This window comes from Aotus nancymaae, unplaced genomic scaffold (assembly GCF_030222135.1).
Source record: "Aotus nancymaae isolate 86718 unplaced genomic scaffold, 86718_ANA_hifiasm-v0.15.2.pri h1tg000015l_0, whole genome shotgun sequence".
NCBI classification, from domain to species: domain Eukaryota; kingdom Metazoa; phylum Chordata; class Mammalia; order Primates; family Aotidae; genus Aotus; species Aotus nancymaae.
This window is the reverse complement of record NW_026988426.1, coordinates 13017785-13161963: the sequence shown is the minus strand read 5'-3', so window position 1 is coordinate 13161963 and position 144179 is coordinate 13017785. Positions and strand designations below refer to the sequence as shown.

General features: G+C 38.2%; 5 protein-coding genes and 1 non-coding gene across 8 annotated transcripts; 2 read left to right on the top strand and 4 right to left on the bottom strand.

The window, feature by feature from the left end:
* Positions 1-31977: 31977 nt before the first annotated feature.
* On the bottom strand, positions 31978-48973 carry MAT2B (methionine adenosyltransferase 2 non-catalytic beta subunit). Of its 2 annotated transcripts, none has more exons than XM_012461090.3 (7): positions 48613-48973; positions 39768-39962; positions 37941-38055; positions 37615-37767; positions 34399-34592; positions 33448-33561; positions 31978-32933 (listed from the first exon to the last, which is right to left on the bottom strand). In XM_012461090.3, the coding sequence occupies exons 1-7, from the start codon at positions 48640-48642 to the stop codon at positions 32763-32765; spliced, it is 972 nt and encodes a 323-aa protein (XP_012316513.2). In that variant the 5' UTR covers positions 48643-48973; the 3' UTR covers positions 31978-32762. The 2 variants fall into 2 exon arrangements, with proteins under 2 accessions (XP_012316513.2, XP_012316512.2); XM_012461089.3 differs by lacking the exon at positions 48613-48973 and adding an exon at positions 46325-46466.
* On the top strand, positions 35589-36070 carry LOC105723205 (ubiquitin-ribosomal protein eS31 fusion protein-like). Its single transcript, XM_064376510.1, has one exon. The coding sequence runs from the start codon at positions 35589-35591 to the stop codon at positions 36054-36056; it is 468 nt and encodes a 155-aa protein (XP_064232580.1). The 3' UTR covers positions 36057-36070.
* Positions 48974-62103: 13130 nt separating the features above from the next.
* On the bottom strand, positions 62104-92110 carry HMMR (hyaluronan mediated motility receptor). The gene is made up of 18 exons (XM_021672216.2): positions 91955-92110; positions 88045-88143; positions 87245-87324; positions 84036-84083; positions 82285-82473; positions 79707-79793; positions 79515-79615; positions 78113-78187; positions 77807-77985; positions 77186-77334; positions 75739-75953; positions 72976-73092; positions 69806-69952; positions 69437-69589; positions 69243-69342; positions 68365-68541; positions 64228-64390; positions 62104-63391 (listed from the first exon to the last, which is right to left on the bottom strand). The coding sequence occupies exons 1-18, from the start codon at positions 91998-92000 to the stop codon at positions 63372-63374; spliced, it is 2145 nt and encodes a 714-aa protein (XP_021527891.2). The 5' UTR covers positions 92001-92110; the 3' UTR covers positions 62104-63371.
* A 266-nt stretch (positions 92111-92376) lies between these two features.
* NUDCD2 (NudC domain containing 2) lies at positions 92377-104126 on the top strand. Its single transcript, XM_021672217.2, has 4 exons — positions 92377-92840; positions 94783-94831; positions 95328-95479; positions 98236-104126. The coding sequence occupies exons 1-4, from the start codon at positions 92652-92654 to the stop codon at positions 98317-98319; spliced, it is 474 nt and encodes a 157-aa protein (XP_021527892.1). The 5' UTR covers positions 92377-92651; the 3' UTR covers positions 98320-104126.
* A 2575-nt stretch (positions 104127-106701) lies between these two features.
* CCNG1 (cyclin G1) lies at positions 106702-113562 on the bottom strand. Of its 2 annotated transcripts, XM_064376509.1 has the most exons (8): positions 113328-113562; positions 111913-112176; positions 110115-110368; positions 109430-109508; positions 109251-109349; positions 108902-109026; positions 108832-108852; positions 106702-108034 (listed from the first exon to the last, which is right to left on the bottom strand). In XM_064376509.1, the coding sequence occupies exons 2-8, from the start codon at positions 112174-112176 to the stop codon at positions 107968-107970; spliced, it is 909 nt and encodes a 302-aa protein (XP_064232579.1). In that variant the 5' UTR covers positions 113328-113562; the 3' UTR covers positions 106702-107967. The 2 variants fall into 2 exon arrangements, with proteins under 2 accessions (XP_064232579.1, XP_012316511.1); XM_012461088.2 differs by having other exon boundaries at positions 108832-109026.
* Positions 113563-122209: 8647 nt separating this feature from the next.
* LOC135275145 (U1 spliceosomal RNA) lies at positions 122210-122372 on the bottom strand. The gene has a single exon (XR_010342858.1). It is a non-coding gene; the product is annotated as a U1 spliceosomal RNA (small nuclear RNA).
* Between the last annotated feature and the right edge of the window lie 21807 nt (positions 122373-144179).

The following is a 144179-nucleotide window of genomic DNA, read 5'->3' as shown; positions in this document are numbered from 1 at the left end:
AGAAAATTCTTTGGTATGTTTAGCTATGCTGCTTAGAAACATATAAAGGATCACGGAGATTTCATCTTTGGCACTAATAGAAAAGAACTTCCATTGGAAAGCGAAACACTTTTATGCTTCAATGCTCTCTAAAATGACCAGGAAGTCACTCCAAAATGTACTTCTGAAAAAAGTGTTAGATTTTTATTGACCTCATGGGAGACAGATTTCTGGTTAATTAGAAACTCATCTATGAACAGACATCTGAAAGTCCAGTGAGAAACCATAACAACTTTTTGGATGAGTTCCTCTTCATTTGTTGTCTGACAGAGCAGTCAGATAGCATTGGGATCCAGCCCTCTTTCTTAAGAGATAGAGGTCCAGCTTTTGCCACACACATTCAGTGAGCCTGAGCCTCCTGAAGGGCAGGCTTTTGTTGGCCTCTTTTATTGATTTGCTTGACGCCAGTAATACATAATAAATAGCATTGTGCTCAACTCAGAAAAGAAACTAAACACTCAACACTGCCCATCCCGATATAAACCCTTCGATTAAAAAAAAAAGAAAGAAAAGGAAAAGGATAAGGTTACAACAAAAGAAAACCACAAAAACGATCATCAACAAGTCAAAGGCAGGGCCACTGTAAACAAAATGAGTCCTTTAGAAAGAAAGCCTGATGTTCTTCACCTAACTTAGAAATTACCAGGCATCAAGTTATAATCAGATAGTCTTTTTATGTGGTAAGACAAAAGAGGAAACCAGAAAGACCATCAGTAACTGATGTCGAAGTGTGTAGATACTGAAGGTGAAGAACAGCCCTCAGCCTCCTCCCCTTGGTCTACCATGTGTGAGCTCAGCCTGTGACCCAGACTTTGCTGACAATTATAACAACATTTGCGATATAACAAATGTTTTTCCAGTTAATAGTAATTAGTCAGCCGGGTGCGGTGGCTCATACCTGTAATCCCAGCAGTTTGGGAGGCCAAGGTGGGCGGATCACCTGAGGTCAGGAGTTCGAGATCAGCCTGACCAACATGGAGAAATCCCATCTCTACTAAAAATACAAAATTAGCCAGGCTTGGTGGTACATGCCTGTAATCCCAGCTACTGGGGAGGCTGAGGCAGGAGAATCGCTTAAACCCAGGAGGCAGAGGTTGCAGTGAGCTGAGATCAGGCCATTGCACTCCAGCCTGGGCAACAAGAGCAAAACTCTGTCTCAAAGAAAAAAAAAAATAGTAATAAGTCTAGATCTATTTAATTGATTCTTATCTCCACTTGTTATTGTATTATATATTTATTTTTACTTGTATATTGCCCATGGGCTCCACCAGAATAAAACCCATGGAAGACAAAGTTTGTGTCTCAATCATCTCCATTTCTTCAATATTTTCCAAAGACACGAGTTGATGAATAGAATACAAGGGGTTGGAATTGTTGCATTTGCTTTCAGCGAGCCCCTAAAGATGAAATGAGAACTTAATTGGTCTGGAGGGAGGAAAATGTAACAACTACTATAATCAGAACGTTATCCCTTTCTTGTTAGGCAAGGGCTAGGAAAAGCCATCTGGTATAAGACAGGGAAATCTCGTTTGAAACCATCAAAGGATACTACATTCTGACATCAATAACCACATATATAAATCATAACATCAATATAAGAAGCTATTCAGTCATTTTAAAAAATCAGATCATAAACTATCATTTAAGGTAGAAAAATAGTGACTGTATATTAGGTGAAAATGGCAGGTAGAAAATGAGGAGTTTGTTCTGTTTATTTAATAATCTGAAATCCCACACTGATATATGGTAAGTAACTATCATCAGATTAATTTGGTGTGATTATATATCTATGTCTTTGCACTTAGTGGTGATTTTAGAGGTGTCTGCATTGGATATGTATCAATTTCATAACTAGAAAGGAGCTCAATGAAGTTCTGCAAGAAGACTGCCCACCCTGAAGCTAACAATTAGGCCACAGAACTCCCTTTACTGCCCATACTTATGTCATCTACCCTTTGGAGAGCAAGGGTTATAAGAGTAATTATTTTTAGAAATCTAATTCTTTTAAAAAACAAGGCCAGGCACCATGGCTTACATCTACAATGCCAACACTCTGGGAGGCCGAGGCAGGCAGATCACTTGATGTCAGAGTTCGAGACCAGCCTGACCAACGTGGTGAAATCCCGTCTCTACTAAAAATACCAAAATCAGCTGAGTATGATGGTGCATGCCTGTAATCCCAGCTACTCGGGAGACTGAGGCAGGAGAATTGCTTGAATCTGGGAGGTGGAGGTTGCAGTGAGCCAAAATCATGCCACTGCACTCCAGCTTAGGCAATAAAGCAAGATTCCATCTCAAAAAAAAAAAAAGACTAATTCGGGCTGGGCGAGGTGGCTCACACCTGTAATCCCAGCACTTTGGGAGGCCAAAGCAGGCAGATCACCTGAGGTCAGGAGTTCGAGACCAACCTGGCCAACATGGTAAAACCTCGTCTCTACTAAAAATACAAAAATTAGCTGGGCATGGTGGCAGGTGCCTATAATCCCAGCTACTAGGGAGGCTGAGGCAGGAGAATTACTTGAGCCCAGGAGGTGGAGGTTGCAGCGAGCCGAGATAGCACCACTGCACTCCAGCCTTGGTGACAGAGCGAGACTCTATCTCACAAAAAAAAAAAAAAAGCAAGTTTACCTCTTGTCAGGCTCCCTAGGAACCAATCAACAGTAGCTTGGCTGTTCAGCCTCAGACCCTGATCCTTTCTCTCCCTTTGGATTCCTCTCCTCTGTTGCATGTATCAGAGTCTTTTTTCCCTGGCTCCCATCTGTTCAGCATGGATCTCTGTGCTTCTCACAGGTGCAAAAGGAAGATTCCTATCACAGGTAGGATAAAGTCCCTGTTAGGACCTTGGAGCTACCAAGAAACCGAGGCTCAAACTGAAAACTAAACATCTCTGGCCAGCTGCCACTTATTAATGCATGCTGCACAGGATTGCCTCAAGGACAGTGTGGTCATCTAAACTTAGACGTGCTGGATGGGGGTGGGGAGAAGCTTCTGCAGCATGTCCTCTCAAACTAAACGAACATAAGATTTATCTGGGGAGCTGGTTGAATGAGAAGTTTCCAAGACCTTGCTCCCAAGATTCTATTTCAGTAGGTCATTTTTAATATGCTCGCTGAATAGGTTTCTAAGGCAATTCTACTGCAGATGGTTCACAGATCACACTCTGAGAACACTGTTTTCTAACGTTATCTAATTACACAGTGCAGACAGTGAGGTCTAAGCTCTACCCCATCTCTGGTTGAACTGAAATCAGGAGGTTTGCCTCTAGCTGGCTGTTATAAAAAGATGAAGTGATAAAGTAGATGTTCTGAGCATTTGGAATTTAAATCCCAATTTCTTCTTTTAGGAATGTGACTGAGTTCTCACCTGGGAACTTTAAGCAATGCTGCTTTGCATTTATAGTTTATTTTGCTCAGTAATTATTCACAAAGTGTTTTATAGGGTCTGTTTGGTCTCAGCAGCTTGATCATAAACTCCTGGGGTAGTTGGAAGGCTTTAAAAATTTTTTTAAACACATGGAAAGAAAGAAATTGTGCTTAGCATAGTGTTTTTTAATAGAAGAGCATCCAAGGTCACAGGTGCATATTTTCTACTGCCTCACTCAGCTCTAAACCTAGAATATGACTCTCTACTCTGGTCACCAGGAGTAGGAATTTCAGCTGGAGGATATTAACTTTTCAAGTAAGGAAACTTATATGTTATTATCAGGGGAAGTGTTGTTTTAATGCAGTGGTTCTCAACATGTGATCCACAACCAACATAATTAAGAAAGTAACCTTGTCAAAAATGCAAATTCTCAGGCCTCTCTCGGACCTACTGAATCAGGCTGAGGAAGAGTCCAGCCAGGTGGGTTTTAACAAGTTTCAGGTGATTCCACTGCAAGCTAAAGAATGGGTTGAGGGCACAGGGGAATCTGTTCTATTTCTAGAAACTGGAAACAAAACATACTTGAAGACTATCAAGTAGTAAAGTGTCTAACCTGCTTGCTAGAAAACACTTACTGTAAAATGATCTGCCCACCTCAGCCTCCCAAAGTGCTGGGATTACAGGCATGAGCTACCACGCCCGGCTGTTTTGTCTCATTTGATGTCAGAGGGTTTCCTAACTTCCCTGAGATGAAGATTAAGTACTGTTATCTTTCTATTTTACAGCTAAAGTTACTGACTTCTGAGATGACCTGGGGCAAATCATGTGAGTAGCAAGAGCTGCCTCAATCCTGTATCCCCTCCCTCTAACAAAGTACTTGAAACATAAGTTCCCCTATATATTCACATAAAATAGAAATGCTGCACAACACTAACAAAAATATACTTGTTTTGTTGCCTTTTTTTTTTTTTTTTTTTTTTTTTTGAGATGGAGTCTTGCTCTTGTTGCCCAGGTTGGAGTGCAGTGGCGTGATCTCGGCTCACTGCAACCTCCACCTCCCGGTTCAAGTGATTCATCTGCCTCAGCCTCCCCAGTAACTGGGACTACAGGCACTTGCCACCACACCCAGCTAATTTTTGTATTTTTAATAGAGACGGGGTTTCACCATATTGTCCAGGCTGGTTTAGAACTCCTGACCTCATGATCCACCTGCCTCAACCTCTCAAAGTGCTGAATTACAGGTGTGAGCCACCACGCCTGGCTGTATGTTACCTTTTACAAGGTGTTTTGTCTCCTTTGATGTCATGGCCTCTCCTAACTTCCCTGAGATGAAGATTAAGTACTGTTATCTTTCTATTTTACAGCTAAAGTTACTACATTCTGAGAAGACTGAGGGCAAATCATGTGAAAACCAAGAGCTGCCTCAGTTCTGTAACCCCTCCCTCTAACGAAGAGCAATTCCTTCTTTCATTAAAATAATTTTCCCTGTTCCCTCATCTTGCTTTGCAAAGATTGAAGTCAGTATTACCTTCCAGAGGCCCTTGCTGGTTTGCTTGTTGTCTGCATATCTCTTTTTTCATTTACAAATTAACAGCTTGTCTTCATATTAACCAGATGGATGGCTGCACCTGGTTAATTGGAGGTCTATGATAGATAAATAGATTAAAGAGCAGGTGGGCGGGGTGCTCCACTGCTGGCCAGACATAATTATGAAAGGGGAGTGAGCAAGTTCTATTGGGACATCAGTGAGGAGCAGGCCTGGTCGACCGATTTCTTAGAACTGCTTCAATTGTTAAATTACGAAAAGCACTTGCCACAGCACTGGGAGAATGTTGGCACTCAGCCGATAAGAGGGTGCAGATTCTGTTCTTTTCCTGTGACATCCATCACTTGAACCAAGCTTCTCAGAGTGTGTCTATTGACCACCTGTCTCATCTGGATGTTTATTAGAAATGCAGATTTCTGGTCCTCATTCAGGACCCATTCACTTGAGGTTGGTTTTCTTTCTTTCTTTCTTCCTTTCTTTCTTTCCTCCTTCTTTCCTTTCTTTCTTTCTCTTTCTTTCTCTCTTTTTCCTTCCTTTCTTTGTCTTTTTCAGTGGTGATAGGGATCAGAAATATGTATTGTTAACAATCTTTCTCTAAAATTGGGAACTACTGAATTATTGCTATCCTCAAATATGCAGAATTTCCAGAATCATCTTTAGAAACTGCACAAGTCCACACTCTGTGAACGATAACTCTGGTAGAGTCTTCAGCTACCAAAACTTTCAGCAATTGAATTTCCAACACCCCCCAAATCCTAGATAAAGCAGAGTCAGTGCCAGATGCATTGAAGATTTGGTCTTGGAAGCCTCTGGAGACACTTGTCAGACTTGCAAATTCTCGGCCTCAGCTCAGATCTACAGAACCAGAAACGCTGGAGATGGTGTACCTGCCAGTGAATCCAAGGACGCATACTAAAATTTGAGGACCACTGCTTGAGACCCATGCTGCTCAAACTTCTGTACACATATGAATTACCTGGGGATCTTGTTTAAATGCAAATTCTGTTTCTGTAGGTTTGGGAGCAAATATCTTCCAAGTGATACTGATGCTGCTGATTCACAGACCACACTATGTAGCAAAACTCTAGGCTATTTTTTACCTAATGCTATGAGCAAATATTCATATTTTTTTTTACAAAAGAAGATGCAGCCAATTCCCAGGCCTGGACCAAAATAGTTGGCTAATCAGCATGCTCTAGGCATGAAAGTGAAGCTTCTAAAATACCATCCGTTGGCTTTGAGCATTGAATACTAAAGATGCATTTATACTGATTGTCTCACGTGCCATCCTCCAAAACTCTGATAACTAAGACCACAAACTTTTATGTGGCTGGGAAAGGAAATGAAAAATGGCTTAGCAGGGATCGAACTCTGTCTTTTGCCCAACTTAGAAACATTGCCGCCAGCCAGCTAACAGGCTCTGATAAATTGAACTAAACTGTCTCTAGAGTGACACTGTCTTATGTAGACAGCTCTGGTCAGGAATTAGGGAATCCTACTTGTACTCACAGCTCTGCGAACTGGAATGTCAAACCTTGAGCATGTCACATCATATCAGTTCACTGGGTTTGATTTCCTCATTTATTAAGTGGTGGGTTTTGCCTATCGCTAAAAGTCTATGGTTCTAGGACCCATTCAGTTCTTTACATTATTATATTTGCTCTATTGCTTCTGGTGCCTTAAGACTGCCACTGCTTACCCTTTGTGAGTTCAGTAAAAGAACAATTTTGTTTCTTTGAATCAGCCTCAATTGCAAGTCCAGGGATCACAAGCCTTGAAAACATGTGTATGAATTCAGATGCTACATGGTTTCTGAGCTTGTACTTTTCACCTTTACCTTGGTATGTTTTCAATTATTCATCATTGATAGTACATCTCACTAAAATTACTAATTTGAAATATGGTCACATACAGGATTAGTTTGCCTGGCTGTCAAGGGTTTACTAAGTAGACCATGTCTGCTGAGATGAGGTACGTACAAATTAAAGAGTGAGGATTTGCTTAGAATAGGGACCTACCAGAATAATTTGTGCAATAAAGACTTCGAATAGCTAGTAGGTTTATAGAATTTCTCTAGTGTAATTAGGAGAGGCATTGTTGTGTAATGAAGAAAATTAATTAGAACTAAATGTTTAGGGAATGTGTGGTTAGGTAACCAAAGGCATATTTGCAGCCTAATTGTTTTCTGGCAGCTGGAGGCACTTTATACCCTTTCATGATGTTTAGTTAATGGATATTTTAACATGCCCTACTGTTTGCTTTTCCTTAAATTTAAACTACTTCAATATAGAAAAACAGTTCATCAAAGATTTAAACTAAGTATACATCCCTTTGGAAAAATGCCTCTGTTATCTGGTTTATTTGATCATACTGTCTGTCAAATGCTAATTATTTTTACAGGAAGTCCATATTGAGGCTAACTGGCATGCCCTGCTGTACCATATAATTACTGAGTCCTACTTGTATGCTTATAAAATACAAATAGTAAAACATTTCCTAATACTGTGCCATTATTTCTCCTAGCCTGGACCCAGCTTTGAAGTATTCTGCCTCAAGTCTTCTCCAGAACAAGATAGAGATTTGAAAATATGGTAAATTTCTTAAATGAAAGTTGCCAGGAAAAATTTACTTTAAAAAAGAAAATATGGTAAATTTTAAAATAAGAAGGATTACTTATCCAGTTGTTTCATTATTTTTACAATATGCATAAGATTTTGAAGTCATGCAGACATTTGTTCAAATCCTTGCTCTCTTATTGACTGTGTGATCTTGGGAAAGTTATTGAAGCTACCTAAGACTTAATTTCTTTTTTTCGTTGGGGGGTGGTGTTTATCCTTTTTTTTTTAAATTTATTTATTTTACTTTAGGTGCATACCATATCTGGCATTTCTCCCCATGTTATCCCTCCCCACCCTCCCCTCCCTCCCCACCCTCCCTACCCCCCGCTGTCTCTCCCCTACTCCCCCCAACTGCCCTCAGTGTGTGATGCTCCTTTCCCTGAGTCCAACTGCCCCCAGTGTGTGATGCTTCTCTCCCTGAGTCCACATGGTCTCGCTGTTCAACACCCACCTATGAGTGAGAATATACAGTGTTTGGCTTTCTGTTCTTGTGTCAGTTTGCTGAGAATGATGCTTTCCAGATTCATCCAAGTCCCTACAAAGGACACGAACTCTCTCAGCAGAAACCCTAAGACTTAGTTTCATACCTGGCACTATAGCACTGTTGTAAAACAACAAGGTAAGTGTTTATTAAATTAGGGCTTTTTTGTTTCAGATGCGAGAAATCCAAACTAAAATAACTAAAAATGACAAGACAGGGAAATAACTTTTTATTTGGAATAATTTCAGATCTCAGAAAAACTGCAAAAATATCATACAGAATTTTAAATACCCTTCATCCAGATTTCCCAAATATAAACAACTTGGTAACTGTCAAAAAATGATTAAAACCAAGGAATTAACGTTGATAAAATACTCTTAATTTACAGACCTGATTCAGATTTTGGAAATTGTCTTAATAATGTCTTTTTACTTTAGTTTTCTTTATCTTTTATTTTCTTTTTGAGACAGGGTCTCACTCTGTTGCCCAGGCTGGAGTGCAATGATGCAATCTCAGCTCACTGCAACCCTTCACCTCCTCGGCTCAAAGGATCCTCCTGCCTTAGCATCCCAAGTAGCTGGGACTACAGGCATGTGCCACCATGCCTGGCTAATGTTTGTATTTTTTTTTTAGAGATGGGGTTTTGCCATGTTGCCCAGGCTGGTCTTGAACTCCCAAACTCAAGCAATCCACCCGTCTTCACCTCCCAAACTGCTGGGATCACAGGCATGAGCCACTGTGTCCAGTCAATAATATCGTTTTTTTTTCAGTCCAGAATTCTACAGTGCATTTAGGCTTAGTATCTCTTTAGTCTCCTTCAATCTGGAACAGTTCCTCAGTCTTTGTGTTTCTTAACTTTGAAACGTTTGAAGAATACTGACCAGTTATTTTGTTGAAGTATCTCAATTGGAGTTTGTCTGATATTTTCTCATGATACAGATTGAGATTATGCATTTTTGGTAAGAATATCACAGAAGTTACGTTGCATCCTCCATGCATGATATCAATAGACACGTGTCAATATGACTCGAGACGTTAACTTTAATCACTTGGTCAAGGTGATGTTTACAAAGTTTCTCCACTGAAGACTTATTGTAAATAGTATTCTGTGGGGTGATATGTTGAGACCATGCAAAAATGTTATTTCTCATCATACTTCCATCCACTAATTGTAGCATCTATCAATAATTATTGCCTGCAATAATTATTACTGTGGTGTTTAGCAAATGCTGAGTTTCTATTTCCATCATGCATCCTACATGTATTTACTGGAATTCTCCTGTAAGGAAGAGCTGTCCCATCTCTCTGATTTGTTCATTCAATTATTTGTTTATATCACTATGGACTCACACAAATTTATTCTATGTACTGTAATCCATTATTATCATTATATATTTTTTACTAAACTTGTCCCAGATTTGGCCATTGGGAGATCCTTCAAGTTAATTCCTGTGTCCCTTTGACATGCCTCCATTATTTTTTGAATGCTTCCTCATTCTCTAGCACCTATGCTCATCTTGTAACTCCAGCCCTGGAATGAGCCCTTTCTCCAAGGAGACTCATGTGATTGGAAAGTTCCAGGTAATGAATCAAAGGGTTCAAGTGATTTTATTGAGAGTTCAAATCTTTCTCTCAAACTCTCAGCTTCATTCTTAGGCAAAAACCTGCATATGGTGGATAAGATAGCAACTAATCATTGCCTTTACTACTAGAAAATAAAGAGGAAATGCCTTTCCTTTTGTGAAAGTCTCATGGAAAAGTTAAATTTACACAACTTGGGTTATATGCCCATCCCTGATCCAATTCTTTTGGCCAGGAAACTTAGGTATTCTGTCCACAGGTGAGTATAATATGACCACCCTTGGACAGGGCAGGGAGGAGTTCAGTCTATAGGAACCAGGTGGCACAGGTTTTCCTCAAGAAAAGTGGGCTTTTATATGATATAGGTGGGCTTCCACATGTATGTCTTACAAAGTTCTTTGCTTAGTATAGCACATAATGAACACTAAGCAATGACTTTTCCACCTACTCATCACATCACCACCAACCCAAAGCAGACAATACGAAGGTGAAATAAAATTCCTATAAGTGAAATTGGTTACTTATTGGCAGTGCTGCCAAAAGGTTTTTAAAGTAAAAAGATCAGCATAGCATTGTAGTGTGGGCGTCTAAACCCCTATCTACAACAAAAGTTTACCTCAAATGTCTCAGAACTACTATTCTAGTAATTGTATGTGGGTGGATGTGCACATATATTTGTGTATGCATATGTATAATATTCAGATCCACAGTTTTCAAAGACTTAGAGGTAGTGTGGCAGAACAAAAATAATATGGGCTTTGGATACAACCAGACCTCAGTTCCATCTTTGCTACTTACTGTGTAACTAGGGTGAGTTATTTCGTTTCCCTGAGTTTGTTTCATCAGTGAAATATAGAATATCTACCTCACATATGTGAGGATTCAGTGACATAATGCATAGATAGCACCTGGCACAATAGTTAAATGCATTTTTAAAATTTTAGAATAAAATATAGGTACCTAAACTAGCATGGATTTTGTTTTTCTTCAACAATAATACAGGCATCTCAGAATTTATAAAATAGGATTATAAGCATCAGCTCTTATGGTATTAAAATGTGAAATTCCAGTTAACAAAGTTTGCTGAGCATGTTATTTTCTTTTTTTATAATGGCTTTAAACATACAAGCAAACAAACAATAATAACAGTAAAAACAAGAGTGAAGAAAAGGAAAAAAAGCAAACAGACTGAAAAGGCAATTACAGAATGGCAGAAAATATTTGTAAAGCATACATCAGATAAAAGGTTAATTTTTAAAATATACAAAGAATTATTATAAATTGATAGCAAAAATACTAGTCATGATTTTTAAATGAGTTTAAAACTTGAATAGATAGTTCTCCAAATAAGACATGCAAATGGCCAATATGTATATGAAAGGTGCTCAAGATCACTAATCACCAGGGAAATAAAAAAAAATCATGATGAGATATCACCTCACACCTGTTAGAATAGCTAGGCTCAAAAAACAAAGGACAACTAATGTTGATAGGATGTGGAAAAACTGGAACCCTTTTATATTATTAGCGAGAAAGCAAAATGATGCAACCACCATGAAAAACAGTATAGAGATTTCTCAAAAAATTAAAAATAGAACGACCATATGATCCAGCAATTCAACTTCTGGATATTTATCCAAAAGAACTAAAATCAAGATCTTAAATAGATATTAGCACTACCATGTTCATTGCAGCATTATTCACAACAGCCAAGCCATGGAAACCTAAATGTCCATCAACAGATAAAAGGATAAAGAAAATGTGGTATATACATACAGTCACTTATTATTCAGCTTCAAAAAAAAGGAAATCCTGCAATATGAGATAACATGGGTAGACCCTAAGGACATTATGCTAAGTGAAATAAGCCAGTCACAGAAAAACAAATCTGCATGATTCCATTTGTAAGAGCAATCTAAAATAGTAAAACTCATATAAGAGAAAGTGGAATGACAGCTGCCAGAGGCTAGAAGGAAGGGGAAATAGGAGCTCCTTATCAATGGCCATTAAGTCTCAGTTATACAGGATGAATAAGTTCTAGATATCTGCTGTACAACATTATCCCTATAATTAATAATATTGAATCGTACACTCAAAATGTTGTTAAGAGGTTAGACTTCATGTCAACTATTCTTACCACAATAAAATAAAATAAAATGAGCAAGTAAACTAAAAAAGCCAAAGCACCAGTTTCACATGTGAACGGAGCAGTGGGGCAGGGATTACATCTACTGTTACAGCGGCCATGACACAAAAGGGCCCCACTTTATTAAAGATCACTTCCCCAAATGCTCCATACTCAGAACACCTTCAGTGCTTTTTTAGCACTTGTTTATGTTATTATGACTGAGACTTAATAAGGCTGCTTTTTAGAATAAATAAGCCAGAATATACATCCAACTAAATGTTATCTCCTTCAAAAAATTTTCACAGAGAAAAGACCTATACTTATTTAAATGATATCCCAAACATCTATGTCAAAATCCTCAGTTACTAAAACTTTCTACCTTGAGAGCAATTTTTTTAATCAATTAAAATTCATTTAAGTCAACATTGAGAAAGTGAGTAATCAGATTCAATGTATCTGTTTGGGTTTAAAACAATAAGGTAATAGGGCCAGGCACGGTGACTCATGCCTGTAATCCCACTACTTTGGGAGGCCGAGGCAGGAGGATCACCTGAAGTCAGGAGTTCGAGACCATCCTGGCCAGCATGGTGAAACCCTGTCTCTACTAGAAAAACGCAAAAATTAGCCAGGCCTGATAGCGGGTGCCTGTAATCCCAGCTACTCAGGAGGTGGAGGTGGAAGAATCACTTGAATCCAGGAGGCAGAGGTTACAGTGAACCGAGATTGTGCCACTGCACTCCAGCCTGGGTGACAGAGTGAGACTCCATCTCAAAGGAAGAAAAAAAAAATGGTAATAATAAAAGAAAATAACTAATTTTCATATGACACACTATGAAGCTATTAAAAATAATGGAGCAAAAACATTCTATGCTCATAGATAGGAAGAATCAATATTGTGAAAATGGCCATACTACCCAAAGCAATTTATAGAGTCAATGCTATTCCCATTAAACTACCATTGACATTCTTCACAGAATTAGAAAAAACTACTTTAAAATTCATATGGATAAAGAACCATGAGCAGATGAAAAAAAAATTCACATGGAACCAACAAAACAGCCCATATAGCCAAGACGATCCTAAGCAAAAAGAACAAAGCTGGAGACATCACACCACCTGACTTCAAACTGTACTGTAAGGCTACAGTAACCAAAACAGCATGGTACTGGTACAAAAGCAGACACATAGACAAATGGAAGAGAATAGAAAATAGAGAACTCGGAAATAAAACTGCACATCTACAACCATTTGATCTTTGACAAAGCTAACAAAAACAAGCAATGGGGAAAGGATTCCTTATTTAATAAATGATGCTGGGAGGACTGACTAGCCATATTCAGAAAATTGAAACTAGACCCCTTCCTTCTACCTTATACAAAAAATTAACTCATGCCTATAATCCCAGCACTTGGGAGGCTAAGGTGAGCAGATCACTTGAGGTCAGAAGTTCGAGACCAGTGGGGCAACATGGCAAAACCCTTTCTCTACAAAAATACAAGAATTAGCTAGGCATGGTGGCATTCATCTGTAGTTCCACCTACTTGATGCTGAGGCAGGAGAATCACTTGAACCCAAGAGGCAGAGATTGCAGTGAGCCAAGATTGCACTGCTGCACTCCAGCCTGGGCAACACAGCAAGACTCTGTCTCAAAAAAAAAAATTAAAGACTTAAATATAAAACCCAAAATTATTTAAAAAAAAAAAACCCAAGGAGAAACCTAGGCAACACCATTCAGGACATAGGTACAGGCAAAGATTTCATGACTAAAACACCAAAAGCAGTTGCAACAAATCCAAAATTGACAAATGGGATCTAATTAAACTAAAGAGCAGCTGCACGGCAAAATAAATAAATAAATAAATAAATAAATTATCATTAGAGTGAACAGACAACCTACAGAATGGGAGAAAAAAATTTTGCAATCTATCCATCTGACAAAGGTCTAATATCCAGAATCTACAAGAAACTTAAACAAATTTACAAGAAAAAAAAACAACCCCATTAAAAAATGGGCAAAGGACATGAACAGACACTTCTCAAAAGAGGACATTTATGCAGCTAACAAACACATTAAAAAAAAAAGAAAGCTCATACTGATCATTAGAGAAATGCAAATCAAAACCACGATGAGATACCATCTCATGTCAGTCAGAATGTCAATTATCAAAAAATCAAGGAACAACAGATGCTGGCAAGACTGTGGAGAAACAGGAATACTTTTACACTGTTGGTGGGAATGTAAATTAGTTCAACTTTGGTGAAAGACAGTGTGGCGATTTCTCAAAGACCTAGAACCAGAAATATCATTTAACCCAGCAATCCCATCACTGGGTATATACCCGAAGGATTATAAATCATTCCACTATAAAGATACATGTATGTATATATTCATTGCAACACTCTTTACAATAGCAAAGACATGTAATCAACCCAAATGCCCATCAATGATGGACTGGATAAAGAAAAATGTGGTACATATACACCATGGAATACTATGCAGCCATAAAAAGGAATGAGATCGTGACCTTTGCAGGGACATGGATGGAACTGGAGCCATTATCCTCAACAAACTAACACAGGAATAGAAAACCAAATACCATGTTTCCACTTATAGGTAGTAGCTGAACAATGAGAATTCATGGACACAGGAAGAGAAACAACACATACCGGGGCCTGAGGCAGGAGGTGGGGGAGGCACAGCGGTGGGAGGGAGAGCATCAGGATAAATAGGTAATGTATGCTGGGCTTAATACCTAGGTGATGGGTTGAGAGGTGCAGCAAACCACCATGTCACACGTTTACCTATGTAACAAGCTTGCACATCCTGCACATGTATCCCAGAGCTAAAATAAGGAAGCAGATATATATGTAAAATGACCTACAAAACATACTGTTCAACGGAAAAAGGCAAGGAATACAGCAATGTGTACAATATCCTTTCAACTGTATTTTTAAAATGGAATATATACATAAATATATGCTTAATTTATGCATAGACTACCTGTAAAAATACCTTATTACTGGTAGTTTGCAAATAGCCATTCCAAAAATATTAACATGTTTGTGTAGCATTTGCATATGTTTTATTCTTAGCTTTTATTCGATTTCAAGATCCGCAAGGACAAAGATCATACTTGATTCTTCTTGATATTTCCAAATGCACAGGAAAATACACACAGTAGATAATAAATAAATGCCTGTGGATTAACACATCCAAATTTACATGGGGAAAAGTCAAGTAAAGTAAGGGGTGTAGAGCAAAAGCTTAGTTCAAACTGATGATAAAATTATGTGAGGGCTCATTTGAGGAAGGGCTCATTTGTTGAATACAACAAACTTTTCATATCCTTCTCATCACAGATCAATACGTGTACCTGAAACTTAGCAATAGCTTGTGATTCCAACTGCTATTGAGATAAGGTAACTGAGAAGATAAAATTTTCCCTTTTGTCCCCAGAAAGTGGGTACCTCATCATGTTTGTCCTGCCACCCAATCTTGCACACAGCCATCTGCAGTTATATTTGCCACTGTAAAATCAATAGCCCATGTGGTTCCCAGAAAAGGTCCAGGTTGGAAAGGGAACTTCTCACTACACGGTGTGCAGTCAGAAACAGCTGGCCCCATGGCCAGGGAGGATTCTACTGCTGCCACTGCCGAGGCATTTGCCACGAGTCATTGCCATTCTTGGAGCACCAGACTGGGCCATCAGCTCTTCATATGATACAAACCCACAAGCAGGTGGTTGCTGCTCCACTTCATTTCTTCATTCAAAACATTTCCTGAAGATCATATCAATGAGCACATGTAAGTGAAATATAAAAGATCCAGATCAAAAATAAGTACACCCAAGAATATGCGACTTTGTCCAATTTCAGAGATGGAACTCTTACCTTAAGTGTATTGTAGTGTTGAAAAGTCCACCAACCTGAAAAGTCAGGAAGCCTGAAGTTCCCTTAGAAGCAACATATTAAATCTCTTCTTCTTCAACACACAAAAATTAATTTCATTTGCAAATTTTGAAACTGAGAACATTGAGGGAGAGAAAGAATTTTCTGACAGTTTTTGTTATTATTATTATTTTTTTTTAGAGACAGGCTGGAGTGTAGCGGCTGCTGGCAGGCAACACCACACCCAGCCAAGTATTTTGTAGAGAATCTCACTTTGTTGCCAAAGCTGGTCTCAAACTTAGCCTCCAAAAGTGCTGGGATTATAGGTGTGAGTAACCACACCTCACCTTAGCTGACATTTTAAACTTTATCAAGCATCTACGATGGTCATGGACTTTGACAGGGGTTATCTCAGTTTTCTTCACACAAAAATATCTCTGTTTTACTGTGGAGGAAACTAAAGCTTAGTGAAGGTGCTTAATTTGCCCAAGGTCAAACTTCCAGGATATTTATGTGTAAGTGTCAGGATCTGCATTCAAACTCAGATATCTCTGGCCTTAAAGCTGATACTCTCCTCATTACAAGAGCCAGCGCAAACCACGGGTGAGCAGTGTGAACTCTGGAGCCACGTCACCTGGGCATGAATCCTGACTCCACCACCTGACAGCAAGAGACCAAACACTTATCATCACTGTGTCTCATGTCCTCCACCTGTGAAATGGGTGCAATAATAAAATGTGATAGGGTTATTTTTATCACAAAGGGATTTATACAAGTAAAGCACTTAGAAATGTACTTAGTAGACACCATTATTATCACGTCAAATGGTAACTCTGAGCAAATCAGGAAAAACATACTTTGGTGAGAGGTAGAAATATAATTAAGTTATAAAGCAGAGGAAAGTAGTTGGACATAACAGAAATAATCGGGAGGTTTCAGAGTATGTACCTGTGATGATATTTGTGGAAGAAAATTGGGAAAAGCTCGCCAAGAGAGAACATGGACTGATGAAAGTAGAAGAGAACATTAATGAAGACAAACTTGGAAATCGGAGTCATCCTGTGGATAGGAATACCCTCAAGTTTGCTTTTTTATTGCCTTTGCTGTTGTTGCTGTTCCCTAGTCTTTAAACAGAAAAGACATCACTTTGTTAAACCGTCTCAAAAGGAATTGTTTTGAGAATTTGTGTTTAAAGTAAAGTCTATACAATTTGAACTCCTGTGAGGGATTTATTCCACCTTCCTTGGCTCAGGCAAAGGCTTCAGGAAACAAAGTACCAACTTTGATTCCTAAATGAGCATCAGTCCCCATGGTTCAGTTACTCAAAGCTTCCCACAGCACTGGGCCTAATAGTTCATGCTGCACAGCTGGGTTCTGAGCCTGGGGCTCCCAATGACTTTTAAGAGAGCTTCATGATTGGTTTGCTTCCATGGGATTTGAATCAAGATAAAAAATGAGCCCAAGGTTATTTGGAAACAGTTCATATTTAAGAGACCTTCAAATACTTCACAAATAAAAAGTGGTCTATAAATATTGTATAATAACCCTATAATAACTTCCCACTTGCTAATGTTTATCATGGGGGAAAAATTAGCAGTGAGCACATCCATACTTCAAAAGTTAGGAAATTGAGGAAAAAAATCCTAGTAGTTTAGAAGAGTTGAAATCATTTTACTCACAGGGGAATAGTGGTTCATAAGGGAAGGAAATTGCATTTGAATTTCCCAGCACTGTGATAAAAGTACTCTATCTAGATGATACCTCATTCTAAGTATCCCCAGCCTCCAGCACCCAACCCACCAACCTCTGCCCTGAGAAACTTAATATCTGTGATCCATGGAGTCTGCATTGTTCTGTAGTTACAGGGATGGGGTTATGCAGATCAAAGGTTATCTGTCTATCTTTAATGCATAAAGTAGAAACAAACACAACAATCCCAGTGACACTTAACAACTGGAATGTCTTTCCAATTACCATCCATCACCCTCCTTTTGTGGCATTTGTGCTGACCCTTACCCTTCATCCTGGCGTAGAGCTGCGCTTTAGGACGCGCTCTACATCAGCCAGCCAAACCGGCCATTTTTCATTGCAGACCTGCTGGCTGAAAAATCAGCATTTACAAAGCAGCTTGTGATGCAGTGAAGAGCCCAGACAGAAATGTAATAAACAATGTTTTGAATTACATTTTGGACATTTAAAAATGCTCTGGGCTCAATTTCAAAAGGCATTTGCATTTGTAATGAAAAAAAATCCATCAGTGAGCTTCCAGTCTCAGGTTAACAGGCCCTTTTATGTTGTAAATTTTTTGCAGGACCAATTACAAATTATACACAGATTCATTATTTCTTGAGTACTTTATCAGGACATTTCCCCATACATCTAATTTGTCCTGTCTGAAATGTAACTTGACATAAGGGATTTTCTTAATTGCTTTTGAAGCCCTTCCAAGATAATCAACTGCTTTTTGGAGCATGATAAAAGACAGTAGACAATATTGCCAGTCTGCCTTCGAATCTTACCCTGAAGTTTTTGGGTAAGAGATAGCAAAGAAAGGCAACATTTGGCTTTTAAACTATTCCATATCTCCATTTTAATTTGCTTTTCATTTGAATGACTTTGTCAGTGTCTAAGAATAGCAAAACGAAGTTGCTCCATTTTTATCTGCCCTATTGTAAAGGCTGTCACTTTGGGGGTAGATGCAGTCAATATTTACAAAAGGATTAAAGTACAATCTTTATTATTTTGAAGAATCTTAACCAAAGATTAAATAAGTAAAGATAAAACCAAAACTAAACCCAATTTTTGGAGGAGAAGATATATTATAAAAAACCAGTTCTGTTTCTGCTATCTTCCTTTAAGAGATGTAAGCAAATAATACAACACTTATTTCATTTTGGGAAAATGTTTTTACCTTGAATTTTCAAGCTGCCAATTCTAAATAACTTCATTTGTTTAGTTACAGAACAAACTGCATTTACTGCACATGTAGGCAGGGTGATGTCCCCCACAGATATCCATAACCTAATCCCTAGCACCTTTCATGGCAAAATGCACTTCGTAGATGTGATTAAGGTAATCAACCTTGAAATAGGGAGATTGTTCTGGATTATCAGGAAGTACCCAATCTAATCACAAGCATCCTTAAGATTGGAGACTATATCCACACTGTGTTCAGAGAGGTATGGGATAGAAGAGTTGGAGAGATTTGATGTGAGGACCCAACTGCTGCTGCTGGCTTTTAAGGTTGAAGACAGGGCCACAAGCCAAGGAAGGTGATTACCTCCAAAAGGTGGGAAGAGTCTTCAGCTTATAACCTGCATGAAAACAAGGACCTCAGTCCCACAGACTCAAGAAACTCAAGAATTCAACCAATAATCCAAATGAGCTGAAAACTTATGCTCACCTAGATCCTCCAGAAAGAAGTGCAGCCTGCAAATAACCTTGATTTTTGCCCACTAAGACGTGTGTCAGATTTCAATCTTTATTTACAAATTAATAAAGAGCCCAAGGAACTTTAATCCTTTTGTAAATATTGACTGCATCTATCCCCTTACACGTACTGACCTATAGAACTGTAAGATATTTGAGTTGTTAAAGTCACTCTATTTGTGGCAATTTGTTAAAGCCACATAAAAAACTAATATGCTATCTACAGCATAATAACCTATTTTCGTACCCAGATCATCCTTAAAGTGCCCAAATACAAGAGATTTAATACCAATTTTACTACAATTATCATTTTTGTTAGCACCAACTTATGGAATGGAAATTCAAATACTGCTTGCTAAAATCCAATTAAACTATATCTCACAAATGGAAAATATAAAGACCGTAGGATCACTTCAGGAAGCTAACATTATTAACTTAAGAACACCGATTGGAACATTGGGTAAAGGATGAAAAATATTAGCTTTGTTTTAGATCAACAATGTTAATATGCCATGCTGACCTTTAATCATCTCCCAAGAATTGCCCTTGGCAGGAATCAGAAAATTGATTTTTTCCGTAATAAGAAGTACATAGGAGTTCAAGAAATATTTAGATCTTTCAACTAAAAACTACTCCAAAAATGATAGGAATTATTACTAATAACAGCATCATTTTTTCCAGGTGAAGGGAGCCAATATTAGTAGCCAAAAATGAAATGGCTAGTTTAGTGCTTCATTTGTATTAAATGATGACCGTATCTAAGATACTTGTGTTGCAGTTGTAGTTAATTAACTTTCTCAAAGACATAAGGGCAAAGAACAGCAATTCAAACGAGCCAGAGGATACACACTGCTATGTAAGGTGTCAAACTAAAGAAAACTCAGAGTTTCAGCTCATAATGTGGGTTAGGAGGTTCAAGATCCAAGCCTGAAAATCAATAATGGTATGGTGTTCCATAATAAGATAGTGCATTGAATACATGTATCAAGTTTCATTTTCCTCCCAAAATCCCAAGGAAAAATATTAAAAAAAAAAAAAAAAAAAAGACCTAAAATAACAAGGACAGAGAGAACAAGAAAGGACAACAAAATGAAATTTTGGAAACTGAAAAGCAAGGGACTTAATGGTAAGAGAGTTAACCTACTCAAAAGACCTGAATTTTGGCCAGCAGTGGATTCAGAACTAAACTAACTTACTCTGAAAATCCTCAGAGGGCTTGGGATCAGATACCTCTGAAGTCTTGCGTAAAGGGGAAGGGACAGAGTAAAGAAGAAAAAGTGAAGTTAGATTCACAGACACCCTACCCACCAGCTCCTGATGACTGGACATCTGTTCCCTGGAGAGATCAACACAGGTAGGTTCTATTTTCTTTCCTCCCATCCCTCCTTTTTTTTCCCAGACAGGGTCTTGGTCTGTTTCGCAGGCTGGAGTGCAGTAGCACCATCTTCGCTCACTGCAGCCTTGATCTTGACCCACCAGGCTCAAGCAATCGTCCCCGCCTCAGCTTCCTGAGTAGCTAGGACTACAAAGCACCACCACACTTGGCTAATTTTTAATTTTTTTTTAGAGACAGGGTCTCACTATGTTGCCCAGGTTAGTTTCAAACTCCTGGGCTCAAGTGATCCTCCCGCCTGAGCCTCTGAAAGTGCTCAGATTACAGTGTTCAGAATCCACCTGGACACAGGTGGGTTCTAGACTGAGGTGTGTGTGTTGGGGAGTAAATGGGCAGATACTATGCTGAAAACAGGTGGATTAAATGAATACATGAAGGCTGAATGCTAATTGCAGCAACTTCGAACTGTGTGGGAACTCTAATATAATCTAGCTAGGAGTCTAAAATTGTTTGCCCTGTTATCGTGGGACTAGGCCTCTACTGGATGAAAACTGCACTCTTAAGAAAGCCTATTATATAACAGGTAACCTTAATTCTCTACGCTACTAATTATGTGATCACTCTAAGTAGGAAGTGGATGGCAAGAGAGGAGCCCTGGGTGCTAGCTCCGGTGGCTTGAAGGCACGAAAGTGATGTACTGAGCTCTCTTTTTCCCCTAGCATTGTTTCTCTGTGATAAAACTTTCACCATGGCCTGGCTCATGGCTGTAATCTCCAGCCCTTTGGGAGGCTAAGACAGGTAGATCACCTGGGGTCAGAAGTTTGAGACCAGCCTGGCCAATATGGTAAAACCTGGTTTCTACTAAAAATACAAAAATTAGCCAGGCATGGAGGTAGGTGCCTGTAATTCCAGCTACTTGGGAGGCTGAGGAAGGAGAATCACTTGAACCCAGAAGGTGGAGGTTGCAGTGAGCTGAGATCAAGCCACTGCACTCCAGCCTGAGCGATGGAGTGAGACTCTGTCTAAAAAAGAAAAAAGTTCACCTTGATGCACTCTCACTTAAATAGCTTAACAGTAGGGATCTCAGGCTGCTTCTTCCATTCCCTTACCAGGCCATGGTCAGTCAGAACCTTTGCCCTTCATGCAGGAGACTGGAAGAAGCCTGGGAAGTCTAACCTCCCAAGAGGAAAAATCTAAAAATAATGACTTTAGGGGTTCCCCAAATAAAAGAAACCACTCACATTGTATGAGAATAGTGGTTTTTCACTGGGGTAAGAAAACAGACCAAAAACAAAGCAGTATGGAAGAAACAGATATTCTGAAGACAAAAATGAAAAACAGCAAAAAACTCCACATAGCGAAAACAAAATTACCATTGATATTTGTGAGATATATGAGAACCCATACATCCATGAAACATAATGATGCAATTTTTTTTTAAAGGGAGCATACAGAGGACAAAGAAAAGCTGTTAGGAATTAAGAAGATGGTAACAGAATTTAGTAGAAGAGTTTGGAGGGGTATTAAAACATCAAAGCAGGGGGCAGGGAGAGGAAAATAAATAAATTAATTAATTAAAAAGTCAAAGCAACCTGTTAGAATGTAAAAAGATCGGCGGTTCCTAAGATGGTCACTGTGGTTATAGAAGATGAGGTAAGATTAAGACAAAGGCTCAGATGTCACAGTAATTATATTGCTATCTGTGTGACCCCTGTAATTTGAAATTACACAAAATAAAATCGGAAAGAATTTAAAAAGCAACTTCATGGAACTCAAGGCCATTATAATTTAACCAGTGACTTAATTACATTACATCAAAAAATTGATGAAATACAACATATACACCTTGATGTAGAAGACCCTACAAAAATGACAAAAAAGACATTGGGTCAATAACAGGAATTTAATCCTTTTGAAATTCTGAGTCGTGCCTTCTGACTGTTTATGATACTTGTTATCTGTATAATTATTCTATTTTTGTTATATGTAGCAGTCCATATTCACAAAAATCTAAACAATAAAAACTTACAAGTTAAACTGCATCATTTAAAATTACAGACAGTAAAATAGGTTTTAAAATTAGAAGTGTTTGTACAAAAAAGAGACACACAGAATATCAGTTCTAGCAAAAGTTACAGGCTAAAGCTAAAATAAAAAATGTGGGTGTATATGCTCCTTAGTGACATGTGGTCTAATATTATTTACAAGGCCAGTAGCCTCTAAAAATAATATTGACTGTGATGCTGAACCTGAAGGGATGGCTGAATAGTCAATGATGGGTAAGATCCTCTGAGGGGGACAACCTAAGACAGACACAGTCACAGTAAGGCCAGCAAACATCGGGGATGTGCCTAGCCGGCAATCCCTCCTGAGGCTTTGAGCATTACCCCACAATGCTGTAAATCTAGCTTGCCTTAGTTGTGAAGGTGACACCTACTATAGAATACAACTTAAACATTAAATTCTTGTGTAGTCTATTTCAATGTACTATACCCTACATATTAATAATAGTAATGCTTAATGTTGTGCCAATTTTTGTTATGTTTATATTTACAGTTGTTAAGGGGGAGGTATAGAGAGCCAGAGTAGCCCACTCCCTCTGGGGGGATCAGCAGCAAGATTGCTGTGAACTTTGGGTGAACTTCAGAGAAGTGAAACCATAATAGAGGAATGTGTATGTCTTGGAGAGGAGCAGTTGGACCTAGCAAAAGATAACCAGCTTTCACTAACCTTGCTGCAAGATAGTTGTTAGCTGAGGTATGTTAACCAAAGTATGAGAATTATGACCACAGGCTGTTCTGGGTAACTGCACCCTCCCTCTGCTATGTGCTTTGTGAACATATAAAATAAAGTACTCTGAGGCAGGACAGGGCCGAAGAGACTGACACTATCAGCTTTTCGGACTGCCTGGCCCAGCTTTATCTATGTCTGTCTGTATGTCTTTATTCCCCGCTGTTCCCTCTTAGGTCTTTAAACCCTTGTGCAGCGTGGGACACAGCACACGCCAGAGAGGGGTGTCATTATTCAGCCTACTACAGTCAGAATAGGAGATGTGATATCTATAATGTAGAATGAAAAAGAAAATAGAAAAATAGCAGTGAAATAGTGAAGGATTTAAGTTTAAAGATTGAGGAAGCCTACAAGGCAAAATGAGAACTACAATAAGGGACACCACTGTAAAATTTCAGAATACTAGAGACACGGGGAAGATCTGACAAGTTTCCAGAGAAGGGAGGAAAACATACAAAGGACAGGGAATTATAATGTCTTTGGACTTTACAAAATCGACACTGGAAGCATAAACACAATGGAACAATGCATTCAAAATTCCAGGGAAAAATGACTTCCCAGCTAAAATTATATACCCAGGCATCCACAGTCAAGTCTTCACATTTTTATTTCTTCAGAAGTCTTTCTCAGGAAGCTATTGAAAGATGTGCAGCCAAAACTAGAAAGCACAACAAAGTGAAGAAATGAAACACAGGTTAACAGGAGACCCAACACAGAAGAGACAAAGGAAATTCTGGAACAATAGTAAAGAGAGATGGGAAATATAAGGCAAGAGATCCATATTGGAGGAAAATGAATTTCAAGGGTCAGCTGAGGGCTGTTATCACTAAGAGGGCTTCTGCTATTGTACCACATTTTTTCCTCAAATCTTAGAATACCAGGATAAGCCTGGACAAGCTTTTTTATTTGTTCCTTCTCTGCTCTCCAAGCTGTGATGACTGGAATAGATGAGGATCCTTATTTTACCTTCCAAGCATAAGCCTGAGAATCAGACATAAGGATGATTAGCTCAGAAACAGAAAATACTGGGTAACTCCATTCCTCTTACCACATGCTTACTGACCACCCCATCCCTGGCTCAAAGTACTGTCCTGTAATAGATCCAATTTTCTCATAACTGACTCATGCCTTTGCCCACTGGATCCTAAGGAGCTCTGTAAACTCTCTGTAAAGCTGAAGCCAAAGGCATTCAGTTAGTCATCTCCTGGGAACTGTCATTTAGCAGCATAAATAGTGCTCTTTTTCGCCTGGCTAGGTGTGTGCTTGTACCTAATTTTCTAAGTAATGTATAGGAGATACATAAAGAGATTGTAAATAACCATAAAGATAATCAAGAATCTGATACAAAAGTCAGGATACCAGCCAGATGCAGTGGCTTACACCTGTAATTCCAGCACTTTGGGAGGTTTGGGCAGGTGGATAACCTGAGGTCAGGAGTTTGAGAACAGCCCGGCCAACGTGGTAAAAACCCATTTCTACTAAAAATGCAAACATTAGCTAGGTATAGTGGTGCGTACCTGTAGTCCCAGCTACTCAGAGGCTGAGGCAGGAGAATTGCTTGAACCCAGGAGGCAGAGGTGAGTCAAGATCATATTACTGAGCTCCAGCCTGGGTGACAGATTGAGACTCCATCTCATTTTTTTTTTTTTTTTTTTTTTTTTTGAGACAGAGTCTTGCTCTGTTGCCAGGGTGGAGTGCAGTGGTGCAATCTCAGCTCACTGCAATTTCTGCCTCCTGGGTTCAAATGATTCTCCTGCCTCAGCCTCCCAAGTAGCTGGGATTACAGGGGTGTGCCACTACACCCAACTAATTTTGTATTTTTAGTAGAGACAGGGTTTCACCATGTTGGTCAAGGCTGGTCTCCAACTCCTGACCTCATGATCTGCCCGCCTTGGCCTCCCTAAATGCTGGGATCACAGGCGTGAGCCACCATACCCAGCCTGAAACTCCATCTCAAAAAAAAAAAAAAGTCAGGATATCACATCACACCCATTAGGATGGCTACTATCAGAAAAATATATCAAAAATAGAATTACCATTTGATCCAACAATTCAATTTCTGGGTGTATATCCAAAAGCACTGAAAGCAGAATCTCTTGAAGAGAGATTTTCCACCCATGTTAATTGCAGCATTATTCACCATGTTCATTGCAGTATTATTCAAGGGGAGAAAGCAAATCAAACGTCCATCAACAGAAGAATAGATAAGCAAAATGTGATATCTACAAAAAAAATACTGTTCAGCCTTAAAAAAATTCCGACATATGCTACAAGATAGATGAACCTTAAGAAGATTACTACTAATTGAAATAAACCAGTTACAAGTCAAATACTGTAAGAAATACTGTATGATTCCACTCGTCTGAGTTATCTAGAATAGTCATATTCACAGAGAAGAATACTAGTTAGCAGGTGCAGGAGGGAAAAGGGGCAGTTGTTTTCATCGTTACGAAGTTTTAATTTTGCAAGATGAGTTCTGGAAATGGAATACATAACAATGTGAATGTACTTAATGCTCAGTAAGTGTATACTTCAAAATGGTTAAGATGGTAAAGTTTGTGGTTATGTATATTTTACTACAATTTTTTAAAGTAAAAAAAAAAAGTCAGGATAATGATTACCTCTGGGAGAAAAAGTGACACTTGATGATTAATGTTATGTATTAACTTGGTCAGGCCACAGGCTTCCTAGATATTTGGTCAATTATTCTGGGTGTCTCTGAAGGTGTTTTGGATATGATTAATATTTAAATTGGTGAATTTTGAGTAAAGCATATTACCCTCTGATATGATTTGTTCCCACCCAAATCTCATCTTGTAGTTCCCATAATCCCCATGTGTCTTTGGAGCAACCCAGTGGGAGGTAATTGAATCTTGGGGGTGGTTACCCTCATGCTGTTCTCATGATAGTGAGTTCTCATGAGGTCTGATGGTTTTATAAGGAGCTTTTCCCCCTTTGCTCAGCATTTCTCCTTCCTGCTACCATGTGAAGAAGGATGTGTTTGCTTCCCCTTCTGCCATGATTGTAAGTTTCCTAAGGCCTTTCCAGCCATGCTGAACTGTGAGTCAAATAAACCTCTTTTCTTTATAAATTACCCAGTCTCGGGTATGTCTTTATTAGCAGCATGAGAATGGACTGATATCTCTTCCATGTCAGTGGGCCAGTGGGCCTCATCTAATCAGTTGAATGAATGCCTGGGTAGAATAAAAAGTCTCCTCTTCCCCAAGCAAGAGAGAATTCTCTAGCAGACGATTTTCAGACTTCACCTGCAACATCAGCTCTTCCTGGTTCTGCAGCAGATTGCCTTTCAACTCAAACTGGAACATTAGCTCTCCTGGGTCTTCAGCCTTCAGGCCAACTTCGCAGATCTCTCTCTCTTTCTCAATCTCTACACACACGCACACACACACACACAAGCTAGGCATGGTGGTGTAGGCCTGTAGTCTACTTAAGAGGCTGAGATGAGAAGCTTGCTTGAGGCCAGGAGTTCGGGGATGCAGTGTGCTATGACTGCACCTGTGAATAGCCACTGCACTCTAGTCTGGGAAACATACCAAGACCCTCATCTCTTAAATAAGAAAAATAGCCAGGAGTGGTGGTTCACGTCTGTAATCCCAGCATTTTGGGAGGCTGAAGTGGGTGCATCACCTGAGGTCAGGAGTTTGAGACCACCCTGGCCAACATGGGGAAAACCCATCTGTACTAAAAAGATAAAAATTAGCTGGCTGTGGTGGTGCACACCTGTAATCTCAACTACTTGGGAGTCTGAGGCAGAAGAATTGCTTGAACCTGTGAGGTGGAGATTGCAGTGAGCCGAGATCGTGCCATTGCACTCTAGCCTGGGTGACAAGAGCAAAACTCCATCTCAAAAAAAAAAAGAAAATAAAAGAAACACACACACACACACACACACACACACACCCTATTGTTTATTTTCTCTTGAGAGAAAATTATGCCTAATACAGAAACAATAGAGGGAAGCATTTGCAGAGCTTCTAAGGTACTTGTAATGCTCTTAACCTGAGTGGCAGGTTCATGGGCATTTATCATTATTCTTTAAACCGTACACACATTTTATATACTTTGTTGTATGCGTTATTCTTTTCACAATTAAAAACATTGTTCAAAAAATTAAGGTTGGGGATGCAACCAATGTATTCCACCAAAAGATGCAAAGTTCACATCTTTTTCTCAAGTCTTCAAGATTTTAAATAAAATAAGTAATCTGGGTCTGACAACACTGTCTATAGGCAGAAATTGTGTTAAATTGGTTTGGCAGACTTAAGTAGGTCATAGATTATAGATTTGTAATGGATCATTAAGAGAAATTCACAATGTTTTGGGGTTAACATTATGAAAGATGACTATACCTCATGCTGCTGAAATGTTATCCAACTACGTGGACATTGGTGTCATCTTATTTGGTATCATATCATACAGCAAGTATTTTTTCCTCTTCCTTTCTTGACCTCTAGTTTAGGGGTGAATTCTAACTATAGAACACTTCTGAAGGCCAGAACCATCGTCGCTCTTTCAACTTCCCAAAGACCTTATGTGTTCTAAGCATATAAAGCCTGGGGGTGACACTGTATAAGGAAAATGAAAAATTATTCCCAGTTCTCCAATATAACAAAGTGTTTGACTTACCCTGAATAATTATTAGCATCTCACATTAAAACATTTTAAAGCCTCTAGATCAAATTTTCATTTCAAAGGCAACATTTTTTAAATCTACAACAAACTGGGGGAAAATTGAAATTGTCCAATAATATATAGCATGTATATATGTCAAAAATTAGAATTGAAGTGGGGACTACAGAAAGAAAAGTAACTGCAGACAGAGCTGAGCAATTTCATGGCCATCTTTCAATGTAAATCACTTGCAATCACATGGAGTGAATAGATCCAATTTCCAGATACATTTATGTGCATACAAATTCAAGTATTCTGGCCATTTCTGTAGCAAAATACAGAAAAGAACTTTCAGAAGTCCTTAGGCAAAACAAGTTACAAAAATAATTTATCTTCTTTGAAATATTTTAACATATACTTCCAAAATACTAAAAATAAATCTAGAAAATACTAAAAAATCACAAAGAAAAACCAGGTAGTCTTAGTTATGAGAGAAAAGTCCTAATATCTTACAGCTGAAATTGAGGTAATATTAATAAGACCACCATTTCTCCCCAATATCCCAACCCTTAGGCATTTGTTAAGTCCACAGCTACATTTGCTAGTATCTGTTCCGAGTATTTCCATGACAGACTTGTGAAATAGGTGGTATTCCTTTCATTTAACCCTAAAAAAATACTTCAAGCTCTGAAAGGAAAAGCAACTTGCTACTAGTATGTGGAAGAATCACATTTGAATCTAGAGTTCTTTTCACTATATATAATACTTCCTTCAAGTAAAAAAATTCTCTTGACTAGCTCACCCTTGAATTAAAATCTACTGCACACACAAAAAAAATAACAAAAAACCCTACTGCTATATTTAATGTTAATGAGATGATTTGTCTATCAAAGGGGTATATTTATGTTCCAATACAGATACCCAACTTACAATGAGGTTACATCCAGATGAATATTTAAGTTGAAAATATTCTAAGTCAAAAATGCACTTAATACACATAAACCTACTGAATATCACAACTTAGCCTAGCCTACCTCAAATATGCTCAGAACAGTTAAATTAGCCTACAGTTGGGCAACATCTAACACAAAGCCTATCTTATAGCAAAGTGTTAAATATCTCATGTAATTTATTAATTACTATGCTGAAAGCGAAAAACAGAAAGGTTGTATGGGTACTTGAAGTATGGTTTCTATTGAATGTGATTACTTTCACACCACTGTAGTCAAAAAATCCTGCTGAACCATTATAAGTCAGGGACCATCTATACACCAAAGATTAAATTGTGATTCTGTCATTGATACAATGGAATAAATGCAGCCAAAAAAAGATCTAGTTTCTTTTCTTTGGTGCTCTGCTGGTACATGACAACACATGTGATTCTTGGTGCAGTGCTCCATGGGTCGGGAGGATCCTTAAACCAGGTGGAGTGCCCCCTCCCACCCAGTCACAGGCATCAGGGCCAGGTCACATGGGTCTAGGGATGCTCAGCTGGCTTGGAGGCCTGTGAAATATGGGGAGCAGAAGAAGTATTGGCTAGTGCCATCAGAATGACTCTTATAGATGAATGAAGCAAATAAGTAAATATAATAATGAGGGCGGAGCACTGTGGCTCATGTCTAGTAGTTGCAGCACTTTGGGAGACCTAGGTGAGTAGATTGCTTGAGCTCAATAGTTCAAGAGCAGCTTGGGCAACATAGCTAAACTAAAAATACAAAAATTAGCCAGGTGTGGTGGCACCCGCCTATAGTCCGAGCTAGTCAGGAGGCTGAGGTGGGAAAATCACTTGAGCTGGGGAGGTGGAGGCTGCAGTGAGCCAAGATTGTGCCACTGTACTCCAGCCTGGGCGAGAGTGACACCCTGTCTCAAAAAAAATAAAAAATAATAATGAGGAACTAGGTTGCTGTCAAGAGAAAGGTGCCAGAAACATGGAAAAAGCCAAATTAAACTCTGTGGAACAAGACTAGAATTGGAACTATTAATGTCAACTTAGTTTCTAATGCAGAGAAATGTCAAAAATGTCAAGACCCTGAGAGACAAACACTGGGGAACTATTCCATACTGAAGCTGAAGCAACATGGTGACAAACACGAGTCATCTTGGACTACATAGACCTATAAAGGACAACTGGAACAACTGATTAAACCTGAATGGGATCCTATAGAATTGAATGGTAATTTCTTCATTATGATTACACTATGGGTATGTAGATGTGTATCCTTATTTTTAGAAAATATACGCTGAGGTGTATATACTAAGTGGGTTATGAAGCATCATCTTCAACCTACTCTTAAATAGTTCAGGAAAAAAATAGTACACATATATAGTGTGCATGTAGAAAGAAAAAAAAAGGATAATGTCACTAAATGCTGACAACTGGGAAATCTAGACAAGGAAATACAGGCATTCTTTACGCTATCATGGCAACTTTTCTTTAAGACTTAAATTTTTAAAAAAAGTTTTTAAAAAAAGACATTCTTGGCTGGGTGCAGTGGCTCACACCTGTAATCCCAATACTTTGGGAGACTGAGGCAGGCAGTGAGGTCAGGAGGTCGAGACCATCCTGGCCAACATAGTAAAACCCCATCTCTACTAAAAATACAAAAATTAGCCAGGAATGGTGGTGCGTGCCTGTCGTCTCAGCTACTCGGGAGACTGAGGCAGGAGAATCGCTTGAACTAGGGAGTTGGAGATTGCAGTGAGCTGAGATTGTGCCACTGTACACACCAGCCTGGGTGATAGAGCAAGACGGTCTCAAAACAAAAAAAGAAAGGACATTCATTATAATTAATATACAACAAATTCCAAGTGAAAAAAAGAAGTTCCAAGAATTGTTATGTTGTTCTTTGTGTAAAGAAAGGACGGATGTCCTTATGATGAAATCCCTTAAAAAAAAATAAGGGCAGATGATATGGACACGTGTGTTTTGTGATTACATTCTTCTATACACAGTGTGCTTCTAGAAACATATGCAAGGAACTGATCTACACTGATTTCTTTCACAGACGAAAAATAGGTGGCTAGAGAAGAACACTTTTTACTCTCTGAAACTTAATTTTGCACTACGAAATGTAGTAACTTAAAATGTAAAACAAAATCCTTTAATTCAGTGGTTGCCAAATGCAATCCCAGACTGGCAACCTTAGAACCGCCTGGGAAACATCTAAAAATAAATTAGTAGGCCTCAATTCCCAAAACTATTTCAGTAAGCCCAGGACTCAGGTATCAGTAAGATTTCCCCAGTTAATTTTTTTAGCCTACTCAAAGTGAAGAATAAGAACTTCTTTATGTTCCAGGCCAGGCACAGTGGCTCATGCCTATAGTTCCAGCACTTTGGGAGGCTGAGGCAGGTGGATTGCTTGAGGCCAAGTGTTTGAGACCAGCCTAGCCAACATGGCAAAACCTCACCTCTACTAAAAATACAAAAAGCAGCCGGGTGTGGTGGCAGGCGCCTGTAATCCCAGCTACTTGAGGGGCTGAGGGGAGAATCACTTGAACCCGGGAGGTGGAGATGGCAGTGAACTGAGAATGCACCCCTGTACTCTAGCCTGGGCGACACAGAGAGACCCTGTTTCAAAAAAAAAAAAAAAATTTATGATGATCCACTTCCACTTAATGAATAGTACATATATTTTCTCTTCCTTGAGATTTTTTAAATAACATTTTCTTTTCTCTTGGTTACTTTACTGTAAGAATACAGTGTATAATATGCAGAACATATAAAATATGTTCATTGGCTGTTATTAATAAGACTTCCCGTCAACAGGTTTTTACTAATTAAGCATTTGGGGTGTCAAGAGTTACAGTGGATTTTAGACTGTGCAAGGTTGATGCCCCCAAACCGACACTGTTCAAGGGTCATTGTATAAGGTAAGATTATATAGCTATTAATTTTTAGTTAAAAACAAATCAGTTGGCACAAATAGATACAGTATCTTTAACATTCTAGAATCGGGTGGTAAGTTCACATTCTGGATCAAGTGTTAATTTTACTGTGTTTTATTTCAATATAAACTATATTCTTTTGTATGTATCAGATGTTACATCATGAGAATGTAATTTTTAAAAATTAAAGCAACAAAAGAACAATTAGTTTAGAACTTTGGTCCTTACATTTAAAAAGAGAAGTAAATACAAGAAAACTAAGCATTACATGCCAGCAGTACATATTTATTATTCATAAATGGTCAAAAGACTTACAAGGCCTGTTATTATGAGTATAACCACACATATGAAACATCACTTAGCAACATGGAATGAAAAGGACAGGTATATATTTATATTAAAAAAATACACGTTTGCATTCAATGTTTGCCCACAAAAAAAATACATGTACACACACTCTTTCAAGTGCTCCCCATAAACTGCTATAAAAGCAGGAGGCATCAAGCTGTAGAAGTTCCAATATACATAACATGTTGAAATATCTCAAGCATAAAAACTGTACGTAACTTGCAAAAATAAAGTTCCTTTCTTCAAACATTTTGATCTGAGCTCAAGCAAAGCAAATAATGAACACCAATGATTTTTATACTATTTCACACAATTTAAAATAATCAACATGAAAAGGTCAACAGCTTCAAAAATCCTGAAAATATGGAGGTTATGAGAATGAACAATGCGTTTCATATGAAAAGTATACAGCAGATCTGCTTCATCCTGGCTCTCAAATTTAAGGATCATAATTTACTATACTCAAACTCCAAGTTTAGCCAGAACAAACAAAATGATAAAAAGAAAAATTACTGCAAACAGGGCATCATTGCCCTTTAGTTTCTTCAGACAATTTCACTAGTGCAAGAGCATCATTTACCTGAAAGATCCTAAGAGTCACAATTAAAGTACTCATACAAAACTATTTCCTTTGTTTTTTAAAAAGTGCCACATACTATGCTTTTCATTAAAAAAAAAAAAAAAAACCCAACACAAATAAACTAATGAAAGACTGTTTGTCTCCATCTCTTATCGATGAGGAAGGGCCAAAGTGATTCTTTGATTCCAATTCGAAATGGTGTTCGCTGGCCAATGCCCAAGGTCTCTAATTTGGAGCAGTCAAGCTGAGCATTTCTTGGACGTTGTGCTCCTAGGACAGGGCTGTCAGTAATCTTTAAAGATAAACACCAAAAAATCAAAAGTAAGTGAAGGGTTATATTGTGAGGGTTTTGTCCCCTCCCCCACCCCGCCCCACCTTCCATATATATATATATTTTTAAACAGAGATGAGATCTCCCTCCATTGCCCAGGCTGGTCTCAAACTCCTGGGCTCAAGGGATCCTCCTGCCTCAGCCTCCTAAAGTGTTGGGATTGCAGGCATGAACCTTTGCAGCTGGCCATTTTGAGGTTTTATATTTGCTACTTATTTTTGCACTTATTTTAAGAAATCTGAGTTGGTCATCCCTAGAAAAATAAACCAAATGCCTGTCACAATCAAGACAATAATACATTTTCTACTCATGATCTTCCCTGCAGATGATAATTTAGAGAAAAGTAGCACTATAAACGGCCAGTAAGTATACAAGCAAAGTTCACTTTGATTAGTACTGAGAAATAAAGTTATCTAACACATCAATAATTATACTATAGCGATGGATCTAAAGGTTTTTAAAACCACGTACTTACAGGTCTTAAGTGACTGCTGGGGAGGTTGAAGGCATCTGCAATTGCACATGCCATTTCATACTTAGTCATCTGTTCATTGCCAGACCAGTGAAAGGTTCCCTTAATTGATGGATCCTAAGAACAATGACACAATAAATTCAATAGTTTCAACTTTTTGAGTTGAGTACAATAATAGGTTTGACAAAAAAGCCTATTTAAAATAAGGTCCAGGAACTAAAATGCAACCTTTTTTTTCTGTAAGGCTCCCCTCAAGATATCTAAAATCAAATTCCCAGCAATGCTCTCAGCAAAACACAAAAGAGCAATTTCTAGAATTTAAACCTTAAGAATTTTTAAAATAAAAAAAGCTCCAAATCTATTAGTGGGAATATCAAAAATTAGAGATGAAAACACAGTCCAAGTTAATGAGTATTTTTAATTATCCTAAGCTAAAACAAAAACTTAACAGAACCATTTTTCAAGATGAGCTAATTAAACTTTCTTAAATATTGTGGTGGTATATATTAAAAACCGTAATTCTCATCCATTAAAAAACTGTGGTCATACTATTATTCATATTATAAACTAAATCAGTCTAATCTTTCTTTGTATGGATATTATATTTAATACCAACTTTTTCAAATGTGCTGGGATTACAGGTGTGAGCCACCATGCCCAGCTCCACAAAGAGTACCTTCTTAAAAGATATTAGGTGATTTTTTCTACCACTTTTCAATAAAAGAAATGATGGGGTCTATAGTACATAAAAAATAAATTCAAACAGAAGAGCATAATATTTTTATTCTTCATGAACATAGTGTACTATATGTAAACTACTTTTGTTTGGTCTCCTGGTTTTAAAAAAACACTTTTAGTTTTCACTCATTAACACTCCATATATAGCTATAAAGTTCAAGCATGGAAAAGACAAACTGGACCTTCACTAAAATAGGACTCAGGAATCTTTCTCACCAGCATTCTCTTCTCTGCTAGCTGCCGGCACACAGTGGCCACATCTCTGACATGTGTGGGGAACCTCTGCTGCCAGTGATCCATGTTTGCCGACTTGTTGCTGAACTGCACTTTATCAAACATGACAGTCACAGCACTTTCATCGAGCTTTTCAACTTCCCCATACAGAATAGGAATCCTCAAAACAGCAGCTCCTAGAGAAGAATAAAAGCAAATATTTTAAAGCTGACTGTTCTTAAATTTTGATGTAAGATACAAGTGTGTGGATTTAAATAATATCAAAGTAGAAATCTTGCCTTTTAATTAAAATATACCAAAATGACACAGTTCATTTGTGATAATGCAATGTTAAAAATATTCAAGGCCAGGGGCAGTGGCTCATGCCTATAATGCTAGCAATTTGGGAGGCCACGGCAGAAGGATCACTTGAGGCCAGGAGTTCAAGATCAGCCCGGGCATCATAGCAAAACTCCATCTCTACAAAAAATTAAAAAGAAAATTAGCTGGCCATGGTGGCACATGCCTGTAGTTTCAGCTACCTGGGAGGCTGAGTGAGGCAAGAGGATCTCTTGAGCTCAGAAGTTCCAGGCTGCAATGAGCTATAATTGCAAAAGTCAAAGGCTGAGTGTGGTGAGGCTCATGCCTGTAATTCCAGCCCTTGGGAGGCCAAGGAAGGAGGACTACTCGAGCCCAGGAGTTCGAGACCAGCCTGGGCAACATAGTGAGACCTCCTCTCTACAAAATGTAAAAAAATTAGCCATTCATGGTGGGAGGATTGCTTAAGCCCAGGAGGTCAAGGCTATAGTGAACTGTCTTTACCCTACTGCACTCCAGCCCAGGCAACTGAGACCCTGTTTAAAAAAACAGAAGTCAAAACCACATTTGTTAATTATCTTCTGTCATTTCGACTAGTTATATATATATATATATATAAATCCTATATTATTATGATCATTAAAAATAAAACCTATCATGACAAACACAACGAATAGTCTTTGACTGGATGCTAGATTAAAAAATAAAAGCAATAAAGAACAGTTTTGGGATAAATGAGAAAATTCCTAATTTGTTTATAGTATCATATTAATGTTCAGTTTCCAATGAGTGATAACTACATTGTAATTACGTAAAGAACATTCTTGCTTCCTTTTCTATCCGCCATCTGCGCCTCAGGTGTGGCCGCCACCAAAATGCAGATTTTCGTGAAAACCCTTACAGGGAAGACCATCACCCTCGAGGTTGAACCCTTGGATACAACAGAAAATGTAAAGACCAAGATCCAGGATAAGGAAGGAATTCCTCCTGATCAGCAAAGACTGATCTTTTCTGGAAAGCAACTTGAAGATGGACATACTTTGTCTAACTACAACATTCAGAAGGAGTCTACTCTTCATCTTGTGTTGAGACTTCGTGGTGGTGCTAAGAAAAGGAAGAAGTCTTACACCACTCCCAAGAAGAATAAGCCCAAGAGAAAGAAGGTTAAGCTGGCTGTCCTGAAATACTATAAGGTGGATGAGAATGGCAAAATTAGTCGCCTTCATCGAGAGTGCCCTTCTGATGAATGTGGTGCTGGAGTGTTTATGGCAAGCCACTTTGACAGACATTATTGTGGCAAATGTTGTCTGACTTACTGCTTCAACAAATCAGAAGACAAGTAACTGAGTCAATAAAAGACATGAACTAACATTCATGAACTAACATTTATTTTTGGATTTTATTGCAGTGCTATAAAGAATGATTTTTAAGTACCAAAAAAAAAAAAAAAAGGAACATTCTTGTTAGAATATATAAGGTGAAGTATTTGGAGATGAAATTCAACTAATTATCAATGGGTCTGGCAAAAACATACATATAAAACAAACGAGGCAAAACATTAACAATTTCTGAATCTATGTGAAGGGTGTATGAGTGTTCACATTAGTTTTACAACCACTCATTATTGTTTAGATTTTATAATGGTCCCTGCTGATGGGATAGTTAACACTTTAACTGCAAATCAAGCATTTTCTTTTAAATTATATAACAAGAGAACACAGATACTGCTATGGGTTAAATGTTTTTGTCCTCTCCAAAAATTCATGTGGAAAAGGTGGGGCCTTTTGGGAGGTATTTAGGCGGTCATCAGGGTTCTGCTCTCATGAATAGATTCACACCATTATAAAAGGGCTTGAAGGAAGGAGTGCATCCCTTTCTGCTCTTCTGCCATATAAGAATACAGCATTCCTCCCTTTCAGAGGACCAGAAAGAAGACCCTCACCTGATCTTGGACTTCTCAGCCTCTAGAAATGTGTGAAATAAATTTCTGTTCTTTATAAATTACTGAGTTGTTGATATTGTTGTAGCAGCACAAAATGAACTAAAACAAAGGTATTCAAGGAGATTTCAACAGAATAATTTATAATGCAAGAAGATTTTTTAAAAAACTAAATGTCCATTAGTAAGGTATTCTATACTAGGGCTGCTTCTCAAGGCCATAGTACAGTCTAAGGCAGCAGTTTTAGTATAGGGGATCATTAAATTAAGTACTATGCAGCCACTGATAGGAGTAAGATACCCCAGAGCGGGCTCCACTTGTACTGAAATGCAAAGATGTTGGGGGAAAAAAAAACCAGGTTATGAAACAACATGCATACATTTTTTGAGAATATACAAAAATGCTTCCACACTTAACCACATTTGGTGTTTATCTCTCTGAGGCAGTATTTATGAGAACTTTTGTTCTTAATAATTTTAAATTTTTTCTAAGGAGTGTATACTTTTTATATATGGAGATGTGTATTATACATAAACTCACATATAAGAAAAAAGAAACTAAAAATATAACAGAATCTTGATACATATAACATACATATAACAGGACACAAAGAATAACATACATATAACAGAATACATATAACATACATATAATAGAATATCTCACTCTAAGAGAAATTATATTGCTGTTTTTTGAAAACAAGTTGTAAAAGCTTACATTATCTGACTTGTTTTCTATGTGTAAAGAAGAGTATGTAAACACTGATAGTGGAAACTGTCTTAAAGGATTCACAAAGTAGTTATCTCTTAGTATGTTTTATTCTTTTCATTATATTCTAATTTTTCTTTAATGATTCGTATTCATTGACTAACATTTTAAATTTAAAAACATTTATATATATATGTATAAATGATTTTTGAAGTCCTCAAAAATAATCAGGGGTTGAAGAGATTATGTCTTACCTAGATTGTTCTCCAGGACAGCCTTTTCTCCATCTAATTTTGTTTTGCCATACAAATTTAGTGGAGCTGGTACGTCTTCCTCTCTGTAAGGTGGATTTGTTCCATCAAATACATAATCTGAGCTAATGTAGATGAGAAATGCTCCAACAGCAGCTACAAAAAAAAGAAGACAAATCTATTAAATTTTTACATTACATTATTCTTTCATGGAATTCAGAATGGTTTTTCATGACATATAAAAATAAATAAACATTTACAAAACTTTAATCTTTAAAAACTCAGCAATCACTTAATATTTTATGAAAATTTTATAAAGTCATCATTACCTGCTTCCTTTGCTAAGTTCCCAGAAGCATCCACATTAAGTTGAGAGGCAGCATCTGGCTGATTTTCTACAACATCTGGTCTTCTCTCTGCTGCACAGTGTACTATAACATGGGGCTGGAAGTTAAGCATTGACGTATTTTTAACTCAAAAAAAAATAAAAGAGGAATTATAGCCTTCTTAGAGTAAGTTAATTCAGAGAAAAATGTGCATTAAATCAACATTCCTTCAACTAAGAATAAATCATTGTAATTCCTAATGTAGTTTTGTCATGCTGCTTCTTTTCCCTGCAAGGTTCAAACTTAAAATATTTATAGGCGCTGAAAAGAGTAATTTCATAATATGCAGACAAAAACCAGAAAAAAAACCTGTCAACAACTGTATTTTTATTCTGGTGTGATGGCTCATGCATGTAATCCCAACACTTTGAGAGGCTGATGTGGGAGACTGCTTGAGGCCAGGAGTTCCAGATTAAGACTGGGCAACATAGTGGTACCCTATCTCTACAAAAAAATTAATACATTAACCAGGCACGGTGGCATGACCCTGTAGTTTTAACTGTTGTGGAGGCTGAGGCAGGAGGATCACTTGAGCCCAGGAGTTCAAGGCTACAGTGGGCTGTGATCCATTTACTGTATTCCAGCCTGGGGGACAGAGTGAGACCCTATCTGAAAAGTTAAAAACCATGTTCCTAGACTGGGCGTGGTGGCTCACACTTGTAATCCCAGGACTTTGGGAGGCCAAGGTGGGTGAATCACTTGAGGTCAGGAGTTGGTGACCAGCCTGGCCAACATGGTGAAACCCGATCTCTACTAAAAATACAACAATTAGGGCCGGGCGCGGTGGCTCACGCCTGTAATCCCAGCACTTTGGGAGGCCGAGGCGGGTGGATCACGAGGTCAAGAGATCGAGACCATCCTGGTTAACATGGTGAAACCCCGTCTCTACTAAAAACACAAAAAATTAGCTGGGCATGGTGGCGCATGCCTGTAATCCCAGCTACTCAGGAGGCTGAGGCAGGAGAATTGCCTGAACCCAGGAGGTGGAGGTTGTGGTGAGCCGAGATCGCGCCATTGCACTCCAGCCTGGGTAACAAGAGCGAAACTCCATCTCAAAAAATAAATAAATAAAATAAAATAAAATAAAAATAAAACAATTAGTCCGGTGTGGTGGCACAAGCCTATAATCTCAGGTACTCGAGAGGCTGAGGTAGGAGAATTGCTTGAACCAGGGAGGCAGAGACTGCAGTGAGCTGAGATTGTCCCATGTACCACTGCACTCCAGCCTAGGCAACAGAGCGAGACTAGACCTCAAAAAAACAAAAACAAAACAGAACAAAAGTGTTCCTATATAAAAACAAATTTTATCCCCCAATTTGGATAGGAGGAAAGAGCTATCCTTTATACAATTAACATGATTTAAATATCTGATAAATCCATGTCAAAGGGAGAACAGTATCAGTGATACCAATAACCTCTCTGAGCCTGCTTTCTCAGCTCTAAAATGAAAATACTATTTTGCAGTGTTGCAAGGTTTAGAGTAACATTTGAAAACCATTTGCAGAGAAAGTATTACTTAGAAGGCACTCTACAAACATAAGCTTTTTATAAAATGCTTCATATTTTTCTTTGTCAACATGTCAAAATTTAACTTTAAGGATTACATATACCATGTGAAGCTAAATGAAAAAAATGCACTATATACTGCTACTGTGTAACAGGTTAGCGCTTTCAAGCATAGTAATTTCCTTGAGAACAAGGATATTTTCTCTATCATCCAGACAACTCTTAATATTGTTCATGTATATGTTAAAATAACCTAAATAATACCTGAAAATCATGAATGATGTGATGAACTGCATTAGAATCCAATAGGTTAAGCTGTTCAAATTTTGGTCTTGCTCTTCTAAAACCACAGCCAACAGCATGCCAATTATTCTGCTGAAATTCTTTGTGTACAGCTCTGCCAAGAAGCCCAGTGGCACCAGTAACCAGAACCCTCCTATTGGGGATGTTAACTTCCTCCTAAAAGGTGAAGGGGGAAAGAGTTACTAACTTTGAAAATAGTTTTCTTAAATAAATTAGTCACCATCGTTGTTCCCTAAATTTCTTAATTCTATGTATTTTGATTCATGTCCCGTATCTGCAAGCTAATTCTTTAAAGTTAAGTTAGGACCGGGCACCAGGGCTCATGCCTGCAATCCCAGCACTTTGGGAAGGCGAAGCAGGCAGATTCTGTTGAGCCCACGAGTTTGAGACCAGCCTAAGCAACATAGTGAGACCCCGTCTCAATTTAAAAACAAAAAAGTAAAAATATACTTTGTAATAAAAAAAAATTTTTTTTAATTAAAAAAATAGGCAGATAACACAATTTCAAAGTGTAATATATAAAGTTAGAACAATGATTAATCAAACCACATAAAAAACTGCATCCCTTAAGAAAAAGTTTTTACCAGGCATGGTAGCTCATGCCTGTAATCCCAGCACTTTGGGAGGCCAAGTCGGGTGGATCATTTGAACCCAGGAGTTTGAGACCAGCTGGGGCAACATGATGCAACCTCGTCCTTAAATAAAAAAAAAAAAATTAGCTGAGTTACAGGTGGTGTATGCCTGTATTCCTAACTACTTGGGAGGCTGAGTTGGGAGGATCGCTTGAGCCCAGGGGGTCGAGGCTGTGATAAGCAAAGATCACAACATGCATTCCAGTCTGGGGAACAGAACGAGACTCTTGTCCAAGAAAAAAGAAAAAGAAAACATTTTTTAATTAAAAAAAAGTTATAATACTCTTACCCAAGGAAAAGAACATAAAATGATATGCAAGGAATTTTGTAGATTTATATTTCCCATGTTAACAGAAAATCTTATTTTTATGATTGATAATGCCCAAATGAGTAATAAACAACATTTATATACTTTTATTATACTTTTTCTCCAAGTACCTAAACAGTAAATAACATTACATGCTTCAGTTTACAAAACTTCAAGATTTGTCTTGCTCCTAGAGAGATGACTGAAGGTACTGTGAGTCTCTAGAGAGAAGCTTGTTTTAAGTTTACTTATTTTAAGGCCTGATTATATTTGGGTCATATCTGCCAATATGTTTGCAAGTTGATAATTTTGGTCTTCAGATTTTAATCCCAAATGTTCTTTCAAATCTCAATGATTTATCGTATTTTGATGGACCCAAGGTAAAGAATTAATCAACCTTTCAAAGGAATTGATGAGGAGAAAAAAAAACTTGGTCCTTACACACTTAAATGTTTTCCAAGTTTAACCAAATTGGTAAATGTTCCTTAGTTAACCCTAAAATTACCTATATAGAATAGTAAATGGCAGGGCACAGTGGTTTACGCCTGTAATCCCAGCACTTTGGGAGGTCGAGGTGAGTGGATCACCTGAGATCAGAAGTTCAAGCCCAGCCTGGCCAACACGGTAAAACCCGATCTCTACTAAAAATATAAAAAAATTAGCCGGGTGTGGTGGCGGATGCCTGTAATTCCAGCTACTTGGAAGGTTGGGGCAGGAGAATCGCTTGAACTCAGGAGGCAGTGAGCCAAGATCGTGCCACTGCACTCCAGCCTCGGTGACAAGAATGAGAAGACTCTGTCACAAAAAAAAAAAAAAAAAAATTTAAACGAACACAGAGGATAAGAAAAAAGTATTTTAATATGATCTGTGTTGCTACTGTGAAACAAATTCTTACACACAGAAATGCAAAAGAACCACTATTTAGGAAACAATTTAAATTCCATGTTTCCAAGCATAGTCCCAAAAATGTCCCTTCTTCCCAAGATGAGTAACACCAAGTTTCCAACCAGGCTCTTGAATAAAGTCAACTTTTACTATTAAAAACAAACTAGTAATTTTATTTCAAGAGTTATTATAGTCACCAAATTTAAAGCTGTCAAAAACTTTAAATACATATACAATAACCAAAGACCTTATAAAGCCCTTAGCTTCAATTAAATTACTTAGCAGAATACATACATATTTTTTTAAAAAAAGACACCAAAATCAGGTATTTCTAGCATATGTAAAAACCTAAAATGAAAAAACTAATAGGGAAAGTTAGTATAAAGGTAAATTCTTAGGATTATTTTTCCTTAGTTCAATCAATTTCAAGACATTTTAAAAGTTGAAAGCAATTTCATTCAGGCTCTGTTGCAAAACTTGGCTCTAAACCAATTGATCCATGAAAACAAGGATTTCAGCCAGCAAAATATTTTCTTTGAAGTCTGGCAAGAAAACAGCTCTACAAAGATTGAACTGTAAAAAGAGGAGAAAATATGCCAAGTCTAGTACAGATACAAACAGAAAAAACAATTTACACAGCATAAATACTGTAAAGATTCCTGAAAAAATACTACAAAAGAGAGATAATTTGGTTTCTTCCGAGTTTCTCACTTTTTACTTCACTCTAGGGAAGCAAAGGAAAGGTAACAGTTCCTACGGTCAGTGGTTCTCAGGCTTCAGTGTGGGTGTGGATCAGAATCAGCTGGAGGGCTTTTAGATCAGGAAGGTCAGGGGTGGGACTCAATAATTTGCTTTCCTAACAAGTTCCCAAGTGATGCTGATCATCATGATTTGGAGACTGCACTTAGAGGGCCAGTATAATCTCAAACTCCAGGCAAGTTCAAAGCTTTCATAAATATCTGATTCTCTTATTCAAACAAAACAAAAAGGGCCATCTACCTTTTTCAAAATGACAACAATGTTTCCCCCTTAAAAAAGAAAACTAGAGAGCCGGGGGCGGTGGCTCCCGCCTGTAATCCCAGCACTTTGGGAGGCCGAGGTGGGTGGATCACAAGGTCAAGAGATTGAGACCATCCTGGTCAACATGGTGAAACCCGTCTCTACTAAAAATACAAAAATTAGCTGGGCATGGTGGCGCGTGCCTGTAATCCCAGCTACTCAGGAGGCTGAGGCAGGAGAACTGCCTGAACCCAGGAGGTGGAGGTTGCGGTGAGCCGAGATCGCGCCATTGCACTCCAGCCTGGGTAACAAGAGCGACGTTTCAAAAAAAAAAAAAAAAAAAAGAAAAGAAAACTAGAAATAGAAGCCAAAGCATTATATAATCCACAAAGGTTACTAAACAGGGAATTAAGATCTCTGTGTACTTCATTGATTCTGTGAAGTACAAACTTGTTCCTTCATTTTAACATCTCTGTTAAATAAAAAAAATATAAATCTTATGAGTTGTCATAGTTTGGCAGTATTTTTTGCTGTCTTAGTGCAACTTAAATTAAGAACCCAGATGATCTTATTATAATCAAGAGCTTCTTGGAGTTGATGCAGTATTAAGCATAAAGAACCAGGCTCTTTCGGGAATATAACACACTTAAAAAAGGAAGTAGAGTTGCATGAGAAAATGCAACTTTATATCCTTATACCCTGGGGTTACCATGTAAGGCCTCTAGAAGAAAATATAAAACAGTGTACAGTACCCAGCAGTCAGATGTCAATGCTCAAGACTTTATTAAGAGTGAGGATCTGAACTGCAAACATTTACTGAAATGGAAATGATACTGCACAACATTCTATTTGAAAACTAACATGTTATATAAGTATATAATCATAGTTGTTTTTGTTTTTTAAAACAGCAGTTTGAGGCCAGGCTCGGTAGCTCATGCCTGTAATCCCAGTACTTTAAGAGGCCCAAGTGGGCAGATCACCTGAGGTCAGGAGTTCAGGACCAGTCTGCCCAACATGGTGAAACCCCGTTTCTACTAAAAATACAAAAATTAGTAAGGCATGGTGGTTGGCGCCTATAATCCCAGCTACTTGGGAAGCTGAAGCAGGGAAATCACTTGAACCAGGGAGGCAGAGGTTGCAGTGAGCAGAGATGGAGCCTCTGCACTCCAGCCTGGGCCACAGAGCATAAAAACAAACAGCAGCTTGTTAGTAGAAAAGATGTTATTTCCAAAGTAAGTAAAAAGAAGTCCAGAATGTTAAAGGTTTTGTCTACAGTAAAAGAGAAGAAGCTGGAACCAGAAGCTGAGTCTTCCTGCTTCTCTGGTCAAGTCAAATACACTGCATTTTGTCTCACTCCTTTGAACTAATATTTAGTTTCATGAATGAATCAAGTTTTATCTGTTCTGCCACAAACTGGTGTTAAGAAGTTATTCTATCTCTATTGGTCTAATTCCTCATTGGTAAATGGGGGAGGAATTTAGACAAAATGACTAAGGCTCTTTCAGCTTTTAAGTTCTACATTTCTAACATTTTCCATATGATCCCTATCACAAGGAGTCTGAATAGTTTCGTACTTAAATAAGGTAACTTACCTCTGAATATGCATTACTCAGAAATTAAAAAGATGTCAAACAAATATGCTTTTTAGTTCGTTCTTTAGAAAAAGAAATACCTCTCTAAAATCTACCTTGGACCTTCACTCTATAAATTATTTTAGTTGTGCACAACAAAGAAATGTCTAAACACTTTAAGAAACTCAGAATGAAAGAATAAAATGCTATCTAGTTCACTCAAGGCACAATAAAGAGTTCATAATACTTTGTCTGCCTGAAGTCTACTTTTTCTCAATTTTTATTATATGGGGGAAAGCAGATCTAACATCAGTTTAAGTTACTCTAAACGTATCTGCCTGTTATTGTCTAAACTTTGAAGCACGGAATTCAACCACTCCAAGGGACCAGATTTATGGACATAAAAAAAAAAAAAAAAAATCTTGAAAAATTAAGTACATATAAATAATCGTGAGGCTCCTGTTCTCATTATCCTATCTAATATAATACCAAATTGTATAGATAATGGGAGATATATGGCCCTTTCAAAATGGTCTATCACAGTACTCTGGGACAGTGATTTCTACTTTAGCACACTTGCATTAATGTCTACTAAATACGTTCTAGAAAAGTAAAGAATGGAATACTACTACTATGTGGAGGGGGGTCTTCTTAAATTTCAGTGGTAAATATAATACCTTGTTGTTTTTCGAAACTTTAAAACTTGGCACAGTTTCATGTTTATTTTTTAATTCCCCAGAAACAGACCTTTAAGTAAACATTCCTGGGCTTTACTTTTCAAGATTTTCTGACTACTCAGGTGAGACTGGTCTAACTCCTACTGTGACCCTACTGTGTCTCACAGACAGTAATACTAACAGGAACCACACTCTAGGCTGCTTCTCAAACATGAGACAGTTCTTCTTCTCACAAGTCAGTGAGCCTTAATTCTACAGGTTTGGAGAGAGCAGTAAGTCTGTACCAAGCTCTACGTTGTTTCATTTTTAACGAAGGAAAACAAGAAAAGCTATTTTCATTTTTTTTCTGCCCCCTCCCCACCCTCTCGGCTATTTTCATTTTTATACTGAACTTCTTTTTGTGAAAGATTAAGCTTTATATGCACATGTACACATGTACACATACTAATGCATACATATAAATGTAAACACACAATATGTAACACGCACTCGGCACCGTCTGGAGGACCTAGGAACATATAAGTTTAATAGATGATTTATCCTAATTTTACCCTCAAAGACCCAAAGTGATATGAAAACCTTAAGTACATTTGGAATCATGAAAACTTTACATTAACAAAAACAGCCATCTCCTATATTCTCTCTTCTTTCCAAAAGACACGTTCTGGGCATTAACAGTGTTCTTATCCCCAGGGCTGGATATGTTCTGTGGACAGATGAATGTTGGAGGCCCTTAAGTGTAATGAAGCAGGATGGGGCGCGGGTCATCCTGCGAGTACCAGATAGATCTTCCAAACATATAATCTTCCTTCAGGCAAACTCCGTAGTGATTCAAAGCCAGAGACAGTCACACAAACCTTTATCTGAATCCCTGGCTCCAACCTTACGGAATGAACGTGGGCCGATGTCTATGCCTGTTTTCTCACCTACAAAATGAGGCAATAACAGTATCTCACAGTGGAGGATTAAAGTAATGCCCGTCAAGTGCATAACCTAGTGTTGAGAACTTAAAAGTTCAATAAGCTGTCATCTCCAGCACTATTTGTGAGAAGTCACCTTTTCCTGTTCTCAAACCTGCGAACTTGTAAGATCGAGAAATACGAACCAAAGATGAAGAAGAAACGTGGAAAGACAAAATCAAAGCAGAAACAACTGTGAAAAACCTCTTCGTCCTCAGGAGCAGAGACAGAACTCGAAAGTAAAACCTGCATCTACTTGCTTCCTGCCGCAGTGGCTGGAAGAAAAAACACTAGACCCGTGTGCGCCGAGATAAACAAACTCGGTGGCGCCGCCCTAGGATCCGGGGCAGGGAGGGTGGCGGTGAGAGCACGCCCGGCCGGAGGCTCCGATCCGGGCGGGATACGCCCGGAAAGCCACCCGAGCCCCGGAGGCTTGTCCCCCTCGGCGACCCCGCTCCCACCGGAGACGCCAGGGCCGACTCCCTCACCTCCACCAGCCGGCAGCTCCCGGGAACAAAGTGTATAGAGAGCTCTTTCTCCCGCCCCACCATGCCCGCCGTCTTCACGCCGCAGCCTCAGCGGCCGCCACCTCCTCCAACCCAGGATCGACGCGGGCCGCAACTCAGACGCCCTCCGCCCGCCTCCCCTAGGCCCAGAACGACCCCGCTCGCCGCTTCCGACTTCCGCCGCCATAGTCGCGCCCGCTGATTGGCCACGCTCTGCCGACGCCCCAGAAAGAGGGCGGGCACGCGCGGTCCGCCCCCAGCCCACGCGCTTGTGCTTAAAGCTCTGCACAAAAGGAAGGCCCTGACCTTAGGCGGTGGATTTAGGTTTTGTTTCGGAGATTGTTGTGTGCTTTTTCTTCTACTTTTTTTCTCTCTTTCTTAACTCGACTGGGGAAAAGATTGAACTGGTTCGCCTTGAGTTTCAAGTTTGCAAACTGCGCATTGCATGATCAGCTGAGCAATATATAAAGTAGAATAAAAAGCATTTTAAAGTCCTGGGGAAGCGGGGTGGAGGTGGGTAGAGCACAATGGACCCTTCTCTAGAGCCCTATTTGTGGATTTTGGAAGATTTAGCAAAAGACAAGGAATGAAAATAAAAGGGTTGGCGTCTGAGCCATTTGTCTCCCTGGGATGCTTTTAAAAAGCCAAAAAACCTATGTGTGAAATTTCAAAAATGTAAAACTATTTTTAACTAGTTAAAAATAAGGTGTGGGGGAGAGGAAGATGAACTACTTAGGTACCTCTCCAAAACGGAGATTCTTAGACTTTGCCCGTAATTACAGAATGAGAAACTGGTTGGTAGGAGAGCCCAGGGTCCGACTTCTTAATGGGTTTAAACCGAGTCAAGCCCACCCTTTAAGAAACATAGCTTCGGGGATTGCAGGATTGGGCCACACCACCGAGAATTAAAGCCGGTGGCATGTCATGCTGGGCATTCCACCTTTTAAAAGTAAACCAGCCCTAAGTGCTGATGCCGACTTATTTCTTTTCCAGTTCAAAACCGCAAAAAGTCCCCCAGCCGGGCAGGATGCCTTTGAAATTTAGGCAGAAAGTAAACCCTGGCACAGGCCGTGTCGTTTTGCCAACTTTGCACCGAACAGTCCAAGGGTTCTTGTCTACCCAGGACAGCAAACTCTAAACGTCGCCCACAAACGTGACTACTGCTTGGATTTTCCTAGACCTTTCCCCGTCTCCTAATCCTTTATTTTCAAACTAAAGACTAAGCAGTCTTTTCTAAAGAAGTTTTTTCATGTCAGAACCCCGTGACTTTCCTTCCTCCCCAACCCCCAACAAAAACTCATTTTCTTATTCGTGTAAATATAAAAGTTTCTCTAGAGCAGTAGTAGAAGACACCTGAGGTCTCTTATTTTTCGGTTTTTTTTCTTTAATACAGGATATTACTGTTCATCAGTTTAGCATTATTTAGGGAATCCTTGAGGACTGCCCCAGCGCTAAACAAACAATACCGAGACAACAAAGAGGGCGGGGGAGGGGCCAGGGGAGCAGCCAAGATCATCTTAATATTCCTCTCTTAAAAACTGGGAATCTGGTTTAAAGTTTCTTGTCGCAACGCGTGATCCAATTTTACCTTTCTATGGGGAGAAAGAAAATTAATTCTTCAACGTGAAGGTTTAAGGGCAAGCATATGCAATTAGCATTCTGATTCTCAGAGCCTTGTCTTGAAGAACAGAAAGAGTTTAACTTGGCTACTTTTGAGAATCTGGCTTGATACTTTCCCTGTAAAAGTTAGGTACAGTTCTAGGGGCATATGTTTGGATATGGCTTTTAATTATTTTCTTTAACGATGGTAGTGTCTATGTGAATCAAGCGCCATTCTTACATACAAAATACACAACTCGGTGTGGTGGCTAAATCTATATACATTTTGAGAGAGCAGCCTGAAACTAAAAGTTATGTTAGCAGATTCAATTCATACAAAGAACATCTGGAACACAACAGATAAAATCCTTATTTATGTAGAAACTTTATATGCCTAATTGCATTTAAAATGGTAAATGAAATTGCAATTCTGTCTTGCATTTTATTTTTGTCAGCTAATGAGACTTAGCTCTTCATAACCTGGTTCTCTAAGTCAGTAGCTAAAGTTGGCTTTTTCCTTCCAAGTCCCAAGGTTATGTTTTAAGGAAATGAATGACACCCGTTTCTATTTTCTTTACACACCAATTCTGTTTTCAGCAGTCGTTCACTGGAATGCTGTTAAAGCATCTCTTACTCTAGAATGCTTCATTTCTTGAATTGCCAGTTCTTACCTGCTCCATGTCCTCTGGCATTTCAGGCATGATTCCAGAATTCTTTCAGGAGAGAAGATACGGGATGGGTCTTAGCCTCTGCCTTCTCTTGCTGGGTCTTTGTCCGCTTCTGCCTGCAGAGAGCGCAGGCACGCCAAAACGTGAGGCGCAGCTTCACTTGACCTTATAAATTAGCATTTTGATTCCGATCCCGGAATCTCGTGCAGTTTTCCACATGGCAGTAAGCTGGTAGCTGATTCCTCGTGGTAGTCTCGAAAATACCCAATGAGAAGTTTTATGCTTAATTACCAGTCAAACCTGGGTCTATTAGCAAAACTACTTGGTAGAACTCACTACTTAACAAAAACAAAAACAAAAACCCAACAACTTCCTGTCAAGATTTGTTGCAGTTTTCTCTTGGAGAAGAAAAGTGAGCCACACTTTTGGAAAGCACACAGATCATGCAGTTAATTACTGTTCTAAAAGGCACGGTTGTTTTTTTTTTCTTATCATTTTATTTGGTTACACCTTATTGCAACAAATTACGTTTAGTAAAATTCTCCAATGCTTTCCCTTCCCAGTGCTTTTTAATTATTTCAAAGGCAGCACTCAGAAAGTAAAATGCAAGGGGTCATATCCATTAATACTGTGCTGCTCTCTGAGAAAATGGTAGATGGAGTAGCCTTAAGTTTCACAAAGCATTAAGGACTTCTAGATAAGTGATTTCCAAACCTGCATGCACCACAGAACCTAAAACACGAAATCGTTCTCTAGGAGCGAAGTCCAGTAATCTGTTTTCAAACACTTTCAAGGGTGATGAATGTGCCCAGTGAGCTTTGCACCTCTGTTTGGATTATGGCTCTGGACCAATTTAAAAACATCGAAAATTGCCATTCGAATTGAACTAAAAAAATCATCTAACTTTCAATGTTATATGCACTTAGAGCACACAGCACATAGTAAAACTCTAAGAGGCATTCAGATAAATCTATTAATATAAATTATGAAGAATTTTTTGGTGTGTGTTTGCATTTGTGAACAAATGTAAACCTGAAAAAGCCAGTCCTTCAAGATGGATCCCAAGTGGCTTTATTTTTATTGTTTCAAGACAGGGTCTCCCTCTGTCACCCAGGCTGGAGAGCAGTGGTGCCATCATGGCTCACTGCAGCCTCAAACTCCTGGGCCTCACGTAATTCTACAGCCTTGGCCTCCCAAGCATCTAAGACTATAAGCATGCACAACCACAACCAGCTAATTAAAAAAAAAATTTTTTTTTTTGGTAGAGGCAGGGTCTTGCTATGTTGCCCAAGCTGGTCTGACCTTCTGGGCTCAAGTGATCCTCCTGCCTCGGCCTCCCAAAGTGCTGGGATTACAGGCATGAGCAATCAACCTCTGTAACTGGGCATAATTTTTTAAAACCTGTATTTATTTGTACATAAATTCTGTTCTTTTCTTTTTGCTTTTTTTTTTTTTTTTTTTTTTTTTTGAACCAGAGTCTCATTCTGTTGCCCAGGCTAGAGTGCAGTGGAGTGATCTTAGCTCACTGTAACCTCCACCTCCGGAGTTAAAGCAATTCTCCTGCCTTAGCCTCCCGAGTAGCTAGAAATACAGGCATGTACCCAGATAATTTTTTGTATTTTTAATAGAGATGGGGTTTCCCCATGTTGGTCAGGCTGGTCTCGAACTACTGACCTCAAATGATTAGCCCGCCTCGGTCTCCCAAAGTGCTGCTGGGATTACAGGTGTGAGCCATTGCACCTGGCCCATAAAAAAGTTCTTTAGTGGTAATTTCTGAGATTTTGGTGCACCCATCCTCCAAGCAATGCACACTGTTTTCAATGTGTAGTCTTTTATCCCTCACCCCTCTCCAACCCTTTCCTCCGAGTTCCCAAAGTTCATTGTCTTATTCTTATAGGCATAAATTTTAAATAGAGTCAAGTGGCCATTTGCTGACTAGGGGTCTGTATCTTTGTAGCTTTGGGACTTTCAGAATTTACGTGAACCAACCAATCATAGCTCACCTGCCTCAGCCAATCAGGACTCAGCTGCATTGACCAATCAGAACTAAGTGCTTTTCAATCCTTTATTTCCAGGAAGGGACCTGATTGGGAACCTGGCAGGAACTTTAGCTACAAAGCCCTGAGCCTTCCCTTTGTTCTTTGGAATTCACCTTTGTTTACACTAAAAGCTCTGCCTCGCCCGGTTTGTACAGTGTTCACCCGAACAGGCTCTATCCTCCAAATTCCTCTTCAGATTACTTTTCTTCACACATTTAAATTAGTACTTTAAAAATTAGCATTGTCAAGATCTGAAAGCTAAAAGTAGAAATCTTAGAATATATAGACCTAAAAGCAAATGCATATTTCTTAGCTACAATAGAGACATCACCAAAACTATATAATTTATCAAAATTGATAAGTAAAAATTCATCAAAATTAAAATGATCGTCAAAAGGCACCATTAATAAATGAATAAACTACAGATTGGGAGGGGAAATCTATCTATCTATCAATCAATCTGAAAAGGACTAATATTCAGAACAATTAACTCCTACAACTCAGTAATTTGAAGAAAACAAGTTTTAAAAAATGGTTAAAAGTTTGTGACAGACACTTGTCATGTCAGACCGCTATTGAGTCCAACAGGAATGTCATCGTGTATGAGAAAAAACTCAGAGACAGTGAATCAGACAGAGGGTTTATTGGGGGAACTTACATAAAGGGACAGTCCAGTGGCAGTGGGCTGGACAGGAGAACCACTGCCATTTGTAAAAAGCAGAGTTTATACAGCATTTTCACTTAGCACATTCCACCTGGCAGCCTCTATTTAACCCATAACAAAGGGCCTTGATCCCCTGTAAGGCTTTTGTTCCAAGGGATGAGCCCAGGGCTTAGATATCCTCCACAGATAAGGAGTGAATATTAGCCTTGGGCATTCCTGGATTCCTTAGCTCCAGACTCCAAGCACACATTCTTCTTAGACCACAGGGTCATTCTCAGGGTATGCTTAAATTTGTTGATGTCAGGTGCATCTGTTATACAACACTTTTTAAAAATTTATTTATTCATTTATTATTTTTAAGACGGAGTCTCGCTCTGTCGCTCGGGCGGGAGTGCAGTGGCGTGATCTTGACTCACTGCAACCTCTGCCTCCCAGGTTCAAGCAATTCTCCTGCCTCAGCCTCCTGAGTAGCTGGGATTACAGGCGTGTGCCACCATGCCTGGCTAATTTTTATATTTTTAGTAGAGACAGGGTTTCACCATGTTGGTCAGGCTGGTCTTGAACTCCTGACCTCAAATGATCCACACACCTCAGCCTCCCAAAGTGCTGGGATTACAGGCATGGGCCAAAGCACCCGGCCCATACAACACTTTAAAAAGGAATATAAGAAGGGCCGGGCGCGGTGGCTCAAGCCTGTAATCCCAGCACTTTGGGAGGCCGAGGTGGGTGGATCACGAGGTCAAGAGATCGAGACCATCCTGGTCAACATGGTGAAACCCCGTCTCTACTAACAATACAAAAAATTATTTGTATGGTTGGCAGTTTTTATGATGTTAAATGTATGACTCAGAGAAATAAGAAAAAAAGGAATAAAATAAAATAAACAGCCGGGTGCGGTGGCTCACGCCTATAATCCCAGCACTTTGGGAGGCCGAGGCAGGTGTATCACGAGGTCAAGAGATCGAGACCATCCTGGTCAACATGGTGAAACCCCGTCTCTACTAACAATACAAAAAATTAGCTGGGCATGGTGGCGCGTGCCTGTAATCCCAGCTACTCAGGAGGCTGAGGCAGGAGAATTGCCTGAACCCAGGAGGCGAAGGTTGCGGTGAGCCGAGATCGTGCCATTGCACTCCAGCCTGGGTAACAAGCGAAACTCCGTCTCAAAAAAAAAAAAAAAAGGAATATAAGAATAAGGCCAATAAGTACATAAAACGATGCTCAACATTAGAGAAGCAAATTAAAACCACATCAAGATGCCGTTATATACCTAACAGAATGGACAAAATTAAAGACTGATAGCATCAAATGATAATATAGGGGAAGCAAAATTTTACTTCTACCTTTTCAGCTGGATTTAAGAATTAAATTAAGGTAAGGCCGGGCGCGGTGGCTCACGCCTGTAATCCCAGCACTTTGGGAGGCCGAGGCGGGTGGATCATGAGGTCAAGAGATCGAGACCATCCTGGTCAACATGGTGAAACCCCGTCTCTACTAAAAATACAAAAAATTAGCTGGGCGTGGTGGCGCGTGCCTGTAATCCCAGCTACTCAGGAGGCTGAGGCAGGAGAATTGCCTGAACCCAGGAGGCAGAGGTTGCGGTGAGCCGAGATCGCGCCATTGCACTCCAGTCTGGGTAACAAAAGCGAAACTCTGTCTCAAAAAAAAAAAAAAAGAATTAAATTAAGGTAGATCAACAGAAAAAAAGCATACAAATGTATTTTATACAAGCTTTATGTGGCATGGGCCCTTCACAAGGAAGTGAAGACCCGAAGATGCAGTTAGAGTTGCAATTAAATACCAAATTCGACAGAATACCAAATTGTGAAAAAGTCTAAATTTTTGAAGCTAGAAGATCAGTTATTTTAGTAAAGTTGGTACAGAATTATCTTGGCACTAACTTCCTGACTTTGATTATAGGAATGTTATTTTTCTTCTCATATGGGAGGGCATCTTTCATGTGGGAATTTCATCGCCTGCTTTTAAGAAACAGAAAAAAGGTCACAGTTATCTTCTTGTGCCTGCTGTTTTTTTAAGTGCGTCTAACTCAAAATAGTCAAAATGCCAGTGTGGCATATTTTGGCGTATCACATTCTTAACCCTTCACTAACAAGCATTTTAAATAACTAGAATACTTTGCTAGAGGGAGTATAAAATGATACAATCACTTTAGAAAACTGTTTGGCAGTTTTTATGATGTTAAATGTATGACTCAGAGAAATAAGAAAAAAAGGAATAAAATAAAATAAACAGCCGGGCGCGGTGGCTCACGCCTATAATCCCAGCACTTTGGGAGGCCGAGGCGGGTGGATCATGAGGTCAAGAGATCGAGACCATCCTGGTCAACATGGTGAAACCCCGTCTCTACTAACAATACAAAAAATTAACTGGGCATGGTGGCGCGTGCCTGTAGTCCCAGCTACTCGGGAGACTGAGGCAGGAGAATTGCCTGAACCCAGGAGGCGGAGGTTGCGGTGAGCCGAGATCGCGCCATTGCACTCCAGCCTGGGTAACAAGAGCGAAACTGAGTCTCAAAAAAATAAATAAATAAATAAAATAAATAAATAAAATAAAATAAACATACCCCTATTCACGACCTAATAATTCCGCTTCCAGGTGCTTACCCAAGAGATATAAAAGCATATATAAGGGCCGGGCGCGGTGGCTCACGCCTGTAATCCCAGCACTTTGGGAGGCCGAGGCAGGCGGATCACAAGGTCAAGCAACATGGTGAAACCCCGTCTCTACTAAAATTACAAAAAATTAGCTGGGCACGGTGGTGCGTGCCTGTAATCCCAGCTACTCAGGAGGCTGAGGCAGGAGAATTGCGTGAACCCGGGAGGCAGAGGTTGCGGTGAGCCGAGATCGCACCATTGCACTCCAGCCTGGGCAATGAGAGTGAAACTCCGTCTCAAAAAAAAAAAAAAAAAAAAAAAAAAAAAAAGCATATATCAATAAAGTCTCACACAAGAATATTCAGAACAGCTTAATTCAAAACACCCTAAAACTGTAAACATCCATCGGCAGCTGAATGGGTAAACAAATTGTAGTATATCTATGCTGTGGAATATTACTTAGCTATACAAAGAAATGAACTATGTAAATGAATCTCAAAGTCATTATCATGAGTAAAAGAAACTAGATACAAAAGAGTATGATTTAATTCGTGTAAAATTCTAAAATAGATGAAATTAATTTATCATTGTCTTGTCTCCCAAACCTAAATCTTCCTCTTAACCTCCCAGGTTTGTCTGAAAGATACTATTATACTAATTAACTCAGCTAGATTCAAATATGCATATGAAAATTTATTAAAGGATAAAGATAGTAAATTTAAAATAGATCATTAAAAAAATAAGGCCATTGGCCACTCATGCCTGTAATCCCAGCACTTTGGGAGATCAAAGCGGGCAGATCAAGAGATCAAGAGATGGAGACCATCCTGGCCAACATGGTGAAACCCTGTCTCTACTAAAAATACAAAAATTAGCTGGGTGTGGTGGTGCGCGCCTATAGTCCCAGCTACTCAGGAGGCTGAGGCAGGAGGATCCCTTGAACCCAGGAGGCGGAGGTTGCAGTGAGCTGAGATTGTGCCACTGCACTCTAGCATGGCGACACAGCAAGACTCCATCTCAAAAAATAAATAAGATTGTCAATGCTTTGTGTGAAAACTGAAAAAGTATAGGGCTGAATTCTAATTCACTTATACTAAAATAAGTACTTGACAAATTTAAAAAGTTAAACTATTATTGTTTATCATGGTTTAAAAAGGTTAAACTAAAAAAGTGGAACAAAAGCATTAGAAGACTATATATAAAATAATTTTGGTGTGAGGAAACCTTTTATAAGTGTATTGTGCCATTTAGAAACCAAAAGAGAAAATACCAATAAATTAAACTGCATTGAGTTTTGTAAATAGCTGCACAACAACAATAATGATAATTAACAAAGGCAAAAGACAAACTGAAGAAAAATAAGATCAGATGTAAAAAGCAATTCACAGCAGATAAAAGTTAAATGGTAAAAACACATAGGAAAAAATGCTCAAACTTACCAGTAGTCAAGAAAATGGAAATTAAATTTGACATTTTAAATTAACAGATTGAAAAAAATCTAAAGATTAAAGCTTTTTTAATTAAAAATTAATAATTTCTGTCTGTTTTGTTAACTGTGGTATTTATTTGTCCAGAAAGGCTAGTTTTACACTTAGGTAACAAGTTTAAGATCACAGTGCTTAACCTTAAAAAGTTTTTACTTCCCACTCAGGCTGTACATCATAGAGGTCAGCCAGAGCTCCGCTTGGTACAGTTACCCAGAGAGCAGGTCCAAGGATCTTGTCCCTTTGGTGGTTTCAAGAATATATGATAAAAGAACATTCCAGGCAGATGAAACAAGTGCACAGAAGATAGGCCTACTCAGCCTGATGTGTTCAAGCACCTGCAGGGAGTCCAGTGTGGCTAAAAAGAATAAAATAGGAAAAGCTGGGCCAGGTGGCTCACACCTGTAATCTCAACACTTTGGGAAGCTGAGGCATGTAGATTGCTTGGGCCCAGGAGTTTGAGATGGGGTTTGGTCATGTTGCCGAGACCAGCCTGGGCAACATGACCAAACCCCATCTTTGAGAAAGAAAAAAAAAAATTCAAAAAACTTAGCTGAGCATAGTGGCACATACCTGTAGTCCCAGATGCTTGGGAGGCTGAAGTGGGAGGAGGATCGCTTGAGCCTGGGAGGTTAAGGCTGCAGCAGTGAGCTGAGAAGTGTACCACTGAACTTCAGTCTGGGTGACAGAGCAAGACCCTGTCTCAAAAAAAAAAAGAAGAAGAAGAAGGAAAAGGAGAAGGAAAATAGGGGAAGAGAGGCAGGAGATCAAGCCAGAGAGGGAAGCGAGTGAAAGTGTGAGGATGTAGATCTGTTAGACCTGTTAGATCCTATACCTTTATTTTATAGCATTAAAAAAAGTGTGTGTGACCATTATTTACTTCACACCTGTCACCTTTCATTTAAAAACTTAAGAGGCAAAATCTTGTTCTCCTCTACGTATCAGCACCAAATTCAGTCCCTGGCACAGGATGAATATTTTATAAATATTTTTGAATATATGAAAGAATGAATAAATGAACTGCAGTAAAATCAAAATCAAAAGCATGGCTTATAGGTGAATCTATTTTATCCTCAGACCACTAAATTCTTAAGTGTATAAATACATGAATATAATACTTTTTAAAATTGTTTCTCCCAAAAAAGAGAATTGATTTTAAACAATTCAAATCAGTGGGCTATATGTATATAATTCTTCATTATTATATGTTAAAGATAGAGTTTGCCTTTCACTCCTTTTCTTGAAAACTACAAAGTTCCAGTTGATGAAGCGGTAACAGGTTGGAAAATGGATGAATGTTACTTACTGTGGCTAGAGATGAAGAGACAAGGTATTGACCACACTGTCTGTGATGGGAGCATAGATGACTCCTAATTTAAAGGACTAACAAATAAGCTAGAGTTGGAGTCTCAAGTATAACCTTCCTAAGGATAGATGTCTTGGGGTCCAGCTTTACCCACAAATAGGTTCTGGGGCCTTGTTTCATATTGTCACCACCTTTGTCGTCCTCCCCACCCTGTTTTGGGGGTGTTCACATAGAAGTCATGAACAGCAGCAAGAAGAGGCTCTGGAAGAAGGATACTGAGGAAGGAGGCAGGGCATCCTGATCTCTGAAGGATCCTCTTGTCAACCGTGTGAAACATGAACAAGTATTCAAGGTTAAAAGCTATTGTAGATATATAGGGCATGAGTTGGACTAGACAGGGCATTCAGTTCCCAAACCCAGTGTAATGTTTAATTTTTATACATCAACTTGACTAGATCATGGGCTCACCACGGGCATTATTTCAGGGAGTGTCTGTGAGAGGGGTTTTTGAATGAGGTTAATAATATTTGAATATAGTGGATGCACTAAAGCTGACTGAGGGTCCATTGAGGGCTGAGTAGAACAAAAAACAGAGGAAGGAAAAATTAATACCTTATCCTGACTGTTTGAACTGTAACCTCAGCCTTTTGCTACCATGAACGGAGACTTACACCCTCTGCTCTGCTGGTTTTTAGGCCTTCAAGCTTGTACTGAACTACACCACCTGCTTTCCTGGGTCTCCAGCTTGCAAATAGCAGGTTGCAAGCCCTCTCAGTCTTCGTAATCATGTCAGCCAATTCCTCATACTAAATCAACTTTTCTATGTGTCTCTTACTGGTTCTGTTTCTCTGGAGAATTATGACTAATAAAGATTTTGGTACCGAGAGTGGTTCTAGAGGGACAGAATATTAAGGATGAGTTTCCTGATGGTGTTTCAGGGTTCCTGGAATTGGTTCTCTAATCTTATTAAAGATGTTACTGATTCTTTCCAGTAGTAAAGTGAGCACGGAGTGCATAGCATTATCTGGCAATAGAAATACACAAAATATTTGCATTGAGTACTCCTAATCAACCAGTTATAAAAGGCAAGATGCTGGCTAACTATGTATATATATATTTTTTTATTTTTGGAAAATTGCTGATGGGTGTTATGAAACCTTTGTTCTTGTCTTCTTAGTCTAAAATAACTTAAACAAGAGACACACAACAAAGAAGATGCAGCATAAAGCAATTCATTGCAAAGGAGAAAGAATATTTTGAAAGTTAAGGGTACAAAAGGTAGTACACGCTTAGAGAGAGGATTCAGAGCAGGCTGATGATAAGGATGAGACAGCAAAGACTGGCACTAGGGAGATTCCCTTTCTTGCGGGGGGGTCTTACATGATTATTCATAAGGGGGTGGGAAGAGGTGTTACTAGTAAGCAAGTTCTGGGTGGTCCTCTGGATGCACAAGAGCAGTAGCTGTACATGCTTGTTCATATATCGCATGTCTCATTAGCATCGTAACTCTCCACCCAGGGGTGGGTTACTATTATAGTGAGCAAAGGGTCAGTTTGAGGACAGGTGAAATCAAAACGTGCATGCTGTCTACAGGGAAATTTCCTACTGAAGATAGCTTTGCTTGAATTAGCTTGACTAAATGTGAATGTTGGGGCTTATTTTATTGAAGTGTGTGGTGTAGTAAGCCACAGTTGCTGCATACCAAGGGCATGTTTACTTTCTTGACTACCTATCCTGCCTCATAATGAGTATAATGAGGACAGTTGGTTGTTTCTAATGTCACTGGATAAAGTGGTACAAGAAAAGGTGAGTTTAGGGATTTTGATCCCCAGCTCAAGTGCTCCATAAATAATCTGAAAGCTTCTATGTGCACCCTGAAGAAGACCCTATCGCCTGTGGCTGCAGAGCTGAGACTATTGAAAATCAAACACAGAATCTCATCCTGTGACTGGCTGAATTACAACAGAAATTAAAATTCCAGCCTTGCAGAGTGACTATTGTTAAAATGAGGGCACTTACTGGGGGAAAAAAATGGGATTCTGTAAATTTGGATTGGGACATGTGGGAAGACCTTGATGAAGCTGAAGACATTAAGTCCTAAATTCTGTTAGTCTTCTTTGCTAGTGGAGAGGTTTCCCAAACCCAGTGGAAGCAGCTTCTCCATTTCCAGTGATAGTACCCTCCAGCCTGTCTGAGATGATTAACACTGCATTGCCTGAGAAAACTGTAATGGCCTCCCTTGAGGCAGTTGCTATGCAAGACAATGTTGATTCTCCTCCAGACCCACCCTACCACCCTTCTTTGCTTCTAGACCTGAAACTAGACAGGAGTAAAGTGTTACCCATGAAGAGATGTGCGATACTCCAAAGAGTTACTCAAAGTCTCTAATTTATACAGACAAAAATCTAGGAACATATGTGGGAATGGATATTAAAGACGTGGGAAAATGATGGAAGGAACAAAAAGTTGGATCAGGTCAAATTTATTGACATGGGCTCACTAAGCAAAGATTCTGCATTTAACATTGCAGCTTGGGGAGTTAGAAAGGGTGCTCACAGTTTTATTGGCTTGCTGAAACATGAAAAAGATTAATTAGAAGTGCTGGACATGCCTTGGTTTAATCTAGAGGATGAGAGTAAAAGGTTTAGGAATATTGGAAAATAAGATTTTTCATTTAAGAACTACTCGCCCACACTGGGAATGTCAAGAAAGCATACCTTTCACCAATACTATGAGAAATAAATTTGTGAGGAGAGCTCCAGCATCTTTTTCAGAGCTCTGTGATTACTCTTTTCTGTAGGCCAGAGCTCACAGTGGGAATTGGTCACTGAACTGGAAAACCTAAAGGTAATGGATGTAATGGATCCCAGGGTGGCAAGGCTCAGGTAATGGGACTCAACCACCAAAGTCAGGGTGAAGTGGTTACCGTAAGGACAGAGCCAAAGGAACAATCAGAATAATCTGACTTGTGCAGACCTATGCTTTGGCTAGTTGATCATGGTCTTCCTGGAAGTGAAATAGATAGTAAGCCTACTAAAGTCTTATTTGACCTGTATAAGCTGAAAACTTCTAAGTCAAGTGACACAAGTTGAACTTGAATCATAAAACCAAAGAATCGTGGTCCCTTAATTCCCAGACTTGAGCCACTTTATAGAGCCAAAATGCTTCAACTGAAGAGGAGGACCTCAAGGGGACCCTGGTCCACAACCAAATGTTTATACTGTTAGTCTTTCTCCTAGTCTTTCTCAAAGGGATGTACACCCTTTTACCAATGTAACTGTGCATTAGAAAAAGGAAATAATCAGATCTTTTGTGAACTAGTGGACACTGGCTCTGAAGTGACACTAATTTCAGAAGATCCAAAGTGTTACTGTCAGGGCAGCAGCTTATGGAGGTCAGGTGATTGAGAGTTTTAGCATAGTTTCAACTCACAATGGGCCCAGTGAATTCCTGTGGTTGTCCCCCAGTTCTAGAATGTATAATTAGAATATAGTCAGCAGCTGACAGAATCCACACATTGGTTTCCTGACCTATGGAGTGGGGGCTATTATGGTGGAAAAGGCCAAGTAGAAGCCACTAGAACTATCTGTACTTAGGAAAATAGTTATCCAAAAGTAATGCTCATTTCCTATAGGGACTGAAGAGAGAAGTGCCACCATAAATACTTGAAGGAAGGTGAGGTGGTGATTCCTACCATAGCTCCATTCAACTCACCTATTTAGTAGCCTGAGCAGAAGACAGATGGATCTTGGAGAAAAACAGTGGATTATCACAAACTTAACTAGGTGGTGACTCCAATTGCAGCTGCTGTACCAGATTTATTGCTTGAGCAAATTAACACAGCCCGTGTTTCCTGGTATGCAGCTATCCTTTTTCTCCATTCCTGTCTATAAGGCCAACCAGAAGCAGTTTACTTTTAGCTGGCAAGGCTAGAAATGTACTTTCACTGTCCTACCTTAGGGTATATCAACTCACCAGCCCTGTCCTTTTTGTTCACGGGAATCTCGATTGCCTTTTCTTTCCACATCACATTGGCCCATTACACTGGTGACATTATGCTCACTGGACCTAATGAGTGAGAAGCAGCAACTACTCCAGACCTACTGGTAAGACATTTGCATGTCAGATGTGGGAAGCAAATCCAACAAAAATTCAAAGGCTTTTTTTTTTTTTTTTTTGAGACGCAGTTTTGCTCGGTACCCAGTCTGGAGTGCAATGGCGCGATCTCGGCTCACCGCAACCTCCGCCTCCTGGGTTCGAGCAATTCTCCTGCCTCAGCCTCCTGAGTAGCTGGGATTACAGGCATGCACCACCATGCCCAGCTAATTTTTTGTATTTTTAGTAGAGACGGGGTTTCACCATGTTGACCAGGTTGGTCTCAATCTCTTGACCTCGTGATCCACCTGCCTCGGCCTCCCAAAGTGCTAGGATTACAGGCGTGAGCCACCGTGGCCCGGCCTCAAAGGCTTTTTTTATGTCTCAGTAAAATTTCTAGAGGTCCAGTGGTACGAGGCATGTTGAAATACCCCTCTTAAGGTAAGTTTTTGAATCTGCTGCCTCCTATAACCAGAAGAAGCACAGCGCATGGCAGCCCTCTGGATTTTGGAGTCAAGATTTCCTCATTTGGGTTTGTTAACTCTGGCCCATTTACTGAGTGACTTGAAAAGCTGCTAGTTTTGAGTAGGACTCAGAATAGGAAAAGGTTCTGCAATAGGTCCAGGCTATTGGGTAAGCTGCTTTGTTGCTTGGGACATAGGGACTTGCAGATCCAATCGTATTTGAAGCGTCAGTGGCAGATAGAGATGATGTTGGAACCTTTGGCAGGCCCATGTAGATGAATCTCAGTGCAGACTCTTAGTATTTTGAAGAAAGGCCTGTTGCTATCTGATGCAGATAACTACTCTTTTGAGAAGGAGCTCTTGGCCTCCTACTGGGCCTTAGTAGGGACTGAATGCTTACCATGGTCAACTAAGTTACCATGCGACCTGAGCTGCCCATCACGAGCTGGGTGTTATCTGACCCACAAGCCATAATACTGGGTATGCACAGCAGGAGTACATCATCAAAGAAAGTGTTATGTATGTGACTGGGCCCAGGCAGGACCTGAAGGCGAAAGTTAGTTATATGAGGAAGTGACCCAAATGCCCAAGGTCCCTGTTCCTGCCACCTTGCCTTTTTTCTCCCAGGCTCATGGGAAGTTCCTTATGATGAGTTGACAGGAAGAAACAACATGGGCCTAGTTTATATATGGATGTCCCAGCCCTTCTCTGAGACATCCCTGAAGGACAATGGTGAAGAGAAATCCTCCCAGTGGGCAGAACTTTGGGCAGTGCACCTGGTGGTTCATCTTGTTACCCCATCTTGGTTAAAAGCAGAAGTTCTGAAGCATTTTATTATTTATTTATTTACATATTTTTTAGAGATGAAGTATCACTATGTTGCTCAGGCTGGTCTTGAATTCCTCCCTCCTCAGCCTCCCAAAGTGCTGGGATTACAGGCGTGAGCACTGTGCCTAGCCTATTGAACCATTTTATTTTACTGGATCATTTTTCTCATTTCTACATTTCTTCTGAACTTAATTTAAAAAATTGCATTTTAAAATTCAACCATGTATTAAGATCTAATAAAATAATAATTATGAAAAGCAATTCTGACTGATAGTTTCTGTTGGTTCATCAATGAGGACATATTATAAAAAAGGTAGCTTATAAATATCATACCAATGTGCAAAACAGACATTTTAGAGACAGTATTTTTTGTGATTCTGGGGACAAGGTAGTATGGGTAAGGCAGAGACAATAAATACATCTTATATAGAAGCATTAATGTAACTTCATAAAATACAAGTTGAAAAATTAATTGGTTAAATGACTTACTGTATAACTTTATTTCATATTACATAAATATTAAATGCTCAGTAGACATGCAGATGATAAGCAGTATATGACAAACTATAAAGTAATAGTTACATGCAGAGTTTCTTGGATTTTTAGTGTATCTAAGAATTAATTGAAGACTGTTAAAAATTCAGGCTTAAAGGCCAAATTTAATACAAATAGGATGGAGCCTAAGAACTTGTAAATTATTAAACAACTAATTAAAGATAGAGAGGTTCCTATGAAGTTAGGCTTGTGCTTATTTCTTATTTGAACTGGACAAGTGGAAGGATAATAGGTAGGACATAGTGAGCATTATTAGAATCAAAGTAGAGGCCAGAATACGCTCAGGTGTTTTAGCCTAGCTAAAGAAGCTCAGACTAGAAAAGACCTCCAGGATCAAGCTGAAAAATCTGGGGATTAGACTCTTGAAATTAAGGTTTCAGAACAGGGGGATAATAATATGATACTGAATTTAAAGGAATATTGAGTTGATCAGATGCACCGCAAGCTGGAAAGCCAGCGAGAGGGTTCAGAATGAGATGATAAAGGTGAGCATTAGGAAGGTGATATTTATATGAAAAAATAAAATGTCGAAAGACACTTTGGTAAAAAATGTTCCTTTCACATACTTAAGGATAGGCAGTTAAAATTAAATACAACATTATAAAATACTCATGTCAAACATAATAACAATATCAATAACAATATGAATGGAATAATCTTCAACAGGTTTTTCAGATGTTTACTTCCATGATTCCTGACACTCCACAGGAGCTTAGTAACAGTTTGTATTGCCTAGAAGAATTATTGAAAAGAAGTATTAGTTATCTAGATTAAAATGAATTTATCAATCATTGTAAACTAAAAACAGGCCTTGTATCTTCTCTAAGGCAGATGAAGCAATATATTCTGTAAGATAATTTTATTTGGCCAGGCGCAGTGGCTCATGCCTGTAATCCCAGCACTTTGGGAGGCCAAGGTGGGCAGAACATGACGTCAGGAGTTCGAGACCAGCCTGGCCAGCATGGTGAAACCCTGCCTCTACGAAAATACAAAAAATTAGCCGGGCATGGTGGTGTGGGCCTATAATCCTAGCTACTTGGGAGGCAGAGGTTATAGTGAGCTGAGATCACACCACTGCACTCTAGCCTAGGTGACTAAGCGAGACTCATCTCAAGAAAAAAAAAAAAAAAATGTTATTTACATTTATCACTTCAACCAATTTTAATTTATTGTGAAAGACAAACATTCACAGTCAAGAAATAAGAAATTTACTTCTCCAAAACTGCAAATTAGGAAACAAGTAAGGACCTAAAAGACATTTAGGTTAAAATGCTAAGGGCATTATACAGGGAGTAATTTGGGGTGTGTAGAGGAGGACAAAATAGTTAAAGCTTCAAGGAAGATATAATTTGACCTAGCCTTGAAGAACAGGCAGAATCTGGATATATAAAAAAGAAAGTATAGGAGGGAAAAAAAAAGTCATTGTACACAACAATCTCAGTAAGAACTGCTTTTATATCAGAAGGTGTCAACAAAGTTTCACAGTTCATAAAATGGATGACTTGTTAAATGCTGTGAAAACAAATCCAAAGGAAGAGGACACTTCTATACATTTATTCATATCTTACCTTCTTTTAATGGGGTTTTCAGGGCAAAATTTTCTTTACTTTCATGATGAAAAGCCTTTGAAGGATCAAAGCGTTTGATACCTAGGATTTTATTCAATTCATCTTGAAGTTTTGTCTCACTTTGTTTTTTTTTAGCAAGCAGACAGCGGAGTTTTGATACTTCCTAGGGAAGAAAAATAATAGGTAATAAACAATTATTAAAGATTATGTCAGTGAAATGTTGTGAGCAAATTTCAAAGTTGTTTCTGTATTATCACACCCACTGGCAAAAATCACCATTAGACACAGCCTTTAAGACTGAATTACAAAATGACTTGAAACACCTGTGACCAAGGAGATAACAGTCTTTTAAATCTCCTTGCCCCTCTACAGCTACAAAGCTATTTTTCTGATAAAAGTTCAACTCAAAATTAATTGCTGAGATGGGACTTCTGGCATGACAGCATGAAAGTTCTGCTGACCTGCTCCCTAGTGAAACTAAAAGTTACAAAATGTTGACCAGTTAAAGCCTCTAAAAATCAGCCTAAGGAAAAAACAGCAAGTGAAGAAACATCTATTCAAGAAAACCTGCAAAAATTTGGTGAAAAGGATGAGAGTCTGCAGTATTTAAGTCAAAACTCCTTCCTGTCTTCCTACACCCAGCTTAGCAAGGCAGAGTCCTTGCCAGATGGCTACAGCCAAGAACACAGGGCCTTCTTTTCCCCCAACTCCCAGTCAGTCAGAAGCTTTCCTCCCAGGAGGAGCAGGACATCAGATTTTCTCATTTTTGTCCCCAGCTCCCTGTTGCTGCAGTTACATCTTAGACAAATGCAGTTGTAAGGTGGGGGATCCCTTCCTTCGCTCAGCCCCATTCATGAAACAGAGGCTCACTCTAGGCAGAGTGTGTTGAAAATGCAGGGCCCCTGATCACCTTTGCTTTGGCTGATGAGGGGATGGTTCTACACCAGGAGAGGTAAATCAAGAGGGCCTGAGGCTATTCCTCATCTCTTTCCCACAAGTCCAGTGAAAACTCAGCTCCTAGGGCAGAGATGTCACTCAGAGACAAAAGTGCCATTGTCCCAATTTCAGCTTTAGTCCTGGCTCAGAGATATTGTTGGAGGGGAAAGAGGCAGAAAAGAGAAGTAGGCCATAAAACAGGTCTACTCCTCATTTCTTCTCAAAGGAACTGACTTCACCTGCAACAGAGCTTGGAGAAGCTGAAACCTAAGGGTGCTCTAAAGCAGGGGTCCCTAACCTCTGGGCTGCAGATGGATACCAGTCCATGGCCTGTTAGGAACCTGGTTGCACAGCAGGTGAGTGGTGAGCCAGGAAGCATAAGTATTACCCACTGAGCTCCCCCTCCTGTCAGATCAGCTGTGGCATTAGATTATCATGAGTGTGAACTCTACTGTAAACTGCACACATGAGGAATCTAGGTTGCATGCTCCTTATGAGAATCTAATGCCTGATGATTTGAGGTGGAACAGTTTGATCCTGAAACCATCCCTACCAACCCCTGGTCTGTGGAAAAACTGTCTTCCACAAAACTGGTCGCTGGTGCTGAAATGGTTGGGGACCTTATTAAAGAACAGTGGAGGTTACAGTGAGAGAGAATGGGGAAGAGATTTAATATATAGGCTAAACAGTACACTGGTTAGTTTGCAGATGAAAACTAGGGAATAAGACAGCTGGAAGGAGCATTTCTATAGTAGAATAAATACCCAGCACTGCTCTCAGATGCAATTCCTACAAAGGAGTCAGAATTTGGTTGGATTCGTTTATAGAGTAATTTATGCCCCAGGGCACTGTTGAAAATAATAAAGCAAGGAGCCAGCATCTACTGGAGTTTACAGCCACTATGTTCAGGGAAAGAGAGTAAGGCAGCCCTACCAAAGCAAGTGTCATCCCAGGGTAATTGTGGGCATACCTAAAACTGTACCTCCCTCAACAGCAACATCAGAGGCGCAACACTGTTGGGGCTGGGGAGGTAGTGGGATAAGCTTCATTAAAATAATTGAGCCACTTATTAAGCAAACAAGCAAATAAGCAAATAAGCCCCAAAAGGAGGGCGAGCTGTGCCCAGAAATGCTACAATATATGATCTAAAAATTTACTTTCCAATAAAACATTACATGGCATGTCAATAAATAGAAAAGTATAACCTACATATTTGGACAAAAGGAGAAAAAATGCCTTTGAGAGTAATCAGATGTCGTATTTTTCAGCCATTAAACAAGGGCTGAAAAACTACCTTTTGAGTACTATTCTTACTACCTGGGTGATGGGACCAGTCATACCCCAAACCTCAGTATCATGCAAGACATCCATGTAACAAACAAGAAATCCACGTATCCCCACATCTAAAAAATGAAATCATAAAAAAGAAAAAGTTCTTGGCCAGGTGCAGTGGCTCAAGCCTGACCTCAGGTGATCTGCCCACCTCAGCCTCCCAAAGTGCTGGGATTACAGGTGTGAGCCACCGTGCCTGGCCCTAAATGAATTTTTAACTGGGTGCTAACTCCATTAACTGGAGCAAGAATAGTCTCTTCAAAAAACAGTGTGGGGACTATTGCATGTCCACATGTTAAAGAATGAAGCTGGACTCTAACCTCACACCACATACAAAAATCAACTCAAGATCAATCAACAATGTAAATGTAAGAGATAAAACTATAAAATTCTTAGAAGAAAACACAGGGGTAAATCTTCCTGACCTTGAATTTGGCAGAGGAAATAGACACCAAGAAACAAACAAAGGGAAAAATAGACACACTGGACTTCATAAAAGTTTTGTGGGTCAAAGGACATCATCAAGAAAGTGAAAATGCACAGAATGGGAGAAGATATTTGCAAATAATACATAAAAGACTCGTGTCCAGAATCAATGAAGAATTCTCACAATAACAAAAAGACAAATAATCCAATTTAAAAATAAGCAAAGAATCTGAATAGACGTTTCCTTCATGAAGATATACAAATGGCCAGTAAGCACATGAAAAGATGACCGACATCATTACCAATTAAGAAAATGCAAGTCAAGCCACAATGAGATACCACTTGATATCCACTACAATGACTAGGATAAAGAAGTCAGACAAATGTTGGTAAGGATGTGGAAAAATTGGAACCCTCATACACTACTGGTAGAATACAGAATGGTTTGAGACACTTTTGAATACAGTCTGATCTTTCTAGGGCCATACCGCCCTGAATACACCCAATCTCAACTGAATACAGTGTGATACTTCCTGAAATGATTAAACATGGAGTTATCAAATGATCTGGCCACTTCCCTCCTATTATTTCTCAGGGAAATAAAAACAAATGTCCACATAAAAACTTGCATATAAATGTTTATGGTAGCATTATTTATAATAGCCAAAATGTGTAAACAAGTGTTTATCGACTGACAAATGAATAAAATGTGGTATACCCACATAATAAATTATTAATCAATTAAAAAAGTACTGTCCATGCTACAACATGAATGAACCTTGAAAATATTGTGCTAATTGACAGAAAGAAGCCAGTAACAAAAGGCCACATATTATTTGAATCCATGAACATGTCATGTCTACAATAATAAAATCAATAGAGACACAAAGTAGATTAGTGGTTGCTTAGCGCTGCAAGGTGGGGTAGGATGAGGAGATAGGAGGGTGTTAGGAAAAGGATAACAGGGTTTCATTTTGAGGTGATGAAAATGTCCTAAAATTGACTATGGTGATGGTTGCACAAATCTGTGAGTATACTAAAAATCACTGAATTGTCCACTTTCCATGGGTGAATTGTATAAGATGTCAATTATATCTCAATACATATTAAAAAATATAAATGTCCAACTATTTTTGAACACTGCTTGTCTTTATGGTTTTATATCAAGGAGTTTGCAGTTTCGCAAACCGAAATAGATATGTAAAGCTGAATGAATTCATCCAATTACTCTAGTAATTTACAATATATTTAAGAAGGTAGCTGGAAAATTTTAGAACATGGAATGCCCATTTGGTCAACACTCCAAAATAAGTCCACTAAAATCACAGATCAATTTTCCTCTATAAATTGCTATTTTTTTCTGATTTTCATTTTTTTAAGTATTACAGTTAGAATAACCCCCACTCCAATATCTTTAATAACATGAAATGTCATTTTACAAACCGATTTGAGTTGGCTATTTTCATCTTTCAACTTCACGACATGCTTGATTTTTTGTTTTAAATTCTGATGACCCAATAATTTAGCATATGAATCTCTTATTTTATTTAGCTGTTCCTGAGCTGCACCATTTTCATTCAACAATGCCTGTTTTTCTGCTTCAAAAGCATCTAGTTGTAGCTGAAAAAAATTTTTAAAATAAAGTTAAGACTTAAAACAGTTTGATCTTACTAGTTTCATATAAACCATAAACACTAAAGAAATAAAAACAGGGTATGTTTACATATTCTCAGAACTCTCCAGAGATACTCTATGAAAATCTTTTAAACTTTTGTGTTTTTCATTTGAAAGATCATTAAACTAGAGGAAAAGAAGGAGAAAAAGCCAGCTGGCCAGCCTTATCTGTATCAGTTGGATCACCTCATTATAACCAATACTGTACTTCAATCCAAGTTCCAAGATCAGCATTTATTCTTTTTTCTCTTAAAAGATCAGTGTATTGAGAAACAATAAGTATTTGCGATGAGATAAATCGTATCACAAATTAAAATAGGTTAATTATCAAAAGCCCATACCAGGCAAGCTCTCTGTGCCAAACTTTAAGTTCCTCATTACAAAGTTATTTTTGTTAAAACCATAAAGAGTCCATTGAAAACTCTGTCAATTAAATTTGTCAATTATACTTCAATAATGTGGGAAAAAATCATGCGTAATAATTTAATAAAATGTATAAACCTTTAATAGTAAGCTAAACTGGCACTGTAAATGCAGAGCAAAATGATCTTGCAGAAACCCTGAGTCATGGACTATAACAACTATAACAGGGAAAAAAGTGAATTCCTAAAATAAACATAAGTAAGTTTAACTCCTATCTGACAAACCTGGAAAGGTTTTATTTTATTATACAGTTCTTCGTAAAGGAGACGCCACTTGTTAATTTCTTCAGTTAATTCTGCCATTGTATTTTCTTTTCCAGCTTTTCTGCATGGAAAAATTAAATTGAGAAAAACATAGTTATTTAAAAAATAACATCATAACTCAGTTACAAGGCACTCCGGTTCTAATCATAGATTACCTTGCTTCTTCATCTTCCAGTTGTTTTCTAAAATCTTCCTCTTGTTGCTTGAGTTGGTTCTGCAAATCAGTTATTTTTTGAAAAGAAGAAACTGTGATTTCTTTAATTTCTCTTTCTTTTAGTGCTGACTTGGTCTGTAGATCCAGAAGCATCCTTTGGTTTGAGAGAGAAGAGCTCACTAAACATTTTATAGCCATTTTCATTAATTTTTCCTTTTTTTTTTTAATTCAAGGAATTCTTCAAGAAGTATCATTTTTTAACTGAGTAAATTCTCAATTTGCAATATAAGACAGGCAAAAGCAAGTTACTAGCTGGCTTTCAACATTAAGTTGTCTTAATGGTTCTAAGGCCATGATTTGTTCTACTTACCTTGCATATTCTTGATTTGAGCTCTCGGTTGCCAATATTTGACCCTGAATATCGTCTGCATTTTTTCCAGCCTTGGCCATTTTTTCCTGTAATGATGAGTTCTGCAGCTTAAGATCTTCTATCTCACTGGCTGTTAATGCTTTATAGCTTATTAAAAAGAAAAAAATAAAAGTCAAAGTAGTTTTCTAACTATTGTGTATGACAATAATAACATCGGTTTACATTTTATAGACTTTAAGGTAAAACTAAAAAGTTTTTATCGTGGTCATGCATTTAACACAGGTAAGAATTCAGTGTTCTAAGTACTAATGTGTTTACATGGTATCTGCTATGTATTCAGAGAAAAAAAAAATCAAGTGCCAACTATGTGCAGGAAGTATGCACACAGAGATGGAAAAGAAATCATCAAACATGAAAATTATTCAAAATCAAAAAATAAGACGTGAGACTAGAGCTTAATGAGTAAGAAAGGCTGGAGCTGAAGATGGTGGCATGAGGGTCATCACCGTAAGGTACGGTGGGCTTACCTGGGGGAAGGAGGGGAACCATTAAAGGTGTCTAAGTAGGCCGGGCACGGTGGCTCCTGTCTGTAATCCCAGCACTCTGGGAGGCCAAGGAAGGTGGATCACCTGAGGTTAGGAGTTCGAGACCAGCCTGACCAACATGGTGAAATCCCGTCTCTACTAAAACACAAAAAATTAGTTGGGTGTGGTGACAGATGCCTCTAATCTCAGCTACTCAGGAGGCTGAGGCAGCAAAATTACTTGAACCCAGGGGGTGGAGGTTGCAATGAGCCAAGATCGTGCCGTTGTGCTCCAGCCTGGGCAACGAGAGTGAAACTCCGTCTCAGAAAATAAATAAATAAATAAATGAAATAAAAAGGTATCTAAGTAAGTTATAAGTAAGTGTGTAGCTCACTTGAGCTATGAGGAAGATTGATTAGGGCAGGGGAAAAATGGAAAGATCAAGAGCTGCTTTGGATAGGTTAATATTTAATATCTACTTGAAGATGTCAAGTAGGTAACTTGCAAAAGATACCTGTAACCCATATGGCTGATTAAAAAAAGAAAAACCCTCTACAAATCAATGAGGAAAATATGATAACCCTATAGACAAATTTTAAAAAGTCATAAACAAGCCTTTTATGGAAAAGGAAAAATGAATTATCCACAATAAGAAGCCATTTTACACTAAGTACACTGGCAAAATTTAAGAAATCTAACAAGCTTTGGCGAAGAAGATAATTGGAAAGTTATACAACATTAGTCGGAGTGTAGATTCTTAGTCCCACATGGGAATGTGATTTGGTATTAAGTTTTAGAGTTGAGCATTCATATACCTTTGGCTTAATGTAGGCTTTGGGACAGTGTTATCTGTTCAGGGAAAGCATGAAAATGGGATGGTAGAGGAATTTATATATGTATACTAAGTTGTTAAAAATCTTTTGGCTTACTGGTTGCCTTTTATAGGTTCATGCATATCAGTTTTATCTTCAAGCCTTATAATTTATGGATACATTATGCATTCTTTTGTATTTATTAAATAAACAAAAGTAAGGAACCTCTCCCCCAAAATGATCTAAAGTACATGTGATAAATAAAAATGTTAACATTAATATACTGGTGGTGTGAGATGCATAGGTATTCATTATGCTGGCCTTTGTAATTTGTAGTTCCACTCAAAATAAATTTTTTATTTAAGGAGAAAATAAGTAGAAGGCATGGGAGGTGAGAAATTGGCTATAGAGAGAATCTTCCCTGTCAAGAGAAGGAAAAGGAGTAGAAGGAAAAGAACTGTGAAAAAGAGTAGAATTTTGGGCTAAGAAAGGAATGAGTGGTAGTGATAGACAGCTCAAAAAAGGAAATTAAGGTCAAAAGAGTTTTTAAAACAATTTATGTATTTTATTTATTTTTTTGCGACAGTCTTGCTCTGTCAGCCAGGCTGGAGCACAGTGGTGTGATCTTAGCTCAGTGTAGCCTGGAACTCCGGGCTCAGGTGATCCTCCTGCCTCAGCCTTCCAAGTAGCTGGGACTATAGGCATTTGCCACCATGCCTGGCTAATTCTTAAAATTTTTTTTTGTAGAAACAAAGGTCTCACTCTATTGCCCAGGCTGGTCTCAAACTCCTGGCCTCAAGCAATCTTCCTGCATTGGCCTTCCAAAGCACTGGGATTACTGGTGTGAGCCACAGAGCCCAGCTAATTTTAAAAACAGATATACATTAACACGTTTTGATATTGAAGTTGGAAAAAATCCAGTAAAAAAGGTTTCAAATTACGAGAGAAAAAAGATAACTGATAGAATGAGGTCACTGAAGGTTAAAAGACCAGGACATTTCATCTGTAATAGGTGGAGCATAAATGTGGGTCTCTTTATGGATTTAATGAGGAGATAAAACTTCTGAATTCTTTATGAAAATGATAACACCAAGCGAGTAAGGCAGAAGCACCAAATGCTTCTAAGTGCATGACTTGATCCTCCCAATTCAGCTTATGGAGTGGCTAGGACTACAGGCATGTGCCACCACACCTGGCTCAGTGCATAAAAGTTGAAGTGGATAGTAAGAAAGGGGTATTTCTATAAAGTGGAATTATAAATATAATAAGATTACTAAATAATGCTAAATGCCCACTTTATGGTTAGTGATTATGGAATTTAAACTAATACTAATCATACTCTGTGTGACTGGTTTGTTCACAGATTTACCTGGGTATACATCCCTTTCTGCTCACATTATATATTTTATTTTATTTTTTGTTTTAAGGAGAGGAGAGTTTAACAGGCAAGAAGTGAAGGGAGAAGACAGAAGGAAGAAGCTCCCCTGTACAAATAAAGAGGGAGGGGGGCTCCAAAGCCAAAAGAGGAGGTCCCCACCTGCCAGGATATTAGCCAGGAATATACTGCAGAGCTTGGAGGAGGCGGTGTCTGATTTGCACAGGGCTCAGGAGATTGGTTTGACCAGGCATGTATTCACATAGCCTTCAAAAAAAAACTGGCCCTCCCACCCTACCCTGTTAATATGCAAATGTAAATCACCATCCACCCTAGCCTGTTATGCAAATGCAGGGCATCGAGGATGTTCTACACACACAGAGAGATATGTGGGGGTGGCCATGTTGCCAGGCACATGCTCACATTATATTTAAGAGTGCAGGCTCCCAAGAAAAATACCTTTCAAATTGAGCAGTAACATCTGCAAGGCTTTGCACTGTACTGTTGTACTTTTCCTGCAAAAGCAGGGTGGCCTGGGTGTGAGCAGCAATACTTTTCTCCAGTTCAGCCTCCTTCCTAAAAAAAAAAAAAAAGAAATTTACCTTTGAAACTGTGAATCATATAGCTCATATCTTCATCATTGGATTATCTGCTAAATAGCTCAAATCCTAATTTATGACTTACCTCGAAAAGCATGTTTTTTAATGCACTTTTCTACTAGTTTCAACTTGTCCTTCCTGCTTACTTTACTTTAAACATTTGGGGGAAAGAAGGTAGAGGATATAAAAGACTATAAAACAAAATCTTAAGATTTTAGCCAGTACTAAAGACTGCAAAAGATTACCAGTTAAACATCTGGATTGAATAAAGTTTTATTCTCTGCATTTAGATATTTGAGAAATACTATAAACAATTAAAGATATTTCATTTTAAATTACAGAAGGAGTTACAAGACTCTATGGATTTATTCTGATTATATGAATAACCCACATTATACACTATTACTCAAAGACTCAATAACTTCTTTAATTATTTTACATAGAATGGATTTTAAGTCATCTTTATAAACATATACTATTAAATCTCAGAGATATTTTGGAAATAATATATTTCCAAAGTGGTGATAAAATTTTTAGATAAGTATATGAGCTTATGAGAGAGCTTTTAAAGAATATGTAGAACTAAAAATTGCAAATAAGCATTGTGTATTTATAGACTAAGGTGGACACTGAGATAAGAAAAAAAGCTGATCAAATTCATTGTGTAACAAGCGTGGGATTTCAAAAATATACACACCACAGCAACAGCAATCAGATATCACTAAAGGGTTTATAATAAAAAACATTTTCCTCCCTGACTCCTGGAGGAATTATTTTTAATTCTTAGTTGGTTTTTCTCTTAAGCTTGAAATTTCTAGGCTAGAAGGGATCTTAGAGATCATCTCATAAAACTCTTTTATATCTAATGAAGTAGAAAATGAAAGCAACTAAGATTGTCTTGCTCAGAATCAACCAGCTAGCTAACAAAACTAGCAATAAAAATCCTTATCTCTTGACCATTGGCCCACAGTTTTTTGAGTTAGAATACATAATTATCTCAGCTTTCTTTCATAGCTGAAAATGACATTATCTTAGTTTCTCAAGATTCCTGCTTCCTGAGACTGGCTGTAGTATAGAACACCCTTAATTACAATTCTGTATTGTTCTCCAAAAAGCAGAGGTATGTAAAACCTTGCTGTTCATTTTCATCAGGAATCACAAGAAAACAGAAAAGAGTTTAGTAACTAAAGTATCCAACAAGAGACAGGATACACAGGTGTGAGATATATTACAACAACACAAACTCATATCTAGCCCATAGTCCTTTGCCAAAGAGTGTTTTAATGAGATCCCAAGGATTTAAATATTTCATTTGCAATCTGAACTCAAGATTCAAACCAGATGTTTTAACTTAAATAAATGTAGTAGGATAGAATTTGTCACTGACCTGTGTTCCTGAACTATGAAACATGAATATGTAGGCTAAGGAATAGATTCTCTTAATAAATAAAAATTTAGCAAATACTGTGGACAAAACGAAACGAAGCAGAACAAAATGAAATACATGTACTAGAGAAGGAAACATAATGTGGCAGAAATTATAAGGAACTAGAGTCAGGGAAGAAAAGTGAGATTCATTCTTTCTACTTTAAACAATAGATTTTCTATTTTTGAATGTTTCCCAGTTCTGATTATTTTTTTCTCCTTTGCTTTTTATCAGTTATCGATTGAGATGGCAACTTGTTATGTTGCTCAATATAGAGTGTCATGGCTATTAACAGGCACAACCATTGAGCACTATAGCCTCAAACTCCTGGGCTCTAAACAGTCTCCTGTCTCAGCCTCCCAAGTAGCTGGGACTTCAGGCATATGCCATTGTGCCAGCCCGTTTTGCATTTTGATTACTATTTCTGAAGTGTTTGGGCTCCCTGAAAAATATGATTAAAGGTGTAACTTACACTATGTAAATGCATAGACAAAAAATGGGAATGCTATTTATTAACAGAAGGGATTATTTATTTTTTTTTCTGCTAAGTTCACTATTGTTTGTTTGTTAGTTTTTTAGACAGAGTCTTGCTCTGTTGCTCAGGCTGGAGTGCAGTGACATGATCATGGCTCACTGCAGCCTTGATCTCCTGGGCTCAAGTGATTCTCCTCCCACAACTTTCTAAGTAGCTGGGACTGTAGGCACACGCCACCATGCTCAGCCAGTTTTTATTTTTAATAGAGACAAGGTCTTGCTATATTGCACAGGCTGGTCTCAAACTCCTGAGCTCAAGGAATCTTCCCACCTTCGCATCCCAAAGTGTGGGATTTACAGGCATGAACCACCACGTTCAGCCCTGAGTTCATTATTGTTCTAATGCTGATGTCCAATAAATTTCAGAAAATATCAGAGTAGTAAAGGAGTGCAAAACTTGTCATTTATTTATTAAAACTCTCTTTGGCCTTAAAAAAAGGGGGGCAATACTTTTAAGTTTAAAAAGCGCTGTCTTACTTGTTTGCATGTACATTTTGTATACACACTCTGTGTTTACTACTTAATTGTAAAATAACTACTACTTAATTGTAAACTAATTCCAACCTCACACACTCACATGATTGAGAATACTAAGAATATGTACTCAAAACAATTTTTGACATCTAAAGTGATACATAAACATGAGATCCTATTAATACAAACCCTTTCAGCTTTTCTTTTAGGAGTTTTAATTCTTCAGCTCTAGATTTTGTTTCCTCTTCCAATTGCTTGACCAGCCTTTCAGATTGTTCCTCCTTCTGCTGTAATTTATCAAGCTCATCCAGTGCTTGTTTTAATTCTTCCTCAAAGAGATTCTTCTCTTTAACCATTTCCTCTTGAAAAGAACACAGCTTCTGATGAAGACTAGAAGATAATTCCTACATCCAAACAGAAAACCACCAAAATAATTTGGAATGGCATTGTGAGGTTGTACTAGGAGACAAAAAGTACAGATAAAGGATGAAACCTAAATTCAAAAGATACCAAGAAACTTAAAACAATATAGAAACAGCATATTTGTTTTCATAGATTATTTTCTATACCTTGTAAACATTGTGGCAAATATCATTTTAGGCTTTTTTTCTAGGCAATGCACATGCACAAACTTCTTAAATGAAAATTATATTTTACATTTATCTGTTTTCAACTGGCTTTGATATTAATGTAATTTTCACATATTATATAAAAAGTGCTGTGATTTTCATTATTAATTTTTTTAAGCTATACGATACACAAATATAACACCATTGTGAAAAAAATTGTAACATTACAAATGATGTTAATATTATCTTTGACAACTTCCCCCCTTAATTTTACTTTTTCCATTGCAGAGATAGCTACTAGTTTGGAATATATATGCCTTCTTGTCTTTCTCTATACATTTATATACATACATTTTGGGAGGGATATAAATGATATATATGCTCTGTTGTTGAAATCTTTCCAGGTCAGTGTATACAGATCTACTTAATTCCTTGAGCTCTTGTTGGTTGTCCAACACTATACTTCACATCAATGCATGTAAGTACCTGTTGGCTCAACTCTCACCAGTATTTTATATTATCAAATGTTTTAATTTGTGCCAATTTTATAAGTGAAGAAAATATATTTCTACTAACTTGGTTACTACAAAGGTGGAACATATTTTATGTTTACAGGCCATCAAAACTTCCCCTTCTCTATTTCTATCCCAAGCCCATATTTTTTCAGTACACTTTCTTTTTTTTCAGTGATATGTAAAATGTTCTTTACACAACCTGGATTTTAAAAATTGTTTTGTTTCTTCTGTAGTTAGACGCTCTTTTACAAAGTAAGTGTAAATGTTTACACAGCCTAAATAACACAAGAATGAGCCAGAAATTTTTCAAAAAATTATTTCCCTATTTTGCTGTATCTGTTGTCATTTTCCCACATTATTCATAACCCTATGGTGAACATGTAGTGAAAATATGTAGCTAAATCCTCAGCATGTCCATAAGTATATCCTCAACATAAGACTCTAAAAACAGAATTGTTAGATCAAAGGATATACACAATTTAAAGGTATTCAGAGACATAGGGAAATGTATGACACAAAATAAACACTAAAATAAATATGGTAGTAAACTACTTTCTCTTGTTGCAGAAGTGAATTAACTTGTAATTCTTTTTGTTGAAGCTTTTCACGTTCCTGTTGCTCAAGAATAAACTTCTGTTTTAAGTTTTGCATCTCAGCATTTAGATTTTCATTGTGTTCTCTATTCCTGTTGACATGATCTTCTAGAAAATACAAAACATGAATACTGGAATTAGATACTAACATTAACATTTAGAAACCCAGACTCCCAGAATATTCCATTATACTGCTCTCAGTATGGTATTTTCAAAGAAAAAAAAAAACAAAACTGTCAACTTTGTATCATTACTCCATATAATATATATTATGTGCTACATAATAAAACCCACAAATCTTGTTCTGTGTATCTACTGTTTTTTAAATAGCCACCTAGTGGAAAAGTCATGAACTATACAACTGTTTGTATTTCAATCAAGACAGGTAATATACTGTATTGAAATAAATAGAAAACAAACATTATAAGAGTAAAATATTCAAAAAGGCAGTACAGGTTTTTGCCGTTGTATAGCTATATAGCTAATTATATTTAAAAGGTTGCTTTAGCATAGCAGTATTTTTCCTAAATGTTGTATGTAACACTTATCTAAAGAAAGTAACTATGAAACACTGTAGTACCTTTTTCTTTTTCAAGCAGCTGACATTTCGCATTTAGGTCTTCTACTTGTTTAGATAATATAATAGTATTTTCCTCAAGAGACTGCTTAAGGCTTAAAATTTCATGATTCTTCTCCTTCAAATTTTCTTCTAACTGGGCAATATCTAGTTTGTATTTTTCCACTTGATCTGAAGCACAACTACATTAAAATAAATTATCTTAAAAAGCATATCTATTTAGGCACACGGAAAAATAACAGAAAAGTGATGAAAATTATTCATTATTCAAAAAAATAAGGTCCAATTTAAAGCTACTGCTCATATTACCTAATTTCTCGGATATATTCTAAGAGTTTTTCTGTTTCGGATTTTTCATCAATCTTTTCTTTCTCTATTGAAACACTAAAACAAAAAAGGTATATGTTAATACATTCTAGTTTATTTAATAATCATACATAATACTACGTACCAGATACCACTGTATCAGGCAGGCTGACTCCAGAGTCCCAACTCTGGAGTTATTTTACGTGATTTCTCAAATTCACAATTTATATCCAAATAGAAGACTAAAATTTTTAAAGTGAGAAAGTTTTCTGAATACTGACGAAACTATCATACATTGCCAGGGGGAGTATAAAAATGGCAAAACTTCCCAGCTCCCATCTTGTGAAGAAAAAAAAAAAAAAAACGGGAAAACCACTTTGAGTTTTTAAAAACATTATACATATATTACCCTATTACCCAAGAATTCTACTCCTAGAAATTTCTAAAAACCTGTTCACAGCAGTCTTTTTATAATGGCAGAAACTGGCAACAGCCCAAATAATCAAAAGGAGAAGAGTAAACAGATGGAGCTATACTCATAGAGTGAACTACTACTCAGAAATAAAAAGGGAAAAATTACAGTACATAGAACACTTTGGATGAATCTTGAAAAATTACATCAAACAAAAGAAGCCACATACACATGCTCTTTTCCCTTTCTCTCTTGCATGTCCTAAAAAAAGGCAAAACTAGGCAGGTATATAGTGGTCCTTGTCTGTAACCCCAGCACTCTGGAAGGCCAGGGTGATATCACTTGAGTCCAGGAGTTTGAGATAGCCCCAGTAACATAGCAATGCCCCATCTCTAGAAAAATAAATAATAATAATAACAATAAATAAAACAAAGGCAAAGCTAATTTCTGATGATGTAAGTAAGAAAGTAGTTGTGGGGATGGTGAATACGACACAGGCAGTAGCAGGGGAAAAAGTAGGGGTGTGAAGAAACTTTCTGAAGGGATGAAAATGTTCTCTATCTTGTTTGGCAATGGTTACACAGGTGTATACAATTGCTAAAGTCACCAAACTGAATACTAACTATCCATGCATATTTTATTATATGTAAATTAAAGCTCAAAATCAAAAGCTAGGATTGTGTATTAATCAACTTCCTAAACCAGTTTCAATCTAATGACCACTTCCATAAGATCATGAAACCTTTCCTCATATACATATACATAATACAGAGAATGTACAAAACTAATGCATTCATACAATTTTGTAGCATAACATGTTTGGTAATGATTAGGGCTCAATTTTCATTTAAAAAGAGAAATAGGGCAACTGCAGGGAGGCAATGAGATAAGTACTAAGAGAAGGCTGAAGTCTCAGTAAACAGTAACTTGCGAATAGAGTCAAATCAAGAATTGCTTCCACTTAACAATTTCTTTTCACATTCAGTCACTTACAGTTTTCCCTCCAGTTGGGCTATTTTTCCCTGAGACTCTTTTAGACTCCTTTGGGTGACCTGCAGCTTCATCTCCACGCCTTCTTGCTTAGCCATCGTATCCTACACAACAAAGGTATCTGTTTTAGGAAATGAGGAAATTGTTCTGATCCCCAGATCCAGGCACAGCAAACTTGCCAAAGGCAGCACTCACCCTCATCTTTGTTTCTCTTTTGTTTCTAAGTTTCATCAGCTCCAAGCTTAGAATTCCCAAATTCTTCTGGTTACCATTTTCCAAAAACTAAGTACAACAAACATGTTAAAAATTCAGAAATATTTTCTGCTAAGACATATTTAAAATACACAAATGTTGATTTTTCTACCTATCACTGGGGTTATGTTTTTTATTACAATACACTTTGGTAGAGAGAACAGTCTTTGACTGACACCATAATTACTGATTGATTTAATTTTTTTTTTTTAAGAGATCAAGTCTTGCTCTGCCATCCAGGCTGGAGTGCAGTGGCATGATCATAGCTCATTGTAATCTCAAACTCCTCGGCTCAATAAATCCTCCTGCCTCATCTTCCTGAGTAGCTGGGATCACAGGCATGCCCCACCATGCCTAGCTAGTTTTTCAATTTGTTTGTAGAGAAGAGGTCTCAATATGTTGCCCAGGCTGGTCTAAAACTCCTGGCCTCAAGCAATCCTCCAGCCCTCAGCCTTCCAAAGTGCTGGAAATACAGGCATGAGCCATTGCACCGGCCTACTACTATTCTTATACCTCTTTTTCCTTAATGTGACTTGCTGCGTTATTTTTATTTTATTGTTTTGAGATACAGTCTCACTCTGTCACCCAGGCTAGAGTGCCACGTTGCTCAGTGCAACTTTCACCTCCTGGGTTCAAGCGATTCTCATGCCTCAGCCTCCTGAGCAGCTGGAATTACAGGCATGTGCCACCATACCTGGCTAATTTTTGTATTTTTTGTAGAGATGGGGTTTCGCCATGTTAGTCAGGCTAGTCTCAAACTCCTGACATCAAGTGATCCACCCACTTCAGCTTCCCAAAATGCTGGGACTACAGGTGTGAGCCGCCGTGCCTGGCCTGCTGGTTTATTTTTGAAAGGGTTCTGGGGTGGTCACGTACCTCTATATGCTGGAAAGTCCACTATAAGACTCTAAAGCAAGTCCCTGAGAAAGGATTTATTGAAATGTTTTTGCTTAACTAAATGAATTTGAATCACCTGGTGTCCCTTTTTTTTTTTTGAGACAGAGACTCACTCTTTCCTCACTGCAACTTCTGCCTCCCAGGTTTAAGTGATTCTCCTGCCTCAACCTCCCGAGTAGCTGGGATTAATGGTGCCCGCTACCATGCCTGGCTAAATTTTCTATTTTTAGTAGAGACGGAGTTTCACTATGATGGTCAGGCTGGTTTCAAACTTTTTTTTGAGATGAAGTCTCACTCTTGTCGCCCAGGCTGGTGTACAATGGCGCAATCTCAGCTCACCGCAACTTCTGCCTCCCAGGTTCAAGGGATTCTCCTGCCTCAGCCTCCTGAGTAGCTGGGATTACAGGTGCCTGACACCATGCCTGGCTAATTTTTGTACTTTTTTAGTAGAGATGGGGTTTCGCCATGTTGGCCAGGCTAGTCTCGAACTCCTGACCTCAGGTGATCCACCTGCCTTGGCCTCCCAAAGGGTTGGGATTATAGGTATGAGCCACTGCCCTTGGCCCTGTTATACTTTGAAACATGCAGAATATAGGGTCTATGCCATGCCTATTAAATCAGAATCTCCCTGGGTGGGGCCCAGGAAGCTGCTTTCTTTCCCAGGCATACTTTGAAACATGCAGAATATAGGGTCTATGCCATGCCTATTAAATCAGAATCTCCCTGGGTGGGGCCCAGGAAGCTGCTTTCTTTCCCAGGCTTGATTCTAATGCACACTTATTTCCTTTGTAAGCATAGAGCCCCACACATTACAGGCCCTGAATAAATGATCCTTATTAAACTGAACACTGATTTATATTCTTCTTTAGTAACAAGCAGAATGACTGTATTAGGTTCTTTAAGATTAGTATATTAAAGATGATAAACACAATTAAGGTATTAGAAATATTTAATCCATAGATTTAGTTATTTCCCATTTCATTCCAGTAAGAACTTGAGATGGAAACTTGTTGTTATGCCATTATTTATTGCAGAGAAGGATCTTTAAAGTAATTTCTATATATTAGTTTTTAAATTTTTATTAACGGTCTCATTTACTGGTGGTGATTTTGAGGGGTGAAAAAATGTCAGATATTACAACAAAAAGTAACTTGTTTTATTTATAACCACTTAAGTGCCAAGTACCCTAATATAGGCCAGGCGTGGTGGCTCACGCCTGTAATCTCAGTACTTAGGCCGAGGCGGGTGAATCACCTGAGGTCAGGAGTTTGGAGACCAGCCTGGCTAACATGGTGAAACCCCATTACTAATAAAAATACAAACATTAGCCTGGCATGGTGGCGTGTGTCTGTAGTCCCAGCTACTGAGGAGGCTGAGGCTGGAGAATCACTTGAACCCGGGAGGCAGAAATTGCAGTGAGCCAAGACTGTACCACTGCACTCCAGGCTGGGCAACAGCGAGACTCTGTCTCAAAAAAAAAAAAAAAAAAAGATATAATTCCTATTTGAAGCAGCTTAATATTTAAGGTATTAATTAGTGAAGGAAAAGGGCTAAATTAGAGCGTAGAACTCATAAACATATTTATATTTATTCAATTGTAAATGTTATCATGAGGCTCGGATACCTTAGATTTTAGTAGTTCATTAGTCCTGGTCAATTCAATAAGCTGTTTTTCCAGTGAAGCATTATTTGCAGAGAGAGATGTTTTTTCCCTGAATGCAGCATTTAGCCTTGCTTCCGTCTTTTCCAATTCAGTTTCCAGATCCTGGATCCGCCTGTCCTGAGCACCACGTTCCTGTATAAGAACACGAATCTGGACAAAAAACAAGGTGATAATAAATGATTTGCTGATAGAAAGCCAACATAAAGAGATGCTACAAATAATCACCCCTAAAACTTCTGGAAAAATCTCTATCTAATTTTGACATTTTGTTTGTAGATATTCTAATTTTACTAGCTATTTGAATAATCATATTTACCTATGACACGTCTTAAAAATCTAAGTACATTTTAAGAGCAGAAGAACTTTAATTGCCATAAATTCCAAGTACAATTAAGCTCTTTATTCACTTCTAAGGTATTTCTACCTATAATAGTTATTTTCTCTAGCTTCAATTACACAAATTCAAATTGGCTCAAAATGTTAAATATTTTTATTTCAAAAATGCAGAGCTGGGCTTCTGAGGATAATGTACTAGGCACTGGCAAACCATCATTCTTGCTGCCATTACCAGATTAAAAACAACAAAAACTCCCCAAACCTAATATTTGTCAACAGAAGATGTGGAAGTCAAAAGACAATGAAATGATATTTTTAAAATGATATGGGGAAAAACCTGCCACCCTAAAAGTTCTATACCCAATGAAGTCACTGGCATATGTTATTAGTTCTAATCCTGGTTCTATCACTCACTTACCAACTATCTCACTGAGACTCAGTGATTATTCCTGTATAGTATCAACTCCTACATGTACCCTCAATAAAATGATAGCCAACATTATTAGAATAAATACAAAAGAATCAGAGCAACTGTGCAGACATTTGCAGTTACTCTGACACACTCTTGGTCCAAAGCCAACATTTGATTGTAATCAAATGGAAGATTTTAATGTATTGAAAGAATATATCCATGAGTTGGTCAGCAATGGAAACAGGGAAAAAAAAAGGCTGCACAGAAGCAAAGTTCACAGTGAGCTGCTTAGCACTGCTTGGAAAGTAAATGGGTTCCTTAGGTTAGTACTATTCAATAGGAATTTCTGTCATGGTAGAAATGCCTTGTCCAGTACAGTAGCTCCTAACCACATGTGGCTATTGAAATGTGATTAGGGCAACTGAGGAACTCAGTTCTTAATTCTATCTTATTTAATTTAGATAGTCACATGTGGTGAGTAGCTCTATGTTATTACACCCATGAGGAAGGCATATACCTACTATTGAACAGAGCAATGCAATGAGTTAGCCTACCTTCATCACACTCTAACCAGCTAGGATTGCATGCTCACTAAGAAATCCTCTAGCTATGTTGTCTTAACGTAAGTTAGCATACAGGAAGACTGTGAGAGATGGATAGACGTAAATATTTGATCCACATATCTAATGGCAATAAACTGACATCATAATTTTGAATTATCGGTTTTTCATTAAGTGGGCTATCTTGAATCTTGGCTTTGCCAGCATTCCACATTAACATGGCCTAGATAGATCTCTGAAATACTGTAACCAAGCTAAAGAACGGTTTTCCTATAGGCACTGTTGTGGAGGGCATGTTTGCCTCACTGCAGGACTCTCATATTGCACAGAACCCTTATCTCTTAAATCTGTGCAACTCTCTTTCTATCATATGTACTTTTTAATAAGCTGAAAGCACTGCTTACCTCTTTTTCTAATATCTTCAAATCTTTATCATTCTTTTGAGATTCCTTCTGTTTAAAAGTCAAAGAAAACGTATAAGCAAATTTAAATGTCAAGTATCACAGCCAAATTTGTTTTTTAGTTATCAGAAATGATTAAGGGATTGAAACAGTTTCTATTTTAAACATTACACCTAGTCTGTTAAAACCTTTGTAGGTCACTCATCTGATAAATAAAAGATTCTAAAAATCTCAAGATATTTCAGGTTTAAAAGTTTTCAACCCAATAAATAAGGAGTTTTCTAATCAGCCCAGTGAAAAGAACAGGTGGAACTTCATGAATAAAGCTGACTGCCTCCCTTTAATGTTAAACAGCAACGCATCTTGAATATTTAATTATGCTACCTCCAAAAGAATCTTATACAGAGAAATCAATTTAAACTTTGATACCAAAAGAAGAAAACAAATATATAGATGCAAAGAAATAAAAACTGAAATCGCATAAGCTCTGATGCTAATTTCTTCATTGGCTTTATTCTAAATAAGACATATAATTTTCACACTATATCTTTTTATATCCAACAGCCTTTCTGACACAATGGCTAGAAAAAGAACATCTTTTCCATCAAAAAATGCAAGAAAGGCATCAAAATCTTGAATGAAATCTGTTTTAGATGTTTCTAAGTGGGGTGGGAGGTGGGCATGACACCAGTGTCATGTTTATTAATTTCATACTCCATAAAAGTTTTTATGGGGTAGGACTATTTTGGGGACCCATACCAACTTGTATGTAATTTAGTTTTCTAAGGGGCTTTATAAATTCTATAGTTACTTCAAAATTTCAGAACAGTTTCTTCAAGAAATTTAAGTCAAACCACTTACACCAAATTCTAAGAAAGGAGTGTCTATAATAGTCCTGCCCGATAAAAATAATGCAAGCCACATATGCATTTAAATTTTTCTAGTAGTGTATGTAAAAAGTAAAAATGTTAATTTTACTTATCCCAATATATCAAATAGATTATTTCAGTATGTCATTAGTATAAAATTATCAATGACATGTTTTATTTTTGTATAAAGTCTTTGAAGTTTTCTTTTTTTTCTACACTTATAGCACATCTCAATTCAATGCTAAATTTTCAGACACATTTATGTATATTTAATTTCATAAAACATACAGGAGGAAAAAATAAATTCATATACTCAAGTTGTTCCAAAAATATTGTGTTCCACTAACAAAATCGAGTATGCCTTTAAATATGCATTAAAATTAAATAATATTGAAAATTTGGTTCTTTAGTAGCACAAGCCACATTTCAACTGCTCAATAGCCACATGTAGCTATGCTTCCATACTGAACAACACATCTCTATATTACAGAATATGAGGCTTAGTCAACTGCCAAATGAATGAACAACCTAAGTCTAACTATTTCCGACTCTGAATCTTTTTCACATCAAAATACCTATTAATTTATACAACTCTTTTACTTTATTTTTGAGACAGATCTCGCTCTGTTGCCCAGGCTGGAGTGCAGTGGTCCAATCTTGGTTCACTGCAACCTCTGCCTCCCTAGGTTCAAGTGATTTTCTTGCCTCAGTCTCCCAAGTAGCTGGGATTATAGGCACCTGACACCATGCACAGCTAATTTTCTTGTATTTTTAGCAGAGAGGGCGTTTCACTATATGGGTCAGGCTGGTTGCAAACTCTTGACCCCAAGCAATCCACTGGCTTTGGCCTCCTGAAGTACTGGGATTACAGGTGTGAGCCACCGTCCCCGGCTGTTTTTTTTTTTTTTTTTTTTGAGAGAAGGAGTCTTGCTTTTTCACCAGGCTGGAGTGCAGTAGCACCATCTTGGCTCACCGCAACCTCCACCTCCCAGGCTCCAGCGATTCTCCTGCCTTAGCTTTCCAAGTAGTTGGGACTATAGGCGTGTGCTACCATGCCCAGCTAATTTTTGTATTTTTTAGTAGAGACGGAGTTTCACTATTTGTTGGCCAGACTGGTCTTGAACTCCTGACCTCAGGTGATTTGCCTGCCTTGACCTCCCAAAGTGCTGAGATTATAGGCGTTAGCCACCATGCCTGGCCCTGGCTGTCTTTTAAAAAGTATTATACTGTCGGGTGTGGTGGCCCACACCTGTAATCCCAGCACTTTGGGAGGCAAAGATGGGCGGATCAACTGAGGTCTGGAATTTAAGACCAGCCAGACCAACATGGTTAAACCTCATCCCCAGTAAAAATACAAAACTTAGCCAGGTGTGGTGGAAAATGCCTTTAATCCTAGCTACTGGGGAGACTGAGGCAGGAGAATCGCTTGATCCTGTGAGGACAGAGGCTGCAGTGAGCAGAGATCTTGCCATCCAGCCTGGGTGACAGAGTGAGCCTATCTCAAATAAATAAATAAATAAATAAATAAATAAAGTATTATGCAGCTTACCTGATTACAAACTTATGAAAATAGTAATAGTAGCTCTTGCACAAGCAGGAAGACTACTAAGAATTTAATCTCTCACCACTCCTTAATAGCTTCTCAGTGGCAAACTTCTCCTAAATGTTGGAATTTTTATGTTGGGAGTGGTGGCTTACACCTGTAATCCCATCACTTTGGGAGGCTGAGGCAGGCAGATCACCTGAGGTCAGGAGTTTAAGACCAGCCTGACCTCACCTGTAATGCCATCACTTTGGGAAGGCTGAGGCAGGAGAACCTCGCTTGAACCCAGGAGGCAGAGGTTGCAGTGAGATCATGCCATTGCACTCCAGCCTGGGCAATAAGAGTGAAACTCTGTCTCAAAAAAAAATATATATATATATAAATATATATATATAAATATAAATATATATATATATATATATATATAAATGGATGAATTTTTTCCCCCTTTTCTTCAAAAACACCCTTCCCCAAAAATAAAACAATTCAGATGGTGGTACTTAATAAATCAAAATATCGCATAATTTTGAAATGTTTACTAGGTAATAACAAGTTATTTACACATACAAGTGACCGAGAATTGAAGACCATTGTAATTGTGAACTAAGGGCACATTTAAACATAATGACCTAGGCAGAAATGTAAAACTTGCTAGAGTTCTAATGATAATTTGTTTCATTAATGTACAGATTTACTTACAACCTTGAGTCATACACTCAACCCATTCTAATCAAATACAGTACTTTCAGGTGTTTTGATGATACAGTTAATAAACTAGCTGGCATATAAAAGCTCCTCACCTTTGATTCTGAAGACTTAACTTTTCTAGCTGAAGCAGGCAAGGTAGTATCTTTGTCAACATTAAGATTTTGTTTAGAATCTGCAGAAAAATGAATTGTAGAGATCATGGTTGGTGTTGATATGTTTTAGCTACACACAAAACACAATTTCCAATTTTTTTTATTTTTTTTTATTTTTGAGACAGTCTCACTATCACCCAGCCTGGAATGCAGTGGTGTGATCTTGACCCACTGCAACCTCTGCCTCCTGGGTTGAAGCAATTCTCCCACTTCCCTCCCTAGTAGCTGGGACCACAGGCGCACCCAACCACCCCTGGCTAATTTCTTTATTTTTAGTAGAGATGAGGTTTTGCCATGTTGGGCAGGCTGGTCTCGAACTCCTGGACTCAAGTGATCTACCCAGAGTGCTGGGATTACAAGCATAAGGCACCTTGCCTAGCCCCAAATTTCTAATTGCAACTATTGATTAAACAATATACTCTTCTCTTAGTCGTACATTTTCAAATAATTACATAATATTTTTACACATCTAACACCTTTTTCATTTTCCTAATATTCCCTGACAGATCAAGGTAATTACCAAAAGGGAAGTTACATATCAATATGAGTGTCTTGCTTAATATTCCTGGTTATATAACAATGTAATAACAGCATTATTTCTGTACTTGACCCTTTCATAAATCCATCAAAATTTAAATATAGTTCTATCTTCACATTTTAAAAAATGCTATAACATCTTTAAATTTATTGTTATTCATAACTTTAAAACTTAAAAGATCACATAATTGGTGACCTATTACCTTTTTGTTGTTTAAATCTTTGTGATTTCTGAAAGGATACTGGTCCTTTCAATACCTCTGAAGTTTTAACATCATAAGCACCTGGAGATGGTGCACAACCTAGAGGAAATAGAAAACATTAATACGTCATCTAATGTTATTTATGATCTTAAGTTAAAGCTTGTCATAATAAAGTAAATATCAATGTAAAATGTCATTAAGAAACTGTAAGGTTTGTTCTCGCCAAGTTTAAAAGGGAAGAAACTGAGGCCAGTAAGAAAAGATCCAATGTGAAGGAATTTATTCAGGCTCCCGGGTAAGGTTCTGCAGTCCGACAGGAGGGACCGGAGAAGTCGTACAGACTCCTCTCAGACGTGGGGTTTTATAGGGAGTGAAACAGCTCGATTGGTTGTGGGAGAGTAGGACTGCTATTGGGTAAGTTACAAGCCTTGACTTAGGACTTGGCTTGTTGTTGGTTGGAATTACTCAGCTGCTATTGGTCAATAAGGCTTGACTGCTATTGGTTGACAAGAGGCTATGGTTACAAGACCTTGTTTGCATATTGGGTTCTTTAAGGGAAGGCCAGGCTGCGCGAGCATGGGAGAAGGGAATGTGCCTGAGCATGCCCGAGCTCATCCGGGCTTGTCTGAGCTTTTGAAAAAGAAGAGGGGGGTGTGTGTCCGAGCTCCCAGTGAGGCAACCAGCCTTACAGAAACTACTTCTATTTTAGTAATGTAAAAAACTGCATCCATTTGATATTTTAAAGAAGGCCTCTCTTTATAATATCTATTCATATTATTATTCTATTTATGAAGAACAATATCATCTTGTCCTTTATATCAATTAGGTCAAAGGAACACAGGCAACTAAGCAAAAGACAGTTTTGAGATGAATATCATGTATTACAGGCAATATGACTTTCTTATTAAGGACTGAATATAGCAAATAAGATACCTGGTGTCAGCTCTACTCAAAGAGAGTCACAGAGGTAACTACCATCAGTTTCTGGAAATAAAGTAATTAAAACTATCCCTGAATATTTAGCCTAGAATAAAAATTTATAGTGGTATTCCATCTCTGGCTATTATCAATATATTAGACCTATTGATGATGTCAACTGCAATTCAAACACACAGAAAAAAAGCAACCACACTAGAGCAACGAGAACTTTTTGAGCACTTACTAAGCCAGGCATTATGCTTAGCATTTTATAGATGTTATTTTATTTAATCCTTAGAAGAACCCTATGTGATAATTCACAGATAAAGAATGTGAGGCTTAGAAAATTCAAAAAGCCAATGTTATACAAAGTAAAAATTGTACCAGACTGTATTTCTATGTTCCAGAATTTTATACTGCATAATTTCACTTAACTGAAGTTCTAAATTTGAAGGCATTTCTGAGTAAATACACATAGCAGACTTGAGATGGGGCTCTTAGAACTTAAAATACTGAGCCTAAAGCTTTAAAATAATTAAAATACTTTGAGCCTAAAGCTGGTTAGGAAAGAATAGATTAATGTAATATTGTTCTCTGAAAAGCTACTGATTTCCCTCTAGAGTCAAATAAATAAGAAGAGCAAGGATATTTGACCATTCCCAGGCAACTACTGCTGTCCCCTACATGTTTATCAAATGGTAGACAGTCTGGAGTGCAGTGGCGCCATCTTGGCTTACTGCAAACTTTGCCTCCTGCGTTCAAGCAATTCTCCTGCCTCAGCCTCCCGAGTATCTGGGATTAAAGGCGTGTACCATCATACCCTACCGAGTGCCAGCTCGGTCGGGTGACCGCCACCCAGACGGCGTTGAAGGTTATGAGAGGCAGACACCCAGATACAACAGCAGAGTGGATCTATTTGGGTTGGGGGAAGGCCAGCAGCCTACCGAGCTGAGAGTCTCAGGGGCTGACAGCATTCCAGGCTGAAGGCCACGAGCAGATTCTCATCCACGTATTTATTCTCTCTTAAACAGGTGATTCTTATTAATAAACAGGTGTTCTGTATTTACTCATAACTAAAAATATACCAAGTAGGCAGCTATTAACCTGCCTACCACTAATTACAAACTAAAAGGTATTCTCCACAAGGGAGTGACGGGGGCAGAGGGTAAACTTAATGTTTTTCAACAACACCGGTTAATTTTTGTATTTTTTGTTTGTCTGTTTTAGTAGAGACGGGGTTTCGGCATGTTGGCCAGGCTGGTCTCGAACTCCTGACCTCAGATGATCCGCCCACCTAGGCCTCCCAAAGTGCTGGGATTACAGGTGTGAACCAGTGTGCCCAGCCTCATAGATCTTGATTAGCATTTTGTAAAAAGTAAAAATAGAAAAATCAGCATGACTCATATGCTGCAAAGCATTGTTTTGTGAAACTTTTCTTTCATATATATGTGTAGAGATACCAAAATACATCCTAGGTAGTAATATAAATTTTGAGGGTTTTTTTTTTGAGACGGAGTCTTGCTCTGTCACCCAGGCTGGAATGCAGTGGTACCATCTCCGCTCACTGCAACCTCCACCTCCCAGTTTCAAGCGATTTTCGTGCCTCAGCCTCCCGAGTAGCTGGGACTACAGGTGCGCGCACCATGCCTGGCTAATTTTTTTTTTAAAGACAGGGTTTCACCATGTCGGCCAGCCTAGTCTTGAACTCCTAACCTCAGGTGATCCACACACCTCGGCCTCCCAGTGCTGAGATTACATGCGTGAGTCACCACGTCCGGCCCCTGGCTAATTTTTGTATTTTATTTTATTTTATTTTTTAGTAGAGACGGGGTTTCGCCATGTTGAAACTCCTGGCCATAAGTGATCCACCCGACTTGGCCTCCCAAAATGCTGGCATTACAGGCGTGAGCCGCCACACCCGGTGGTCCTTGGGTCTTTTGACTAAGAAATTGTTTGTACTGATACATTTGCTCATTTGGCCTTCTTTGTGAGTAGCTGTGAACATTTTCATTCACATGTTGGCTGATGGAAATTAGAGATGTAATGAGTAACCATGAAATACTGCATTATAGTGGATAAATCATAAGCTTAGATATTTAGCTCTGCCACTTAAGTGGTTGTGCAATAGTTACAAAACCCCTGTTTTCGCATCTGTAAAATGAGGTCAGTATCAGTACCTTCCTCACTTGGCTGATGGAAGGAATAAACAAGATCTAGTAGCACAGTCCCAGCATCTTTAACGATGAGTGCCTACCAAACACTTCTAGGGCTTCCTGGTTACTGTGCTTACGCATTGCAGTGTTCAAGAGCACACGATGGGGGCTGGGTTCATATTCCAGTCCTGCCACTTTGGTAGTGTAACACTGAGCAAATTTATGACTCAGTGGTTTTATCAATAAAATAATGAATAGGATTACCCCTTAGAGTTGGTGGGAAATTAACATAATAATCGATGTAAAGCCTTAGTATGGTGCTTGAGGTGTAAGTGGTAAATATCAGCCATAATAACTTGATTGTTTATGTTTTCAGTAAGTGCTACTACTTTAATTTTACACCCATAAATTGCCTTTACCAATCTTCCTTCTTTTATGGCCGAATGGAATAAAAGAAATCCACAAGTTCAGACTAACATTAATACTCCAATGTTTTTATCACTGAGGCCCTCTTGGACTTGAAAATCAAATAGCTACCAACGCTTCGCCTCCATTCCCTTCGCCCTGCTGTAGTTTCTCCATTACCGCTGTTTATTGACAGTACTCCCCGCTTGAATGTAAGCCCCACGGGGCAGAGACTCTTTCACTCACTGCGGTATCCTTAGCATACTACTTAGTGCTTGGCATGTAACAGATGCTTAGCGCATAAAAATCAATCAATTGAATGAGCCCCAGGTAGACCCTAAAAACGCCTCCTGCTTGCTTCCCAGGAATGGAACCGAAAGAGGCAAAGGGCGTTAGGGCGCTTCCCGTCCCCCAGCTCCTTACCCCTTACGTACCAGAAGGGTCATTGAATCGTTTCAGGGGCGCCTTAGGAAAGGACATGTTGACCGCCAGTTCCAGACACCGAAAGTCATTGGCACTCCTCCAAAACTGAATGCGGATTATCACTGCCTACCGGCTTCAAATTCAAATCTGCCCACAGTCCCCTCCCATCCCGGCGTTAGCCAATTGGAAAGCCAAACCCATGGACACACCAATCCTGCACAGGAACACGAAGGAAGAATGCTGGGTTCTGACTGCGTCGAATTAGCTGGCCTGTGAGTTTAGGCTACCAGCCAATAGGAAACCTTGCCCCACCCATACACCCAACCCACCCAGTCATTCCCGGCGTTACTCAGTTGTAACCTAGGAACTATTATCATTTGCGCAAGCGCATTTCACTCCGGAGACGTTTGAAAAGTGCATTTTTGCGTCACTTACGTGACGGTGTAGTGAGTTCCGGTTTCGGTGGTTCCAATTCTATCCCATCGTTCGTTGCATATGAACTTTTCTGGATTTCAGTTCTTTCAACTGGGTTCCGCCGATGCCGTAAATGGTCATTCAAAGGAAAAAACGAAGACGTACACCGAGACGCCAGCTTGCGTTCCTGCGCATGTGCAGTGACCCGAGCTAAGGGGCCGTACCCTGAGCGTGGGATTCCGCGCGTGCGCTCGACTCCGCCTGGTGCGGCTGCGGCCGGGAGGCGACTGGAGTATGTCGGCACCGTTTGAGGAGCGGAGTGGGGTGGTTCCGTGCGGGACCCCGTGGGGCCAGTGGTACCAGACTCTGGAGGAGGTGTTCATTGAAGTTCAGGTGCCGCCAGGCACGCGCGCCCAGGATATCCAGTGCGGCCTGCAAAGCCGGCATGTGGCGCTGGCGGTGGGCGGCCGCGAGATCCTCAAGGTAGCGGCAGTTCGAGGCTTGTGTTCAGTTTCCTCTTCCCAGCCGCCCCCAGCCCCCGAGTCCTAAAGTTCATGGTTTCCCTGAACGACTGTTGATACTCCTGTGGCTGGCAGAAAGAGTAAGAGGATAGATAACATTAACCAGGTTTGGGTCTGGTCGGAGCCTCCCTCTTCAGGGCAGGTGCTGAATTGCGGAAATTTGAGATCATTTTCCAGCTTAGTTTTCAAACCAAGTCAGATTGCTGCTTCTGCTTCTCTAAGGGGCTTCAGCTGCGAACAGACTAAGTTGCTAAAGGAACAGGTATTTCTTCTGGTCCCTGAAGACGACAAGACAGATAAGTTCCCTGCAGTGGAGAGGTTAAGCTCTTGTAGGGGGGAGTATTAATAAATAGATAAATGTAGGAAAGAACAAAGAAACTAGCGATAGGATAACGGCAGAGGATTTAGAGATGATGTTAGGTGATTAGTTTTCTCATCTAAAAATTTTAAAATCCTGCTTGTTTGTGCAGTGGTCAAGCAGGTGGTAAAGGTGTGTGCTTAAAATTAGTAGTCCCCTTTTTATTTCTTTTCGCCAATACTCTGGATCTGGACCCGCTTTTTCTTATTAAGTGAATAGTTAAATTTAATTAGCAGTTTCAAATTAGATTTTATTCTTAGGTTAGTTGCCCAAGATGTTTCATAGCAGTGTAATGTGGTGAAAGGAGACTCTTTGCTGGTTTTGTAAACTTGGGCAAGAGATTGTTCCGTGTCTCTGTGTCTTCCGTATCCACAAGATACAGTAGTTCTAGTGCCCTTCTCATAGGATTGTTTTGAGAATAACATGGTATTAATGTATATGAAGAGCTTAGAGTATTCACTGGTATGTAATAAGTTCATACTATATGTTAGCTATTATTATATATTATAATATGTGGAGGTGCTTTGAATGCCTCAAGATTCCTGTGAAAGACATTGATTTATGTCAGCTTGGATCTAAGTGACTTCTGAATTGTTGTACAATTCATAGTTTCCTGAACTATGATTTAGATTACAATTTAAATTTAGTAAATCTAGCAACTTTAGGAATTTAGCAGTAACGCTGGGATTTTTGATGTACATCTAGACCAGTGAGATTTTTTTTTTCCACTAGGTTTGACATTTTAAAATGTGGGCTTTTTCTAATGACATTTTAATTTCACTTTGTATGACTTACATTTGGCAACAAATTAAAACGGATTTGAGCTTATGCATTCTCTTATTTTTTTAAAATATATATATACATATATATATATTTAGAGTCAGGGTCTTTTGTTGCTCAGTCTGGAGTGCAGGGGTGAGATTGTAGCTCACTGCAGCCTCAAACCCCTGGGCTCAAGCAATCCACATTGGCCTCCAAAGTGCTGGGATTACAGGCCTGAGCCTCTGGGCTTGGTGCATTCTCTTTTATATTTATGTTTTATTTTTATTTTTCAAAAAACATGAGTTTGTAAACAATCAGTCACAACTAATCTATCACATCTGGAATATTTACTTTGAAGTTTGTTTTTTTAATGTTGATTGCCCAACAAAAAGACTAAACCGTTTTTAAAAGACAACATTTCTTAGTTTTAGCAGGAGATCCGTTCTTGTGGTTAATTTTAATTGGTAGACTTAAAGCATTTCAGATATTAATTTCACATTTGGCCAGTGGCCAGTAACCAGTATTACTCTATCTTACAAAAATTAAGGAGTCCTGATCTTTCTTTAGAGGGCTCTGTGTTCTTTGACATAGTAAAGATTCCATGCAGTATAAACTAGTTTCCGTTTTACCTGCTGGGAGAAAATTTAGGGTTGTGCACCTAAATGTCATGGTGAAGTGGTGTAAGATGTGGATTAGGTAGGAAAGTAGGTAAACTTAATCATAAAAACTTCATAAAAATTAATGAAATTCTCTATTTTTAGCACCTTGTATGTTTATTTTTCAGGGCAAACTCTTTGATTCTACAATAGCTGATGAGGGAACATGGACTTTGGGTAAGGGTGATTATTCATCAAATCTTTTTTAAAATTAATTTGTCTTGGAATTCATTGTCTTTTTCCCTTTTGTATTAGGTCTTTTTTGTCTTTGCAGCTTTGAAAGATAAAGCAATAGAAATGTGTTGAAAACAGTTGTATGTCAAAATTACCTAGTTGGGGGAAAAAAGATTACCTAGTGGTTTTTGAAAATAAAAAATTTAATGAAGAACTTTTTGAGACCAGCCTGTCCACAACATTGCAAAACCCTGTCTCTATTAAAAATAAAAAAGTTAGCCAGGCATGATGGTGTGTGCCTGTAATCCCAGCTACTTGGGTGGCTGAGGAACGAGAATCACTTGAACCCAGAAGGTGGAGGTTGCAATGAGCCAAGATTGGGCCACTGCACTCCAGCCTGGGTGACAGAGTGAGACTGTGTCTCACACGCATACACACACACACACACACAATTTGATAAAGAACTCTAATTTCTTTGTTTTTTTTTTTCTTTTTTTAGAGGATAGAAAAATGGTTCGTATTGTTCTTACCAAGACAAAGAGAGATGCAGCAAATTGTTGGACTTCTCTACTAGAATCTGAATATGCAGCTGATCCTTGGGTACAAGACCAAATGCAGAGAAAGCTTACATTAGAGAGATTCCAAAAAGAAGTAAGTCAGATGAAGTGTGTCAGTATGTATAATTAAATATATAAAAATCATCGACTAAATATTATTTGAAATTAAAACTCAAATGTCATTATGAAAAATTATATTTTCTAGAAGAATTTTTTAAGTGAATGGTTAGAAAAATGGCCTTTCTTGTATGGATTTGATTTTTTCAAAAGATTTTCTTGAGAGGAATTTATTTGTATTGCTGCGATTTGTGAGTTTAGGCATACCTTTATGTACATCAGTAATGCATGAATAAACTCTTAATATAGTTGAACCAGTATAGACTTACCTAGTATAAAAAGTGAAAGGCCCCTTCACCACTATTCTCTCCGTTCCATGCATCTATCTCATTTTTGTCTCATATGTTGGCTATTGTTTGTTTTGTTTTTAGCATAAATGGAGGATCACACATGTGTATTGTTCTTCATGTTGCTTTTTTATTTAATAATATGCTGTGGGTCTCTTTCCCTTTTTCTTTTTGTATGTCTTCTTTTTCTTTTGATAAGTATGATATTCAATAAACTTGTCTAAATAGGAATTGTGTACCCCTTTGTCTAAGTATAACAATTCACACAAATTATAGTGCTAAAAACAAGAAAGGAAAAAAGTCCATAAATATCTTTTAAGTAAATTGAGTTAATAAAAATTTATTCATTAGAATACTATTACTTGAGGGATTACTTTAAAAATAGTTTACAAAAGTCAAGAAGTTTAAAAATAATTAAAAGCCTAACTATACCTAACTTTTAGATATAAAACTCATTCTTTTTAACTGCCTCAGAGTATTCTGTAGTTTGGATATGTCATCATTATTTAGCTCTTTGTCTTTGATATGATTTAGATTTCTTCGTTTTTCTCTATTTTAAACAAAGCTATGTTTTCATCTTTGTCTGTATGTCTTTTTTTTTTTTTTTTGAGATAGATTATTGCTCTGTTACCCAGGCTGGAGTGCAGTGGTGCAATCTCAGCTTACTGTAACCTCCACCTCCTTGGTTCAAGAGATTCTCCGACCTCAGCCTCCTGAGTAGCTAGGATTACATGCCCGGCTAATTTTATTTTTAGTAGAGATGGGGTTTCACCATGTTGGTTAGGCTAGTCTTGAACTCCTGACCTCATGATCTGCCTATCTTGGCCTCCCAAAGTGCTGGGATTACAGGTTTGAGCCACTGCACCCAGCCAGATAATGTGTCTTTATGATAATGATTTCCAGATGTGTATCTGTAGCCTAGACTTTTTTCCTCAGTTTAGGACCTGCATATCCAATTGTGTATTCAGGATTTCCACCTGGCTATCTAATATATATTAAGGTCAACATGTCCAAGTAGAACACTCTCATGTCCTTCCATATTTGTTCTTACCTCTAGCCTTCTCATCTCAGTTGATGAAAACTAGTAGTTCAGGTCAAAAACATATTGGTACTCATCCTTGATTCTTACATCTCTCTCATACCCTATCCAATGTATTAGGAAATCTTATTGATGCTACCTTCCAAATATATTTAGAATTTGACCACTTCTCACCACCAACTCTACTACCATGCTGATCTGGACCACTTCTGATATCTTGCCTGGATTACTCTAATAACCTTCTAATTGGTCTTCTCACTTTTACCCTTGCCATAGTCTTCTCAAAATAGCAGTCAGAGCAGTTCTTTTAAAATGCAAGTCATATCATGCCACTTCTCGGAACTCTGCAAGTCATGTCTCTATCTCTCAAAGGGCCCTATCTGATCAGTTATTCCATTATCTCCCTGACTACTTCCTCCCTTACTGCTGTCCCTCTTAGTGATTCTTCTGTAGCCATACTGGCCTGTTTGCTGTTCTTTAAAGAATATATCAGCCCATCCCTTTGCTGTCCTGACTACAATGCTCTTCTCCCACAGCTTGGCTCACTTTTATGTTTTCATATCATTGCTCAATGATGCATGCTTTGATCATCCCATTTAAATATTATAATTTTATTTCCCTTATCCTGTTCAATTTTTTTTTTCTGTATTACCAACTTTTAACAGTCGATCGGGGTTGGCAAACTACAGCCCTTGGGCCAGATTTGGCCCACTACCTGCTTTGTAGCTTTTCAAGGATACATAGATGCTCATTTGTTTGTATACTGTCTTTCAGACAGTTGAGTATTTGTGACAGAGACTATGTGGCCTGCAAAGCCTAAAATATTTACTGCCTAGTTCTTTAAAAAGTCTGCCAGCCCCTGTACTGGTTGATTTATGGTTTGTTTCTTCCTGCTAGAATGTTAAGTTCCACTAGAGCAGGGATTTTTGTTATTTTTCACTCTTGAATTCTACATACGTCTAATGGTCTTACAAACAGTAGGAGCTCAACAAATGTTTGTTGGATAAATGAAATAGCCCACCAAAAAGACTAAGGCCCGACATAGTACTTCACAGGATTGTTGTGAGGGTTAAATATCTATGTATGTATACCTCTTAGAAATTTGTGGGCTTATAGAACTATCAAAAAATTCTAGCTATTAAATCTACAGACTTATATTGAAGTATATATGTTTCCCTATACACTTGCCAACATCATAGTATACATATGATCTTCTAAATATTTGTAATTAGGAAAGTTGAAAAATGCCTCATAGTTTTAAATATGATTTTGGTGAGAACAGTGAAGTCTGTTATATTTTCATGTATTTATTGGTCATTTAGATATCCTTTTTTATCAATTGCCTGCTTGTACTTTTATTTTTCTTTGTAAGTTTTATTTCATTATATGTATTTTTATATCTTTTAGAATCCTGGTTTTGACTTCAGTGGAGCAGAGATCTCAGGAAACTACACTAAAGGTGGACCAGATTTCTCAAACCTTGAGAAATAACTGCTTTTTCTCCTGCTTTCTGTGGATCCTAGCAGATATTGCCAACTTAATCAGAGGAACAGATTATGTGATGGAAGAAAAATGGGGATGCCTACAGTTAACAAATTACAAAATATATTTTAAAATGGTTCTAAAAATTGCATAGAAACATGATTTATGTAGGAAACATACTGTGGGAACTATTCTATGGATATATGTTAAAGTTTTTTTGGACTTGTTTTTGCCCAGCATGAAGTTTTATATGCTGCATTTTACTAATTCCATATTTAACCATATTTTTAATACAAAAGAACATTGGAGTATAGATCATGTGAAATGAAAGGTGCCTTCAGGGAAAAGTTCTTTTGATAAATACAATATTCAATAAAGTTTTCTAAATAGGAATTGTGTATCCCTTTGCCTAAGTACAACAGTTTACACAAAAAAAGTATAGTGCTAAAAACAATTCTAAGAAAGGAAAAAGTACATAAATGTATTTTAAGTAAATTAAGAGTTAATGAAAATTTCTTAATTAGAATATTATTATTTGAGGAATTACTTTATGTCAAGAAGTTTAAAAATAGTTTTTAAAAGCCTAACAATAGAAGTGGATTGATACAAAAGAGAAGTACCTAAGTGAACATGGTAATTAGGTGAGTCCTTTGTGGCAGAAAGTGAAGTAAGGTCACTAATTGTGTATCAGTGGCATCATTTTGATCTTAAGTGATTTAGGCATATAGGTAGAAATTGTCTATAGACATTTTATTCAATATCCTATTTATGTCCTTTTTATTTCTTGTCCTTTTTAATTCTTGAAAAAATTTTAAATCTCGTTCATAGAAAAGTTACAGTTTCTTTCTGAACCATTTGTGAATTAGTTGAAGACATGTTGCCTCATTACTGATTACTATTTGCTTCAGATTACTTTACATGACTACAATGCAGCCATTAAAATCAGAAAATTTACCTTGACATGTTACTACCCTCTAATCCTCAGACCTTCACTTAATTCACATTGAACTGATTGTCCCAGTAATGTCCATATAGCAAGAGGATCCAGTCAGAATCATGCCTTCCATTTAGATATTAGCTATCTTTAGTCTACTTCATTCTGGAACAAGTTCTCTTTTGTTCCTTAAGTTTCACAACTTAGTACTTTTGAAGATTACTGGCTAGGTTTGTAGAACATCCCTTATTTTGGATTTCGTCTGATACTTCATGATTAAATTCAGGTTATTCATCTTTGGCAGAAATGTGATAGGAGTGCATCCTGTCATGGTTTAATTTCCATTTGTCTCATTTCTGATGGTTTTTCTTAGATGACTGACTAAGGTAGTATCTGCCAGACTTCTCCACTGTAGTTATTTTTATAATTGTTTTTCGAGAAGATAGTTGCAAAATACTACCTTGTTATCAGACTTTAAATTTATTGTATCTCTATATATAGACTCATGATTTTCTATTCATTGGGTTAAAAACCTATTCTCAGTACTTTGATGCTCAGAATTATTGTACATTTGGCTGGTATAAGACCATTCTGGGTGGCCTCTGTGTCCTTCTGACATGTTCCCATCATTATTCAATCACTTGTTCCCATCATTATTCAATCGTTTGTCACTCCGGCATAAGGTATACCAGGCTTCTCGTGCTCTTCTTGACTAGCCCAAGAATCAGCCATTTTTCCATAGAGCCTGGGTTCTCTTTAGTGGGTAATATTTAAAAGCCAAGATATGTGCTAGTGTGCAATTGCTGTTGGTGTGTATATATAATGCACGTCTTTACATCTGTATTTTTGTATCTATGTATATTGAAAACCATGAGTTCACATGTAAATTATAATCTCATGGGCTTCATTTTCATTTTTTTCCCTTTCCATATTTATAACTCCCTTTAGTAGCAGTGAGAAACCTGATTTCTATTTGATTCTGTATTGTAGATCATCTCCCTACATGAATGTCTTCCTTACCCTGCTTAGGCTTTGTATCCTATGCTAAGCAGGAATGTCCTCCCTACCCTGCCTGGACCCTAACACCTCACTCCAGGCCATGGCAGTCCATTCACCCTATGATGCCTGTCTTGCTCATTTTAGGAATGAATTGTTGGGGAAGAGGCTATTTTTCTTTTAATTTGATTCTCTTTGACATTAAAAAAAATTATTTTGAGTAAACAAAGTAAAATTAGCTTTTTTGGTGTTTAGTTTGGTGATTTTTAAGTATAGATATGTGTAAACATCTCCACATCAGGATATTGAAGAGTTCAATCATCACAAAAACTCTGATGCTTTCTGTAGTCACACCCTTCTCCCAGCCCCTAAGTGGAAACCACTGATCTAATCCCTGTCTCCATGTTATTGTCTGAAAACATGTCATAAATGGAATCATGTAATTAAGAAAAACAGCTTTATTGTAGCAACATATATTTCACCCATTTAAAGTGTAATTCAGTAGCTTTTAGTATATACACAGATAAATGCAACCATTCCCACAATCAATTTTAGAATGTTTTTATCATCTCAGACAGAAACCTTGTACAGTTTAGCTTTTATCCTTTCTTCATCCCAGGCCATCCATACAACCACTTTTCATCTCATAGATTTTCCTATTCTGGACATTTCACATACATAGAATGATAATATATGGTCTTTTGATTACTAGCTTCTTTCACGTAACATGTCTTAAGAGGTTTGTCTATATTCTAGCATGTACATTCATTAGTATGTCTGAATACTTCATTGTATGGCTGTATCACTTTGTTTATACATTTGTAAGTTGAACATTTTGGGTATTTCTAGTTTTTGGCTGTTGTGACTAGAGCTGCTATAAATGTGTATAAGTTTTTATGTGCATATGTGTTTTCGTTTCTTACCTAGGAGTAGAATTTTTAGGTTATATGATAACTATGTTAATCATTTGAGGACCTGTCAGATTGTTTCCCAAAGCAGCTACATCTTTTTACTTTCCCACCAGCAGTGTAGACAGGTTCCAGTTTCTCTGCATCCTTGTCAATACTTGGTTACCTGACTTTTTTATTTTAGTCATTCTAGTGGATATGAAATTGTATCTCTATGGAGTTTTGGTTTGCTACTTTCTGATGACTATGTTGAGCGTTCTTTCTTGTGCTTATTGGCTGTTTGGGTATCTTTCTTGAAGCAGTGTTTATTCAAATCCTTTACCCATTTTTTAGTTGTCTTATTGAGTAGTAAGAGTATATATTCTGCGTACAAGTCCCTTATCGGGTATATGATTTGTAATTTCTCTTATTCTAAAAGGAGAAATTCTCCTGTTCTCCTTTTATTTTGTTGATAGTGTCTTCTGAAACACAGACTTAATTTTGATGAAGTGGATCATGTTTTTGGTGTCATGTCTAGGAATCTTAACCCCAGGTCATGAGGAATTTTTATTTTGTGTTTTCTTTTTCTGAGACAGACTCTTGCTCTGTTGCCCAGGCTGGAGTTCAGTGGCATGATTTCCGCTTACTGCAACCTCTGCCTGCTGGGTTCAAGTGATTTTCGTGCCTTAGCCTCCCAAGTAGCTGGGACTACAGGTGTGCACCACCACTCCTTGCTAATTTTTTTTGTATTTTTAGTAGAAATGGGATTTTACTATATGGGCCAGGCTGGTCTTAAACTCCTGACCTCAAGTGGTCTGCCTGCCTCAGCCTCCAAAGTGCTGGGATTACAGGCATAAGTCACTGTACCCAGCCTATAGATTTTTTCTTCTAAAAGTTTAATAATTTTAAGTTATATATTTAGAGCTGTGATCCACTTTAATTTTTATGTAAGCTGTGAAATTTAGGTAGGTTTATTTTTTTTTGCATATGGATGTTCAGTTTTAAAATTATTTGTTGAAAAGTTGTACATTCCCCTTGAAAAGTTGTACATTCCCCATTGAGTTGTCATTTCACCATTGTCAAAAATCAGTTGTTATTTATGTGAGTCTGGTTTTGGACTCTATTCCATTGATCTATGTGTTTATCCTTTCATAAATACCACACTGCCTTGATTATCATAGTTTTATAGTAAGTCTTAAAACTGGGCAGCATGATTTCTTCAACTTTATTCTTTTTCAAAATTGTTTTGGCTAATTTAGTTTCTTCCCTTCCATATGAAGTTTGGAATTAGCTACTCTGTATCTACCAAAAATCCTACTGGGGTTTTGAATGCAATTTTCTGAGTCTTCCAATCCATGAACATGAGGTATCTATATAGGACCTCTTTGATTTCAGTCATCAGCATTTTCTGTTGCTTTCAGCCTATATGCCACAGTGTTCATTTTGGGGAACTATTGTAAGTTGTATTATTTTTGAAACGTGGGGATCCAATTGCACATTGCTAGTATATACAAATATGTTTGATTGTTGACCTTGTATCCTGTGTCCTTGCTAAACTTTGTTAGTTTTCGGAGTTACTTTGTTGTTAACTCATTAAGTTATCTACATAAACTACAAATTGGAACAGTTTTATTTTATCCTTTTTAGTCTGTAGGCCTTTGATTTTTCTTGCCTGATTGCAGTGGCCAGAATAATAAAGTGGAGAAAGTGGCCATCCCAGTCTTGTTCTGGGTCTTAGGATTTTGAAAGCATTGTCTTTGACCATTAAGTATGCAAGCTGTATAGTCTTATAGTCAGTTCCCTTTGTCATGTTGAGCAAGTTCCTATCTGTTAATTTGTTAGCAGTTTCATGAGTGGATGTTGAATTTTCTATAATCTTTCTGTATCGATTTGGTCTTTTTTTTTTTTTCTCTTTGGACTGTTAATATGATGGATTTTATTGATTCCAGAATTTTGAAACAGCTTATTTTTTCCTCCCAACCCCAAACTTGGTCATGGGACATTATTCAGCTTATATATCTATATTTTATTTGTTGAGGAATTTTATGTCTGTGTTCATTTTGGATATTTTGCAATTGTTTTTGGGCTTTTTTTCCCCCTTGTATTATCTTTATCTTGGTATGGTATCATGTTAATTCTGGCCTTATAAAATGAATTGACAAGTGATTATTATTTCTGGAAGAGATTTGTAGAATTTGTGTTAAATCTTTAAATGTTTTATGAATTTGCTAGTAAGGTTTTAAACAATTCAATTTTTAAAGAGAATTTATTGAGGTTTTAGTTAAGTTTTGGTAGTGTATACCTTTCAAAGAGTTGGTTCATTTCATCTAATCCTGTGTGCATAGTTGTTCATGGTATTTTCTTTGTGTCCTGTGTCCTAATGAGGATCTATACTGTTATCTCTTAGATTCTGAAGATTAGCAATTTCTCTTTGTCAATATTGCTAGAGATTTATCAGTTTTACTGCTCTTTTCCAAGAACTAGTTTTTGGTTTTGATTGTTCTCTATTAATTTGTTTACAATTGCATTGATTTTCTGCCTCTTTTTTCTTTTTTCTGCTTGCTTTAGGTTTAGTTTGGGCTTTCTTTTTTTTTTTTTTTATAGGCAGGTCTCACTTCATTACCCAGGCTGGAGTAGTGTTGTGATCATAGCTCACTGCAGCCTCAAACCCATGGGATCATGATCCTCCTACCTCAGCCTTCTGAGTAGCTGGGACTATAGTGGTGTGCCACCACACCCCATTAAATTTTCCTGGTTTCTTAAAAGTAGGAGCTTATTGATTCGTGACTTTTTTCTTCTAATTTAGTAAAAAGCAGTTGGTTGATATAAATTGCAGCACCAGTATGGCTGCATTCCAAGCACTGTGATATTTTCATTTAGTTTAAAATATTTTTTGAGACTTCCTGTAGAATCATGAATTATTTAGAAGTGTGTTGTTTAATTTCCAAGTGTTTGGAGGTTTTCTTGCTGTTACTGATTTCTAGATGATGGTCAAAGAATACACTTTGTATGATATTATCGCTTTTAAATTTGTTAAGGTTTAAGACCCATGATGTGGTGTATCTTGGTGAGTGTTCCATGTGTACTTGAAAAGAATGCTTATTCTGCATCTTTGCTAATTTTCTGTTCTGCTTCATGTTTTGTTTTGTTTTGTTTAGTCTTACCCTATCACTCAGGCTGGAGCCTAGTGGCTCTGTCATGTTTCACTGCAGCCTCAAACTCCTGGGCTCAGTCTTCTCACCTGAGCCTCCTCAGTAGCTAGGACTACAAATGTACATCACCACACCCAGCTAATTTAAAAATTTTTTGGTAGAGATAGGGTCTCTCTATCTTAGGCAGGCTAGTCTTGAACTCTTGGCCTCAAACAATCCTCCTACCTTGGCTTCCCAAAGCATTGGAATTACAGGCATGAATGAGCCTCTGCACCTGGCCTCTTCATGTATTTTTATCATTATGTCCCTTGGCAATTTTAATTGCTCCTGTTCTTTGATGAATATAAAAATAGGCTTATCTTTTTATTTTTTGGGACAGAGTCTCACTCTGTTGCCCAGGTTGCAGTACAGTGGCATGATCTTGTCTCACTGCAGCCTTTCCGCCTTCCACGTTCAAGCAATTCTCCTGTCTCAGCCTCTCAGTAACTGGGACTACAGGTGTGTGGCATCACACCTGGCTGATTTTTGTATTTTTAGTAGAGACAGGTTTTACCATGTTGTTCAGGCTGGTCTCGAACTCGTGGCCCCAAGTGATCCACCCACCTGGGACTTCCAGAGTGCTGGGATTACAGGCATGAGCCACTATGCCCATGTCTGGCATCAAAAATAGGCTTATTTTTTAATTCATCTTATTTGACTCACATTTACTGTTTCTGGTTTCTGAAAAATAGGTTTCACACTTAAATAATAAAACATTTTATCAATGTTATTCTATTAGTATAAAGAAATAAAATTCTGAGTGTTATTCTATGATCATGATGATAGCACAGAAGTTAATGTGGCCAGAATTTAGTTTTGATTGGAAATTATACAAGCAATTTCACTTCAGTCCAATTAATCTTCTATTTTCAGAGGTAATGTACACAGTGGTTAAGAGCACAGCCTCTGGAGTCAGAACTGCCTGGCTTTGAAATCTTACCTCCCAAGTACCAGGTATAGATCAGGGGCAAGTCATTTAGCTTCTCTGTCTCTCTAGCTCATTTGCAAATTGGGATAACCTCATTCACTTGAGAGGATTATATGGGATAATTCATAGTACCAGACAGTAAAGATTATCATTGCCAGCCACAAATGTCAGATTGAAAATATACATTGTTTTTAGATAGGATGTCTCAAAATTGGAAATATGTACAAGGTACAGATACCTTTTTAAAAAGTACTATGAAAAGTTACCAAATAAGTCTAAGGGAAGTCAATTATAAAAGGAGACTTCTTTTATGAACAATTTGTCTTTCATCGGTAACTCCTTGCAATGTCCACTTTATGTCTTATTAGGGCCGGTTGCAGTGGCTCACGCCTGCAATCCCAGCACTTTGGGAGGCCAAGGCAGGCAGATCAAGAGGTTGAGACCATCCTGGCCAACATGGTGAAACCCCATCTCTACTAAAAACACAGAAATTAGCTGGGCGTGGTGGTGCATGCCTGCAATCCCAGCTACTCAGGAGGCTGAGGCAGGAGAATCGCATAAACCCAGAGGTTGCAGTGAGCCAAGATCATGCCACTGCACTCCAGCCTGGTGACAGAGCAAGATTCTATCGCAAAAAAAAAAAAAAGTCTTGTTAGTTTGAACATGAACAGTTCAAAATCATATTTATTGCTTCAATTCTAATAAGAATTACAATTGATCCAAGCAGGGCAACGTAACATTGTGGTTACCTGGCATTAGCAACCACACCGTTGAAATGCTGTTTAATTAGGTTAAGAGAGCTTGCACAAAACTTCAAGTGGGCTGAAACTAAGAGTAAATATGTATTAAGGATAGCATCCATAGCAGTGATTAATCTAAGTGATAAAAGGGATTAATAATGCATAAACACCAACTTTTAATGCACATTAAGCAATTATTTGTCATCACTCTGTGTCTATTAAAAAAAACAGTAGAGGCCAGGTGCGGTGGCTTATGCCTTTAATCCCAGCACTTTGGGAGAACGAGGCGGTCAGATCACTTGAGCCCAGGAGTTTAAGATCAGCCTGAACAACATAGTGATACCCCCGTCTCTTTTAAAAAAAAAAAAAAAAAAAAAAAAAGCCAGGTTCCAGGGCATGTGCCTGTAACCCTAGCTATTTCAGAAGCAGAGATGGGAGGATCTCTTGAGCCTGGGCTGCCGAGGCTGCAGTGAGCCAAGATCATGCCACTGTACTCCAGTGTGGGTGACAAGAGTGACCTTGTCTAAGAAAAAAAAAAAAGTATCAGCTAATACTCATACTATTTTTAATAGGGATTTTATTGTTTCTGGTACTATGCATCTAACTTTAGTACTAAATTTAAACATAGTAGAGATAGCTTTTTATAATGTTCTGCTACCACATTGCTAAAACAGATAATTAAATCAGAGGAGAAAGAAAACCACCCAGCAAAGGATTGCATTTCAGTAACTTTATTGAAAGGTATATCCCTTAGTACTAAAACATAATGGTAGTTGGTTAGTTTACTTCTGCCAACTCAAAATTAACAGTGACATATTCAAAATATTGAAATTTATCAGCCTTTTGGGAAAACTAAAAAGTTACCCATAAAACATGGTTTATAAAAGTTAAGATATACTGTGGTTCTTTGGTTTTTCATTGTGTACTGATCCATAGCATGATGTCAGATTGGTTACAGCCATTCTGGATGGACTCAGGCTATACATTGCACTGAGTAACTGTTTACAACACTTTAACACTGTACTTCTTACATTCACTGACATGGAGAATCCTAAACACTACCTCAGCGGCCTCATTCATAGTTATGAAGGTGTCTACTTGCTTTTCTAAAGACTTTGTTTTAGCACAGTAAGAGCATCAGTGGAAGTATATTCTCTTTTTATAAAACTGCCATCACTTCTAATTTAAAAACAGTCTTTAGTAAAAAAAACTTCTGGAATGTTGAATCTAGCCTGAACTTACCTTGGGGTGGGAAAGCAAATTTACGAAGTGATAATTTATTCTGAGTTACTAATACAATAGAAACTAATTTTCTTGATGGGATTCAGTTTGAGGCAGTAGGTTCTGTATAAAAATTTTATCATAGATACAAATGTCACCTGTTTTCTAGAAAAAAATATTAAAGATACCTTAATGAATATGCCAAACTTTCTAGGTCTGTATTTTTCTTTATATAAAATGCGCTCAAATTTAAATGTAATTCCCATAGAGCAATAAAGTCCACATTTCTGGATTATCTATTACTTGCATTATGGGGTGTGTTTACACTGCCTAGAATGTTAACCCTTATTATGCCTTAAAAGTGCATTTGTGAAATGTTGCTTTTGATGTAAACTTCATAACTAAATTTTAATATTTAAATTAAGTAGGAGTAGGATTAGAATAATGAAAGTGAGTGAAGCTGTGGGAAGACTGATAGTTGTGGCTCCTCCAATACCATTTTCAATACCACCTAAAGATAATGATCTAATATCTAAAGTTAGATCAATGATAGAAATGAAGATTCACAGTTTACCTTCTCAGGCTTGTCATTAGCGTTTCACATTTAGGCTTTTAGCTTTGATTTGAATGCTTCACAGATGAATTCAAATCTAAACAAAATTCCACTACAGCATAACATTAATTAGGCAGTTTTCTGAAGTTTGAGACCATCATGCTTATCTCGTGTTTTGAGGCTTCATAGCTTAAATCCATTGTAACATTATGGAATCCATAGAACAAGGTTGCGGAGAAAGGCTTCAGAGAAGTTTTTTGGTGCTGTAATAATCCTATTTAAATAAAGAAAACAAAATCCAACTTAACAGAAGCCAGTCTGCCTAAATACTAAGAAAACTGAAATGTTCATATCTAGTATTTATAATCATATGTAGATGTATTAAATGTTAACATTTAGTTTTGAGTAGAATAGGATAAATCACTGAGTTAGGAAATTTAGATGGCAAGAATGTATATCACATGCAGAAAGCAAGTCGACATTTTTTATGCATAGAACTACTTTTTAGTAGTCCAGCTACTATAGCAATGATGGGTTACTATAGTGTTCACACACCCTGGCAGTTTCCAGATACCTAATGTAGAGACCATCTATCATATTCTACTTTTTCTTTAAGTACAATATCCAAGTTCATACTGACTTTACTTATAAGCTAACAGTCTCAAATTAGTTCATACATGGTTCAGACTTCTGGTGCTGTTGTCTTGCTTAGCTTATGTAATTTTAAATGAGTCAGAGTTTCAGTCTACATATAGCAAGATCACGTGCAATTAAAAAAAAAAGCACGATGTTATTGCTACAAGGATGTTGTTCTCTAAGCTGAAAATTTAATGGAAAAGCTAACGTATGTATCAGAGGTTGGATAATTCCTTACTCCTAAGGTGGTGTACCTGTATATAGTAAAGGCCTTCAAATATTAGCTGACTAGATCAGCGATGTCATTTTCCCCTTTACTATTCCAACTCCATTTTGTTTATGTTGAAGATAGTTACTGTTCTTTAGTTGAAGAAAATTATGGCACTGGGAAATTTTCTTTATCTGGAGAATTTGCCAATTAAGGAAAACATTTACCAATTAAGGAACCATTTCAGGAATTGTTGGAAGGTGAGTTATTCTGTAGTAACTATGCTTCAGTTGTCGTGCAGTACGCCCAGAAACAATCCATTTCAACTTCTGAACATTTGGTTTGGAACACTTGTTTGATGAATATTCAGTTAAACACTTGGATACAAGCTCTTGCCAGAAGGTCAAATCTCTGCCATTTATCTGTACATAAATTTAAAAAAATTATTACTCAAAGTAAATCCCACCTTATTTAACTACATTAATAAATGCAATCCTATGAACATGTCTTTGCTCATTAAAAAAATGTGAGGATAGCTACTTAAGTTTCAAATAAACATATGACATCTCATTTTACTTCAGGAGATAGAAGAGGTTTAGTTTCTTTTACAGCTGTTAATAGGATTTAGGCTATGTCCTTGACATACCTTGGAATGTTTCTGAAGACATTCTACTCCTTCTGTTAACTCTACACACTTCTGTGCTTGGATCTCTAATGCAATGATAGACAATGCCAACACAGAAGGCTAAAAGAGAGAAATGTAAAGTAAATGCCAAATATAAAAACAAGTCATATAAATAGGTGTAATCTTTATCAAATATTTACCTTTGCTTTAGAAAAAATGATCCTGCAATGACATGCCTTAAGTTGAGCTTCTAATCTTTCAAAATTAATGCTATTTCTCCTTTAAAAAGAAAATGGTATTGTTTTTATTAGGTAATACTACATGTAGTCAAAAGATATTTTTAGAAAAACATTGATGTCAATTTCTAAAGTGAAGCTTACGTATATTTATCATACCAAGTGAACTAATTGAAGGAATTCCCCTTTCATCAGAGATACTAACTTCTTAAGGGTACCAATATGGCTGTTTTAAATAATTTGGGCCAAAAAATTAAAATGAACAGTACTATGCCACAAATATCAAGATTTATTTTCTTTTAGTTTTTTTTTTTTTCCTGCAACTGTCTTTTTGTATAACTCGATCTTTTAGTTTTAATAAATATTTCAATATCTACTGAAGGTCCTTTTTTCCATAAATTTGTGTTAGATGCTTTTCTACTAGGTCCTATAAAAGTTGAAATGTACTTTAATCCCAAGAATTAGCTTTAATGAAGCTATTGACAATGGAACATTTTCCCACTTATGCTGGACATTAAAGTTCAAGGAGCCACAGCTGTCATTTTACTTATTTTTATTAGAATTCTATGACGATACTGATTTTATGCAATATCCATACAATACCATTCTGATTTCCAAATCTGTCTTGTTCAAAACAAAGGGCACTTACCTTTCAAATGGCAAGTTCTCTTGAAGGAGTGAATAATACAGTTGCAGAAATTGAAAGGCAGTAGTAGCTTTGATTTTCCAACACACCTTCTCCAATACAATCTTTTCCATTCGCATCAAGTCTGAAACCGTAAACCTGTATTGACTTATTCGGATTAAGTCAGTCGCCAATGGGACATTCCTTTCCTCTTCTATTGATTTTACAGCTAAATAGAAGCAGCTCAGTCCAACACATCCAAGGTGCTTGGGCTGTACCTAAAATAAAACCAGTAAGTCCATGACTGTACCTTATTTTAATTAAAACATAGAGGATAATCTAGAACTGAGACCCAAATTTAAAATGCATATTTGAGGTTTATTTCTCAGCTGTGATGGACTTAACACAATCCACTCATAACTAAAATATAGCCTGTCAACACTATGGACCCTACTTGGAACCAATTTTTGAGTAGTTGGACTGAGTTTCAGCATAATGTTTGGTTCAGCATAGAAAAATTGTATGTGTGTGTTTTTTTAATCACTGTAAAACTACAAGTAAACATTGTTCTAGTTTGACCAAATAAGTTAACCAGTCAAAGACATAAGACTGAAATACTTTATGGCTCATTTACAAAATAAGCCATTTCTTTCCAGGATGTTGGATTTTTTCCAGGCTCTTGTTTTTGTGGGAACACATATAAAACAGTTTTGAAATACTATAGCATATACTGTTTACTCTGCCTGTAAAGTTCTATTCACTAACTAATCTTTATCATTTAGTATTGTGAATGTCTGCAGTATGAGGCATAGTCAAAACTTTAACCAGTCGTTTACTTCCAGTTTAAATGAAACTAAGTTTTTACCAGTATTACTATCTCTGTGCTCTCTCTTTTCTTGTAACCTCTTCAGCAGTACACTTACGTCTCTTTAAAGGCATAATGTAGTTATTTTTCTTATTATGACCTGTACATAAGAGCAACGATCTTATTCTCACATAAGAGTGAATTATACCTGAGGGACAGCTGTATATTATTCATTTGTGCAACATTTACAGAATCAAAGGTAGTGCCTACACATATGAAACATCCAAAGAGTTTAATTAGTCTGTTGAACACATTTCTTGAATCTTCAACAAATACTTAAATCCTTTATGATGCACTGTGTTAGATGCCAAGGACCAAAATATGAGTTTCCTTGTAATCGTCACATCATCTTATTTTCCTCCAGTAAACAGAGGTGTACAGGAAAGACAGATGCATTTGTAACAGTTAAACTCTGAAAGCTACATAGTCTTGTTTATCTAGCATAGTTGTTCCTCCTGCAGATACACTCTCCTCTCTAATGTGTGTACAATGAAGCTGGAAATGCCAAGCATAACCAAGTCTTGACTAGGTCTAAGACTAAAACATTTACAATCTTATTTATGGGTAGTGATTAAGAAATATATCTTAATTCTTAGCCACAATCTAGCCTCTAATAAATTTTTGCCACTAATAATTTCTAAAAATAGTAAATAAGTGGACAAATCCAACCTATCAAGAAAGGTTTTTTTTAAAAAAACAACAGCCAACTTTCTTATTAGGAAACTGCAATTAGTTACTTGATACTAGACTTTTTCATTTCAGAATTTAAGTCTAATACTTGATGTACTACTACTCTTGATTATGATAAGAAATCATATTAATGCTGTAGTAGACAAAACTAATGTTTTGGCTACTTGCTGAAAATAAAAAAGATCAAGTTTATGAATATCAGCTGAAAGGTAACAAGTCCATCTCCAAAACACACGGAGCAAAATTAAAGTGTAGCTTCAAACATACCTTCATTTTAGACAGGAATCTGTCCAGTAAATTCACAGCTAGAGAAAATGTCTCTGTGTCGAAGCCAAAGAACTGAGTTAGACTAAGAAGATCTTTTACTTCAAAGTCCCTTAGTCTTGCAGTCATTCTGAGGCCATTATCGTGTGCAGACTCAATTAGTCTCAAGCCACAGACCTTTGGCTGACATCTAGACTCCTGTTCCAAAAGGGCATTCAGCTGGTGTAGCAGTTTCTGAGAGTCAGTTGTTGTCAGTACCTCTATCATCTATATATAGAAAAAAAGACCAGAAAGGAGTGTAAGAGTAGTCCTTCCTGCTTTCCTTGGCCATCTTTGTACTGGGCCAAGAAGTGATTTATAAGTCTTCCATCCCCCAATGCGGCTAGTGCATCTAAGTCATTGCAAAATGCCATCTGTTATTTCCCTTCTACAAGTTGGTCACAACCTAAATTGAGTTCCTAGAGGGAGGGAACCATGCTTTTGAGAAAAAATAAAACGCAAATCTTCAAGAAATACTTGTTCGAGTTATTTATTGTCAACAGATAACCACGAATAGACACCGTAAGACAAGATATAGAAACTGAAAAGCAAATAGTAGTAAGTATTCTACCATATATTAACAACGTCAACTGTTCAAGTTACTTAATAATTGTACTTAGTTCCTCATTTGTGAAGTAGGGATAAGGTTTATGGCCTACCTCACAGATTTGTGTGAGTTGAATGAAATCATGTAAAGAGCTTAGCACGTTATGGTAGGTGCTGAAAAAACACTGAACAATAATGATGAGTTTGAGCTTATTTCTAGATTTATAAAGTGAGGGTAACAATAACTGTGGCTGAATGTGAAGCTTGAACAAGATGATTCATCAGAGTACAGCACAGTGCTTGGCACACAATACTCAATATTAACCAGTTAACTTTTATTATTGTTAGGAAAGGAAACTTAAAAGGCAACTTTAGGAGGACGTATTGGGGCGGGGGTGCTAACGTAGTCTGAAAGATGAACCTGGGAATTCCACTGATTTAATTATGCATAACACAACCTTGTCCCGGGCACAAGCTAAGCCCTGGTTACAAGGAAACCCCTCCCCACACCAACTTAAAGAGAGGAAGACAGGAGGTCTTCCGAGTTGGTCATGTGAGGAACCTCTAACTGCAGGGGTTCCATTCTTTCTCTCCTGACTAGTCCCTGGGGCTGGGCCGGCAGACACTAAGGCACCTCAGGAGGCCGGATCCGGCTCCGCCCCTCCAGCCGCGGACTAGCCTGGGCTTGTGCTCACAGCAACGGTAGAGTTAACTGCGGAAAAGGGCGCCGGCCAGACCTACTCCGCAGCCCAAGCCCCCAACTCCGCTCCCCGCGCCCCCAACCCCACTCCCCAACCGCACCTGGCGGTCAACCCCCCCGCAGACTCACTCACCTCGACAGCGACTGCAGCTCTTCAGCAGTAACCACCCTCCCCGGGCCTGCTCACCTCACCCCACGATATCAGATCCGAGAGGCCTACGAGGAGAGGGGACTCGCAGGAAAGAGGAGAGAGGCCCGGGGAGGGGTACTGTCCAGGGTGGAGGTCTCGGCAGCGCCGCCGAGACGACTCGGCCCAGATCAGGGTCAGCTCGGAGCCGAAGGGGCCGCGTCTACTCTGCCGAGAAATATATTGAAGGGCGGAGCTTTCTCGCGAGAAGGGGTAATTTTCGCCGCTGAATGGTGTAATTCTTTTGATGGATGGCCTCCGCGATCCGTAAACGGCTGGGCGGTGGAGTAAGAAGCCTGGCCAATCAGCTCACACTTCCCGTTATCTGGCGTCAAATTCCCCGCCCCCTTCCACGCCCCTACCTCTAAGCGTCTCTCACAGGAGAATTTTCCAAAGCGTCTTCATTCACAGGCGGGCCGAATTAAATACTCTGCATCAACCCTTGCCTGGGTCAGGTCAAACGTCTGTCAGCCGGATTGGCCTGGGTTTCGTTCCAGAATGTACTGTTTGTTCTGTGGGGTTTAGAAGTTGTACCGCGGCTCTGCCCCGTGTTTCTAAAAATACAGTGAGTAGTTAAAAAAGAAAAAGTCAGGCTTTGATTTTTCATTACAGATAAAGAGGTGGTGGAATTTCCGTGATGTGGTTTATCAACCTCCAGAATGCTCTCTTCGTGAACTTTGGAAGACAGTTGATCCTTGCCTTAGTTTGTTTTTTGTACAATTTATCAAATAATGGAGTTGGACTGTGTAATGTCTTGACCCTCTATCAATTTTCTGAATTCGCTTAAGCAAATTCAGAGAAAAGTGAGGAAAGTCCATTAGTAAAAGGGCCTGAAAAACGGTGCACAAGGAGTCAGTTCTAAACTCTTATGGATTACACAGTAGTTGGGTATCTCTGTTCTCATGGCCCCAGTTCAGTTTCTCTTGCTTTGAAAAAGTGAAAATTTGGAAGGTTTGCTGTCACCTCTCCTGTTTGCCCTGCCCTGTACTTACCTAAGGCAATGCCACAGAACAAAGCTCTGGAAAGGGGGGAAAGGGGTGGGGAGGAAAGGGGAAGGAAAAACCAGAGAAAACATTGATACCTCACAATAATACCTCAGCCACATAATCAGATCAGTTTGAGAAACAGGCTGGAATGGGGAAGAGGCCTTGGTTCCTCTTGAAAATAAGCTTACTTAGTGAATATAAATTGGTAATTTATAACCTTTAACAAGTCATTTTATTTAAAAATACTTTCTGCTATAATGTGTAAGTTTATAGATGCAGTTTTTCCTTTTGGCTTTTAGTTCCTATTATTCCTAATTCCTAAAATTAGGAATGTATATGCACAATTTTTAAAAAATAGCTAAAGAATCATAAAATCTTTATGGCAGGCCGGGAGCCACTGGTGGCTCACACCTGTAATCCCAGCACTTTGGGAGGCCAAGGCAGGCGGATCACCTGAGATCCAGAGTTTGAGACCAACCTGGCCAACATGGTAAAACCTTGTGTCTACTAAAAATACAAAAATTAGCCAGGTGTGGCGGCCACACAGCTGTAATCCCAGCTACTCAGGAGGCTGACACAGGAGAATCGCTTGAACCCAGGCAGAGGTTGCAGTGCCACTGTACTCCAGCCTAGGCAACAAATAAGACTCCATCTCAAAAAAAAAATCTTTATGGTTATGAAAACCATGCATAAATTCACTAATATTTATTGAACATATAGCATAGGCCAGTGGAGAACAAACTAGACTGGTACCTGTCCTTGTAGAACACGTAGTCTGTGGGCAATATTAACACATAGATTTTAGAATGAAATACACTTATTTTCATCTCCAGGAATAGCTAATAACTAGTTATGTGACTTTCAGCAAGTTATTTAATCACATTTTCTTTTCTCAACAATAGGAAGTAAAAGTACATTATTCATGGGGTTATAAAGAGGCTTAAATAACAGAAAGAGCATAGTCACTGTTCCTAGATCACAGATTTCTTGATAAATGGTAGCCCTTGTTATTAAATTACTATTTCTTTTGAAATTTCTTACTTAAACACACTTCGATTGTGTTTTCTCTGTTGTCAGACTTAGTCCTCTGTTTTCAACCTAGGATAATCAGAGTATTAGAATTGTTTGTTTAACATTGATAAAAGTATCTAAATTGCATGTATTAATTTCTACACATTTTTATACTTGAAATTTTCACTTGAGGGCTTTTAGGTAATATATCATTGTTTATGTAATAAGAATATTTTATTTTACATTATAATCTTTTACTTTTTATTAAAATCTCAAATTTCTTACATAAAAAATTATTTCACTAGTACTGGAGAGACATTGATTACATATAAATCAAGTCAAATTGATATTCTTTACTTTCCTTCCTCCCCAACCCCGTCTGCCATTTTCACTTCAAAATGTTAGAATATAGACCATCATTTAAATAATTGAAAAGACCTAATTAACAAAATATGGAAGTGTAACACTCAATTATCCACTCTTATAAAATAGAGATAATGAACCCTTCATTAACTATGATTTTATTTTTAAAGAAGTGTTGATTTAATCATGAATTCCTATTAAAAATTTGTTAAATAACTGACTTCTGGGGGTATAGTCTAGGCTCAATGGTGTATTCAGTTCCTATCCTCACACTTTCTTCTCCATTAACAGTTAAGTACAACAAGAACTAATGTGCAGAATAATGGCCTTGAGGCTGGGCAAGAATCCAGGCAGTAACTGAAAGATTTAATCATATTCTCCACGTGGTAGACTGTAGACATGCCTTTGAACACCGAAGATTATAACAAGCAGGTATAAAACAGTGGCGGTGTGTCAAACACTGCCCTGACTCACAGGGAAATTCCTAGTTGGCTTTGTTTGTTTCCGTCTTGGAGGTGTGGGAGTCTGTGCCTTCCCTCCTGCACACACAATATCCAATCATCTTTCCCTTTTTTCAGGCTCCCTGAGAAATGTCCAGTACTTTTGTGTGTAGTTTTATCCAACTATGATAAGCGCCAAGGAAGTAAGAGTCAAAAAGATCTCAGCTGAGTCTCCTACTTTCTGATCCTTCCTATAACTACGCATTTACAGCCTCCTCCACTTCTCTAGCTGTTCTCTGGTGCATCTAGTCTGACTTATTCATTTGAAGATAACTTGTTTGGCAGTGACTTCTTTGATTCTTTATTAGTTCCTGGGATACCAGTGAAATTAAATATGGCTGGGAGGAGACAGAGAGAGAAAGATACATTAAAAAACATAGATTAAGAATTGCATGTATATCCTTCTACTCAGATTCTAGCTACCACTTCTATACTCAGATAAAATAACCCCTTCCAATTAATTGAGGTTTTACTATATATTCCAATAAAAACTAAATTTTTGACTTGTTCAGTAACCACTGCTATATAAAGGCACTGGGTGACATTAGAGGGGGATCCTCTGTTCTCTAATGGCTTTATTTAGACTCCGTTGAGTACAAAGCTCAAAGCCAAGACCAGCCAATAACGTAGGATACAGGGTTTGCATTTATTATATATCTTCCATGTGCCAGGCCATTGTGCAGAACTTAAACACACGTGCCTTTGACAACTCTGATATTATTATCTTCAGAAATGTGGGATATTTTACATATCTTATGTTTAGTAACTATTTACTATTAAATGTATGCATAACTTGAATTTGGATTTTACTGCATTTTTAAAAAAAAGTTTCTATTTCAGAACATTTCAAACTCATTACCCAGCTTCAGTAATCAACATTTTGCCCATGTTGATGATTTACTTTGTTTGTCCATCAGCAAGTATTTCTTGAGAACTTCCACACCGTGGTATTTTGTAATCCCAGATGAAAATTGCTACAGCTTTTGTGCCATAGGGTGTGTTGGCTCCTGTTCTCTGTGAAGGTAAGAGGGCAGAAGGATCAGCTGGGTAATTATCCTCCAGCTGATATTTATCAGCTGATACAATTATCAGAAGCCAGCACTGCAGGTGTTTCTGTTGTCTCCTGCTTTGGAAGGAGAAGGAATGGGAAGGGGAGAACAATTTCCTTTCTTATCCAGGTTTCTGCCTAGGTTGCTAACCTTCCTCCCCCAAATGCAAACACACACACACCATGTACCCAAAACGCTTCGGCGGAGTTGAGAATTGGAAAATGAAATACTGCACTTAAGGCCTTCCTTGTTTCAGGTTACTACTTTCCTTTTCTTTCTAGCCTTTTAACTCTTTTATCCCCCTCTCTGATTTCACCAACCCTTTGCTCTTTGCTCTCCCTCAACCTCAGTTTTCTAATAATTAGTACATCCCAAGGTTGTTTTTCACTGCCTCTGCTGTTGTTTGGGGTCAGAGCTTCTCCCTTGCTGCCTAGTTCTGTGGCTGGTAGAGGGCAGTGAGGAGCCCTCCCTTGGCATTCCAAGGGTTGGTGAAGGGCATTGCAGACAAAATCAACAATATGTGCAAAGGCACAAGAGAAAGAATGAAATATAGATTACTCTGGCTAAAGTACAGAGGCTGTTGAGGGAGGTGGTTTAGCAGTGAAACTGGGGAGAGAAGCAGTTGCTCTTATTGAGGGGCCATGTATACCACGTATACCATTCTTGAAATGTTGGACTTTGCAGTCTTTGGAGAACCTACCATGGAATTTAAAAAGAACACTACAATTGGGTATGTGATTTAGGATGACCACTTGGCATCAGGGTGAAGGTTGGAGAGATGAGCCAAGACTGGAGGCAGGAAGAGCAGTTTAAAGGCCATTTCCTTAACTTAGGAAGAAAACTGAGAAGATTGCAGTGAGCTTTAGCCAAAGCTTGAATTGGGGTTCTATTTATGTATTTATCAGGGAATACAGAAAAAAGATCAGGTTTGCTGGAGGAAAAACGTTCAAGTTGTCTAAGGGACTTCCAGGTGGAGGTGTTGAAAAGGTAGCTAGAGAAACATTCAGTGCTACAGATAGCTTTGAGACTAATTATCAGTAGGGGGTGATTTGAGTCTTGGAACTAGATCAGTTCAGGAGAGTTGAAGATGATAAATCTGAAGAGAGAATCTAGGGAAACGGAGTCTCTAAAGGGAATCTAGGAGAAAAGAGAGAGGGAAGAGGTAAATAAGAAGAGAGGATGTTATAGGAATCAGGAGAAAGTTTCAAGGAGAGAGTGAGCACTGGTATCTGATGCTGCAGAGAGGATAAAACAGTATGAACAAGGAGAGACTATGAAACCAACAAGTATATAAACCATTCTTGCAAGGAACTTGACCATAAGAGGTAGAGGCAATGGACAGAGGGTGGACATGGTGATGATAAAGAGAGTTTGCTTTTCAAAGATGAACTGGATACGTGCCTGTTTAAATGATGTTAGGAAGGAGCCAGCAGGGTAAAGATGTATCTGACTGCTGGAACAGTCTGAGGCCTCATATGACACTGGTCGATTTAATTGACACTAGTCGATTTACACTCAGTCAGCTGTATTGTTATAGAAGCTTCTAGACAAATACAGACTACAATGGAAGGAAACAACACAAAAGAGCAGAAATTCTATGTATTTAGCATGCTTAAAATTCTCTGGGTAGATGTTAAGAATGATCACAAAATGCTTTATAAATGTTTGTGTTTTCTGTAGCTATTTTATATGCCTGATTTTCAGTATCAAATTGTTCGAAGGGCTCTTCCTGATTTAAAATATTGTCACTTGTAAAGTTTAGGAGCTTTACATCAGTGTTGAAGTGAGAGTAAGAAATAAAAACATGGATTTTATGTACCCTTATATAGTGAAAATATGATGGAATAGCACATCAGTTTGTTCAAGCCTTCTTAAAATTCTAGATTTTGTTGGAAGTCACCCATGCATAGATTTAGGTCAAATAGAATAAAATATTTAGATACATTGTGGATATTTCTATTTTTAATGGAAATATACATTTATATCATGTAATGATAAACACAGTATATGTTGGTATAAAAATACTTGGAGGTGATAAATAATAGTGCCAAATAACATTGGTGCAGATTTCTTAATGAAATTTTCTGTAATTCCTGGCCTTACAGAAGAACTTTTAATAACTAATAGCAGTGATTTGGTTGAGGCACTAATGGACTGACTACAGTCTGGGTCTGTTTCTCTGCTTACAAGCTTTCAGCCTCCAGATCTTCATATTTTGAATAACAGTGCTACCCAAAAGGTTGTTGTGAGGATTAATTGAGCTAATACATGGAAAAAAGTACATGTAAGTTCTCAATAAATGTGAGATATTATTATTATCTGTAGACATAAGTCATCTTCTGAGGGAGAAATAAATTACCACCCATGGCACTGCTGACATCAATGACTGGGCAATTTTATCAGAGTCTTTGTCCTTACGATTATATTATTCTTCATACTGTTCTGACCATAAAGTGGACTTCATCTCCTAAGACCACATAAACTGGGAGAAATAAAAATCAGCTAATAAATATAAACTAATATTTTTTATTTTTCTTTGGTCTTCCGTTTTCCTTAAGTGGAGTAAGGTGATATTGCATTGTGGTTTTGATTTGTGTTTCCCTGATCATTAGTGATGTTGAGCATTTTTTCATATGTTTATTGGCCATTTGTGTATCTTCTTTTAATAATTGTCTATTACTGTCCTTAGCCTATTTTTGAAGAGAGTGTTTGTTTTTTTCTTACTGATTTGTTTGAGTTTGTTGTAGATTTTAGATATTAGTCCTTTGCCAGATGCATAGATTGTGAAGATTTTCTCTTGCTCTGTGGGTTTTCTGTTTATTCTGCTTACTATTCCTTTTGCTGTGCAAAAGCTATTTAGTTTAATTAGGTCCCAGCTATTTATCTTTGTTTTTATTACATTTGCTTTTGGGTTCTTGGTCATGAAATTCTTGCCTAAGCCAATGTCTAGAAGGATTTTTCCAATGTTATTTTATAGAATTTTTATAGTTTCAGGTCTTAGGTTTAAGTCCTTAATCTACCTTGAGTTGATTTTTGTATAAGGTGAGAGATGAGGATCCAGTTCCATTCTCCTAATGTGGCTTGCCAGTTATCCCAGCACTATTTGTTGAAAAGGGTGTCCTTTCCCTATTTTATGTTTTTGTTTACATTATTGAAGATCAGTTGGCTGTAATTATTTGGGTTTCTGGGTTCTCTATTCTGTTCCATTGGTATATGTGCCTATTTTTATACCAGTACCACACTGTTTTGGTGACTATGGCCTTATGGTATAGTTTGAAATCAAGTAGTGTGATGCCTCCAGATTTGTTCTTTTTGCTTAGTCTTGTTTTGGCTATGCATGCTCTTTATTGGTTCCATATGAATTTTGTAATTGTTTTATTCTAATTCTGTGAAGTATGATGGTGGTATATTGATGGCGATTGTATTGAATTTGTAATTACTTTTGGCAGCGTGGTCATTTTGACAATATTGATTCTACCCATCCATGAGCATAAGATATGTTTCAATTTGTTTATGTCATCTGTGATTTCTTTCAGCAGTATTGTGTAGTTTTCCTTGTAGAGTTTTTTTTGACTCCTTGGTTATGTATATTCCTAAGTGTTTTATTTTATTTTTTGCAACTATTGTAAAAGGGATTGAATTCTTGATTTTATTCTCAGCTTGGTCGCTGTTAGTGTATAGATGAGCTACTAATTTGTGAACATTAATCTTGTGTCTGGAAACTTTGCTGAATTCTTTTATCGGCTCTTGGAGCTTTCTGGAGGAGTCTTTCAGGTTTTCAATGTAAATGGTCATATTATCAGCAAACAGCGACATTTGACTTCCTCTTTACTGATTTGGATGCCCTTTATTTATTTCTCTTGTCTGATTGTCCTGGCTAGGACTTCCAGTACTATGGTAAGGAGGAGTGGTGAGAGTGGGCATCTTTGTCTTGTTCCAGTTCTCAAAAGGAATGCTTTAAAATTCTCCCCATTCAGTATTATGTTGGCTATATGTTTGTCATAGATGGCTTTTATTACATTAAGGTATGTCCCTTGTATGCCAGTTTTGCTGCCAGTTTTAATCAAAAAGGGATGCTGAATTTTGTCAAATGCTTTTTCTGAAATGGTTTTTCTGTATCTATTGAGCTAATCATGTAATTATTGTTTTTAATTCTGTTTATGTGGTGTATCATATTTATTGACTTGCATATGTTCTTTTTATCAATTTTTTTTTTTTTTTTTTTGAGATAGAGTCTCACTGTGTTGCCCAGGCTGGAGTACAGTGGTAAGATCTCGGCTCACTGCAACCTCCGCCTTCCAGGTTCAGGTGATTCTCCCACCTCAGCATCCTGAGTAGCTGGGACTACAGGCTTGTGCCACCATGCCCGGCTAATTTTTTGTATTTTTAATAGAGACAGGTTTTCTCCAAGTTAGCCAGGCTGGTGTTTAACTCCTGTCCTCAAGTGATTCGCCTACCTTGGCCTCCCAAAGAGTAGGATTACAGGTGTGAGCCACCGTGCTAGGCCCCTTGATTATAATATTTTCATGGCATCTTTAGAGTTTTCTACATATAAAATCATAACACTAAGATAATTTTACTTTTTAATTTTCAATTTGTTTTTTTGTTTGTTTTTGAAACAGAATGCTCCCCAGGCTGGAGTGCTGGGGTGCAATTTTGACTCACTGCAACCTCCGCCTCAGCCTCCTGAGTAGCTGGGATTACAGATGTGCACCACCACGCCTCACTAATTTTTGTATTTTTAGTAGAGATGGGGTTTCACCATGTTGGCCAGGCTGGTCTCGAACTTCCAACCTCAGGTGATCTGCCCACCTTGGCCTCCCAAAGTGCTAGAATTACAGATGTGAGTCACTGCACTTGTTTATTTCAATTTGAATGCTGTATTAATCGGGGTTTTTGTTTGTTTGTTTGTTTCTTTTCAGGGGAAAGCATGAATGCATTCCCCAACTACCACAAATTATGCAGTTGAGTTTCACACGTTTGGGGAAATCACAGGGTCAACACGTCCGGAGTGCAATGGGTAAGCCTCGCCCTGGGAAAACCACCTTCGTGATCATCGCATCTCCCCTGCCAAGTAAGTATTAATCAGGGTTTTTTAGAGAAATAGTACTAATAAAATATATGTGTATATATATGTAAAATGAGAATTGGTTCATATGATTATGGAGGCTGAAATTCCGTGATCTGCCGTCTGCAAGTTGGAAAGCCAAGAAAGCCAGTGTTGTAATTCAGTTCATATCTGAAGGTCTGAGAAACAGGGAGGCTGATGGTGTATCTCCCACTCTGAATCTGACAGCCTGAGAACCAAAGATGGGAGGAAAACTGGTATAAGGCTACAGTCCAAAGACCTGAGAACCAGGAGCTTTGATATTTGAGGGCAAGAGAAAAATGGATGTACCACCTCAAGAAGAAAGAGAGAATTGTTTCTTCTGCTTTTTTTTCTGTTCAGTCCCTCAACAGATTAGATGATGCCTACCTGCATTGGTAGAGCAGATCTTCTTTACTCAGCCTACTGATTCAAATTCTAATTTCTTCCAGAAATACCCTCACAGACACACCAGAAATAATATTTTATCAGCTATCTTTGTATTCCTTAGCTCAGTCAAGTTGACACATTAAATTGACCATCACAAATGGCTTTTATTTATTTTTCTTGTCTAATTATTCTTGTTAGGACTTTGTGGAATATTGAAAGCAGGCATTATTGTCTTTTTTCTGATATTAGAGAGTAAGTTTTTAGTCTTTCAACCACTGAATGTGATGTCAGCTATGGGTTTTTATTTATGGTTTGTTATGGTAAATAATTTTTTAAATTTCTAGTTTGTTGAGTGATTTTATCATGAATGTTGAGTTTTGTCAAATGCTGTTTGCCTCTATTGAGATGATCATACATTTTTTTTTCTTCATTTTGTTAATGTAGCGTATTACATTGATTTTTATGTAATGAACCATCCTGGTATTGATTCTTTTTTAAATGCTTGATAGAATTCACCAGTGATGCCATCTCAACATGGACTTTTCTTGTGGAAAGTTTAAAAATTACTAAACATTATAATTAATTATTATAAAGTTATTCAGATTTTATATTTCTTTTTGAGTTAATTTAAAAAGTTTGTATGTTTCTAGAAATTTTTCTATTTTATCCAAGTTATCTAAGTTGTTAGCCTATAGTTATGAATATTATTTCTTTGTAATTCTTTTTATTTTATTGAGGTTGGTTGTGATATCCCTCTTTTCATTCTGATTTGAATTTTATTTTTTTTCTGGTCAATTTAGTTAACAGTTTGTCCTGTTTTTTTTTTTTTTTTGAGATGGAGTCTCACTCTGTTGCCCAGGCTGGAGCACAGTGGCATGATCTGGGCTCACTGCAGCCTCCACCTCCTGGGTTTAAGTGATTCTCATGCCTCAGCCTCCCGAGTAGCTGGGATTATAGGTGCATACCACCATAACAGGCTAATTTTTGTATTTTTTTAGTAGAGACGGGTTTTCACCATGTTGGGCAGGCTGGTTTCCAACTCCTGACCTCAAGTGATCCACCCACCTTGGCCTCCCAAAGTGCTGGGATTACAGATGTGAGCCACTGTGCCCAGCCAAGGTTTGTCATTTTAGTTCATTTTTGCAAACTAACAATTTTTTTGTTTAAAAAATTTTTTTCTCTGTAAACAAAGTTGCTGGGAAGTTTACACACACACACACACACACACACACGCACACACAAAATTTTCTCAATTGTTTTTCTCGTCTCTGTTTATTTTTATTTTAACTTTTATTATTTCCATCTTTGGTCTTGCTTTGATTTTAGTTTGCTCTTCCTTTTCTACTTTTTTAAGATGGAAGGTGACATTGTTGAGTCGAGATTTTTTAAAAAAGCATTTAAAGCTATACATTTCCCTCTGAGGACTGCTTTAGTTGCATCTATAAGCTTTGGCATGTTGTTTTTATTTTGATTCATCACATGGTATTTTCAAATTTAAATTTTTTCCCTGTCCCATTGGTTGTTTGAGAGTTTCTTGTTTAATTTTCAAATATTTTGTAGATGTCTCAAACTTTCTCTCATTGTTATTTTCTAATTTTGTTTCTTTGTAGCTGGAGAATATACTTTGTATGATTTCAATTCCTTTACGTTTATTGAGACCTGGCATATGACCTAGTCTATGGTTTATTGTGAAGCATGTTCTATGTGTGCCTTAGAAAAATGTGTACTGGCCAGGTTCCGTGGCTCACACTTGTAATCCCAGCATTTTGGGAGGCCATGTCAGAGAATCACTTGAGCACAAGAGTTCGAGACCAGCCTGGGCAGCCTAGCAAGACAACATCTCTCTAAAAATAGTAATAATAATAATAATAAGAAGAAGAATGTGTATTTTGCTGTTGTTGGGTAGAGTATTCTAGATATGTACGTTAGGTCTAGTTCACTTATTGTGTTGATCAAGTCTTCAGTTTCCTGTTAAATCTTCTGCATAATTGTTTTATTCATCATTGAAGGCAGAGTATAAAGTCTCCAGCTTTTTTTGTGGCCCTGTCTATTTTACCCTGAAATTCCGTGAGTTTTTGCTTCATGTATTTTTTTAGATCATTTTAAGGTTCTTTATAGTAACTTTTCATGCAGTATTTTTCCTTGTCATGATTTTTTTGGATGGATTTCTAAACCCCCACATTTTATAATTGATTTATCTCCAGGGAAATTATGCTGTAATGATAGTATTAAACTAAATAGCAATTAGTAAGGTAAATCATTTATTTATTATTTTACAATACTTTATTGTATTCTATCATTATTGAAGTAAAAAATATGTGTGTACAGGATTTTATATATATATATATGGGATTATATATGTATAATAATATGTGTATATGGGATTATATATGTGTGCGTGTGTGTGTGTGTGTGTGTGTATATATATATATGTTTTTTAATATACCAAGGGGTGTGGGGTGTGTGTGTGTGTGTGTGTGTGTGTGTGTGTGTATTATACAGAAAGAAGTCACAACAGTTTCCTGAGAACAGTGAGTCATATGCATAAAGTCTGTGGATAACTTGAGCTTTCCTGGTGTATAGGAAAGGGGTTGTAGAAGGTTGTTTTTCTCTGAAATGCTTGTTATATGTGGAAGTGGTAGAAAAAACTCCACTGTGAATAGTTTGGAGTCCTGGCTACCTCATAAAACATGGAATGAAAAATTGGTCTTGAAAATTAATGATAATGGTAAGTAAAACTAGATATTGCATGTTTATTTTTAAAAAGTCTCATTGCTCTAAAATATGGAATGGTAACCTATACTCCCCATCCAAAGAATTTGTTTTTGGAAAGTCTTACTTATATTCTCCTCTTGCCCTCCTGCCATCTCTCTTCTCTCCTCCCCTTCCCATCCCTGTCAGGTTGATTCACCATAAATGGAAAAAGTCTTGCTTTAGATACAGTAGTTCCCTCCTTCCCTTTTCTCTTCATTGAATCTTACAGGTACCATGTTGTCATCCCCATGGTTCTTATATCTGCTACAAAATAGCTAATCTAAAAAGTAACTTGTACCAATATTAATGTATTAGTCCTGTTTCGGTTATCTATGGCTACGTATAAACAAAACAAAACACCAAAAATAGAAAAACAAAAAAGCCCCACAATGAAGTGACTTAGAGATATGATGTCATTTGCTTTGCTAATAATTCTGTAATTTGGGAAGACATGTAGGCAGCTCATTTCTGCTGTACTCGGCTAGAAGTGGCTCAAGTGGCTTGGAGGCTGGTAACCGGAATCCTCTGATGGCTTCACTTACTTATATATGTGGCTTTAATGCTGGCTGTCACTTGGAACTTCAACTTTGGTATGGCCAGAATACTTACATGTGACCTTCCAATGTGGCTACTTGGCTTCCTTGCATGGTGTCTGGGTTCCAAGGATGAGCACAAAGATAGAGAGATAGAGAAAGAGAGAGACAAAGAGAGAGCATGCCAGGCAGAAGCTTTATTGTCTTTTTTTTTTTTTTTGAGACGAAGTCTTGCTCTGTGGCCCAGGCTGGAGTGCAGTGGCATGATCTCAGCTCACTGCAACCTCCGCCTGCTGGGTTCAAGAGATTCTCCTGCTTTAGGCTCATGAGTAGCTGGGATTACAGGTGCATGCAACATTACCCAGCTAATTTTTTTGTATTTTTAGTAGAGACAGAGTTTCACCATTTGGCCAGACTGGTCTTGAACTCCAGAACTCAGATGATCTGCCCACCTCAGCCTCTCAAAGTGCTGGGGTTACAGGCATAAGCCACACGCCTGGCCTGCTTTATTGTCTTTTAGGAACTAGTCATGAAAGGCATGCAGCATCTCTTCTGTTGTTTTCTCATTGGTCAAGGCAGTCCAAACAGGCTACCTCAATTGAAGGAAAATGAAAAGAGGCTCCAAATCTTGATAGGAAGTGGTAACGTTCTGGTAGAGTGTGTGAAAGCAGAAATACTGTGGTGGATATTTTTGGAAAATACAGTCTGCCACATTTCTCAATGGTAATATACAAATTTTAATAAGACAACATTGGGATCTAAAGGAATGAATCTCAAAGTGGGAATTTTAGACAATAAAGCATACCTCTCAGGGAGATATTTAGGCAGCATGTTCAATAACTTTCAAATACTATGTAGGCAACCACATAGTGTACAATACATGGGCCAGTTCTGTAAGGAAACAATCAACTTTTCTAAGGATAAGTGAGCCCATCTTTCCATGCAAAGTAGAATTTATTTTTGTAAATTCACTAATCTCAGAATATGAAGAGAGTGTTCTAACAAGTCTGTTGTCACCACTGCTTCAACTTTTACCGATATATTGCCATCCAAAATGATAAAATGTTATCAGTGTAGGTTCTTTTTTAAAGTTCTGAAACCACCTAATTATAAAATTAGGAAAGATTAGACAGTTTGTAAGATGAATGTCAAAACAGTAATATGTCAAGGAAAGTCAGAAAAGGAAATGGACTTGAAAGTCACCTAAAATTCTATAAAGAAAGAATGATTCTGTTGCAACTGAGTGCCAAGAATATCAGCAGTACCTTCCTTATGCTATTTTTAAACTTAAAGCCTAAGTGATTGACATTTGTATAATCAGGCCTGATCATTTCCATGGTCAATACATGCCTGTTGAGAAAGTTCCACAGCTGGCGGGGAAAAGAACTACTCCAAAATTTTATTGTTTGTCCCTTTGCCAATCAGAAAGTTCTAGAATATCAGTCTAATTACTGGCACCAAATACAATTACTAGAATAGAGCGCCAAGTGAATATTGGGTTGTGAGAATTAGTTATGATTCTAATTTGAGAAGAAAGAGATTGTTGCTTCATACTCTTCGTGATGGCTGTTACAGTCTATTGTTGTCACTCCATTTTACTCCCATGAGTTGTAGGTTAAAGGTTAGAGAAACCCAAAGTTATCAGTTAACCAGAATATTTGACTAATTCTCCTTCACCATTCTTCTGGACAAAGGACTTTTATATTATACGTAAGCTCAAGACTGTTGTAATAGGCACAGTTCTTGTTAAGTAAGTGCTTAGGCTCCACTTACTTACAATGAATGTGTAAATGAAAGTACTCACTAGTGAACCAAACACTTATGATATTAGTCTCATCTAAGTGATTCAGTCATTAGCACTTGTGTTTAGCCCACCCATCAGGTCAATGTCAAGCAGAATATGTAGTGTAAATAGAACTCGAATAAATTATACCATAAATTTGCAAACCTTGTAAAAGGATGATGGTGGCTGGGTGTGGTGGCTCACCCCTGTAATCCCAGCACTTTGGGAGGCCAAGGTGGGCAGATAATGAAGTCAGGAATTGAGACCATCTTGGCCAACAAAGAGAAACCCTGTCTATTAAAAAAAAAAAAAAAAAAAAAAAAATTAGCTGGGTGTGGTTGCATGCACCTTTAGTCCCAGCTACTTGGGAGGCTGAGGCAGGAGAATTGCTTGAACCTGGGAGGCGGAGATTGCAGTGAACCAAAAATGAGCCACTGCACTCTAGCTTGACAACAGAGGGAGACTCTATATTTAAAAAAAAAAAAGAAAAAAGAAGATGATGGCAACACAGATAATTCAGAAACGAGGGATTTCAATATCAAAGGATAAGGTAAAGTCCTTGGGAAAATTGATGAAACTGTAGAAGATTTTTCAAAAATCTGAAAATGGAATATGAAAGAAAGACTGACATAGGGGCTCTCATATAGTTTTATCAAAAGGATCATGCCAAAAGCAAAAAGTCAATCCTTAATTCTATTTTTGTTTATTGTACGAATTAGGACATAATTGTAAGTATAAACAAATTTTTAAGTTTAAGATTGATTTTTAAAAATAGTCTTTAGTTTCTCTTCTCAATATGATTGTCCCTATGAAATTTTTCCATTATTTAATAGGAAATGATATTCCCATTTTTAGTGGATTCAATGTTTCTTTTATCAATTATCCTCAAAGAATGACATCATAAACTGATACTTTTCATCTTGTCGCTTTCTCAAAAGCCTGGATATGAACATATTCTCTCTCCAGGACTAGAACCCTAAAGATACTTCCTAATTCTAAATACTGGGTTGATATCCCCCTTAACAATTTTTAGAATTACTATAGATTCAATTTAGACATTCTTTTTTTTTTTTTTTTTTTGAGACAGAGTCTTCCTTTGTCCCCAGGCTGGAGTGCAGTGGCTCAATCTCAGCTCATCGCAACCTCCTCCTCCCTGTTCAAGTGATTCCCCTGCCTCAGCCTCCTGAGTAGCTGGGATTACAGGTGTGTGCCTCAATGCCTAGCTAACTTTTTGTATTTTAGTAGAGACAGGGTTTCGCTATGTTGGTCAGGATGTTCTTCATCTCTTGACCTCGTGATCCACCCGCCTCAGCCTCCGAAACTGCTGGGATTACAGGTGTGAGCCACCGCATCCAGCCCAATTTAGACATTCTACAGTAGATTACAGTTGGACATTCTAGTTAGATGTTCTAGTTAGTAACATTTTAGTTACGGTTTGACGTGACCTTGGGGATTTTCCACTGGAGCCCTCCTATCTTTCCACTGAGGAAACTCAAATCCGACCCTGGTTTCCCTGTTACTGTTCTAGTGACATTGATTCTGTTGTCTCTGTATGCTTGGACCTTTCCTAACTTGCGTGTGTGGTCTCATCTAAACAATTCTTCCTGAAATGTTTCCCCCAGCCGACACTTCCTTTCACCCTTCTCAATTGTTACCAGCCCTTTAAGATACTCTATCTCTTGGGTGGAGGCATCCCTACCCACTTCCCTAGAGAAAAATAAGTTTTTCTCTTTTAAGTTTTTATATTGCTTGTCTATGTACACATTTGACAGTTACCACCTTCTGTTTTCTCATCACTAATAGTGATAGCTAATTCCATATTTACTGATGTCACTCAAATCATCTCCCCAACTCTCATTTTATTCATTTTGTGTGTGTGTGTGTGTGTGTGTGTGTGTCTGTGTGTGTGTGTGTGATGGTGTCTCACTCTGTCGCCCAGGCTAGGGTTCAGTGATGCTATCTCGGATCACTGCAGACTCCACCTCCTGGGTTCAAGTAATTCTCCTGCCTCAGCTTCCCAAGTAGCTGGGACTACAGGTGTGCACCACCACGCCTGGCTAATTTTTTGTATTTTTAGTAGAGGTGGGGTTTCATCTTGTTGGCCAGGCTGGTCTCAAACTCCTGACCTTAAGCAATCCACAATCCTTGGCCTCCCAAAGTGCTGGGATTATAGGCATGAGCCACTGAACCCTCATTTTTGAGACAAAAGTCCTTAGTGTTTTAACTGCTTCTTACATTATCTCCATATTTTTATTTATTTTGTTCTTAATGACTTTTTTTTCTCATGGACAATTTTAAATATACACAGAAATACTCCCAGTCTGATTTTTAAGAGTTTCTTTGTTCTGTTCATTTTAGTTTCTTTCTTATTTTGCCTTGGAGTTTCCGTTGACTGCTCATCGTTAGAAGTGAGTAATTAGAAAACTGATTGGTAGCTGTGTGTATGTTTGTGGTATTTGTTGACTAATGGGCTAATGGGTTTCCTTGTAGGGTGGCAGTATTTATGTGGGCCTTAAGTTTTTTCCCCAGGAGACATTTGGCACTGTTTGGAGACATTTTTGAATGGCCACCACTGACATTTAGTGGAGAAGACCAAAGATGCTGTGAAGCATCCTGCAGTGCACAGGACAGCCTCAGCAACAAGGAATTCTAGGGTCCAAAATGTCAGTCATGCCAAAGTGACTGGGCATCATCACCTCTGGCATATTGATGATTAGATAAATGAGAGAGCTATTCACAAAACTATTTCACAAAAGTTATATAGAGAGCTTCTTGAGGAGCATTCATTTTTTCCCCCAAGGGATCCTCTGATATTCTGTCAGCAGAGATTTTCTTAAAACTAAGTTTATTCTAAAGTGTTTTGAGAGTGAGGTAGGAAAGGGATCTGGGCTTCTCAGAGCCTGTCTTTAGTTAGATGCCTTCTCCTGCTTTCTGGGTGCCTGGTGTTCCAGAGTCTAGGGTCTCTCTGCTGCAGCATCCTTCAAGAACAAGCACTGCATTATGCTGTGGGGGTTGGGGAAGAGCAATTGCTTGACTGTGATGAGAGCATGGGGATCTGAGAGCTTAACTGCTCCTTATACAGATTTTCAACTGATCACCCACATATCAGTCTATCTTCTAGGGTACCTGGAGCCTTCAATTTCTGTGAGCTTATCTCTCTCTTCTCCCTCCTTTCCTTCCCACCTTCCCTCTATCTCTCCTTCTTTTTCCCTCTCTTCCCTGCCTCCCTTCCCTCCCTTCCCTCTCTCCATCCCTCCCTCCTTTCTTTCCTTCCTACCTCCCTCTCTTCCTTCCTTCCTTCCCTTCCCCCCTCCCTTCCTCCCTCCTTTCCTCCTTCCCTCCCTCCCTCCCTTCTTTCTTTCCTTCCTCCCTTTCCTCCTTCCCTCCCTCCCTTCCTTCTTTCTTTCCTTCCTCTCTTTCCTCCTTCCCTTCCCTTCCCTTCCCTTCCCTCCCCTCCCCTCCCCTCCTCTCCCCTTCCTCCCTTCATCCCTCCCTCCTTCCTTCCTTTCTTCCTTCCTTCCATTTTTACTTTCTTTCCTGAGTAGGATTTCCTTTTTGGAAACCTCTTTCCTGAAGTCATGTTTTAAGCTTTGTCAGCTCTGGTAAATCAGTTATCATTCCTATACCAACTTTCTATCTCAAAAAAAATCATGTTAATTTCTTCTTCATTGTCTCCTCTCCCATTCTCTTTACATTTTGAATTTAGACTTTTTACATTTATTTTACTATTGCTTCAGTGAATTTTTATTGAACTGGAGTGACAATAAACCATATATTCAGCATGCCTTGTTAAAAGGCAGTTCAGATATGCCCTTAATCTTTTTGCATGGCTTTAGAGTATCATATAATTTTAGAAAATGATATAAAATATAATGAAGTGATTCGTACTCCAGAGACTCATCAGCTCCTTTTCTGGGATAGGGCATCTATAAGGGCAAATGACCTGGGGGCACATCTATCAGGCCTGAAACAGCAGTGTTCACTGGAGAAAATTCAGACTGTAGGGGTTGCAGGCAGGGGGAACCTTTTTATTCTGTTTATTCTAGGCCAACGTAGAGTGCTAGCAAAGCCAGATTTCAGACTGCTTGAGAGGGACTTTCAGCTGGGTGATTAGGAGTGGTAAGAGGCCATGATACAATAGCAATCTGATATGATGGAATCCTGGCAGCAGCCCTAGCCCCTACCTAGAGAATGGCAAAGCTACAGAATAAACTGCCAATAGCACGCTCAACTCCAGGAGCCTGAACCCTCAGGCAGCTTGGCAAAGTGCCTTGCGCCCCAATGTCATGGTTGCAGTGGAGTCACCCATTTCAAGGGGCCTGCAAAATCAGACAATGGGGATAGTGGCAGCAATCACAATGAGCTCAAGATTAAATAACTTTTGTTGATTTTCCAAGTACTTACAAGCTCCCTGGATTCCCATGGAACTCAACAGAAGGACATAATAAGAAAATTAGGTTTAAAGAAAATAATACATGTGAAATTTCTTACACACTTGAGTTGGTGAGTTAAATGCCATGTAGTCGATATGTGGTTTAAATGTTGTCCCACTGTCTCATTATGGCCTGATGTAAATTCATATGAAACTAGGATATTTAAAAGCTTATTAGGACAGTAAAATAGAGTTGATTTATTCCCTGGAAAGATTATGGAGACCATTTGTTGCTATGAGCATTTCACTATGTTGGCTCCTTGACATTCCAACCCCAGGGAGACAGTATAGTGATGAAGATGGAGAAATAGAAGTTGAAACAGCACAATTTGAAGAGGGAGCAAAAGCAACACTTTGATGACCCTAGATCATATAGACCAGTATGAGGTCAGCAAAGCCTGGAAGACCATGGGCTCTTTCCCTGGATTGGACCAGAAGCCCAAGCTATAGTTTTAGGAACTGGCGCAGAGAGCACCCACTTAACTTGCCTGTGACATCTTGGGCAGATCAAGTATGTCTCTGGTCTGCTGGCTGCTCTCATAGATGGAGGATCACAGGTGTGTGAGCACCTATCCCGCTTGGTCTTGGAGATGGATCAAATCCAGATTGGTGAGTTCTGGGAACTTGGGCAAAGTGTGGGTAGAGTTTCTGAGGGTAGGATGATGAGGATATTTGGCTTGGGGACCGAGAAGGACCATTTTTTTCTTACATAATTAAATCTTTACTAAGACTACTGCCATTAGGGGCAAGTACTGAAGAAGACCATGTGTTTCAAAGTAAGTAGCCTGACAAGATCTTGTTTGGGTTAAAAATACATATTTATCTTATTTTCATTTTCAATATCTTATTTTACAGGGTTATCTATTAAGAGATGCTATGAGTGGCTGGGTGCAGGGACTCACACCTATAATTCCAGCACTTTGGGAGGCCGAGGTGGGTGGATTGCCTGAGGTCAGGAGTTCGAGATCAGCCTGACCAACATGGTGAAATCCCATCATCTACTGAAAATACAAAAATTAACCGGGCATGGAGCACATGCCTGTAATCCCAGCTACTCGGGAGGCTGAGGCAGGAGAATCACTTGAGCCCAGGAGGTGGAGGTTGCAGTGAGCCAAGATGGTGCCATTGCACTCTAGCCTGAGTGACAAGAGTGAACCTCCATTAAAAAAAAAAAATGCTATGAGCAAATAGCATTGCACAGTTGAGTAGTTTACAGGATCTGTAGCAGAAGACAGGGAGTCTCTTACCAACAACAAAAGGCATTCCAATGCCTGGAATTCAACCATATGGATACACAGTATGTTCTAGTTATAAAGGGGCTGATTTATGTAAAAAGAAAAAATAAGGGAAAAAATCCTCTAGTGAGTGGGAAATAATAAATACCTACAAGGCAGTCCTCAGTGTTCCTTGGCCTGTCACTCCAGTCTCTACCTCCAGCTTCCCATAGCCATCTCCATATTTCTCCTTTTCTCAAATCTCCCTCTCATTTCTCTTAGAAGGATGCTAGTCATTGAACACAGGGCCTTTGTAAATCCGGATAATCTCATCATAAGATTCTTTACTTAATTACATCTGCATAGCCCTTTTCTCCAAATAACATCACCTTCACAGATACTGAGGTTGGGGTCTGGATATATCTTTCAGGGGCCACTATGTAGCTCATGACAAAGGCCTAATTCATTTTTCCTGATTAACCCACACTGCTCTCCCTCCTCTGGGATCTTGCAGTGCTGTTCTGTTTGTGTGCCTGTCTCACAGGAGCAATTAGGAGATCTTTATACTTGGTTTCTCTAGCACAATGCCTGATATACCGTAAGGCTTCATAGTGTTTGTTGAACTTAAGCAAAGCATCACTTGCATCACGTCCTGAATATAAGCCTGACTCGAAGCAGCTATTTGTTATTCAGATCATAGCCACTCACCATACCCTGGGAAGTCAGCACGCTCCTACCAAGGGTATACGTTTCTGAACTGGAAAACTCTTTATGCAGAGCTAGTCATCTTTTTTATGTCTTATATAAGGGGTCAAGTGGAGAGGGCAGCTACTCAAGTACTCATTTTTTATTCATTCATTTGTTCATCCATTTCACAAACACCAAACACCTCTCCCGAGCCAGGCCTTGCCCCTGCATTTGAGATACAATGTGTGTATGGTAAAACCCTCAGCGTCTGGGCTGGGATTGGAACCAATGAACACTCAATTTACATTTATTGTGGTCATGGCTTGAGTGTGGAAGGGAGTGTAGGGTGCTGTGAGTCCTAAGACAGGCCCCTGAACCTACACTGGTGGTCAGGGAGATTGTCCTGGAGGAAGTGACATAAATGCTGAGACCTGGAGAGAGGGGGTGGTCACCTCAAGTGCAGTGGTGGCAGTGGAGTTGGAGAGAATGAATTTCAGAAATGTAGGTGGTAATGTAGGAAAGGTTTTTTTTTATTTATTTTTGAGATGGAGTCTTGCTCTGTCACTCAGGCTGGAGTGCAATGTCACAATCTTGGCTCACTGTAACCTCCACCTCCTGGGTTCAAGTGATTCTCCTGCCTCAGCCTTCTGAGTAGCTGGGATTACAGGCACGCACCACCATGCCCTGCTAATTTTTGTATTTTTAGTAGAGACAGGGTTTCACCATGTTAGTCAGGCTGGTCTTGAACTCCTGACCTCAAGTGATCTTCCCGCCTCGGCCTCCCAGAGTGTTGGGATTACAGGCGTGAGCCACTGAGCCTGGCCAGGAAAGGTTTTATCAACCTGAAAGCAAGGGGCTGAAGCACAAAATATGATTTAAAGAGTTTCTTGAGCCGAAGTCAGGACAGCATCCTGAAAGACTCAGACCCAAGTAACCTTGGATACATGAGCTCCATTTGGCGTTTGTTACAGAAAGGTTTTTATTTTTATTTATTCTTATTTTATTATTTATTTGGTTTTGAGATGGAGTCTCACTCTGTCGCCCAGGCTAGAGTACAATTGCACAATTTCAGCTTACTGCAACCTCTGCCTCCCAGATTCAAACGATTCTTCTGCCTCAGCCTCCCAAGTATCTGGGATTACAGGCACCTGCCACCATGCTCAGCTAATATTTGTATTTTTAGTAGAGATGGGGTTTCACCATGTTGGTCAGGCTGGTCTCAAACTTCTGACCTCAGGTGATCCACCCTCCTTGGCCTCCCAAAGTGCTGGGATTACAGAAAAGGCATACACAACTTATTAACGTGTACATGGGAAAGACTACAGAGTGACCGTCCAACCCCCTAATGGGGTGCATCTTGAGCTTACAGAAATAATGAAGGCTCACTGCATGACCAAAACCAGGTTATGGTGGTAAACCAGGTTATAGTGGCAAGACAGGTTACGGGAGGGGGAGAAGAACAGGCTTGGTTAGCAAAAGTGGTCTTGTTAGATAGCAAAGTAGCAGCCTTCAGAGAGAATAGATGGTAAATGTTTCCTTCAGACATTTAAAGGTGTCATACACTCAGTTAATCTTTCCTAGGTCTGAACAAGGGAGGACCTTCCTGCATGAATGCAGATTCTCTACAGATGCAAATCGTCCCCACAAAAGGCAGCCTTGTAGGGCTGCTGCTTTTTGCTAGTTCATTGACAGCCAACTCAAAATATGTCAAGTAAATATACTTTGGGGTAAAATATTTTTACTGCCTTCACTAGTACCTGGGAACTCATTAGAAAGTCACATTTTCAGAAAATGTAGTGATGTGGCCCTGTATTCTTAGCTTTAAAAAGCCCTCCAGAATATTTGGATGCACTTTGATGCAGTTTGAGAGACACTGCCTTAAAGAATTGCATCCTTAGCTAAATGCATAGTAAAACCAAATGCAAAACCAAATAGTATCTAAATGAAATCAAATTAAAATGCAAATCCCCATGGGGTTACTTTGCAGCACGACTTATTTTTTAATTAGATTACAATGTAAATGAATCAGATTCTTTTTAACATAACAGCTGGCTGACAGCTGGCTTTGACAGGGTGGAAGCCTGTGGGACCACAGAACAGCAAGGCCTTGGCTGGGAATGTGGGGCACACAGTGGAGGAGAACTCGAAGAATGTGTTAGTAGTTTCATTGCTGTGATTAAGGAAGTTGGCACGTTGCTGACAATCAAGTCTTGTGTTGAGAGGGTGTTTTTTAAAATTAGGTGCCTTTTGGAAAGATTCTCTAGCTCTGGTTCCTGAACACGAGGGTTTTGGTTTTTCCTCGATGTAGCCACTAGATGGCAGTCTCACGCCATTTTTCAAGCAGCCAGCCCTGTCTAAATTTAGGGGGGAAATGAGCCTAGGAGTTTGAAAAGGATGCCAGCTCATTCGTTTTTATCCTGCGCGTGGTTTTGACATTCTATTTTTTTGGACTTCATCCATTAATTTTAACACTCAAAGTTTTTTGTTCACTGAGAGGCAAAGAGCCAAAGCTTTAATTAAACCCGTGGGGGCACTGCCTTACGGCAGAGAAGGGTAACTATCATGCACCAGCACTTACATAAATTGTTTCGTTTAATTTTCACAGCAGCCTCATGAAATAAGCGTTGTTATCCATAATTTTGCATAGGAGAAAACTGATCGTCAGAGAGGCTTAGTAAGAGCCCAAGACCACCCAGCAGAAAGGTAGAAATGAATTTGCCAGTAAACCACGCTCATTAAATTATTGAGGAATAGTCATTGCAATTAGTAAGTTTATTGCAATCTTGGGAAAGTACAGCTAGATTCAACTCCAGGTTTTATGATAAAATAACAGTTATACACAAGGTTTTTTTTTTTTTTTTTAGTAAAAAATATATTCTCAGTATTGCAATATTGTAAGTTCCACTGGCTTTATTTGCAGGATGGCATATTAGCCTTTTCTAGATTTTTTATAGAAAATAAATCAGTTTATTTTTATGTTTTTTGAGACAGAGTCTCACTCTGTCACCCAGGCTGGAGTGGTGCAGAGGCGCTATCTTGGCTCACTGCAGCTTCTGCCTCTGGGTTCAAGTGATTCTCCTGCCTCAGCCTCCTGAGCAGCTGGGATTACAGGCGCCTGCCACCATGCCCAGCTAATTTTTGTAGTTTTAGTAGAGACAGGGTTTTTGCCATGTTAACCAGGCTGGTCTTGAACTCCTGACCTCAAGTGATCCACCTGTCTCAGTCTCCCAAAGTGCTGGGATTACAGGCCTGAGTCACTGTGCCTAGCTGGAAATAAATCAGTTTTAATTAGGATTTAGAAATTAAATATCTGATTCTAACTGAATGTTAGAATTGTAACCCCTTAGCTCCAAATTGTAATCCATTTGCATAGAAATTTAGGTGTGACTTTCTTATAGCAGGCACCACTTTCTACTTTGTATTAAAGTTGCATCCGTACCTAAAATCCTCTACTTCCTTGTGAATCCAGGAAGACAGGCTCCTTGCCAGAGTCATTTTTTAATATTCTTGGCTTACATTGCCTTTATCGATTGTTTCTCTAAAGCATTCAACTTAGTTCTCATAGAAATAGCATCTTTTCTCCCTTTTTGCACTAATTTTTCTTTGCCTTATGTATTAAATTTTACTGTCTAGTTGCAAACACACTCTTAGTAAGCATGCAACGCAGCTGGGGGCAGCAGAAGTGTGTATGGCATTCCAGGAGGTCACGTACAAGCCTCAAACATTCAGCCTAGCCTGACCAGTCAGTAGGTTTTGCAGAGGAGATCAAGAATTTCCATTAATCTACTGAGTCTAGTAAGAGAGTTTCTACTATATCTGGATTGTATCTATCAGATAGGCTGACAAAACCACCAGGTGGAAACCATGAATTGTATTAGTCCATCTCAATAATAAAGCAACATTTGGCTGCCATTTTTTTCTATCTGACTTTTCTGAATCAACTGCTATCTTGGCATACTATAGAGGCAGCTTCTTCTTCTTCCTTTTTTTTTTTGAAACAGAGTTTTGCTGTGTTGCCCAGGCTGGATGGAGTACAGTGGCATGATCTTGGCTCACTGCAACCTCTGCCTTCCAGGCTCAAGTGATTCCCCCGCCTCAGCCTCTTGAATAGGTGGGATTACAGGAGTGTGCCACTACACCTGGCCAATTTTTTGTATTTTTAGTAGAGACGGTGTTTTGCCATTTTGCCCAGGCTGGTCTCGAACCTCTGAGCTCAGACAGTCTGCCCAAGAGGCAGCTTCTTGTTGGGAGAAATAACCAGCTTGAATGATAGATTCTGTAAAGATTGGTTGGTCTTCTTGGGGAAGAAAAATTAAATAAAATAATTAACCATGTAAAAAAAGATTGAGTAGACACTTCTCTTGTCAGGCAAGGGAAGTAATATTTATTGAGTACCAATTTTATGCTGTGCACTGAGTCAGATTGCACACGTCACCTGATTCACTCCTTACAATAGTATGATAAATTAAAAATTCTTATTCTCATTTTACCAATGAGCAAAGTGAGTCTCAGAAAGCTTTCAGTAACTTACATGTGATAAAACAGCTAGTAAGTGGCAGCTAGTAAGTGGCAGGAAAGTATCTTGAAAGTATCAAGAGTGTGTGTGATCAGGGCTTGGGCAAAATTGGTGCAAAATAATTTATGGTGAGTGAAACATCTACATTTTTATAAGAACAGGATCAGTAATAATGCTATGCTGAGTCATATTGGAGCCTGAAGCCAAAGGAGTTTTTTGATGCCTCTTAAATTTTGTGCCGAGACAGGAGCCTCATTTGCTTTGCCGGAGGCCCAGCCCTGGAAATACTGCAAAGTGCTTGTTCAAACAGCTTTTTTCCAACATCTATCTAATAACAATTTATTGAGTGGCTACCATGTGCCAGTCACTATGACTGGGTTTTGAAACAAAACGTTAAGTAAAAATGTACCTGATTTCTGTTTTCCGGATACTTGTGGAATACCCTGCTCAAAGCTGGAAAGTATTATTATATAATGGATGGCACTTAGTCACTTACTCCTTCATTGTAAATCAGGAAAATGTGGCAAACTTGAGCTGTGGAATTGGACTTTCATGCTGAATTTTGCAACTTCAGAAAACAATTTGTAGACTGAGATCACGGAGTATTACATTTGATCTTTTGGGAATAAACCGTGTTCTTCAGGATCTCCTCTTTCATTAGTATCCTCTGACCAGGCAGATTGGAATATTGTCCTAATCATGGAGTCCATCTGTTATCTTTCAGTTTCATAGTGATTACAAGCATAAGTTTTGGCAAAGCCAGACTTGAGTCTGTGAGTTATTAAGAACAACTGGTATCCCAGTTCTGCTGGTAACTTTGGAGAACTTATTTAACATCTCTGTGCTACTGTTTCATCGTAAATGGTGGATAATAAGAGTAGTAAGTGAAAATATATCAGGTGCTTAGAACAATTCATGGTACATAGTAGATGCATAATATAAGTGAGCTTCTATTATTATAGTAATGGCAGCAGTAGTTCTGTCACTAACTCTGTAATCTTGTGTAAATTACTTGGCTTATGTAAGCTTCAGTTACCTCAATTGACAAATAAAAGAAAGTAATTGTACCTACATCCTGAGGCTCTTGTGATGACTAAGGTAGAGAATAAATGAAGATCACTTGGCTTGGCATATAAATGCTTGGAAAAATGTTAGCTCTTTTGTTTTTTATATGACTCTTTTTAACTAAAGATCCTTCAAAATTCAATGGCAGTTACAGATCATTTACCTTCTGTACTTGGTATTGTTCATAGTGCCTGGTACATAACAGTACTCAATAAATCTTTGATTGTAGCATACAGAAAGAAATAACTAATTAGAGTCATAAAAGCATATAAGCAGCTGAGGTGTGCATGCAATGGTGAAGTAAGTAAGGGTCATTTTCGTTGTGTGTGCGTGTGTGTGAGGGAGGGGAGAGAGAGACGGAAGGAGGGAGAGAGAGAGAGATAACATATAAGAAAGTAAATGAACTGTCTTGGCTATGTGGACTCTCTTTTGGTTCCATATGCAGTTTAAGGTGATTTTTTCCAGTTCTGTGAAGAGGGTCATAGGTTGCTTGATGATAGCATTGAATCTATAAATTACTTGGGGCACTGTGGCCATTTTCACAATATTGATTCTTCCTAACCATGAGCATGGAATGTTTTTCCATCTGTTTGTGTCCTCTCTTATTTCCTTCAGCAGTGGTTCGTAGTTCTCCTTGAAGAGGTCCTTTACATCCTTTGTTAGTTGTATTCCTAGGTATTTTATTCTCTTTGTAGCAATTGTGAATGGCAGTTCGTTCTTGATTTGGCTCTCTTTAAGTCTATTATTGGTATATAGGAATGCTTGTGATTTCTGCACATTGATTTTTGTATCTATGCAACTGTGACATGGTAAAAGCCCCATAAAACTGCATACACCTCAACCATACCTCGACTTTCTGTTGAAACTGCTCTCTGTAACCCCTAATGTGACAGGCAAGCAGTCCAAACCCACGCCATCTTGGCCCCTGCAACTTGTAATAAGGAATTAAGGTCTGTGATTTCCACCCTACCCAGACAATGTATAAACAAATGCTTATCTTGACTTTTGTGAACCACTTAAGTAACAATCAGAATGTCAAAAGTCCCCTGGCCCTCAGAATATCTGGAGCCCCTCACCCTCATCTTCGCCCAAGAATCCACTGGAATGTCTGGAGCCCCTCACCCTCATCTCCACCCAGGAGGTGATTTACAGAATCCACTAGCCCTCAGAATGTCTGAAGCCCCTCACCCCCACCCCTGCCCCTCACCCTCACTCCCGAGGTGGTTTTAGGGGTATAAAAGGTCTTGACACCCTCCTTTCGGGGCCACGGGTTGGAAAGACGTGAGTCCTCCGTGGCCGCTGGCAATAAAGACCCTGTAATTTGGCATACTTTTGTATTGGTGTTGACTTTCTATGTTTGGGCCAGTACAACACAACAATCCTGCATGTTCTGCACATGTACCCCAGAACCTAAAGTGCAATAATATATATATTTAAAAAAAAAAAAGAAAGTAAATGAGATACTCCATTAAATTTTGGTGAATTTTGTTCTTCCCTTGCTTATGTTTAATAAATATTACACAGAAGGAAGCTTCAAAAAGACAATGCAGATTTTCACAAGTGGAAAAGAATATTCACAGTTCTATGGCTATCAATTTCTCTGACAAATCACCCAAGTCCAGTGGAGTTATTCAAATATGTATCAGAACAGATTATTAGTTCTTTGGAAAAATGAGCCAAAGAGCACAGAAGAGTGGAATTATATTTTTTGATCCTCTCCTTGATCATGTTCTCGGCTGAGCTAACCCTTTTATTTTCTTTCCATATCTTTCTCAAAAGTTAAGAGAAAAAAAATACAGGTCAATCAATATTGACTTTGAAGATGAAAAGCTCTTAACTTTCTTAGAGTACATCTTTTAAGCTGATGCCACTGAAATGAGAATACCTGAGCCCTCCACCCCACATTCAGAAAGCTTTTATCTTTATTTACTACCAGTTAAATCGTTTTGAATAATTGACGATTAGAAATAATCAGCTGAGTTGTTGGGAAATCCAGCTGTAGTATTTTTGTCATCACAATGTCAAAATTGTTGGACTAATGAAAAAACTCATCATCTTTTTAAATTTTGCTTGTTCTTATTAACCAGTTGGATTAAACCATCCACTTAAGAAAAAAGCTAGTTAGGAGTGGGAACTTTTGGGTCACACTGCCTGGCTTTGAATTCCAATTATACAGTCTCTCATTGGTGAGATTTTGTAGTTTATTTAAATTTTCTGAGCCTCAGCTCCCTCATCTATAGAATGGAGATAGTAATATCTGTCTCTTATTGTTGTTGTAGAAATTAAATGAAATAATGCATGTAAAGTGCTTGGCAGTGCTGGCGTATTGCAAGTGCTCAATAAATAATAATTATCATCATCATTATGCAGCTGATTGGGCATCAGAGACCTGCAGCCACTGATGAAGTCACTTCTGTAAGGGGAAAAGTCAGAGTGCATGTTTTTTCAAGGTTGCTATTTTGCAAACTTTAATATTAATGCACTCAATTCAAGATGAGCTTCAGAAAAATTAGATAGCTGAAGAGGAAAATTACCTAATCAACAATGCAATTTAAAAAGGTTGCTTCAAATTACACCAAATGCTAAAACTGAACGGTTAGGGAATAAGAATATGAATATGTCATGTTCTGGATTATTTCATCTTCTCATTTGCACCCCACATACACTTTCTTAAAAAAATATTGGTGACTAGAAGTTCTTTCAGTGATATGGGAAAGAATGTTTTATATGTAAACTATCTCTTTGAAACTGATTACAACTTTTACAAAGAGATTTAAACATATCAGAAGTTTCCAAGCAGTTGAACACAAAGAAATACAAGTTCAGGGTAAAATATTTTAATATAATCACTTCTACCGTCAGGTAAAGACATGTAGGTATTTGATTTAAGGGGAAAAACTGATGATATTTCTGACCCATTCTAAAGAAACTCATATGAATGAAAGTATTTGAGGGACTACTATTTGATAGATCTTGTATTTAGGACTGTCAAAAATATACTTTATTTCTGAAAGCGATCAAGAGCCTATTCATTTCTTTATTTCATGAAAGTTATTTATTTATTTTACTTTACTACATATTTTCAGGATAATCCACCAGCAGTTTTCATATAAAGGATGATTATTGAAAGTGATCAGTTCTAACTCTGACTGTTTCAGGAGTTAGGCAAGTATAAGGCTGATTTTTCTGCTTAGGCACTACTGGCAGACAGATAAGGGTTTTAGAAGCTTTGTAAGAATTGTGTTTGAGACCTGAAAAAAAATTGTTTTAAGTGGCTCAAAAATACAAGAAAAATGCACAAAAATAATGAATATTAAATCAAATACTCATAGAACATATTTTGTAAATTTTAATGATTCTTTAGTGTCCTAGTCATAAGAATTCTATTCAATTTAAAATCTTGTTTTAATTTTCTTTCCTTGTAAGTATTTTTAAGTATTGGGGATGATTGCTTGTATAAATGAAGTATATTATATTACTTAGAGTTAAATAATTTAGCAAATAAAATTTATAAAATGTTTAAGGATGTTTTTACGGAAAAAAAAAATTTTTAATGAGGGATTTGAGATGCATTTTCCCATGATTGATATGATGAAAGGGGGAATGTTGTAGATGGAAGAGTGATTGCAGTCATCTCAAAAGATCCCTGGGCTGGGTTTATGCTTAGCTGGATATTTCCCTCTACATGACCAGTATGTTAGTGGTTGAGCACCATGACGGGATTAAGGGCTAAAAGCAAAGACAACAAGCTCTATTTGTGCCTGTCTCATCATTAAGTCAATAGAAAATAAACAAAGAAGTTGCTTTTCGGTCAATAATGTCAGCTGGGTACTGTACATTATAATGGTCTGTCAGCTCGGATCCACTTATATAGAAAGATGATAGAGGTGGGGGGAGATGCCGTTTTCATCATTGTCCTGAGAATCGACCTGCTTTTTCTCTGTAACCAGAACAGAAAAAACTGAAGGATAAGTGCTGATTTCTTGAATAACCAGTGGAGCTCAATTATCAAAGGAAACAAAATCCCCAATGTAATAACCAGTTTTAACTTTAGAGGATGTAATAGTTGCCTAGAATCAAGCTAATGCTTCAGATTGGGGAGTGATGATTTCAGAACACACCAATGTGCTAAATTTGCACACTGCAATGAGTTTAATTAATTAATTTTAATAACAAAATCAAGTGCACTGAGTTCATATTTTCTTTTTTTTGAGACGGAGTTTCGCTCTTGATACCCAGGCTGGAGTGCAATGGCGCGATCTCGGCTCACTGCAACCTCCGCCTCCTGGGTTTAGGCAATTCTCCTGCCTCAGCCTCCTGAGTAGCTGGGATTACAGGCACGCGCCACCGTGCCCAGCTAATTTTTTTTGTATTAGTAGAGACGGGGTTTCACCATGTTGACCAGGATGGTCTCGATCTCTTGACCTCG

Excerpts from the sequence above, each read along its gene's own strand:
- NUDCD2 (XM_021672217.2), top strand. The coding sequence starts at position 92,652 with ATGTCGGCACCGTTTGAGGAGCGGAGTGGGGTGGTTCCGTGCGGGACC. Across the intron at positions 94,832-95,327 it reads TGAGGGAACATGGACTTTGG|AGGATAGAAAAATGGTTCGT; the intron begins GTAAGGGTGATT and ends TTCTTTTTTTAG. Across the intron at positions 95,480-98,235 it reads TAGAGAGATTCCAAAAAGAA|AATCCTGGTTTTGACTTCAG; the intron begins GTAAGTCAGATG and ends TATATCTTTTAG.
- MAT2B (XM_012461089.3), bottom strand. The coding sequence starts at position 46,387 with ATGGTGGGGCGGGAGAAAGAGCTCTCTATACACTTTGTTCCCGGGAGC. Across the intron at positions 39,963-46,324 it reads GGAGCTGCCGGCTGGTGGAG|GAGGAAGTTAACATCCCCAA; the intron begins GTGAGGGAGTCG and ends TTCACCTTTTAG. Across the intron at positions 37,768-37,940 it reads GAACTTAGCAAAGGAAGCAG|CTGCTGTTGGAGCATTTCTC; the intron begins GTAATGATGACT and ends TTTTTTTTGTAG.
- LOC105723205 (XM_064376510.1), top strand. The coding sequence starts at position 35,589 with ATGCAGATTTTCGTGAAAACCCTTACAGGGAAGACCATCACCCTCGAG.
- HMMR (XM_021672216.2), bottom strand. The coding sequence starts at position 92,000 with ATGTCCTTTCCTAAGGCGCCCCTGAAACGATTCAATGACCCTTCTG. Across the intron at positions 78,188-79,514 it reads GCCCAACTGGAGGGAAAACT|TGTTTCAATAGAGAAAGAAA; the intron begins GTAAGTGACTGA and ends TTTTTGTTTTAG. Across the intron at positions 73,093-75,738 it reads CTAAAAGAAAAGCTGAAAGG|GAAGGAGGCTGAACTGGAGA; the intron begins GTTTGTATTAAT and ends TTTTTTTTTTAG.
- CCNG1 (XM_064376509.1), bottom strand. The coding sequence starts at position 112,176 with ATGATAGAGGTACTGACAACAACTGACTCTCAGAAACTGCTACACCAG. Across the intron at positions 108,853-108,901 it reads ATTGTTTCTGGGCGTACTGC|CCTGAAATGGTTCCTTAATT; the intron begins ACGACAACTGAA and ends CTTCCAACAATT. Across the intron at positions 108,035-108,831 it reads CTGAAATGGTTCCTTAATTG|GATTATTACAGCACCAAAAA; the intron begins GTAAATGTTTTC and ends TTATTTAAATAG.